The sequence below is a fragment of the Eublepharis macularius genome, chromosome 1 (genome assembly GCF_028583425.1).
Source record: "Eublepharis macularius isolate TG4126 chromosome 1, MPM_Emac_v1.0, whole genome shotgun sequence".
Classification (NCBI taxonomy): domain Eukaryota; kingdom Metazoa; phylum Chordata; class Lepidosauria; order Squamata; family Eublepharidae; genus Eublepharis; species Eublepharis macularius.
Window position 1 is genome coordinate 172540519 of NC_072790.1, and position 133848 is coordinate 172674366.

The following is a 133848-nucleotide window of genomic DNA, read 5'->3' on the forward strand; positions in this document are numbered from 1 at the left end:
GACTAGAAATTGACTTGCATTTCTGCAGAACTTTGGAATGTTCTTTTGGGCCAAATAAATACAGCCCTGTATTGTCGAAGGCTTTCACGGCCGGAGAACGATGGTTGTTGTGGGTTTTCCGGGCTGTATTGCCGTGGTCTTGGCATTGTAGTTCCTGACGTTTCGCCAGCAGCAAGTACCACTTTTGGTGCTACACCTCTGAAGATGCCAGCCACAGCTGCTGGCGAAACGTCAGGAACTACAATGCCAAGACCACGGCAATACAGCCCGGAAAACCCACAACAACCAAACACAGCCCTGTTTATTCATTTTTCTTCTTAGGAGACTTAGTTGTCATATTAATTCACTGGAATTTTTAAAGATCTACAAGGTATTTCCTCTTCTTGTTGTAACATTCAAACATTTCCTTGGTCTTTAATGTCTTTCAGTTGTACATAAAACTACTAGGTGAGAAGTAAGAAAAAATAAGTTTCTTTGATTACTGAACAGAGCACAGCATCAAAAGAAGATTAAATGTTCCACAATGATACAAAAGGCGGCACCATTTCCTTCTTCAACATAGAAAAAATAAAGGGCTGACAAAAGTTAAAGGAAGCAGCAGCAGGAAAAGCTGAAAAGTTATTACGTGGGTAATTATTAGACCAGGGCTAAGTTCAGAGGAACATGATAGAAGGGGGTTACTTACCATCAGAAATCTGTAACTGTCCTCATCTTGACACTATCCCTTGAGGTTTCAACTGGCAGTCAGAACAACTCTAAAACCACTGAGATGTCAAAGATGGGAAGCCTGCTTTGATTGTAGAGAATTAGCATCATTGTGTCAGGCACCCAGCATATAATTGCTGCGCCTTTTAGTGCTGAATTTGTTGGTAATGGAATCTAGTAACTAGAAGCCAAAATCTTTCTGGCGCTTTATCAAAGGCTGAGCTCTTTTCTGTTGTGGCTTGGCCCCATAGCTTGGCTCTGTGGAACTGTTCATCATCAGCCCCCATCTATCATATCATCTTTCTGGGATGTATCAACAACTACCTAGAGGCAACATGCTGCTGGGGAAGGCAAAATGCATCTGCATCTCCCAAGTGTGGTGGAAGAACCAGAACCATGCAGTTCAGAATAATAATTCCTCTTTGTGTGTGTGTGTGTGTGTGTGTCATTTGTGTGTGTGTGTGTGTGTGTGATGAATAAAAGAATGATGTGTGCAATGCTGAAAGAAATAAAGTGATGTAAGTGAAAGGATATTCCATAGCAGAGAGGTCAAAAGTGGAACAGTTCAGACCTCAGAGATATGAAATGGAGCAGAGTCCATTGGTCAGTGGGCCATTACACCGTAGGATGAATTTGGGGTTTATTGTTTTAATTATGCATTGAAAGCTGCCTTGGGCAGTGGAGAAAAAGAGGCTATAAATGTTTTAATAAAGAAAGAAAGAAATAATAAGCCTAGCCAAATTTTTCCAAGATACAATAAAAGTTTCCCACATTTCACTTCAAGGAAAATGATTTTGTTTCAGATTTTAAGAAATTGTTACTCCACACTTTGTTATCTCTTCCTCTTGGATTTTGTACATAACCTGTATGCAATATGCAAATATACTTATTTATATGCAATATTATGCCGGTTCATGTTCTGGCAAGTTCATATTGCTTAGTGGGACCTGACTGCTCATCTGAATGTGACCAAATACATTTCCAAGAACCTCCAATGGGCCCTCAGTGAAGAAGCTGGCCATCCTTTAGGTTGAAGAAATTGCTTTTGTCCAGTTTCACTTTCCCTCCTGTTGTCATTTTTTTTTAATTCTAATCAGCAGCACAATAAAAGAAACACCTGCCATTCTAAACATATGTCCTAGTGAGTATCATTGCCATTCTAAACATATACCCTAGTGAGTATCATTGAATTTAGTAAGCATGCTTAGGGATGAGCTACATATATAACCACTGTTCCATCCCCATGGGAAATGGAAAATGGGAGCTTCTATTAGAAAGATTAGAGAATCATAATTCCACAGATCCTTCTTTAAAAAACAAGGGAAGTTCTGCTCAGGGCCAAACTGAACGTGACCTGGAAGAGCAGTGTCTCTACTTCCTCACTTTTTAAAAAGGTAAAAGCAGCCATAGGTTCGTATGTAGCCTTTGGTGTAGTGGTTAAGAGCATGGGACTCTAATCTGGAGAGCCGGGTTTGATTCCCCACTCCTCCAAGAAAGCCAGCTGGGTGACCTTGGGCGAATCACAGTTCTCTGGAGCTCTCTCAGCCCCACCCACCTCACAGGGTGATTGCTGTGGGGTAATAATAACACTTCGTAAACCGCTCTGAGTGGGCATTAAGTTGTCCTGAAGGGCAGTATATAAATCGAATGTTGTTGTTGTTGTTTTTGTTGTTGTTGTTGTTGTTGTTTGTGCAATGCCATTTTCTGATTCAAACTGCCCCTCTCACGGAGACTTGGGTGGAGCATTGAGTTGGAGTCAATGGAAGACAAGGAAGGTTTAATCTCTTCTATTCCAGTGCTGTGGTCCCAGTTTGAATCCCTTAACCCATTGTTGCTTTTAGCCTTTTAAAACAGTGGATCCCAACCTTTTTGATATGGTGACACAAATTTACTTCATATGGTGACCCATCCAGGGCTGATCCGAGGGTCTGAGAAGGTGCTGGAGGACGGGTGCCGAGTGGAGGAGATGCAGAAAGATGGTAGGTGCTGGCAAAGAGTGGAGTGGCAAGTGGCTCAGTGCAGTACATCTCCCACAGGAGGCAAAGGGCAGTGAAGTACTGTAGGGGGCTGGGCAAGAGGCTGGGCTGTTAAGGGGCAGTGCAAAGACAGAGCCTATGCTCACATAGCCACTTTGTCTCCTCCTTTCCATCCGCTGAACAGCACCCACCCACTCTGCAGGAGGAACTACCATTAAGGATAGCTGGCCTAGGACCCACTTTCAGAGGCATTGAGATCCACTTTTGGGTCCTGACCCACAGGATGGGAAACATTGTTTTAAAAGACCATGTGATATTATTATCCTGGATCTCACACGACCTGCTTACTCTAGCCATTATTCTAGCAGACGCTGTTAACTGAGAATGTTCATCAAATGGCATATAATGAATGGTTGGTGACCAAGTGCCCATGAGTCAGGCCAAAAGATACTTCAAAGGAGGAATGACATCGCAACCTTTTGTGGGGAAAATTATATTCAGAGATGCTTTTGCAGTCCTCACTAACAATGAGCACTTATGTACAACTTAAACACTGAGGTTTTTCCAGGAAAAGGAGATTATATTTAATAAACACGTTAACCTAATTATGTCATTCATATCTCAGGAGTTTTCTTTGTAAGAAGAACTTGAGCTGCTTTTTAAAAGAAAAGGTGGAGTGTAGGTAATAATTGTTTCAAAATAATTCAAGTTCAATGTCTGGAAGGCACAATTGTTTAATTCTATGGACTTTTTATACAGAATAGAGACTTTTTGATTACATTAAGAACTATAAAGGAGCTGCCAGAGATATTAACTATAAAGTGTCTAATTCCACATGTGTTTCTCACTGATCAGTCTATACTGTGCTTCCCAATTGGCTCAAATATCACATCCCCAACCCCTCATAGAAGAATCAGTTTCTACTGGTGACAGGAATCAGGGAAGGGCTTGACGTGACCTGCCGTGGAACTCATCCATGCCTGCGAAAATCATGGTGACCTTGTGTATATTATCACAATATGCCATGTAGCCTACTTCTGTGATGGCAATACACTTTATAGTGGGATCACAGATGAGAATCAAGTGCATTAGTGTATACAGTGATAACATGTAAGATCAATTCCTGATCTGGAGGTTCTGAGAAGAGGTAATTATAATCTTGGGTTGCCATTGCTACTTTCTGAGCGAACTGGGCTATGTGGAATTTACTAGCTGAGTAAGTGAAATAGTCCTTGAGTCACTTTGATTTCAGCTAAGCCAGGACATGGTGCATAATATAGTGGATGCAAGGGAGATTTGGCACCACAGTCCTAAACATGCCTATTGACATATCTTCATATACTATTGCTATAATACCAGCATAATACCTTGGTCTGTGATGCTATACTGGTATATTTGTTAATATCTCTTATTCTATTCACTTATGTGCTGACAATCGTATGCCTTAGGAATGGGCCATTAATGTGACTTACATTATGTAGTTTCTATTCTTGCAACACATGGTGTTTCAGCCACTTATACAGAATGTGTATTTATAGTTTAAGACATAATTTATTCTTTTCTTTTAATTTTAGCCTAGCTCTTTTTACACAGTCTCCCAGCAGTGTGCAACATTATCAATAATTCATTCACTTTATGAAGCAAATTACTCTTCAGGGTCCTCATAAAGTAAGAAAAAGGCACACTGCATCCCTTTGTATAATTCCTCATATGATGCATATCTCAAACTACATTACAGAAGTGTATGAAACAATTGGATTTCAAAGCATGCTGTACACTAAAGGTTGAAGCCAAGCAGCTTTTCTGTTGATGAAAAAAGAAAGCTAGTCCTGTTCAACTATCCAAAAAGGAAATGCTGAGAACCATAGGACCTACATGTAAAAAAGCCATGTGAGAGCCAAACTACATGAGATGAATTACATGTGTATGACATATGAATGTACTTACATGTGTTTCCCTGTTGCCTTCCTGTTCACTTGCACATTGCGGCCACACCACTTGATTTGCACTCAATCACATGCTTGAACTGGCACGTGTTTCTTCCCCATTCTTCCCAGATGAGAGATGGTATCCCATGATGCAACTTCTTTTTGCGCATGCTCAAACCTTCCTCTGCAGGTTTTCTGAGAGGGAGACTTGTTTACTCAATTGGACGTATAAGGGGGGGGGAACTGCCGGGTTTCCTGGGGGGTGCTAAACTGGGGGGGTTTCCATCCCTTTGCTGAGATCTTGCAGCTCAGCCTGTAAGGAAGGGGGCATCTATGCAAAGGGGGGTGGGTAATCCCCACTTCAGGAGCCGTGGCAGAATCTTTTGCTGTCTGCCGGAAGCAACTCTTTTCTGCCTGTATGTCCCCTGCCACCTCCAATCTCCATTATTACCTATGGGAAAAACTGAGGGGGCTATCCAGGGGGAAGGGGTGGCATTTTGCAAAATAAATCTACAAACTTTTCAGGGGACCTACTGTTAACTGTTCTCTAAAGACCTCCCAAGTTTCAGGGAGATTGGACCTTGGGGAGTCATTTTATGGCCCTCAGCTACTCAATTTTTTCCTATTGTGGAGAAAATTTAACAGCAAAATGGCCTTCCTGCCCCTCAAATGGTTTCTGCAGCGGCCATTTGAAGGATGGGAAGGCCGTTTTCAGCTTCCTCCACTGCCCTGCAGGCCCACACAGCAGCAGAAGAGGCCAAAAATGGCCTTCCCACCCCTCGCCAGAGTGGGGAGGATGCTGCAGGCTGCAGGGCAAGGTGAGTGTGGGGCTGGGGCTGAGGCTGGGGGGGGGGGCTGGGATTTGGGCAGTTTAAAGGGCCCTGCAGCTTACAAGCAGCAGGTCCCTTTAAACTATCAGCTGGCAAGCAGCAAGGGGGGATCCCCCCTTTCCACCAGCCAGCTGATAGTTTAAAGGGACCTGCTGCTTGCAAGCCACAGGAAAAGTTTCTATGGCCATTCCCCTGGGGAAGTTCGTGGAAGTTCGTGGAAATGAGCTTCCATGAACCACTGGTTCGCAAACCACGAACCAGCCTGGTTCATGCATTTTTTGGGTTGTAATTCAATTCATGCCCATCTCTAAGAATAAGTACTCCCCGACCCCGTTCTTTTCAGGTTCATGTATCAGGCATGTTTCTGAACTTTGGCTCAGATGCTTAATCATGTTGCCATGATCTTTCTTCCCACTTCTCCTTATCCCAACTGAAGACACTACATGGAGAGGAGGAAGAGGAAGTTAAGGGGGGGAGGAAGGTGCAGGAAGGAAGAGTAGAGAGATGGTGGCATCAGCTAGAAAACGGGAGAATTTAAAACATGCCAGACTAAAAGCAAAACAATTTGGGAGTAAACTGAATCTAAGGGTAAAAAGAGGAGAGAGGGAAGTGGAAGCCGCTCAAAATCGACGCTCTGCAATGGCGACTTGCTGATTATGACCATGTACACTTGCAACTGCAACTGCAACTACATCAGTTACCCAAAACATGCATGGACTAGGACTTCAGGGCACATGTTCACCCAGGGTAAAATGGACACAGGCAGTAGGAACAGACATGATTCTAGACACTCATATAGCCTCGTGTAATTCATCTCGTCTAGTTTGGCTCTGAGACAGGGTCTTTTGTGAGACAGAGAATTGAGTCCGACTGTTACAAAGCTGGCTGGATCCCATTCAATGTGTTAGGTGCATCTTTGGAGCAGGTCTTATGTGTTTACAGACTCAGACAACTGTGAACATGGAGTGAGAATCAATTAAATATTTCAGTAAAATGTGGGCAGGGGACAATGTGATATTTAAGTCCATTTGATTTATCTTTTTTTATACATGGTGGAGGAACATGTTAGAACCATGTTAGCAGTGCCCAAATCCAATTTGTTTAAGGAGCCATTAAGGAGATTCTTTGTTATACATAGTTGGGATATTTCAAAATAAGAACAACCACCTCGGGTGGGTTTTATACAGAGACTGGCTTGTGTGGTTTCCCCATTACTGGTGCGGCTACTGATTAAAGTGCAACACCCACAGGACTTCCAAATGGCAGGTTTGCTTGCAGTTTCCCTGCCCCAGATCCCTAGCAGCAGCCACCCTCCTCCCTTGGGTCACTGGGCTTTTGCAATTTTTTAAAAAAACAGTGCTACAATCAATATATTCAATTCTCAACATGGCTAAATCTGCAGATATTGAAATCCTCGGATCAAAGCCATGTTGACAAAAGGATGATTTTTCCTCAAACTTGGGAAAAACTTAAAACTTCAGAAAAATCTGAAGCCTTAAAAAGGGGTGTGTGTGTCCCCAAAACCTTTTAAAAAGCAGTTGACTGCACTTGCACAGACAACTGTATTCTGGAGACCTCCTTCCCACCCACCATTGAGGTGACTTCATTTGAAGCATGAGAAAGATGACCAGGCAGGTGAGCCAAAATCTCCTACCACTGCTTCCTCAGAGGGTGGCCAGGGAGGAGCAGCCCCCACAATGTCCCCTTTTGCTGCCCCTGCAATGTGAGGCAGACAACTGGGCCACTGGGCATGTGAGTAGAGTGGGGGGCATGTGGCTGGCAGTCAGAACAGCAGTGAGGGGGGACCAGAGAGGGGGTGACCAGGTAGTGGGGAGGAGGCAGATGAATGATCCATCCCCAACATGAGTCTTGCAAGAAGGGGGGAGAAAGAGAAAAAAGGAAGAGTGACAGAGAAGGGCCAGGGGGACACAGAAAGAGAGGGAGGCATGAGTGACAGAGATGGGATGGGAGAGAGAGAAGGAAGGAAAGATAGGGGGAATGGGATGCCCCCCTCCCTGCAAATTCCTTGAGGGCTCCCACTTGTATTTTTATATCGATACAACATTATGGTACACCAACAAGTGCACCAGGTTCTCTGAATTCCCACCTTTCAATTTTTTGTCTCTAGTCCCTTCCATTGCAGAGATATGACTTTCCCCTTATAACAACTTTCTAGTTCCAATTTTTAATTTTAAAAAAGCCCCCCCCCAGAGGCAGGGACAAGAGATGACCACTGTAGGAACAGGACCAGGAAGATAGCTGTTACATGGGCAGGAAATTTTTAATTTTCCCACCTACCCTGCAACCATCCAGGCTTTACTGTTATCTCTCCCAAAACTTCAGAGCAAATCAAGTTTGAGAAAGACTGAAGAAAACTGAGGAAACCCCAAGAAGAACACTGGATACACCAGATGATGTGGGGAAGCAATGTGGGGGGGGGGGAAGAGACTTCTCAACAGCATTGAACTCATATGGTAACCCATACAGAAATGGCCCCAGTCTTCTGTAGGATCAAGCCACATATCATTGCTTTCTTGAGGTTGGATCCCATGGAAGATTTCCATGTGTGCAATTGGAAATACTAAATACTAAAATTACTCCTAAATTTTTGATGGAAACTGCTGGTAGCCTTTTTCTTTTTCCACTTGTACAAGGTATTTCTTCTGATACAATTTTAAAACCAGCATAAATGAAATCCTGTAAACCATATGCTGTACATTCCATCACTCATTTCATTGAAAATTATATTAAAGTGCTATGTGCTGCTGAAGCCATTGTGCACCTGCTTGCAAAAGTGGAACCTTCACGTTGGAGGAAGGTTGGGGGAAGGTTATGCTATTAGCAGAATGAAAATCTTGAATTCAACATGTGAACCTTCCCAACAAACAAGGCCATAGTATAATGATGATGATGATGATGATGATGATGATGATATTTGGTTTATATACCCCCCCCCCATTTCAGGGCAACTTAACACCCACTCAGAGCAGTTTACAAAGTATGTTATTATTATCCCCACAACAAACACCCTGATTGGTGGGTGGGGCTGAGAGAGCTCTGGGAAGCTGTGACTGACCCAAGGTCATCCAGCTGGCTTCAAGTGAAGGAGTGGGGAATCAAATCCAGTTCTCCAGATTAGAGTCCCAGCACTAACCACTACATCAAACTAGCAGATAATCAGGATACTGTCCATTGTTATTAACTTAAAATTTAGAATTGAGTAAGTGTTAATTGATTTTCCTTATTGCCCTTTCTGGGAGGTCTGGGTAGGTAGGTTCTTATTTTTCTCTTCTGTCAAATATACCAGGAAGTCTATTTGACAGGAACTGGAACAATAGATTTCCTAATTCTATCTACATGCTGGTCAGATATTTTAATGCAAGTATAGGGATCTATATAGCTGTAACAAGAGATAGATTAGATATAGATGAGAGGAACCAACTGATACAATAACAAATTGAACAATGAAGGGAAACAGTTCCTGGAGGTTCTTTATAAAGCAAGATTTAAAATTGTCAGTGAGCAGTCAGGTTATAAAGGTGCTTTTACTTATATTCCAAGCAATAGTAAACTTCATCTGTGTCCTTATTTGCACTGCTAATTTATTTTTCCAGCATCGGCCCCATGAATTATTTTTCCATATAGCCACATTAATATTTGTAGTGACCAGTCCACCACCTGCTAAAAGTGTTAAGCATTAGGATGTTCCTTGTGAAGAATCTATCAGAGGACTTTTCTAAAATTAATATATCTTGTAACCTAGTAATGCCTACATAAGTAGCAGATGTTCTGATTTATTTCCTTTATTTTTATGCTACCCTTCCTCAGGGCACTGTGCATCAACCTTCCCTCCTCCATTTTACCCTTACAAAAACGAGATCGGCTGGGCTGAGAAGTGTGATTGGGCCAAAGTCATTCGGCAACCTTCACAGTGCAGTAAGGATACAAACCAGGGGCTCCCAGATTCCACTCCAGCACTTTTAACGACATGCCACGTGGGCCATTGTCTTCACGGGTTATGTTCTAGCTGCAACCCACTATACTTGCTCCTGAACTTTCCTGATTAAATATCGTAGATCAGTTTTAGTATTAGTAAGTGAGCTAAAACTCAGAAAGATCTGTCTGTGTACCTCTAGTATGCCCTTCATAGGATCCAAGCTTTTTTATTTTATAATATATTCTATTTTGGCCTTAGGACATGACTGCTTGACCATTGTAATAGGTACACATACCATTAAGCTCGGGAACAGTTCACTCTATTAGCAGAACATTTTACATTTTTATAGAACAACAATTAAAAATGGAAAAGACAGAATGGAAATCTTGTGACAAAAGTCCTTTCGAACCTTTCCAGGTTATTTACATTGTGTGAATCTGGACACAAGTGACAGATTTAAAAAGCATAGAGTGTCATCAGAAGAAATTCAAAGAGCGACTCCTAACAAAAACTTCTTAGATGGAATTTATGAGATTTGATGCTTTCAGATTTGTACGCAATAAAGACTTGCAGTGGTTAGGTCACTACAAAAAGCACAGTTCCTCCTTCTAAGTGTATATAGACTGCTTAGATTCACCACAGGCATCCATGCCAACTTAAAGGTTAAAAAACATTTATTCCAGCATAAGCTTTCATGAGTCAGGTCATTTATTCAGATGCATGAAGACCATGTCCATTAGAGAGCCAGTTTGGTATAGAGGCTAGTGTAGTGATAGAACTTATACTTTTAAGATGTTCATTTATATTCCCCTAATGTGTTAAGGACTAGACATGGGCACGAACCCAAAAAATTTAATGAACCAGCGATTCGTGGTTCAGTGCCGACAACGAACCCGAACCAGCGAACCGCGACAAATTTTTCTCGTTGCCGAACCAGTTCGAGGTTCGTGGGTGTCAGAACAACCCCCGTTGAACTTAGAGAGCCCATATTCCCGGGGAGAGTTTAACAAGCTCTCCTCCAGCCATTACCCAAGTTTGGTGAAGATTGCAATAGGGATCTTGGAGTTATACCCTCTCCAATCCAAGGCCCTCAGGAAACTCCCACTCGATATAATTAGAGTCACCGGTTGACATTGGCCCAGTGTACAAGGGGTGTACTCGAGGGCATGCTGCCTCCCCTCAGGGGTCAGTGGGTCTGGATGCTCACCGGTGGCACCCCCCATGTGCCTGCCCGCCAGGCCTCAGAGGAGCACGCAGTTATTCCCAGCAAGGGCCAGAAGGCGGGTGATGTCCCCCCTCTTTCTATTTCTATCTTTTTCTACATGCAATTGTCCTCACTCGAGGGTCCCACTGAGGAATAATACAGCAGCAGCCAACAGCACCCACCTTCCTGCCTTTCCGGAAAGGATGGGAGGGAGAGGACATGTCATGTGGAGGGGGAGGGGGAAGATCCCCCTGCAACCGCCTGGCCTCACAGGAGCTTGCGTTTATTCCCAGCGAGGGCCGGAAGGCGGGTGATGTCCCCTCTCTATTTCTATCTCTATCATTTTCTACATACAATTCTCCCACTATATACCATTCTCTCACTGTTAACAGACATTCTCTAAGGAGTGCACATACATTCTAGTGCATTGTTCATTCTACTTATACATTCTGTAACGTTTGTCTCTTTCTCTGTTTTTGATTTTCAGTCCTTTTCTCCATGGATGTGTCGTGTTCTGTTTGATTCTATATCTATTTGTTGCATTCACATTCTGTTTCTAGTTCTAGAACAGTTGACATCTGTGTGCCCCTTCTTATCTATTTCTCTGTATCTCCCTCTCACTGTCTATTTGCAACTTTCTATTTCTCTGTTTCTTCCTATGTGTTTCCACCAGTACCTATCTGAATCTATATCTTTCTACGTATATCTGCCCCTTCCTATTTCTTTCTATTTGGAGGGGGAGTGGCAAGATCCCCCAGCAACTGCGGGTCCTCACCTGAGGGTCCCACAGAGGAACAATACGGCAGCAGCCAACAGCACCCACCTTCCTGCCTTGCCGGAAAGGATGGGAGGGAGAGGACATGTCATGTGGAGGGGGAGGCGGAAGATCCCCCTGCAACTGCCTGGCCTCACAGGAGTGTGCGTTTATTCCCAGTGAGGGCCAGAGGGTGAGTTATCTCCCCTCTCTTTCTATTTCTATCTCTATCATTTTCTACATACAATTCTCCCACTATATACCATTCTCTCACTGTTAACAGACATTCTATAAGGTGTGCACATACATTCTAGTGTATTGTTCATTCTACTTATACATTCTGTAATGTTTGTCTCTTTCTCTGTTTTTGATTTTCAATCCTTTTATCCATGTATGGGTCGTGTTCGTATGTCATTTGGAGGGGAAGTGGCAAGATACCCAAGAAACTGCATGGCTTCATCCAAGGGTCCCCTTGAGGATTTCTCCAGCAGCAGCCAGCACCACCCACCTTCCTGCCTTGACAGAAAGGACGGGAGTTGCAGGACACATTCCCACCCAGCTGAAAGGGGTCCCATCAGTCCCATTGACAGGGGAGCCATCATGCTGTGCAACCGACTGTATCCGTATACAATACAATTGTCTGCACAATCACAGCCGAGCTGTCCCTCGTGACCAAGGAGGGAGCAGCAGCAGGATAGTCCCTCATGAAGCGGGAGCTGACATGACCCGCAGTCCTGCCTTTGCGGAAAGAAGGGGATGGGCAGGACAGGAGACATTGCTTGGATGGGTCAGAGTGGTGAGCCCTATCCCAGCACACCCACAAGCCTGATCACCAGATCAGGCACTAGTACTAATAATAGTGAGCCCTCTGCCGAGGTTCCCATTGAGCTTGACCCAGGGCCTGGCAGCAGCCCTGGAACCAGAGGAGATAGTTCCCTATCCCCAAAATCCAAGCTCAATTATACTCTGTCTCTCTCCCCAAAGGCTAGCAAGTAGCAAGCAGTAGCTCTGTCACACTCCACTGCTCACTGAAAGTGAAACCCAGCCTGAGAGCCCACTGCTATGTATAAGCACAGGTCCCGTTGAGCAACGCAGGAGGTCTGTGGATGGCCGCCAGAGCTGCCTATCAGGGTTTGCAGGGATGAGATTGGAGTGCCCATGGCTACAGAACACCCCCCTCCCCCCTCCCTCCCCCGGGTGTCTTCTCCCAGGTTGTAACCACTTTGCAGCTCCATGGTTGGAAGGAAGACCTGCTGATCAAGGTAAGCTGGGCTTCCATTTGGGTTTCCAGGTTGACAGAAGGAGTGCAGAGTTCAGGCATTCCCCTAGCTCCGTTTCCAAGGGAATTGATTGATGGTGCCTGACTGTCTGGCTTCATTAACCGTGGAAGAATGCACCAAACTGGGCCTCTAACGAATGCTGGTTCGTTGCCCGTGGACGATCACGAACCGCTGGATTGCAAACGGAAAATCGGGCAGTTTGTGGGTTTTTTACATTTGTAATGCGGTTCGTGCCCATGTCTATTAAGGACCATTAATTTTAGGACTTCCCCTAAGGCCCCATGTCCTTGTTAGTTCAGCTAGTTGAGATTGCATACAGTTTGCTGGAGTTACTTTGTACATAAAGCTGTTTGAAATACTTCTCTTATCTCTCATTTGGAACCTTGAATATTACAGAGTTTCAGAGTAGGATCTGCCAGACCCAGATTTGAATCCCTGTTCTGCTATGGAAGCTTGCTGGGTGACCTTGCACCAGTCACAGACTCTCAGACTAACCTACCTCACAGGGTTGTTTTGAAGATAAAATGGAGAGGTAGAGAAAAATGTAAGCCATTTTGGTTTCTCACTGGGGAGAAAGGTAGGGTATAAATGAAATAAATAAATAAATAAATAAACTAAATTAGACAGATACATTTATGCTGCAGTCACTGCTGCTACTATTTTGCTAATTAATCAACAGTTGGACATGTTCCTCACCAAGATCTGATTGGACTGTTTATTGTTTTGATTGTATCTTGTTTTCATCTATGCTCTGCAACATAATGTATGGCTTTTGGATTCTCTTTGGAATAACTCCCCCTCTCCCCCACCACCCTTCTGCTTTTGTAACCTTGGGTATTAGGGTTGCCAACAGGTTGGGAGAAAAAAATGTCCTGTCCATTTAGTAGGATGTTATTTATCAAGTAATATTATTTATTTCAATGCCATGAAAAGCTTCAGCTACCAATTTCCACAGATTAAGTCTCTGTGAAAAGGACAGGACATTTTTTTTTCTCCCAACCTGTTGGCAGTCCTATTGAATACATATAACACTACCAGCTGCATGTAACACTGAATACCTCTGACAGAATGTGACTCTGAATGTCTCTGCTAATGGGCACTATAGATCCAGGGTTGCCAGATCCCTTTTCCTTAAAACTAGAGGAGTGACAGGGTAGGGGGCAGAGCACCTGACCTTTTCTGTCTCATGTATGTACTCCCCAGGGCTTCCAATGACATCGTTTCCAGTTCAAACAGGAAGCAATGTGGTCTTAGCACTTTTGCTATGTTTTGGCGTGATTCCTAAATAATCGACCCCTATAAGAGCCTGTTACTTCCATTTTGAACTGGAAGTGATGTCACCAGAAGCCCTGCAGTGTGAACCATTTTGCAGTGTACTCTGGCCAGCCTCCCCACTCTGGCCAGTTTCCCCCACTATCCAAGTAAGCTGAAGGGTGGCAGCTGGGGGCAGAATTTTGCCATTTTAAGGGTGGGTTTGCCAAAATGATCAATAAGGAGAAGAGTGGTATCAGATATACCAAGATACTTGGACAACAGTGGTGCAATATATATTTTCTGAATATCCTTTTAAAATGAACAGTGAGAAAGGATATGTTCGACTGTTTCAACCATGCCCAATTAACAGAAGCAGATATGCTGGAAGTATGGAGTAGCAGAGTATCTCCCTTCAAGAAGGGTTGATGGTAGCATGTTGAAGCAGGCAAAGGTAAAGGCACGATGATCGTTAGGGAATTCTGTGGTTAGAGGCAGTCTGCCAGGAGGAAATTTTTGCCAGAATTCCCAGCTACCAGAACAAATTGGGTCCATGTTGTGTCAAATTGAAGGGCTATATCCTAGATCCGTTGTTTGATTATTCCTTTATTCCTTTAGCTCCTGAGAGCCCAAGATGCTGTAGGGATGGGAGGGTAAAATCATAAAGGTGTAATTTCTCCTTGACCTGAGCAGTAATTATCTAGGAAAATTAATGAAGTTAATTCAGTTTGAGCCAGAAACCAGCCATGTAATTCAAAACACAGTGCGGAACCCCAAATATTGATCTGGGGAATTTCAATTGAATGGCTTCTTATTTGCAGTAATCTTTGTATATGCATAAATGTGAACCATATATAATCTGGGATAATTGCATAGGGTATGTGTGATCCCCCTTTTGAAAAGAATCTCAAAGTTGCTCTTTGCGCATGCTCAATGACATGGTAAAGCTGAGCTCTTCATGAGGCAGACAATGGTTTCAGATTTCACATCACTGTTGTTCCAATTTGAAAGTTCCATTTCATTTGTGTTCTTCCCTATTGCTAATCAAACCTGTGATTCTTTATTATGGCACCATTTCCTGTTTCCTCGCACTGATTTTTTCCCCTGGGAAATGTATTTGAATCTACAAAACCAATAATGAAAAGTAAATATTTGAAACCATTGACAAAAATAAGAACAAATATGAAGAGAAACAAAATAAGGGAAGACTAACGTATCCCTAACTTGAGGCTATTTCCTGCCAAATATTTCCTGCCAAAAAAACTAGTACTAGTTTTCTGGGTACAGAGATCTTTCTTATAGGAAGGCTTTCAAAGAAATGATCAGACCTGCGTCCTGACTGATATAATCGCAAAACAGCTGCATTTTATAATTCTGTTATTCATGTATGATGGCTCTTAGATAACAGTTTGGTTTCTACATCATTGATGGTATCGACAGAATATTCTGCAATTGGGGTTTTCCCTAGTAAATCTTTGTGCTATGCCAGGATCAGTGCCAACATCTGGCTATGGGTTGGACTCACCAGAAAAGGTCACAGAAGGAGTTCATGGAAATACTTTCCCCTGCCCCACAATTCCTCAAGTAACTTGTCATTTGCCCTGAAACTGCTCTCTGAGGATTGGCAGAGCCTTGCATGCAGAGTGCCAAATTGGGGGGAGGGGGTTGCAAGGACAAGGGGGAATCAAGTAAAATTGCCTCTTTCCCCTTCTTGGGTTCATGGCTTGCATCTGCAGAAGAGAGAAAATTTTTAAAAGATTATCCAGTTCCTCTATGCTGTGACACCACAACTTGTGGTATATTTTGTTTGCAATGGTCTGCCTGTTCTCAAAGAGGAGTTTCAGGATAAATGAAGAAGGGAAAGGCAAGGATTCATCTGCTGCACCAGCACCATTTACAGTATTTCTGTAAATTTCTGTAAACTCTTACAGTAGATACAAACCTGTGTTTTACTGGTACTCTCAATTCTCCAAATGGCATAATGTTTATTGGTAAGTGCTGTTTTGATTCTCATCTTCGCTTGTAGTAAGTTTGACAGTGGAAACATGTTATGATGGACGAGCCTTGGCATCAAAGAAGGACATCAAATAATCCCTTGAGGTTGAGATTGTTTAATGTGGATTTGGTTGTTTTAGGCACTTGCTACATTTTAGAGTTTAAAGCTCTGTTTAATGGCACAACAAAATGTCAGAATTGCAAGATAAGTGGAGCTGGGCAGGGATCCAACATGTGAATATATATCAAGGGATATCGTGTTCTACATATTAAAAATCATTACCCTCCTCAGCAGCCCAGCTACATTCTAGATTTCTGTACATTTGGAAACACTCAGACATAGTGGGAGAAAATTAAGTCACTGGAGCTACCACATGAATAAATTTAGTTTGTTGTTTAAAAGCCAGTGGATGCCTCATAGAAAACACTATTTCACAATAATGATACTTGACGCTTATATAACAAGTGATATTTCAAAACATCAACTAAAATCACATAAGAGCAACAGCTGGTGACATTTTAAAGATGGATTGGGTAAATTCACGCTTTTTCTCCATGGCTCCACTTGGCTAATCTTTGCTGGATAGAATCATAGAATCATAGAATCATAGAGTTGGAAGGGGCCATACAGACCATCTAGTCCAACCCCCTGCCCCAGTGCAGGATCAGCCTAAAGCATCTTAGATTCATTTGGATAAAGCATCATAGATTCACTCACCTCTTGTTTCCTCCTCCCCCTCTTCCCTTTCTCTCTCTCTGTCTCTCTGTCTCTCTCGTGTGCTCATACAATAGTTTTAAAATAGCAGATCAAAAAAACACACAAGTCGAAAGTTTACTCAAAAATTGCAGTAATAAATTATTATTATTAATAATAGCAATATAGGGGGGGGGGGCAACAATTACAACATGTAGGTCTGGTTTATCTACATAATCTACAAACTAGAACCAAACTCCCATAAATGTATCTGGCTTGCACATATTTCAGTGTTTACTCATTTTTGATGGGTTGGTTTTTCCATAAATATAGTTCAAACTATATGAATACTTGTCCTTCCTCCCAGGTAAGGGAAGTAGCATTGAGGATGGAGAGTTTACCCCTCTTGTCCCAGAGCTGCAGTCTTGATATTCCACCACCACTCTCCTGTGGCTGCTTTAAAAGGCCAAATTTCACATCTAGAGTTCCATGACCAGAATTCATGTGCATTCTGGCCCTACAATTCAGCCTGACATAACAGATTTAATATCCTTTCAGATAAGGAAACATTGATATACTTTGTTTGGAAATGACACACATGCCCAATAGAAAAATGTTTTGTGGATGCATGTAAGTTTCACTATGTCCACATAATTAATTCTGCAGCATAGGCATTCAGAGCAATGTTCCAATCAATGGTGCAATTTAAATTTAGGAATACATTTTTGAAACATGATTATCACTGCCTATTTATTTCCATGTGGTAATATGAGACTGTTTCAATTGCAGTCCAATACCACACTGCATCAATAACAATGATGTTAATTAATTTGATTCAAAATAATTAGAGATTTGCTTCACAATTAAATGTGTTGAGGTGATCAAAGTACCTTTATACATCTCATGGGTTTTGTATACATGTAACAGTAATTAATATAAGATAAAAAGGGAGAAAGAACTATTTTAGAGGCTGAATATATATTTTAACCAGTGATTGTTATTGCATATGAGTGAGTTGCAAAACCCAAAATGCAGAGTTGAATGTGAAAACACTAAAGGCAGAAAATGTGCCTGTACAGACTTTTCATGGCCTTTTTAGTGTGGGATTTTGTGAGATATGCTGAATCTACCAAACTATGTGTTAGAGCTGTGCAACACTGGATATGCATTTAATAAATTGTTGAATATATAATATATACATACACACAATGTACTATACTATATATAGAAAATAAATTTCAAATTGGATAAGACTGCAATTTATCCACCTGGCATGCTAGATGTTTAAAATAGTACATCACATAGAAACAATTCAAGTAATTCAGGTATAGTGGTTAAGAGCAGCAGGACTCTAATCTGGAGAACTGGGTTTGATTCCCCACTCCTCCACTTGAAGCCAGCTGGGTGACCATGGGTCAGTCAGCTTATAGGAGCTCTCTCTGCCCCACACACCTCACAGGGTGATTGTCATGAGGATAATAATAATATACTTTGTAAATCACTCTGAGTGGGTGTTAAGTTGTTCTTAAGGGCAGTATATAAATTTAATGTTGTTGTTATTAAATATGTTTCTTGTATGCTAATTTTCTACCTTATTATTTAGGTCTAAAAATGAGAAATAATATAAAAGGCCTGGTAAGCACATTGTTCAAAAAAAATGTTTGGGTGTGTCAGGTGCTGTCAAGTGGCAGCTGACTGGACCTATGGAAACCTCATAGGGTTTTCAGGGAAAGAGACTAACAGAGGTGGTTTGCCATTGTCTTTCTCAGCATAGCAACCCTGAATTTCTTTGGTGGTCTCCCATCCAAGTACTAACCAGGCCTGATTCTGCTTAGCAACCAAGATCTGATGAGATCAGGGTAGCTTGGGCTATCCAAATCAGGATTAAAAATATTTAATTTTCCTTAAGAAAAGCTACTGTTCCTAGTTCTTTTATTTTTTTGTTTCTATCCTTCCTGATGCTAAATTTAAATTTTTTAAGAGAGATAATCTAATGCTCAGAATAAAGATTTGAGAAGGAGGGTGTAAACTCTCCTGGTAGGTGTCTAATGATAGCAAATGTACCAAACCATTCCTGATAATTGGCCTCCAGTGGTTTTGATCGTTAGTCTATAAAATCACTCAGCACTCCCAGCTGGCTAGCAAACTTACTACAGTAGAAAGTGCAGCACTTTCTGCATTCAGGTTGAATATTTTATGGTATTGAATTCTTTTACCTTTGGACTTCTATATTGCTCAAAATAGCCCAGCTGATATAATGTGAACTTGAAGCAGGAATAACCAGAATTCCAAAAGACTGGGGAAAATACACTCACATATATGGTTGAGATTGCCTGGCTCATACATAACATTATTTGTGTGATCCAGCGTATGTACATTATGAGCCAGTATCAGCATCCTCCATGCAAAAAATAATATTATACCCTACAACATTTAATGGAAAAAATAGGGACTCGTTACATTTCTCCCATCAATCTCTCCTTGCAGGTCTTTCGATCTGGGACAGACATAAACAATCCCAAGCATTTTCTGTGACTGCCCCTGAGTTCTAGAATGGGTTTTCATCGTAGGTATCCTAACTGTTCTTAGGAGAGTCTGAAAAACTGCTCTAAATGTTTAGGAGAGCTGTTGATGGTCTTTGAGAGCCTGATTGTAATTGTGGGTTTATTGAATCTATGTTTGCTGTTTTGTGGCTTGTGTGTATTTTATTGTTTTATGAGCTACATGGCAGTTCTTTATAGCCTTTTTGAGGAAAGTGCTTCATAAAATAAATAATAAAACATCTGTAACAGCCTGTTGTATAGTATGGTGGACAAAGATGTACTAATAAATGTTGCATTTATGCATCTTAGAAGACAATGGTGCAGGACATAAACATTGCAAGTGGATTGGGGTTACAGTAAAATTGATAATTGCTCAAAACATTACCAGGTCAGCTACAACAGGAAAACGCAGCTCATCCAAGATGGTGTCTCACATCCAGTCGACTCAGGAAGCCTTGGCAAGTATATGACATCCCTACAACTAGGGGAAGCCCTGGCTGCCAGTCTTGTTTTAGGTGCTGTTCCGTCCAACAAATGGGGACAGCGCCCTCACAAGAGAGCCCACAAGGTCTCTAACCTTGTCATCAGAGCAAGTACTGCCTCCTCTGCCTTCTCATAGCATCCATACTCTGGCCGGAGGAACCCCTACAGGATCTAGTTCCTGACCCATTCATGGTCCAACAGAACCTCCTAAAGATCAAGACAGCCTATGAATTCTCTGCAGATGACAGTAAGGAAGCCATGAAAGTCTCTGTTCACTCCTTAGTCTCTAACATTGTTGTTCACCATAACTTTTGGCTGAAACTCTGGAAAGTGGATCATCTTCCCCAGAACAACCTCTTTTTTGTCTTTTATCAGGGAGAGAAATTTTCTGGGGAGGATGCACCAGATGAAATCCCAGAACAACATCACCTTATGCTCCAAGTCATCAGTCATCTGCTGGAAAGCCAAGCTACAGAACTGGTTCTAGAGAAGGAAATTTTTTCTGGGACCTACTGTATCTTATTTGCTGTAACCAAGAAAAATTGCACACAGAGAACAATCCTAGACCTACTATTCTCTCAGATGGCTGAGAAGGACCCATCCTGGAGACTTTCCTGGAGAATTTATAGCTGCTATAAACCTTCAAAAGGCTTATCTGCATGTTCCCATACATCCAAGCTCTATAGAGTACCTTCACTTCTCATACTTTCACCAGCACTTTCAATACAGGCCCCTTCATTCAGGCTTTCCTTCTCTTCCTGAGTCTTCACCCAGTTGATGGTCTCACCAGAGGCCCACCTCAGGATGTGAAGTGTACAAGTTTACTACCTACATAGACAACCTTTTAATTGAGCCACCATCTAGACTGCAGGGCCTCAGGAACATCCATCAACCCTACAACTCCTCCACACCCAAGGGTTCCTGGTAATTCACCAGAAAAGCACACTTATTCACAGGCCATCATCCATCTGGGGACATCGATCAACATTGCTCGGTCCTCATTCTGCTTCCAGGGAAAATGTTGCTTCTATCTCAGGCAGCAATTGCTCCTCTCTGACATGCAAAATCTATAGATATTATGGCCCTGTTGCATGTATTGGGTCTTATGATCTCCTGCCCGGGAATTGTGCCATGATTCCAATTCTACTCCTCCTGTCCCCTTTAATGGCTCCTACTGCTTTATCAAAGAACATGCTTTAGCATAATCACAGGAGCATAACTATTCCATCCTGTGTACACTGCTCCTTCAGTTGGTTGCTTTAGGACTTCCATCTGGTGGGAAGCATCCTATTTTCCAAAACCAGTCAGAGTGGAAATCACCATGAATGCCAGTCTCCTCAGCTGTTGAGTACACTACCACCAGAAGGAAGGGAATCGGCCAAGGAAACCGGACAAGGAAACTGGAGTGACAGAGACAAGGCACTGCATATATACTTGGAGCTAAGAACAATCTGACTTGCACTACTCTCCTTCTGATTCCTGATAGCAGGCTTGCATGACCTCATCCACACCAACAACCACCAGCAAACACCCACATCAGCCATCAGTGAGGCATAAGGTCATGGTCCCTCCAGTATGAAGCAATTGTTCTGCTTCAGTAGACAGAGTATCATCTTCCTCTTGCTAAGCTCAACATCTTCAGGGATTCTACAACCTGAAGACTAGCTTAGTCACTGGAACCTGGTTCTAAGAGAGGGGATCGCAATTCCAGAGTCTTCCACATGGTGATCAGGAGGCAGGTCCTCCCTTGCCTGGACCCCCTGCCTGGACCCAAACTCCTCCTTCCCCTTGACCAATTCCTTCCTCCCTAGGTTCCATTGCAATATCCAGGAATTGCCCGACTCAGAGTTGGCAACCCTAATTGCTAGTCACTGGTTTGTGGCCTATAACTACACTAGCTAGGCATAAAGTTTACCTCAAACTTCTATTACCTTAAATTTTCCTGGCACCATGGCACCTAAGTGAAGGACAGCAGCAGCAGAAGACCACTGGATGGGCATGAACCATCTCCACATGCCTGGATATCCTGGCTCTCCTTTAACAATTGCTTTTCCTTTCCAGTTTTCACCCTAATCTGCAGAACATGAACCTCTGCAGCAGCTGGGGGCTCAGAGGCTGCAGGACACCCCGAACTCACATGTGCATGCCCATGTGGATGTTGCCAGCCTTTCCTTGCACTGTGCATAAAAGCACACAGAAAGGGATGACAATGGCGATGCTGGCAGGATGGTACTATGCTGTCTACTGCTCCCCTTATGGTGCAAAGAAAACGTTTGATCCATATGAGCCACTGAATACCAATGCCATTGACCAGAAAGCACTGGAAAAAAGTGCACTCATGAGCTCAACACACACACCCTTCCCACCAACAGAGTTAACATTAAGGGCTCAATCTCTCCCCTTTGAAACCAATTGGTTGCATGATGAGTGCAGACAGACTGGAGATTAAGGAAAACAAGATACTGTTGGACGGTGCACCCCATTAACTAGCTTGTCTGCATAGCCTGCGTGGTAAGCTCCAAAATGAAACACACAAACTTTCAACTGGAGGGAAGTCGTCATAGCCTAGTTTCTCCATTTGTTTCAGCATTCTAGAAGCCACTTTAACAAACCAAACCAGCGAGTTCTGTGTGTATTTTCAGCTCATTTGCTTGTTATGCACACCCCTAGTGCGCACTCCTAATTACTTGTGCAAATTGTTCATCATTTGCATGCATGTCCCAGATATAATGCCCAAATATTTATGAGACTAATCCTGGATATTGAAAGGTTTTTTTAACTTATACCTCAACTTTCACCCCCAACATTCACTTGGACCAGTTATACCAATTCCGTGTAACTGGCCCAAGATTATCCAGTGAGCTCCCATGTCAGGGTAGGGAATCGAACCTATATTCAAGCTGATTGTGCACATGGTAAGAGAACAGGTCTCAGACCCAGCCAGTCATTGAAAAATACAACTCCAGTCATTTGTCCCCTTTGAGGAGACATTAACTGACCATCTCTGGATATTAGTAAGTGATCAGCTTAGCAAAATGGTAACACCACAAATTCTGCAAAGAAAAGAAAATCATGTATGTGGGATTCACAATAGATACTTATATCATAATGGACATTTATACTGCATTTAATTCCAGCAGTGTGTTTTCTGGCAGTTTTTCTGGACTGATTCAGCAAGATCCACTCAGCCAGGCTTCTGTTTTCATCTCATGTTCTTGGCAGAAAACTAGGTCCAAAAGGTGAGCAAGACTCAAATAAATGTTTTTGTTTGCTTGATGCCATCTAAACATTGCACTACTTCTTCCATAGAGCTATTTTTTGTTGTAAATAAATATTTCTTATTAAAGCACTAAAGGTCACAGCTAGACATGGGCACGAACAGAAAAAAAGGAACATGGTGTTCGTTGTTCATTGCCACCCATGAACAATGAACATTGACGAACATGATCCTGTTCACGAACATGTTCGTTGTTCGTTGTTCGTTGTTCGTTGTTCGTTGTTCGTTGTTCGTTGTTCGTTGTTCGTTGTTCGTTGTTCGTGGGGGCCATCAGGCTCTCCTCCAGCCATCAAGATCCTTACTGCACCACTCCCAGAAACCCTACCTGAGCAGGCAGCAGGAAATGTACCAATAATAAATAATAGCTTGGCCCCAGAGCCTGGCAGCAGCCCTGAAATCTAAAGGGGTAGATCCCTATCCCATCACACACAAAGAAAATTCAAGCTCCAATGCACTCATCCTGTCTCTCTAACAGTAGCTGTCTCTCCCTGAAAGCCAGAGCTGGGAGCCCCCCTCCCCCTGGTCTTTTCCTCTTGTAACAAATTTGGAGCTCCAGTCCACACTTGGAAGGAAGACCTGCGTATCAAGCTAAATTGGTGCCAGACTGTCTGGCTTGATGAACAGCAACGAACAGCAACAAACGAGGCTTGCAACGACCACCTGTTCATTTAGAATGGGGCCTCACGAACAGATTGTTCGCAAACAGCAGATTAGGCTGTTCGTGGGTTTTTTTAGTTCGTATTGCTGTTCATGCCCATCTCTAGTCACAGCACAAACAATCTGTTCTGTTCTCACAAAAGCTTACTTGGTGGTGTTCTGTTTATGCCACAAGACATGTTCCCTGTGGTTTGATTGCTGGTTTTGTACTTTAGGGAACAGCAAAAGTCATCCGTCTCTTAAGATCTGCTGGAGGTGTCTGCTAAATCATTCAGTCAGATTGATTAGGGTGCAATGTATAGCCTTGTTGTTTGAGGATTCAGCTTTGTGGAACCTGTTATCCAAAGCACTACCACCTTTCTGGTCTTCCTCAGGTCACATTGCAAAATATTTTTTCTTTAGGAAGGTTGGTGGTGGGAGTTAATTGGCTGGTTCTTAGTGGTTCTCTAATGGATAGAGTGGATAGAAATGGATAGAAAAGTTCCATTAGTTTTCATAGAAACTTTTCATTTCAGCCCTGATCCTGGCATAGCAGCAATATTGCTAGTTGGTATCCAATGCTCACTCTGCAGAGGAGAAATATGTACAAAAAAGACCCAACTAAAAGATGCAGAAGGCATAGCAATTGCACTCAGCCTTGTTGTCAAAGGAAACTCACAGTGTCCTATACCATAAAGAGGAGAGAGAGCAGAGACTACCAGGAGAAAGGAGGAAAATTATTCTGGGTTTGGCAGAATCCCCTCCCCTTTGCACTGAGGCTAATAGAGTGCCTAGGGGCAGTCAGGACTCGGAGCCACTGACTCTCCCACAAGCCATCCAAGTTTGAGGCAAGGCTCCCTCTCCTTTGCTTACCTGTGTGGGGTGCATTGTCCTTGCATCCTCACTCAGAGGAGTAGAGACTTGAGTTTGGTATTTGTGTCCTTAGGTGAAGTACCTGTAAGGGTTCTGAAGAGAAAAACACTAGGGGGTATCCCTGTTAACCAAGGTAGACTAAAGAACAGCAGGGATATGAAGTGCAGTCAAAAACTCTTCAATTAATATATTTAGAATGTGTTAAAGTGCAAAAGTGCAATACAATACATTCAATAAATACAATAAATATATCAATAAATATGTCAGTAAATATTGCTATGCAAAATCAATTCATGTTTGTCTGTCCAATGAATTTCAAAAGTTCTGAAATGTTTTTTAATCACAGAGAGCACCAGGAAGTAAGGGGGATGGAATTCTGACTCGTTGGACTCCACTAGGTGAATATAGTGCCAAGAGGCAGAATTGCCGACGGGATGGTGCAGGCATGATTCTCCAATTCCCGTTTCGTACCACGTCTTCTTCTTGGGCAATATCTCTAGTGGTCTACAATAATAAATTTCAAATCATACATACATTTACAGAACTAAAATAAAAATATCACAATATGTAACAATACACCAGCCTGTTTAACTTACTCAGACCTTCCCCACGTTCCTGTGTGAAGTGCTCCAAGAGGCAATCATGTTGTGACAGACAGTAACTCATTGATTTCTGGGAAGCTACTAAATATGGAGCTGTTGCAATCAGTCTTAAAGGGGACATGCATATCTAATTCACAATTCCCTGAGGTAAGTGGCAGCAGAATCAGTACCTTTTTGGTTGCTGAGTCATTTCAACCAATAAAGCATGAAAGATCTAGTTCTTGGTTCAATCCATGTGGAGTTAAAGTATTCAATTTGTAAATCCACTTCGCCTCCAGTTGGAGAAGTCTCCTAGAGTGGTTTATTTGGGACTGGTCCTGTAATATTGTCAACACTGAGATGCTCAAATCACAATTTCCTCTATGTACTGAATGGAAATGAGTCACTAAAGGGGCATCCTGCACCTGGTTCCTTATTCGTGAAAGGTGTTCTTGGATCCTGACTTTGAGTGGTCTAGTTGTGCTGCTCATATAATATAGACCACACGGACATTTTATTACATAAACCACATTATTTGTTTTGCATGTAGAAAAAGCCGGATCCCTGACTACCGCAATTCCAATACCTTCTAGTTTGGTCATCATGTGGCACATATTACATTCTCCACAAGGAAAATGTCCCTTAGGTAAGGATCTAGTTGGGGCTGCCCTAACCCTATATTCTGAATGTATTAGAATGTCTTTTAAGGATCTAGTACGTCGGAGGCCAATCATTGGTGGAATTTCACAACCAGGTATATCCTCTATTAAATGCCAATGCTTTCTAATGATCCTGCTAATCTGGTTGGCCAAAGGTGTATAGTCTATGGCCCATGGAACCCCTGTTCTACCAGGGTGGTGCCTGGGTGTCAAAAGTTCCGCCTGTGGTGTAGCCCTGTCTCGGCACCGAGCTGTTTCCACCACCTTTCTCGGATAGCCTCTGGACTCGAAAGCATTGCTCAATGCCTTGCTATTATTTTCAAAGTCTCTGATGTTGGTAGAGTTTCTTTTTAATCTGAGGAATTGACCTAATGGGATGTTATTTTTCAAGCCCCTCGGATGGAATGAACTGTAGTGTAAATATGAATTGTGGTCCGTTTTCTTTTTAAAGGGACGGACCCCTAGGCTGGTGGAGCTAGTTTTGTAGATGGTCACGTCTAGAAAGTTTATGCACGTTATACTGCCTTGCCATGTATACTTAATATCCCTTTTTAGACTGTTCATCCAATCTATAAATATTTCTGCTATGTCAGCTGTGTCCAAAATGACCAGAATGTCGTCAATAAAATGACAGAATAGCACTGCTGATTTTAGCCCGTTTTAACACTATCTCACTCTTTTACGACACAAATGTCTATTAGCAATAAAACTTGGGTTTATGAGAATTCTAAGGAACAGTTGCTTTCAGGAGAACCATGCCTTCAGGAAAAATGTAGTTCAATGACTTCCAAGGAATGAGGAAACCTGAGTTATTTTGTCTCAAGGTATTGACTGTCACTCAGCTTCCTGGTTCATATTACGGATATGGATTAAACACTAATCCAGAGAAAAAATACTTTAGAGAATTATTAATCCCATTTATCCTGTGAAAGGCTTTTGTCACCAGTGTAGGTTTAAAAGAAAAAATGGCTCAATTTTTCAAAATAAGCTTGGATCCTTTGTAGTTTTGATTAATCTTTTGATGGATAGCTGCCTGAAATAATATTTCGACTGTATAATGCCACATTTGCTAGCATAGATATCTCCAATGTGGTTTCTGACTTTAAAAAATAGTCATGGCCAATTGTTATGTTGCTTTTAAACTACATAAATGCACATCTCACTGAGGACCTCTGAAAACATAATGGTAAAATGTGATGTTCAAATATTTGTCCTGAGCTGTCTCAGGCTCCTCCCTCAGGGGGATGTTTTCCCCCCAGCATGAAAGCCAGGAAGCCCTCACATGACATAATCATCATTCCAAGCACAGTTAATGTTGTATCCAAGGCTTTCCCTTTTAAACCAAAGAATAAATAAACCTGCTGTATTTTAATCTGGCTCTATGGAGATTCTGCAGAGTGCTGGGGGTGGTGTGTGTGTTCGTGTTGTCACTTCCTCTGTCATCTGTTTGAAGAGGGGACAGAGCTGAGGTCCACATTCAAAATGGCATGGCACAGCTTGCTGCCATGTGATATCCCCCCCCTTTAACATTTACAGGGTTTCCTGCCTTTCCCAGCCAAGCTGCGCTATACTATCACAGCACAGCTCACCAGGGAAAGTAGAGTGAAAGGGCAGAGAAATTCAGGAGATCGTGGTGCGATCTAATATGCCTTGCTTTTGCACAGGCATAAGGGAAAGGGAGAGAAGTAGGAGCTGAACTGGTGGAAGCAGAAAGCGGTGGGACTGGGGGTATAGATGCTGGTCCCGCCTATTCCTGCACTGCTTGCTGCTGCTGCCAAAGGAAGGTGCATTTTCCCACCCTGTGTGGAAGTAGCCTTGGACAGAAGAAACATACACACACTCCAGAAGCACGTCTGAATTGTTTTTCTGTGCTGTTGATCATTTTTCCAAGAGCTCCTCTTGTTTGCAAACATCAGTCTGAAGATATAATCTTCAGTTGTCTTTAGAATTGAGTTTACCCTCTGCAATGTCAGAAATGGTTGTTACTCAAATTCATCCCTGTCACATGGAAAGCATCCCCTATGGTGAAAGCCTCCAAAACATGAGTTTAGGGGACTGGTGAGACCATGTGAATCTGATGTACACAGATCCAAATCTAGCACAACACGCCCCCCCCCAAGAGAAGAGATGGAAGGCCGTGGCACTGAGTGGCTTGTAGGTATCAAACCTCAAAAGGATTGCTTTGTGCCAAGGAGGGGAGCTATGGATGGCAAGGTGGAGTTGGTGCCGGCATCTCTATTGCCATCCCTTGCTGTGCATTTTTACACACAATGCAAGGAAAGGGTGGCCATATCCACACAAGTGTGAGTTTGAGAAGGGAAGGTTCTCCTTCAGCCTTGGAGCCCCCAGCTGGCATGAAGGTTAATGTTATGCAAATTAGGGTGAAGAGATGGAAGTACTTAAACAGCAAATAATTTTACTGTTCTAGCCAATGGAGGGAAGTAGAGTTAAAGTGGATGAATGGGACAGCAACCAATGGCTAGAATATTATGAAAATGTCTATGGCAGACCACAGGTTAATTAAAGTTTGGGATCAATTTATCTTAGAGAAAATAACGTCTCATTTGCAAAAAGACAATACAGATATGCTGACATCATCCTTTTACAAGAAATGGTGGCCTTTCTTTGACTTTATAGCTAACAAAGAAGACTTCTCTCCTCCAAATATTTTATATCAAATGTTATTTGAGAAATGACCTTTTTGGTATTTAGTATTTGTAATCAATGTTTTGCGTGGTTATAGTTGTATTTCAATCTTGGGGGGTTTTGTGAATTTATTGTACTGTTGCTATTTATCCTTGTTGTTATCCAGTTGTTGTTATTATTGGTTGTTGGGGGTTTTCCGGGCTGTATTGCCGTGGTCTTGGCATTGTAGTTCCTGACGTTTCGCCAGCAGCTGTGGCTGGCATCTTCAGAGGTGTAGCACCAAAAGACAGAGATCTCTCAGTGTCACAGTGTGGAAAAGATGTAGGTCATTTGTATCTACTCAGGAGGGGTGGGGTTGAGCTGAGTCATTCTGTAAGAGTTTCCCAGGGTGTGGAATGCTAATGGCGGGAGGCTTCACTGTATCCTGAGGCGGTTCTTTTGCATATGGATTGGTGCTTGATGTGCTAATCTTCTCTGCAGGGCTATTGTCGGGTGTGGAGTGTTTTGTTGGCCTGGTGTTTTTCAGAACTGGAGCCCATGCTCTGTTCATTCTTAAGGTTTCTTCTTTCCTGTTGAAGTTTTGCTTATGCTTGTGAATTTCAATGGCTTCCCTGTGCAGTCTGACAAAGTAGTTGGAAGTGTTGTCCAGTATTTTGGTGTCCTGGAATAAGATACTGTGTCCTGTTTGAGTTAGGCTATGTTCAGCCACTGCTGATTTTTTAGGCTGTCCAAGTCTGCAGTGTCTTTCATGTTCTTTTATTCTTGTCTGGATGCTACGCTTTGTGGTCCCGATGTAAACTTGTCCACAGCTGCAGGGTATACGGTATACTCCTGCAGAGGTGAGGGGATCTCTGCTGTCTTTTGCTGATCGTAGCATCTGTTGTATTTTTCGGGTGGGTCTGAATACTGCTTGAAGGTTATGCTTTTTCATAAGCTTTCCCATCTGATCAGTAATTCCTTTGATATATGGCAAAAACACTTTTCCTGTGGGAGACTGTTTTTCTTTGGTTGTTTGATTCATCCTGGGTTTGATTGCTCTTCGGATTTCATTTCTGGAGTAGCCATTTGCCTGAAGTGCGTGGTTTAGATGATTAATTTCCTCATTGAGAAAGCGCGGCTCACATATCCGTCTTGCACGATCCACTAATGTTTTCATTATGCCTCTTTTCTGTCGGGGGTGGTTGATTGGAGTTTTTGTGTAAGTACCGATCAGTGTGAGTAGGTTTCCTGTAGACCTTGTGACCTAACTGAAAGTTTGCTTTGCGGATGATCAAGGTATCCAGGAATGAGAGTTTTCCCTCACTTTCTTTCTCCATTGTGAATTGTATGTTCAGGTGGATGTTGTTGAGATGATTCAAAAACTCCCTCAATTCTTCCTCCCCATGGCTCCAAATGATGAATGTATCATCCACACACCGGAACCATACACTGGGTTTGTGGGGTGCTGATTCTAGAGCTGTTTTTTCAAAATGTTCCATGTAGAAGTTTGCTATAACTGGGCTGAGTGGGCTCCCCATGGCCACCCCATCCATCTGTTCATAGAATTCGTTGTCCCATTGGAAGTAACTGGTTGTCAGACAATGATGGAATAAGGCTGTTACATCCTCTGGGAAAATCCGATTAATCAGTGCAATAGTGTCTTTTACTGGAACCTTGGTAAACAGGGATACAACATCAAAACTGACAAGTATGTCTTGTGGATTGAGTTTCAGAGAACTGATTTTGTTGATGAAATCTGCTGAATCTTTGATGTAAGACGAGGTTTTCCCGATGTGGTCCTGCAGGAGATCTGCCAGATGTCTAGCTAATTCATATGTCGGTGAACCAATGGCACTCACAATGGGTCGGAGTGGGACTGAATCTTTATGTATTTTGGGGAGTCCATATAGTCTAGGTGGCTGTGCTTCTGTCTTGCATAGTTTGCTGTGCGTGTCGAGATGTAGTGAGGAATTCTTGATCAGCGCATTTGTTAGCCTGGTGATTTTGCAAGTGGGATCTCGTTTTAGTTTTTTGTAGGTGGAGGGGTCCAGGAGTTCCTTAATCTTCTTTTTGTATTCCTCCGTTTTCATGATCACTGTAGCATTGCCTTTATCAGCTGGTAGAATGATGATGTCTGGATCTGCATTGAGGGTCTTGATGGCATTTCTCTCCTTGCAAAAGAACCGCCTCAGGATCCATATGCAAAAGAACCACCTCAGGATACAGTGAAGCCTCCCGCCATTAGCATTCCACACCCTGGGAAACTCTTACAGAATGACTCAGCTCAACCCCACCCCTCCTGAGTAGATACAAATGACCTACATCTTTTCCACACTGTGACACTGAGAGATCTCTGTCTTTTGGTGCTACACCTCTGAAGATGCCAGCCACAGCTGCTGGTGAAACGTCAGGAACTACAATGCCAAGACCACGGCAATACAGCCCGGAAAACCCCCAACAACCATCGTTCTCCGGCCGTGAAAGCCTTCGACAATACATTGTTATTATTGTTGAATATCTTCTTTATAAAGCATAAATGAAAAAAGAAAAGAAAAAGAAAATGTCTATGGCAATCCAATAAAACCATTCACATTTGCAAAATCTCAGTGTGTACTTGTACTTCTATTAATTAAATTCCCAGTTAGTTGATGCTAACTGGAATATGTTCCTCCCACTGGCTGACCCAGGGCAAACCAACCCAGAGGATGGAGGTAGGTGAGGGGCTGAAGAACCAGAATTTGCTGTTGGAGAGATGGGAAGGAAGTCTTGGACAAGTGGGAAGGAGTTCTTAGCCAGATGCAGGGTGCTATGGGGAGAGCCAGCTGGCAATAACACAGGCTAGCCTTAAGAGGTGGGGTTAAGAGATAGGAAGAGGTACGCCGGGCAGGTAGGGTCAAATTTGGGAAGAAAAACAAAACAGGAGAGAAAAAGCATACTTGTCCTGTCTTGAAGATGAGGGTTTGATGTAAGCTGCTGAAAGAAGACCCAGGTGCAGAACCAACTGAAGAAATGGTGGGTTTGGGTGCCTTCTTTATGCCCAGATTTCAATGGGGAGCCTCAATTCAGCACAGGGTTGGGACTAGTGGTGTCATTGGGCCGGGAGTGCTGGACAGAGCTGAGCATTGGTGGGTTTGGTGTAGATTGAGAATATCTAAATATGGTCCTACTGAGGAAGAGCAGGATGCTGGGTCCTAGGTGAGGTAATAGACATGTTGCAGAAATGTCCCAGAGATGGGCTTACCTGCTCAGAGGCAGATTGGCTTAGACAAAGACAGAGATAGGACTTGATAGGTCTTCCTGGGTTTATGATTGAATTGATTGAGAAATTTGGGCTGAGGTGATATCCTAGGGGCTCTGATTATTGTCATTGGTTGTGGCTATGAGAGTGAAGAGCTTTGGGATGTTGCACAAAAGGCCACTGTTGGCTGTTCTGCAGAGTTATCAGGCAGTCAGCCTATTTCTTTAGTAAGAGTTCTGTGGGGGAATTCCTGTCTTTCAAACAAACTTCATTTTGAAATCAGGCTGGAGGGATCTTTTCCCCACATTAAAGACAGCAAGGTGGAGTAACACAGGTGGGGAAATACTTCCTACTCCCTCACCATTACTCTTACTGGAGATTCCATACCTGTATTTACTGCCAAGCATCTGATTCCATATAGTCTCTATCCATGTACAGATGAGCAGTTTCAAACCAGCTGTCTCCTCAAAGGCTGTGACACAGGAAAAATTATAGTTACCTGGGATGAACAATGACATCTTGGGCAGGACATTATACCATCAATGATTAAAATATTCAAATTTAATTTTTTCAGGTGATGTGGAAGTAATGTGTTGCAAGAATGGGAATCTCTAGCAAGCCTGGTGCTGACTAATAAGATTTATGGGAATATGTCCCTGCTGAATGCACTTGGCATGATTTCCATGCTTACCAAACAGAGCAGGTAGGGGAAACTTGTTTGGGTTGTTGTAGGATCTGTTGCTTGAAGGACAATGAGCAATTCAGTGTAGATCTTGCAATATTTTTGTGACAAAATTGGCATGGCATCAATTAGAAAATAAGGAGAAAGCATGGGAAAATGTTCCCTTATGCTTTCAGCTGGCATCCCTGGGCTGCTGCATGTTATTTTTTTCTTGCAACAATACTATAAAACATTCTATATGAGGATGCCCCTGAAGATAATATGATAATTTCAGTGGGTGAAAAATGCAGCAGTCCATGTTCCGCCAGGCATATGGTTGAGGCTGGGCTTGGCCTCCTCTGGCTGATAGGAGGGGGGGAAAGGGAAGATCTGAACTCTCCTTATTAGGATTGTCCACCATCCTGCTTCTAATTAATAATAGACATTAATTAGAAGCAGGATGGTGGACAATCCTAACAGGGAGAGCTCAGATCTTCCATCTGTCATCAAGTTATTATATACTGTTGTATTGTTATGTTATGTAAATAGTTTTAAATGTTTTTAATTGTTTATATTAAATATAAATTATGTGATGGATTTTAACTTGTTATAATCCACCCTGAGCCTGCTTGTGGGGAGGGCGGAATAAAAATCTAAAGTAAATAAATAAATTTTAAAAAATTGTTACCTGGGGCCAGCTGTAGTGATCCTATTACTCCTATTATAAGGCCCCTTCACTAGCTACCTATGTGTTTTGGGGGATCCAATTGAAGATGCTAGTGTTTACCTTTAAAGCTCTTCATGACCTAGAGCTTATGTAGTTGAAAGACTACCTCTCCCTGCATTTTCCCTTGAGGCAGCCTCACTCTTCTGAGCAAGGACTATCGTCTGTGACCACTTTTGTCTAGGGTGGCTTCAGCAGTGGCTGCCCCATGATTGTGAAGCAGCCTTGTGGAAAAGATTGGGGGAGGGGGCTTCTGCACTCTTGGCATTCTAGTGAAGCTGTAAAATGGATTTATTTCACAGAGCTTTTGAGGTGGTCTGACTTTGGACAAAAGAGAAGGCTTTCCTGAGTGTAAATAGGGTTTTTAAGTTTTTAAATTTAGTTTCAATCCATTTATAGTTTTCTTGTTTAATTTTTAAATGTCTGAATGCAAATAATTCCCCACACCTTCTGCTCTCAGATTTATTGGTGGCATGAAGGGCATGAAGGGCATGAAGAGGGCTGGGTTCATTTCTATCCTTGTTATGTTTATTCTGTGTAAGCTATCTTAGTAGCAAGCAGTGGAAGGTAGGTTTATAAAGTTGTTAAGGAATCCTTACAAAAGATTTAATGATAGATTATATTGGCCATAGTAGATAGGCCTTCAACAGACAGCAAATTGCTAGGTACAATCTTGTACTCCCAAGGTGTTCCCTTCAGTTTCATTTACTTTCTGTCCCATGCTATCCAAACTACCAGCTTGCTGATAATTATTTTCTTCCCAGAACATTCAAGTTACATAGACATTATTTACAAAAATGTTAATTTTCAGAAGAAACAAACTCCTCCCCTTAGTTACAAGCTCCTCTGCCATCAAATCTAGAGGTTGTCTTTAAATGTTTGCTACTGACTTCTTATACAATGGATAATGGGGATTGTGCTGGGAAGGTACTATGGCTTCTCCCTGGCTGAACACTATAGGTTGGACCCAGTGATCTGTCTGTGGAAGGTGCTGATGTTCATGGAATTTTTCTGTGTTCCACTCCCTCCACAAGTCATTTCCAACCCTAAGGAAGTTTATTCCCTGGGCATCTATGCCAGTTGGGTTGCTACAGTGAGGGAGTAGGGGATGAATTGACCTTTTTTCCTCTTCTGACAGTGCAAATCTGCTGATGTGATTGGGGGTGGTAGTGAATGATGCCATGGGAGTGGCATTGATTCATTATCTTTGTTTCTCTTGATGTTGTTTTGATCTCTACATTGCTTCTGGAAGTGCATAAATTATGTCAGGTCCATAGGACTGGATGTTCACCTTTGTTGTCTCAGTCTCCTGAAACATCTAAAATTATACTTACTAGGAAAGGGTGGAGGCTCAAAACATTTACCTGCTCTGACTTTGTTCAGATAAACAATAGTTATATTTTACCATTCTAAGAGCTGACTGAGATGTTGGTATGAGAACTTTGTGTCTGATGTAAGCAGAGATATCTCAGTACTGGTGATTTCCTATGTATGAGCTTCACAAATATGAAGTCAAACTTTGTATAGTCTCTAATCTGCTTCAGCTCAGTTTAGCTCTAATACATACAAGCAACCATACAATAACAAAAGAAAACAAAAAGCCACATGAGGTGTTAGGGAAGGAATTCATTCTCTTTGCGTGTTCTCACAAATATCATTTAAAGGAAAGGAAGAAAAAGTCTTAAATTTTACTAAAACACCCCCATAGGATGAAGAACACTGTTTTCTGTCCCCTCATTTCTTAAAGTTTCAGCATCCACACAGCCAATAACAATACAGACATGGGTCAGTTCCTATGCCCAACTGTCCCTGTTCACCAAGGCCAATCTCTATTTTTTTGTCCTTGTGCCTGATAATACCACTGTTCCTGTTGTTTGTCTTTTGGTTGAAATTTTGAGGGTATATTTAAACAAAATTTTAGTATGACTAAATACATCAATGACTTCATCATCCAAATCTTCAGGAAAGAGGGCATTGAGAAGACTGACAACTTTCAACCCACTTAAATCTCAGTATTGACAAGTCTATGTGGAAGGTTCACTTTGTAGACATCACAGGGCAATGATGTGATGGACATAGAATACCACCATAGACTCGAAACCAAACAGAGTTTGTGCACTCCTTTGCTGGCAGCAAGCATGTTTTGGGTGACTTTCCCCACTTTTGAGTGAAGAGCAAAAGGTCATCTTGTTCTGCTTATCTAGGGAGTCTAATCTGTATGCTGAAACCTCCCTCTTCTTTGCTGGTGGCCCTGTTATGCTGTTGTAGTGATCAGCTAGTTTTCTGTTAAAGGAAATATATTATTAGTATTATGATTATAAATTGTAACAATAATAATAGAATAACCACAGTAGAATTCCACATAGTATTAACCTTAAGTTTTAAAAAAAGAAAACCAGTGATTATGGCCAACCTGATGTTTTCCTCTGCTCCTGAAGCCCATGCAAACAGTGTTATTGCAAAGTATACAGATGCAACTTAAAGCAGGCAGAGAACAGTCTTCATTAATGTGTGATGGGGGATTCAGTAATCCTTACTTTGAGAACAAGCTCCCTGTTTACACCTTTGAAATGCTGCAATGCATGTGAATGAGGTGGCAAGGAACAAAACAAATCAGTGTTTGTTATGCTGATCCATATGGAAGCTTTTCCCATTCAGGAATTCAGCTTGTTTTTGTCTTGAGCCAAATTTTCCCTTTTGTATCTGAAGAGAATTTGGAGAGGATGGGCTTAAACAGTCCGTAAAGCATTTCAGGGAGCCGGCCTTGCATCCCTTCACATAACAGAGACTTCAAGCACTTACAGGTGTAGTAATAATAACAACAGCAACAACAACATTCAATTTATATACTGCCCTTCAGAACAACTTAACACCCACTCAGAGTGGTTTACAAAGTATGTTATTATTATCCCCACAACAAACACTCTGTGAGGTGGGTGGTGCTGAGAGAGCTCCGGGAGAGCTGTGACTGACCCAAGGTCACCCAGCTGGCTTGAAGTGAAGGGGTGGGGAATCAAACTCGGTTCTCCGGATTAGATTTGTGAGGATTTGTGAGTAGCATAGCTGTGGGATCAACGTCATATGCCATATGGGACTGCACTAGCTACAAATATGGTTTCTGCTTTGGTATCAGAAGTCAAGAACTTCTATATTCTGAATGATAGTGAGTTTCAAGGGAGTCCAATATAGACACGTTAGTGGAAGTTGCTCTTCTCTCATACACCATCTTTAAAACTGGATCTCTTGACTTTGTTACAGGTTCTTTCCACTTAGTTCTGTGAGACTTCCAAATAATCCACACATAATGGAATATTTCACAATTGTGCTATAACCATCATTTACAACTGCTTTTGCCTATACAAGGGGGAAAGAATCTAATTGTGAATGATTGCTATAGTGCAACAACAGCACACTGTGTAGATGCACCACTACTGGCAATTGAAGTAATGCTGTCTAGAATTGCTAGATTAAAGCAAAGACCTTGGCAACAACATTCAAGTTATATTGTCGAAGGCTTTCACGGCCGGAGAATGATGGTTGTTGTGGATTTTCTGGGTCGTATTGCCGTGGTCTTGGCAAAATGTCAGGAACTACAATGCCAAGACCACGGCAATACAGCCTGGAAAATCCACAACAACCAACATTCAAGTTGTCTAATTAAACTATTAAAAGAAACCTTTTAGAACACACGGTGCTAGATTAGGACTTCAGTTCCTTTTATAGCAGTTATAGACACTTTCCTGAGTCATTAGATGGCTTACTTCAGAGGAAACTAAATAAGGTATGACTAGAGTGGAATTCACAGATTAGAACAAAGGAGATTGCATCTCTTGTTCAGCTTTACATAGTATTGTTGTAATGCCTGTGATCTAATTTTAAAGTAGAGAGTCAGGCTCACAATCTGGATGAATGCAGATGATAAAGTCTGCTGTCCTCCTAATGCTCATGTCTTTACTGTAAGCCAGTATTGCCAACTAACCAGAAAAAAACCTGGCATACGCCTTTAGTATTCAGTTATTATGCAGGGATCTTTTCTTAGCATAAATTAACAACTTTGTTGCTGCCTGCCTAAACACTCATCACTATTTGATCTCCATGCTCCTCTTTTGCATATATAGCTTACGATTATTATTATTGATTTTCATCACCAGTAAATCTTTCTTTTTTGCAGTGTTTCCTATGTTTCCGTCCTGTGACCATGTCCATAAAGGCTAAGCATACATTCTGTTGTGTATGATGTATGTGTTATATGCTGTAAAGTCACCTCTGACTTATGGTGACCCTATGAATTAATGACCTCCAAAACGTTCTGTTGTTGACAGCCCTGCACACAACGAAGTCCAAGTTCTCATAAGGAACAAACTTCAATCTCAAGTGAAACCTCTATGCACTTACCAAGAAAGGTCTTTAATGAACTATAGCAGATTACAGAATAACAGTTTACAGAGCATACAGGATTCTATGCACTTACAATGCCCTTGCCAAGAAGCCCTTGTCAAACTACATTGTAGAATGATTGTCCTAGTTAACTCATTTTTTGATGGAGGAAAAAGTAACAGTGGTGTTTGACAACATCCCCAAGTTTGTCCTGTTTCATTGAACAGTGGTTTATAGTCAACATGGGATTTGAACTCCTCCCTGGTGATAACATCTCAGGAACGCTTGAAGCACTTTACCTTTAAGTATCCCCAAAAGGGCAGCACTTCCTGTTTTGCAGGTAACTGAGATAAGAGTCATCAGCTGAATTTTGCACTTGGAAAGGATTTGATTGGTTTTGTTTGAGAGTAGGATGTTCACATTGATGAGAAACAAACAAAGCAACTCAGACTCTGGCCAGATTAAAAAAAAGTAGAACACATTTTAAAAGAGCTCAGGAGTGAAGCCTGAATTCTTTTTTCAGGGAAGGGACAAATGTTTTGCAAAAATGATCTTTACCAAGTCTAAGGCATGCTGAAATAATGAGTAACTTTAACAGTTGTCTGAGCTGGAAGTTGGGGCCTAAGGAACTGTTTGCACATTGTGCTGTGCAAATATTGTTCTGTAGTTAAGAAATCTCAGGGCAATCGACTGTGTAAATGTGAGGAGGGTAATGAAACCATTCTCTCTTTCTTTTATACATTTTCTATATAGAACAATAATCTCAAAGACATAACAGAACAGAAAATTGATACTGCATACATTTTTTCCAAAAGGACAAATCTGTACTATCATAAAAATAGGTTTTCCTTAATATTGGTGTGTTTCTTATTCCAATATAGTATAAATCTTTAGCATCTTTCTTTGTAATTTCCATTCTATTGTTGACCTTCCTTTACTGGGATGTTTTTTGTGTGTTGTGTGTGTGCGTGTGCGTGTGTGTGTATTTTACTCATTGTTACTAACTTCCATACCATCACATACTACTCCTTTATTTTAGGGATTTCTGTAGTGTAGGGAATTCTTATAGAATTCACTCCCTTGTTTACTCTCCAACTCCAACTGACTGCTTCCCCAACATTCCATCCCCAACTGCCATTTCAGGCTAGCAACATTGGAGGAGGGGCGGGGGGAACATGTCAATCATAGCTCACTGACCATCTCAGTATCTGAAGCTGAGTCCATCACAATCTCTAAGGTGCCACTGGACTCAAATCTGCTGTGCTACTGCAAACCAACATGGTTACCCACCTAAAACAACCCGTATAAATCTAATTACATTAACATGTTTCATGATTTTGATGATCACTAGGCATACACATTTGTAAGTACATATACTATAGTGAATATTCAAAATGTACTGAATGTCAACACTGAATCTTCACAATCCCAGATAAATTTTGTTCACTGGTATAGATACTCATTTGTCGAACAGATGAACACTTACAATCTGGGACCTGCTGGCATTAACTGATATAGCTCTAAGTTTCAGGATGTTCATTAGATTGGTCTGCAGTCGCTGACAAATGTATGTGAAAGTTAACATTCACTGTGTATTTACCAATAACCGCTAGTAGGGTTGCCAGAGGGGGAACCCAGCACTTAACTTTCTTGACATTGTTGCACAGCCCCGAGCGTGCACTCAGGAGGTCTGCTCCCTCGCCTCCCCCCTGCTGGCCAGGTGACTGGTGGCAGATGGTGGAGGGTGGTAGCAGGGAATCCCCCACCCCCACTTGGGGACCTGGGATCTCTAACCACTAGTGTCCTAATTATGCAAGGCATTAACTCATTTAAGTGATAGTATCCACAAACAATGCAGCTAACAAAGAAAAGTGGTAAAACTCAGTTGTAAGAATACAAATGTGTGTCTGTAAGCCTTTGTTATTGCTATGTGGAAATTAATACACAGCTGATGAAGAACAGGTATCACAAATAATCTTCCATTCATACCAGTACAGGGCAAAGCAGTTTCCATTCTTTGCTCCTGGTTTCAATTATGCCAGGAGCTGCTCCTTCTCCGATGCCATGCTGTTTAGCTTACTCTTAACAGCCTAATGAAACTTGTTGTAGTTTAACATCAAACATGTATGTGAAACTCAAAATTCACCCAGCAACTAATGGGCACATTTTGATTTACCATTAAAACATTCAGTGTCAGGAAATGGCTATGGATTTTGATAATAGCCTGCTGAGAGCAACACTTGGTTTAATTGACAGTGTGAGTACTTATATTAAGCTAATAATGTTCTTCAGCACTTATATAGTACTTAAGAAGGATCTTTTTTATTGTTCAAAGTACTGTGCAAACACCGATTAAAGAATTGCTGCAATAATGCTGTGAAGTTAGGAAGGATTATTAGTTCCAATTTAAACCAGGGGAAAGTAAACTACAGAGAATTAATGAAGTTGCCTCAGGTCACATAATATGTTAAGAATGAAAAGGTTTGATTTCTTACAGTGAAATTACTGGGACTTTTTGATTTTTTTTTTTACAATATTGCAGCTGAGGCTATCATTCTGAGAGGGAGCCCAGCAAGGTGACTGCCCTATTTAACTCTTTCCTGTTCCATTTTTCCATCGGAAATAACCCCTCCCCCATGGCTTTTACCCTTGCTGTGGAAAACTTAAAAGTTTTCATCAGCAGGGCCACAAAAGCTCCTAGACAGTAGGCCTTGCCTCATTTTCCTATTGATCAGGGGTTGTGGTGTTGGCAGTTCTGTGAGTTGATAATATACTGAGCTATTTCTCAACCCATCTAGGCTGAGACCTGTCTACTGTGACTGGCAGTGGCTCTTTAGCATGAGGTTTTTTTCAGCTACCTGAGATCTTTTTGTTGGGGATCAAACTTGAAGCCTTATAGATTCGAAGTCTGTGCTTTTCCACTGAGTTCTGCCCTTCATCCGCATTACTGTCTCACGTTACCTAATGTGGGCTAACAGGAAACCAAGCCAATGTTGTGCAGCCATGCACGTCTCAGACACAGTGTAAGGTCATTAGCCCTGAGGATCTCCTGCCTAATCAGATCGATCCCATGGACTGAAAATGAGATCAAAGTAGGCCACAATGATACCAAACTTTCATTCTGACAACTTCACATAGAAAGAAAAGTATAAAAGGTCATGGACTAAAAGGGCAGAGGAAGAATGGCTCAGCACACCTAATATTCCATGAGTTTCTAAACTTTATTTTGTTCATACAGGCAGCTAGTTTCATTTAGCATGACAGCCCTGCTAAAAGTTGTCAATTTAACAGAGTTGTAGTGAATCCTTGGTGGAAGGAAACTTTTCCTTGCTCTTCCTTAAAAGGGAATGCTCTGGAAGCACCATAAGTGCAGTGTAATATGGAAACATCCAAATAAAGCAGGGACATGCTGCATAGCTCCCAGGGAAAAACTCCAGGTGGAAACAGCCTGGGATACACTGTGACAATTAGACTTCCCGAGTGTGGACTTTGGCAGCTTTGACTATCAAAAGCTCACACCCTGGACATCTAATTGGTCTCTAAGTTGCTACTGGATCTGAGTCTTGCTCTTCTGCTACAGACCAACACAGCTACTCATCTGAAACTGTGACAACTGTATCCTAAAAAGTGACATTTATCCTTAAAATTGCCATTTATAGGACTTACAGAAGGGTAGAATTCTACCCTTGGGGCAGGTCCACAAATATATCATTACCATCCAATTATATCCTATACAGCATCTGTTATTTTATATCAGTGCCCTAAATCATAAGATTGTGGTTGTTATTGTGTATTCATCATTGTTGCCATGGAATAGCTTCCATTCCATTCCATTTAGGGTTTATGGTTCAGATCCTTCCTCATCTGTGTAGAGAGCAGAAAACTTTGCTTTACTGTAAAGTGCTAACTTAACAGTTTAGGAAGCAACACCTCCAACAAGCACTACAGTGGTTTGTAGGCAACCAGCTATGCAGATTAAACCACTTACTTCCCTCTGTATTTCCTCATATAATACAGGCCAATTCTATGTAATTGCACTATGTAATTTCCCTTCAAGAAAACTTGAATTTCACATCAAGTACTGCCTAACTTGATGAAACACTGGCAGATCCATGAACAGGTGTTCACTTTCCCCCCTTTAAATAGAAATGGCAGCCAAGTTGTCTGGTCATGCATGTTTAATATTTTTACCCCATATGATTTTACCAATTGAAACCAGCCCCCCCCTGCCCCCATACTGTTGTCCTTGGAAGGGAAACAAATTGGCAAGATATGCCCATACTTTTTTCCCTTCCAGGATTGTAACAACATGGAGTATGGTGGTTGGTGTCCACAAGTGGAAGAGTTAAATCCTCACCTCCAATGGTTGCTGGATTTGAAACAAAACCCAGGATGATCAGATCACTCAGAATGCCTCCATAGAGATCACATGTATTTGCTTGCTATGTAGTCTGAAAGCAGATTTCCAATTTTCTGGAAATTGTTCTCAGAAAGGAACTGTGTAGAGGTAGATAGGCATGTATGGATAAAACAAGGGAGTGTAAAGGTAGGAGGAACATGGCTGGAGGCACTGAGGGAAGAATATTTCCCCAGCCATGAGACCCAGAATCCTGCTTTTGGTCTTTCATTCTTTCTTTTTTAAAAAATAAAGCTCAGATTCTCATAAACCTGACTTTGATATCAAATTCTGGATACTGCACCAATGAAATTATAGAAGACAAACAGCTCCATCGGAGAGTGTTTTGGAAGTGAATTCTGCTACACAAAGTATTAGGTTGTTCCTTTGAAATAGGTTGTTCCTTTGAAATCCTTCCTGACCCCCATATTCTGCTTTCCTTGGAGAAGCCCCTTTCCCTTGAACTCCATGTCAGTAAATTACACAATGCTTTCTTGACTGTGTTCCAAATTGAAACCAACCTCTCATCCAGCAGCTGTTTTAGGTCCTGGACACTGTACTCTCCTCACCTTTATGCATTTTATGACTGAGTTACTGTGCTTTAAAAAGCTGGTGAATTTTGTAATGACTCAACCTAAGGCTTCTTGGTTTAAACTTTCAGACAGCACTTCATCTATTCATTTCATGTACATGGATATATGTTAAGATGCTATAAATGGGACAATCAGGAAAAAGAACACAGACACAGTGTTTGGGAACACAAATTCAAACATACACAAAAATACAAAAAGTACAATTACATGTTGATTCTAGAATAACTATTAATTTTGAGCCCAGAGTTCTAATTGTATAAATCTAAACAGACAGACTGCATAAATCAAGAACCAAGGATCTCTCCTAGCATATTTGAATGACTTCTGTCCCTAAGAAGGCTCCTTTATTTGCTTCTGTCCCTAAGAAGGCTCCATTATCTTATTGTAATCCTCACAGCAACCCTATGAAGTAGATCCATATTATTATTTCCATTTGGCAGAGAGGGACGCTGAGGCTGAGGAAACAGTGGCTTGTTTAAAGACAACTAGAGAATTCACAGTAATGAGATTCAATCCTGTGACTTCCCAGTTCATAGCTCAGTCTCTCAACTGCTATACTGCAGCAGGGTAGGAACACTGCTGCAGTAATTAGAGCCTGCTAACCAAACATCTCTGCATTGTGCAGCTATTAAAAGCACAAAAATATCCCAAGACATGATGTCTTCTTGCACATTAAAAATAATTTTTACATCCTGGGGTGATATGCTGCCTTTTTGAATGATGATCATAATTCCCTTGTACCTTGGGATAGAGCAGTGATTTGTAACATTTTGGGGGGCACAGACCCCTGTGAGAATCTAATGACTCTCAGAAAATACACATACAGACAAAATTTTGCATGCAGTTTATATTAATTAATGGCCACGTCCTGAAAAAATTGAAATAAATCCAAATTGAACAAACAAAATTAAAAAAAAATTAATTCTGCTCAAAAGTAAATTTCAATGAGAAGGCTGCAGTTGCTTGGCTGGAATAAGAAGTTGAAATTGTGGAGTGGTCTTTGACATGGCAATGAGCATGTCATCTTTGACATCCAATCAGTTTCAACTTTTCATTTTGATGGCAACAAATGTTGAAAACGCTGACTCACAAAGGTATGCAGTTGCAAATGGAATCAGAGCTCCCATAGCTGGCTTTGCCAGGTGAGGATAGGGTTGTGTCAACGAACACCAGGCTTCTCCGGTCATAATGGTGGGATACATTTTCTTTAATCCTTATCAACAGGAGACTATTCTTGATAGTATAGCATAGTAACAATGATGATTGTACATTACCTGACCATGTACACTAGCATCCTATGACATCCAACAGTTGTTTTGAGGGAAACAATACCTTGCTAACATAATGTCACATGAAGAATGTTCTCACAAATATAATCTTTAAAGTAATAGGAAGGAAATAGAAAGAAGATTTTTTTTGCACCAGGTTCACAAACCACTCTAAAACCCATTCATGGAGCCCCTAGAAGCCCACAGACCACAGGTTAAAGACCCCTGAGCTGGAGGTACTGGCCTAAAGGCATATGAAGTAAAACTAAAGTTAAGCTGCCTGGCTGGAATATTGTCTGGGAACCTCAAGTAAGCTGTTCTTTGGAGAAAGGTCAGAGTATACAAGCCAAAGGAGTTTAATAGTTGGACTAGGATTCTGTGTATAAAATCTTCTGGAGTACAAATATTATTCTACTGTTTGAGTTGGCCAGTTTTCATACACTGTGAATGTGACAACCTTGCTCTTTTCTGCGGATGAAGGAGTACCACCTAATAGTCTCTGCAATGAAGACCATGCAGAGTTATCACAAGAGGAGGCATGTTCTCAGACTAATTTTTCCATTAAAGGGATGTCCCACATATTTTCACACTGGAAACCCATACTAATTGAACATTACTGTACTAATTAGACATAGTTTTACTTATGCCCAGGTATGATGGGTTCTTTGAGACATGGTTTACTACCTGACTCCCTAATTGCCAAGTAGAATACTTAAAAATCACTGCATCTGTTGGAAAAGTCCTGATTGAGGCCCCCCCCCCCCGTCTTCTGCACAATGTTTGCACAAACAGAGCACTGTTTAAAGTGTTTAATGCAAATTCAGTTCATGCAGCTAAACACCATTTCTGTTTGTTACAAATGCAAACTTGCATTTGGTGGACCATCAGCAAAGTTTCCAAATGCGGACTATACGGAGGAAGGCAAGATTACATTTTTAATGTGATAAACCATTCAGATAACTTCTTCACCAAGTGTACAGCATAGTCTGGCAATAGAAAGAAAGGAAAGAGCTGTCCATGCAAACCATAACTACATGAATCAGATATCAATGATACCTTTCCCCTATAGAACATTGCTACTGCTTATCTGACTTTTCCCCTACCATTCTAGGTTAAAATCATTTCATTTTTGAAATGATTGTTGGAAAATACATTTGCTAACCAGTACATTCCCTTGAAGCTACTGGGACATGCAAGTAATTAGGTCTGAAGTGTGCCAGAATAACTTTAGAAACTTAGAAAACACTTGTTAAAACTAAGTAATGCCAGTGAAAAATATTAATTGAAATTTGCACAATTCTTTAAGTAAAAGTACAAACACCACCTCAGGACCTTCAAGGGGTTTCTGTAACTTTCCAGCGCAGATTGTGGAAGAATCCAAGTCATCTGTAAGAAGTGCAATAGCAGCCAAATGGCTATGTTTTCTTTAGTCACCCTTGAACAGATAACCTTTCATGTTTTGGCAGACAACTATTCTCTTGGTGATTATATTTTTCTGTTACAAATCGCCTTCTGCTATTGCTGTCTCTGAGAACATGTCCTACTACACAGCATAGCCAGGGCACAAATTTACAGAAATTACAGAAAGGTCAAAGGGTAACTGGTTTGAAGGGATCTTTGAAAGCTGCTTGTTTTAGGCAGGTAGCTGTGTTGGTCTGCAGTAGAACAGCAGGATTAGAGTCCAGTGGCACCTTAGAACTAACAAGATTTTCAGGATATGAGCTTTCAAGAGTCAAAGCTCCCTGACTTCAGATGTCTGAAGAAGGGAGCTCTGATTTTTGCAAACTTGTTAGTCTCTAAGGTGCCACTGGACTCATATCCTGCTGTTGAAAGCTTAGACATCTGTCAAAACAAAACCAAGACACAATGGAGCACTCCTAATGCACAGAAATAGAATGGGAAGGGAGAATTCCAGATGCTGTGAGCTAATTCAAAACTCTCACCATTACAGTGTGGTGTTATTTCCCCATATGGGTGCTAGTGTGGTCTGAAAGTGAGAGTATGCAGACAAGTGAAGATCAGAAGTGTCCGAGGCCTGGCTCGGCGGCCTCGGACTGGCGCGGCCTCCACCCCTCTTCCACCGGCAGCAACCCCCACGCCACTAACCCCGAGGCGGGGACCGGAGGCGTCTCTCAGGCTGTGGCAATGGCTCCACGTGGCTGTGCCCTGGCGGGCTCGCCGCCGCAGAGAGGGTCCGCCGCCGCTGCTGCCAGGGGGCCTCGGGCAGTCGGCCAGCCGGCCACACTGCATGATGGTGGCCTCCACCGTGGCCCCGCCGGCGAGGCCACAGCGAGAGGGAGGGCCAGGAGGGGCCGCACCGGACCGTGCCGGGCGGCCAGACACTGGCACAGGCGCCTGCCACCGGCCAGGGAGACGCTCAGTGGCAACAGAGTAGAAGAAGGGGTGGAGCCGACCAGGACCGGCCAGACGCCCGAGCAAAGGCCGGCCCACCCAAGCGCGGCCCGGAGAGGCCAAACCCGCCGCCCGTCAAGCGGAGAGAGGGCAGCAGGCCACTGGGAAGGGAAAGAGCTGAAGCAGCCCACCAATGGGCTAGGAGCGGGTGGGGCTGGTGGGCGTGGCCACACCTGGCCCAGGTGGTGGGGCTGGCCATGGGCGGAGGAGCATGGGAGAGGGGGTGGGGCTGAGAGGTGCCAGGGAAGGTATTTAAGAGGGCTCTGGAGGCTGGCTGAAGAGGATGGAAGAAGCCAGACTGCCCTGAAGTTGTGCAGCTGGCCGGGTGGAGCTAAGTGCTGACCGGCCCTCCGGTTCAGACAGGGGCCGCCCAGTCTGAGGCCACCAGAGAAGGAGCCCTCACTCCCCGTCTGGGCCCCACCTAGCCGGCCAAGGCTCTCAGGATGGACCCGCCGAGGCCACCACGCCCGGACCCACCGCTACCGCCGCCATGGGGCACCTCTGGGCCTGACAAGAAGGAAAGCCAGTGTGGTACGTAAAGTGCCAGATTAGGTTCTGGAGTACCCAGGTTTGAATCCCCACTCAGGCATGAAGCTTGGGCCAGTCACAAACTTGGCCTACACCACAGGTTGTTGTGAGGATAAAACCGAGAAGAGGAGAATGATGTAAGCTGATTTGGGTCCCCACTGAAGGAAAAGTTGGGGTATAAATGAAGTGAATAAACAAACAGAACAAGTTCCTCCCTCATAAAATGTGACATGAAGCCTCCTTGTTCAGGAAGTTCCAGTTAGCAGGTAGTGGAGACAAATCTGCATTCCTTGCCATTGATGTCTGGAACAACAGTCTTCATGGATGCGGCCATCATGGCAACAGCCATGGTTCTTTAGTTATCACATAAGCTCCCTCATCTGAGTCATGCATGAGCTGAGCAATCTGTCCACACACATTCTACAGCAGATTTTATGCATGAGAAAACAACAAAAGAGATACTCGGTGTATGCAAAGGTTACCTGTTGCTAAAGCTGTATTACATTGCTGTCATGGTCCATTGTATCTTTGAGTACAGGCCTCATAGAGTTTTGTGGATCCAAAATTTTATTTACAGGATGATACAAGGCACATCTGATTGCAATCAACTATATGTTTTCTTAAAATGTAACTCATTCATCAGGGTTTCTTTTAAAAAAATAGATATGTTTCCTGGTTTTTATACACATTAACTGCCTAACTTGATTTGCAAGATTATAAAAGTCTTTTGTATTAAGATGAGTGTTCTTTACAACAGCATCTCTACAACTCAATGTTAGGCTAACAGTCTTATAAAGTTAGTAAGTCACAGTATAACCAAAGGGACATTTTAGCTACTCATTTATAAGTGAGAACCTTTTTGCCTCTCACACTTCTGTTACATAGAGATAACCCATCAAGCTTAGGAGAAAGCTATATACATTGCCATTTACACATGCATGCACACACACAGAAACAGCAAATTTCTGGTTTCTCAGCTTGTGAACTTGCAGCACATAACCCTTCCAACTGATTCCCATTCCATAAGATGGCATTTTGTTGCTCCTCCTACACAGCAATTTATCTTCATGTAGGAAAATAAGTAAAGCAGATCTTGACCACCCAAAAGAACACAGTTTGATTCCCACTGTGACTTCAGTGTCCAGTCATCTCTGCTGGGATTCTCTCAGCTAGTCACACTTCTGTTAGTGCCAAAACACAGCACCCCAATGTGTGAGTTAGCATGATAATAAAAACCCTCCACTGGAAAAAAAGGTGTATGCAATTCAATCTGGACTGCCTGGCTTGGTGGACTTCATGCTGCAGCTTTGCTCATCCTCGGGACCCAGGCTGACATTTTGGTTGCCATCTATTAGCTCCTGCTCTACCTCTCTGCTCTTCCTTTTACAGCAACGGCAGAGGTCACTGGAGTTTTCTAGTAAGCTGATGCAAAGATTGATGATCAGGGCTAGCCAGGCCATTCCAAAGAGAATCCACAGAGATACCACATTCTTGTACCAGGCTGGGTATGTGCGGTCAGGGTTCATGCCTAAATGGGGGGGAAAAAGAACACCCACGCTGTTCATAGCTGTACTGCATCACTCCCTTCAAGATGAGAATTTTACAAGTACCAATCTGATACTAAGCATGCTTGTCTAGTTTGAGCAGCTGCTAGATCATTTCAAAGACTAAGGAAAGTCAAACTTAAACCCTGGAAAGTCTGGACCATTCAAGAGTGGATGAGTCACCAGCTGAGGCAGAGGGTAACAGAGAGGACACACTGAATTGTGATTTGATTGGCTGCCAAGGCATAGCACAAATAGACTATGAGGGGATCTGCCACCAAAAGAGATTGACCAGTTGTTTCAGTGGCACAGATACTTTCTTTGTATGATACACACGTTATGTGTGGAGAGATGGTTTGGTTCTTGCAAGAACTTTTGAGAAGTGATATGCATCTCTGTGACTATGTGTAGGAATGCATTGCATCCCCCTTCCCCATTCCTGTAAGTGGGTATAAGGCCATTGTGAGGGGTAGAGGATAAGTTTTCCCTTCAACTCATGAGCCCTAACTTGTAAATAGTAACCACTCATTCAGATTTATGACCGCCCACTCTAGGCTCTTATGGGGGAGGAAACTCCAGGTTCCTGCCCTTGGTGCCTTGAGTAGTCCAATATTGATAATTAAGCCTGCACCTATTTTTTTTAAAGAGTGATTGATGGGTACTTCCTTTCAGAAATCAAACCTGAGTGTTTAACACTAATACTACTACTAATAATAACAGCAACATTTGATTTATATACTGCCTTTCAGGACAACTTAACACCCACTCAGAGCAGTTTACAAAGTTAGTATTATCCCCACAACAAACACTCTGTGAGGTGGGTGGTGCTGAGAGAGCTCTGGGAGAGCTGTGACTGACCCAAGGTCACCCAGCCAGCTTGAAGGAGTGGGGAATCATACCCTGTTCTCCAGATTAGAGTCCTGCCGCTCTTAACCACGACACCAATCTTCCACCTGTGAACTGAAGGGCACCACAACAAGGTGCCATGAAGTTGTTTGTGAAGGAGAAGCAACTGTTCTCCTTAATACTTAATTTGTGTAAAGAAGTGCATAAGCTCTCAGGAGCAAAAGGCCCTTCACACTCAAATACCGCTACCTCTATCAGGGAAATACCACAAAAGTAGCAAATGAAGCTTTAACCTGATTAAGCAGGCCAGTTGTTGTTGTTGTTGGACCCATTTTGAAGAGGTTATTTTTCTACCCACAATGAAACATATAATATGGGAGATGTAATTAAAAAAACTTGACCAAATAATTAACTAATAGGTTTATCTCATTAAAAAAATGCAGAGCATAAGGCAGCAGAACAACCTACCAATTACATAATCTCCAAAGCCTATTGTGGTGAGAGTAATAAAGGAATAGTAGAATCCTTCTTCATATGTCCAGCCTTCAATGGCAGTGAACAACAGAGGAGGTAGCAGAAGGAACAGTAGAAGCCCAGCAACCAGCGAGCAGGTCCATGTCAACACAGCAGCCCCTTTCTAGCAAGACATAAAGAAACTCACATGAAATGATGCAACAGACAGCTAGTCCCATATCTTTTATGAAAGGCCATGCTAAGGTGAACAGGCATACAATAACCTTATGCAGGCACTGGGATGAATTTGTAAAGAACAGGAATATATTCCTACTAGAATAATATGACTAGTACAAGATGGGTAGCCATGTTAGTCTGTCTGCAGCAGTAGACAAGAGCAAGAGTCCAGCAGCATGTATAAGACTAACAAAATTTGTGGTAGGGTATGAGTTTTCAAGAGTATCTGAAGAAGTGAGCTGTGACTCATGAAAGCTCATACCTTATCACAAATTTTGTTAGTCTTATACGTGCTACTGGACTCTTGCTCTTTTCTATGACTAGCACAGGCATATATGGAAAGAATATATTGATAATGGGCCATAGAAGCTTTATATTTAAAAAAATCACTGGTTTACTCTCTGAAATTAATGGTCGTGCATGGATGCTAACTCGTATCATGAACAACCAGGCCTCTGTAATCCTGAATACCTGTGATTGCACTACATAGTGGAAATCAGTTGTCTGCACAGCATTCTGTGTTTCCCTTGAATCTTAGATCTCTCTAAAGAAAAACGAAAAACAAATGATGCATTTTAACTCTCACAATTACAATTTTTAAAGAATAAAATAGTAGCATGCCTCCTCTTTGCTAAAAGCTCAGAAATGGAGGGAGGGGCTGGGAGGAGGCTTTGTTTGGTTCTTCTAGGGCCCAGTAGATGGAGATTTCTCTCCCCCCCGCATTTTCCCATCATTCCATGATATTTGCTTTATAAGCAACCTTTCTGCACTGGACCTGGCCCCCATTTTCAAAACACTGTATTTTGGGTTGCAGAGGAAGGCTAGTTGATAAATTGCAGCAGCTTTCTAGCTATGTACAATTCTTTGTGTTTGGCTTTGATTGGCAGCCCTGTGATTCAGAGATCTCAATGTGCATATAGTTGAGAAACTGATCGTTATTCCTCCCATTAGTTCAAAGTTTTGCTTAATTTTTTTTTATTATTGTTTATTTATAGTCCATCTTTCTCAATGAGATCCAAGGTGGATTACATACTGCAAGTGAATACAATGGCAAGGACATTCACACAGCAAAATACAACATGATCAACAGTTAGGGCATTCAATGAAAACAGATACAATAGGAAATGGTAGCTGCAAATCTGAAAATTAGCATGAAGCCAAACACATAGAACCTTCCTGAATTAAAACACAGGTAATTGATATGACATCTTAAGGAACATTAAACTACCCAGTAGGCGTGATCTACATCAGCAGACAGCCTAGTCTATAGTAGAGATGGGCACGAACTGAAATACAAACCAAAGTTCATGACGAATCAGGCCAGTTCGTGGTTCACGAACAAGCAGTTTATCAAAGCCCATTTCTGATGAACCGCCACGAATTTAGGCTGGTTCGTTTCTTGGTTCATCAATGCAGACAGCCTGGTGCCGATCAATCAGTTTCCTAGGCAACAGGGGATGGACTTCCTGCAGACCTTCTGCTGGCCCGGAAGTGACCTTCTGCTGACCCAGAAGTGATTATTTGCTGACCTGTATGTGACGTTTTCACGAACCAAATGAACCGGTTCGCAAACCGGGGCAGGTTAATGAAAGTTCATGGTTCATGGTTTGTGAAATGGGATGAACCACAAACCATACGATTAGGGTTTTTTCCCAGTTCATGCCCATCTCTAGTCTATAGTACCTGTCCCTTACCAATGTGTCTCTTTGAGCTGCTTCTTATGACACAGTCTCATAGCCTGAGCAGAAAGTCCTCCTGAATAATTCAGTCTTGCATAGTTTTATGAAAACCAGAAGAGTGGGAGCTTTCCAGAGCTGCTCAGGCAGAATCTCCCAGGAAAAGTTAATCCTACTCAAGCCTCTCACACAAGATGAAAGACTAATGAAATTGCTATGATACTGTTTCCTTTCTTTTTTATATATAGAGATGTTATACTGCTCTGGCTTCCCTCCCATCAGGTTAAATCATTTTTTTAAATGCATGTTTTTAGACACTGAAATGTCTGTTGAAAGTAAATGTGTTTAGATGTGTTGTATTGCTTATAGTGTCACATAAGGACCTGAGAGAGCCAGGTTCAAATCCTCATTCTGCCATGAAAGTCACCAGGTGACCTTGTGGTTTCTAGCCCTTTGCATTACAGACAGAGAAGGTAACATGTACAAGCAGTTTATTGCCTGACTGCCAGGAATGGGGAAGGAGCAGCTGCAAAATGTCTGGAGCTGGATTAGTTGACCCCGGCCTGACTTCATGTGCTCTGTTCCATAACCTTTTCTCCCTCCACCCTTTTGATTCTTTCTCCTTAATTTCCATCTTCCTTAAAGTCCACAGTGACAAGTGGACAAATAAATTAGTGGTGTACATTCAAATATACCCAGGTTGAAATTACATTCAAAATTATTTCATTTGGGAGATATCTGAAATGACCCAAACAATCCTGAAATTCCCAGAGTAAGGATAAATTATGATTGATCCCAGAATTTTGGGAGTGTTTCGGGTTTCAGTAGGTGCAAAGGAAGCACCTGGCCAATATGAATAACCCTCATATGAAGCTCCTGGCACAACCCTCCCTCCTCAAAATATCTGAACTAAAGAGGCATAATGCTTAGTCAAATTTAAATTCCAGAGCCTTTCTCAACAAAAAAAGTAGCATAAGAACATAAGCAAAGCCATGTTGGATCAGGCCAGTGGCCCATCCAGTCCAACATTCTGTCACACACAGTGGCTAGAAATCCAGTGCCATCTAAAGGACTGTCAGTGAGGCCAGGACACCAGAAGCCCTCCCACTGCCTTCCTTCCAGCACCAAGACAACAGAGCACCACCTCCCCACAAAGAGAATACCATCTATCTCCTGTGGCTAATAGCCACTGATGGACCTCTGCTCCATATATTTGTCCAGTCCCCTCTTGAAGCTGGCAATGCTTGTAGCTGCCACCACCTCCTGTGGCAACGAATTCCATGTGTTTATCACCCTTTGTGTAAAGTAGTATTTTCTTCTATCTGTTCTAACCCGACTGCTCAATAATTTCATAGAGTGCCCACGAGTTCTTGTATTGTGAGAAAGGGAGAAAAACACATCTTTCTCTACCTTCTCTAACCCGTGCATTATCTTGTAAACCTCTATCATGTCTCCCCTCAGTCGTCTTTTCTCCAGGCTAAAGAGCCCCAAGCGCCTCAATCTTTCCTCATAGGGAAAGTGTTCCAACCCTTTAATCATTTTAGTTGCCCTTCTCTGTACTTTTTCCAGTGCTATGATATCTTTTTTAAGGTGTGGCGACCAGAACTGTACACAGTGCTCCAAATGAGGCCTCACCATCGATTTATACAGAGGCATTATGATACCGGCTGATTTGTTTTCAATCCCTTTCCTAATAACCCCTAGCATAGCATTAGCTTTTTTTATGGCAGTCGCACACTGTGCTGACATTTTTAGTGAGTTATCTATCATGACGCCAAGATCTCTCTCTTGGTCAGTCTCCGCCAGTTCAGACCCCATCAACTTGTATTTATATTTTGGATTTTTGGTTCCAATGTGCATTACTTTGCACTTGGCTACATTGAACCTCATTTGCCACATGGATGCCCACTCTTCTAGCCTCGACAGATCCCTTTGGAGTGCCTCACAATCCTCTCTGGCTTTCACCACCCTGAACAATTTCGTGTCATCTGCAAATTTAGCCACTTCACTGCTTAATCCCAATTCCAAATCATTAATAAACAAGTTAAAAAGCATTGGACCCAATACCGACCCCTGTGGCACCCCACTGCTCACCACCCTCCACTGTGAGAAGTGCCCGTTTATACTCGCTCTCTGTTTCCTATTAATTAGCCAGTTTTCGATCCACAAGAGGACTTGGCCCTTTATCCCATAGCTACTGAGCTTACTTAGGAGCCTTTGATGAGGAACTTTGTCAAAAGCTTTCTGGAAGTCAAGATAAACAATATCTATCGTGTCTCCCTTGTCCACTTGCCTACAGAAGTCCAAAGGGCAGAGTGGGCATCATATTCAGGCAGTTTATCTGCCCTGAGCCCGCTTGTGGGGAGGGAGGATTACAAATATGATACAAATAAAAAATAAATAATAAATAAAGCCTCATCACTTCTCACTAAAGAAAAATAAGGTCTTCTGGAGGATATGAAAAAAATCCTTGCCAAGAATAATCAGTTATCTGATTGCCAAGACTGTTTCCCCATTGTCACACAGTAACCACATGTATCTAGTGACTAGAGATGGGCACGAACCGGAAAAAAACCCGAACCATGTGGTTCGTGGTTTGTCAAATTTCATGAACCATGAACCACAAACTTTCACAAATCTGCCCCCGGTTCACAAACCGGTTCATTTGGTTCGTGAAAATGTCACATCCAGGTCAGAAAATCATCACTTCTGGGTCAGTGCCCAAAATATGAACCAAAATAAGAATTTTGGTTCATATTTTGGTTCGTGCCCATCTCTACTAGTGACCTGGCATTAAGGGGAAGAGTTATTTGCAGGCATGTGTAATTTAGGAAGCTACCATTTTATTAATTAAGACACTAGTTAGTAGTTGTTCTAACACCTTCTCCCCCCCCCCTTCTCCCATCCTCCTGCTTTCCCAACATAAATTTTTAATCCTATAGCACAGTGCAACATCACTTGAGCAAATGCTATATACATGCTAATCAAATCTACAATAGACTCATGATCATAAGCAAATAACTTTTCCATGGATAGCTGATGGTGTACCATATTGCATACATATGGCTTCCTCTATGCCTGTTTGTGATAACTGTGGCATATGTAAATTGGAAATGGAAGACAAGAATGGACAGTAAATGCTCAGCTTCATTTTTCATTTAATACAACTAATTTTCATGTTTGTTTTGAGTATGGAAAATAGCTTCTCTTCAAAGCCACATGACTTTGGCTACACAGATACCATGTAATACACATTGGTTTGGGAAGTACTATTGCTAATATAAATATTCATTCTGACACCACCAGGCTCTGTTCAATGAATCTGAGGATTTAGGATGGTGAGGGCTTGGGAATCATACCCCCCCACCTACTCATACCACCTAATTATAAAATTTCTGACTATGGACCTGTGTTCCTTAGTGATTTTTAGAACATGAGAAGGCCTCAAATGTGGCCACTAGTTAAAACATCAGCACAGGTGGATGGCTTGCAGCCAACTGAAACCCAACAGAAAAATGGTGCTGCTCTTATGTACCTGATCTTAACTAATTAATATTAGCTGAGGTAATCCATAGAGAACAGGCACAGTTTACCTGCCAGTGAAACTTCTCACCCAAGCGGCAGGCGCACTGCTGAACACCAGAGAGCATCAGCTGTCCTATCCTGTTCAGGAGCACAAGGTTTAAGGGAATCCCAAAGAGGGCAAAGAAGATGCAGAAAACTTGTGCAACCACTGTGCTGGGGCTCAAGTTCCCATAGCCTGAAAGGGAGAAAACAGGGTTGATAATTAGGTCAATGGAAATTCTCACAATTAGGTGGCTGCAACCGCAATCCTGTTTTACTGTCATCAAACAAAAGAGGGGGTAAGAGGTTAAAAGTGTGCAAGATTGTTCAGCATACACGCAGCCCTTGAGCCACTTCTCTTTAACTTGTGCACTCAAATGAAGTAAGAACCTCATCCATATTGTCTGAGATGCCAGAAAATGGGGAAACCAATGTAAGACAAAAGTCAAAATACCAGATGATCAGTTTTTTTTAAAAAAAATCCAGAAACTATTTTTCTTTTCAGACTCAATTCTCAGGTTGTAGGATTAAAGGAAAGTGTAAGGAAAATAAACTTTTAATTCCGGATGCAGGACTTTGTACTTGAAAATTAGTACACCATATCTTCTAGCTATGGGCTCAGCACCAACCATAATCAGGCAAACAAAAATCCTGACTAGTAACTAAGGCTATAATTCTAAGACAGACAGACATGGAAGTGAAGTATCAGTGAAAGCATTATTTCTGAATAATCACACGGACGTATAAAATCATTACGTTACCTGAATCTTATTGGCTCATGACTAGAGATGGGCACGATCCAAAAAAAATTAACGATCCAGCTGATCGTGGATCAGCATTGGCGACGATCCCGAATTAACGATCCACACCGATCATCTCTCGTTCCCGAGCCGTGGATCGTGGATTGTGGAGGCCAAAGCGGGCCGCGCTGCTATTCCCAGCTATGTGGGAAGGTGGGTGGTGGCGGCGGCCGCCAGGCCTGGCGGGCACGGGGAGGTGGCGATGAGCCGCCTCCCCTCAGGTTCCATTCAGCAACACAGGAGGTCTGTGTTTGGCCGTCAGAGCTGCCTATCAGGGTTTGCAGGGATGAGATTGGAGTGCCCATGGCTACAGAACACCCCCTTCCCCCTCCCTCCCCTGGGTCTCTTCTCCCAACTTGTGACTGCTTTGCTGCTCCATGGTTGTAAGGAAGCCCTGCTGATCAAGGAAAGCTGGGCTTCTATTCGGGTTTCCAGGGTGGCAGAAGGAGGGCAAACAGAGCTCAGGCTTTCCCCTGGCTCTGTTGCCAGGGGAATAGATTGCTGGCGCCTGAGAGTCTGGATCCCTGATCCGAGCCCGAATGCAACGATCCAGGCCTCTCCCAATCACTGGATCGTTGGCCGTGGACGATCACGATCCACCAGGTCACGATCGTGCAATCACCATTATCGTGGGTTTTTTTCGATCGTAATGCAGATCATGCCCATCTCTACTCATAACGTCCCCCAAGTGGTACATGCTTCTGTGCTTAACACTGACCAGCCGTCCTACCTCCTTCCAATCATATTTCCAACCAAGCTAAACAATTCCAATGCAACACACAATATCATCCTGCTAAAGGGAACAAAATAGCTCTTATATTTTTCTTCACTCTTTTTTGAAAGATGATAAACAAATGACTTTCCCAGACATTTTTACTCTTCTTCTATTTGTCCAGTATCATATACTTCCCTAATTAAGCATGTGCTTGTTCCTAAGCAAAGAAACATTATCAGCAGCATCACTGCTAAGATGTGGTATGCAGATGTCAAGGAGCAAGCTCTCCAAGTTGCAGGAGAATCCTTGGCCGTTTTCACACTGCTTACCGGCCATGGAACATTGTGCCAAGCTCCTGGAATGACAACTTTCAACTCTGTCGTTCTGGGAGCTTGGCGCGATATTCCGTGGCCAGAAAGCAGTGTGAAAACGGCCCTTTATTTAGGATAGGTTTGCACTTACCTCTTTCCACTTTTTTTGAATGCGAATTTAATTCCACTGGGGCAACTCACTTCCCTTAATTCAATATGAAGTTGCTCCATGCCCTAGCTTGCTTCCCAAATACTGTACTTTTATGTGCAGTGAGGTTTTTTTAAATTGTTGTAATTGTTAAAATGTAGAAGAGCGAACATGCAAGGCTTCCCCCTATTCTGAAATAAGATTCTCCTGGGGATTGTAACACTAACATTTTCTGAACATGCAGACTGGCTCTGATTCTATTTTACCCTGGAAAAATGTGGTACTGTGGAGTTTCATAGTTGCAGGGGGGAGTTAAAAGGCCTGTACTTCTTATACCACAACTATGGTTTGCTTTGATCCAACTTCATTTATACTAGCTTGCACATTTGTTAGCGAAAGGGGTGAAGGTGGCAAGCCTTGTACTAAAAACACAGATTCTGACATCAAACCACACTGCACAAATAGAAGCTGTTCTAAAACAGGTTTACATGAAAACATACATTGTCCATTAAAACCGAAAACTTTAAAAGAAACACCAGTGAGCACAAAAAATGGTATTTAGGAGATAACCACAAGATCCCACATCACAGATCCATTTACCCTGATGAAATTTCAACTACCTCTTCAAACACAGATTTGCAGTTCAAGCAACAAACATGCCAGATTTTTTTCAATTATCTGAATTCTGAAGGATAAAGCAGTGTTTTGACATGGCAGCTGCAAAAACAGAAACCTGTAGAGCATATTTATGCAAAACAAATTAAGCTGTTTCATAGTGTTTGGTGCTGTTTTTTCTTTTATGCCTCTTTATGCAGTTGCTTTTTTAAAAATATGCATACTGCTTTCATTGTTTTTGATGTTATTGTATCTTGTGTTTTATTTAGAAACTGTATTTGGCAAAATGCTTTGGGAGAATTGTGCCACATATCAAATAAATAAAGAAGGAATATTATTCTGTGAGTAGTGATTCATATTTAGAGGGCACATCTATCATGATAATTTTTGTTCCTACCCTATGGCGACGAGTGGCAGTTCTGGAAACCTGTGCCTCTTGGTAGTGGTAGTAAATGGTAGTGACAAGTGGTAACAAGCTGAATGTCACATGGAGTTGAGGAAAACCCTCACACAGGGCTCAGAAACAGAAGGGAATACATATTGTTAATTTGAAGCGCAACAGAATTTTAAAGACCGAGGAATCAAGGGTAAAGAAGTGTACCCACAAAGCTGCCTTATACTGAGTTGGAATATCACCCAACCTAGTTCATTAATATTGTCTACTCTGTCTCATTGGTGGCTCTCAGACAGAGGAGGTCTTTCCCAACACCAGATTCCTTTGATAAGTTTAGCTGAGATGCAGGGCCTTCTGCATGCAAAACAGGTGTTTTTCCACTAAGCCATGACTCCTCCTTGGGAAAAACAAAATCAAAAAGAGTCCAGTAGCACCTTTAAGACTAACCAATTTTATTGTAGCATAAGCTTTCAAGAATCAAGTTCTCTTCATCAGATACATGGTACAGAAACTGGTCAAATATAGAAGAGGAGGGGGGAGGAGAGATAAGATGCAATTAGGGGGGGGGAGAGGGAGGATGCAACCAAAACATTCCTTTGCTAGTAAATGTAAACATCTCCTTTTGGTGTGGAGATTAATTGGCTTGTGTGAGGCTTCAAAGGAGTTTGCCGTGTTGGTTTGTAGCAGCAAAACAACCAGACCATCCAATTCCAATGTAGTATAAGCCTTCAATAAGAGAGAGCTGTGGTTATCGAAGGCTTATACTACATTGGAATTGGATGGTCTGGTTGTTTTGCTGCTACAAACCAACACGGCAAACTCATTTGAAGCCTCACACAAGCCAATTAATCTCCACACCAAAAGGAGATGTTTACATTTACTAGCAAAGGAATGTTTTGGTTGCATCCTCCCTCTCCCCCCCTAATTGCATCTTCTCTCTCCTCCCCTCCTCCCCCCCTCCTCTTCTATATTTGACCAGTTTCTGTACCATGCATCTGACAAGGAGAACTTGATTCTCGAAAGCTTATGCTACAATAAAATTGGTTAGTCTTAAAGGTGCTACTGGACTCTTTTTGATTTTGCTACCACAGACTAACACGGCTAACTCCTCTGCATCTATGACCTTGGGAAAAACAGTGACCTTCAGACACAGAATGGTCTACAGAAGTCTTTTGTAGCCCTGTAAACTATAGATGGGGAGGGTTTTCTCAGTAAAACCGGAATCAGCAACAGATCATGGTGATGGCTGTTGTGGGTTTTCCGGGCTGTATTGCCATGGTCTTGGCATTGTAGTTCCTGACGTTTCGCCAGCAGCTGTGGCTGGCATCTTCAGAGGTGTAGCACCAAAAGACAGAGATCTCTCAGTGTCCAATACATAGTGTCCAATACATAGATCATGGTGACCCTGTAGGTATCTACATCACCAGCTGTCACTGTGTATTGTCTGATGAAAACGTACAGAGATTTAATATTGGCTTGGGCATGTACTTCATTACTTATTTGACACAAATAAAACACAAAGATGAGAAGACGGAGGTAGTACTAGTAACAAAATCATTAAAAATTAAGCAGGGCCAAATCCACATTACCCCTTTTTTCCCGCGTTTTCCCCGCATTCTTCCCGCAATCACGAGCCATGGTCACATTACCTCATTAAACAGACGCATTTCATTCGCATTTCTCCCGAATATGTGGTCACAGTTTTTCAACGGGAGTTTCACGGTGGCCGTGAACGGTCCAATGTGCAATTTACGCGGTTTTTTTAAAAACCACCCCCCCTTCCTGTCTCTCCGGCCATTCCAAGAGTTCCTATTGGCTGATTCAACTTGCAAGTGCTCCGCAGTCTGCAAAAGACTGTTGACTTCATAGCATTGGATTTATTGATTATGCTGTTTCTGAATCAAATCTGGTAGTTTGAAAAATCATTTTGGGGTGAATCCATCCTCAGAACGGACTCGCGAAACTTCCTTTTTAACTGTTTTTTATTTTTTTATTTTATATTACTGTAATATCGAAATTACAGTGAATCAATCATTCAAAATAAAGAAAACAGTCGCTGCCGAGGGCCGTCCCAGCGGTGGGGCTGGAGGTGCTGGGAAGCCGGCGGGCTCATCGCTCGCCTCCCCTCCCGCTGGGGTCAAGAAGGTGCCCGGCAGACCGAGTCAAAGCCCGGGCGCAGCCAACAGACCGGCAAGCGCGGGGCTCCTCTTCGCTCCTCAGCGTGTGGACGACATCGCCGTAGTCTCTGCTGGAGGCTCCCGGCTCAGAGCGGAGAAGGGACTGGCCGAGGCATCCCCGGCTGAGCCGAACGGCGGGGCTTGCGGGGGCTGCCGGGACAGCAAAGGCGGCTTGGCCCGTGGGCTGGCACGTCCGCGGAGGGGGGCTGAAGACGAACATGGATTTTAAAAACTGCTGCCAAGGGAAGCGGGCGGCGGTGGGCCAGGGATGCTGGCCGAGGAGACAGCCGCGTCCCTCCAAGCCTCTCTCTGCAGTGAGCCAGTGCCGCGCTACCGGGGGGCGAGGATGCGCTGCGCTGCGAGGCGCGCTCTCCACTGCGGGCACTCCGGCTCAGGCGCTCGCCACGCAGAGGCCCAGCTCACGGGGCGCAGGGGCGCCTGCCCCTGTGAGGTCGCCCATCAGCGCGGCGGTCCGCGGGAGGGGAGGGGGTGCAGCCTTCCCCCCTTGGGGTAAACGGCCCTCTGGCCGCCAAGCCGGCTTGACTCCGCAGGCGCTGCTGCTCCAGTCTTGGAGAGGGGGGAAGGGGGAGCGGACGGCTGGGCGGCGTCTCGGCGCGCTCCACTCGCACAGACATGCAACCCGCACCTTTCAAACCAGACTTTGTATGGCCCCTCTTCATCCAAAGCAACTGACTGGCCTGAACCCGCCCAAAGCTTGGCTTTGTGAAACTTCAGTAAAATTCAAGCACTGAACTGTCCCGCATAGGAAATGCCCATGAAAGCTTCCCACATGCTTCAAAATTTCCAAAAAAGAAACAGAAGAGCCATCAGTGCTGTCAGTGGGGGAAAGAGAGGCATCATTATCTTCAATGATGTTTCTTTATAACACAAGATCGAAATAACGGAAAAGTGAGCTCAAAAAATTTTTTAAAAAATGGGCGGGTAAAAAGGTCCCGCCCAAAAACGCAGTTTTCGAGTGGCCGTGTGACTGGAGGGACGCGCGGGAAAGGCGGATTGGAAGCAGGGATGTGAACGAAGAGGAAAAAATCACAGATTGGAGGCAAACGGAAGATATCCGATAAACATGCGGGTAATGGGTGAATGTGGATTCGACCCAGGTCTGAAAATAAACCATTTTGGTGTATTACATGAAGCGTGTTGTGTGTTTGAGAGACAATTCATACAGACCCTTTTCACTTTCCATTTGTATGTTCCAATGAGCCTGTATTCAGTGGGAGCATGAGATATGTTTTAAATAAATGAATACAAGCACACAAGCTTACTGGATGACTCTTGGCAAGCATCTCTCTCTGTCCCTATGAGCAGAAAAAAAAAATCTTCCTTTCTTATCATTTCCCAGTCCAGTTTAAGAGATCTACATTTCTGGGATTAGGAACTGCTGGTATAATTCAACTGTTGAACAGCTGTCTACCCACATTGCATGACTTTCAGTGGAACACAATTTGCATGCACATCTCAGTCTGAAAGGGTATGTGCATTTAGATATGCATCTAAACTCACATTCCATGCAAAGAAATGTGGGGAAGAGGGTGCCTCTGTACTTCGATGTGCAGTTTATGACCATCATTCATTATCTGATTTTATACAAAAAGATCATCTTAGCTGACCAAGAAAACTTTGTCCTATGGACACAGCATTGAGAACAACTGTGCTTGAAAGAGAAATAGTTATTCAAGCACAGAACATGCAGGGCATGTTTCCATGAAGCCAACTGCTACCCTTCTGCTTGAGATGGGAAGTGTTTCACTCACCTCAGAGGCCCTCAGAAGATCTCCTATGGGGGGGAAACTGGGGATCTCCTATGGGGGGGAAACTGGGCTTGGAGGATATACAACCTGAGAACTTGCAATTATGTTGTTCCTGCCACGAATGTATAATCAAACATAACAGATTAGCATATCGTATTTCATTATATAGAAACATGTCAGTTTAAAGTTCCAGGTAATATAATTTATGCTATCTAGAAGAATCAAGCTTTAAAGTAAATATAAAGTCTGCTTATATACTACTCTTCCAGACAGATTAGTGAGCCATTTAGAGAGGTAAACAAAGTCAGTGTTATTATTATCCTCACAATGACAAATTGATTTTACAGGAAAGTTATTCAGGTTGAGGAACCCCTGTGGAGCCAGGGCTGAACAAATCCATATTTAATTCTATCCCCAATATCCCTGTTGTCCCCTGATAGAAGGGCTCAGAACTTCAGCCAGTAACAGACTAAGCATCTCCAAACAGATGTTAATAGTGAGAAGTGGGCAGAGATTTAATTTTTGTCATATCTAGATTACACATTATGTTGGGTTCTGCAATCTGAACTTCCCACCATTGTGGTCTCATGCAATTGTATTGGAATTGGAGCTGTGGAATAGGAGAAGGTGGGGAATGTGCTCTTTCCCCTGTACATTTGGCATTAAGGTACATGAAGTGTGGGTCCTAATCAAGAAGCCACCTTCTAAAAACTGCTCATTGTGGGAAAAGTGTGCTCACTTTCTAAATGATTTTTCTTCAAAATCTTTGCTGCTTGTAAATGGCGGGTTGTTAAGTGCATCACAGGAAAGTGTATAAGTAGGATTCTAATGATGCCATCCTAAGCAAATTACACCATTCTCAGCCCATTGACTTCAATGCACTTAGAGGGCTGTATTTCTGCTTAGGATGCCACTGTAAATCACTAGGAAAACTGCCCACTCAAGGCACAACAACTGTGCAGCAATTAATGTCACAATTTGTGGGCTGAGCTGGATAGGATGAAGGCAAAACTTGGTTTCGTATAGATCTCCAAAACCACTACTTCATTCTGGATTATATCAGTGCGCCAAATATTCTGGTCTGTTTCATGTCAATCTACCTGCATATTCTGTCAGGTGTTCTTGAGATTTTCCTACTCATTTTGAAATTAACACAATTTGGTATGTATAAAAGTCTGTAAAAAACCAGGCACAGAATGATATTGTACTGCCATCTTGTGGCTCAACGGGAGCCCATAAAAACGACAATCACAAGCAGGATGCTTTTCCTTTTACACCTTCCTATGTATCTGAAATTGCATGTGGATATGTCACTCCAAGAATTGCTGAACTACTTGGGGCTTCCCCTGCAAAAGGGGCATCTGGAAGTAGAAATCAGCCTCTGGATGTGCACATTGGCTTGCAGGCACACAGACACACGCGCACAGAGGTATATTTACATTGCAAAACGTAACAAGAGAAGCAGATCAGGCTCAGACTATATTTGGCAGCCTCAGCCCCATTTATTTAAATCCAAGACAATCTCAGATGTATAAAATGGAGGGGAGCACCAATTACCACCCAGTTTCGAATCTTCTGTTCCTGGGTAAGGCAATTGAGAGGGCGGTAGCAGAACAGCTGCAGGTATACCTGGATGATGCCTCTATCCTGGATCCATTCCAGTCTGGCTTCAGGCCTGGCCATGGTATAGAGACGGCTCTGGTCACCCTCACAGATGATCTGCGGTGACACCTGGACCGGGGCGGGGCGGCACTGCTGATACTTTTAGATCTTACAGCAGCGTTCGACGTGGTCGATCATAATCTTCTGACCCACTGCCTTGCCGATGTGGGGATTTGTGGAACAGCCCTGCAATGGCTGAACTCCTTCCTTCGCAATCGGGGACAGAGGGTGGCACTCGGGGAACAGATGTCTGTTCACCATTCTTTGGTATGCGGTGTCCCTCAGGGGGCAATTCTTTCCCCAATGCTATTTAACATCTATATGCGCTCCCTCACCCGGTTAGCCCGCAGCTTTGGGCTGGGTTGTTACCAGTATGCGGATGTGGCAGAAGCACCTAAGCTGAGGCAAGAGCACATGGTGGAGAGCTGAAGCTAGAAAGTAAGGGTTTGTTGTCTTTCTGCCTTTTGCCTTTCCTAGCTACTGTGTGAGAAGCTGAGGGTGAGTGGGTTCTGTGTAGCTTGCTAGAGAGTGGTTCTGGTTAAATTCTGTGTGAGGCTGTTGGGGGCTGAGTGAATTGCTGTTGTTTGCTGCTGGTTGCTGTTGCTCTTGGTTACAAGCCCCGCCCCCTAGTGTCCTGGGGCCCTGCTGGGCTAGGCAGGAAGGCACCTTTTGAAACAAAAGGCTCCTCCTTGCCAGAGGCGTGAGCCTTTGGCGCGAGTCTTAGCCTGGGGATCTGCCTGGGGGACCTGAAACTCTGCTAGTATACTGGTTCTGCTAGTACTCTAGGTATATTTGGAAGGCAATCATGTCTACTGAAGCCCCCTTCGCAGTCACCTGCATGGAGTGTGCCATGTTTGTTTTCCTCCCAGAAGAGAAGACAGAGTTCACTTGCCAGAAGTGTAAGCTGGTCAGTTTTGGAAGAAAAGGTTCAGAGCCGGGAGGAGAGGATCACCACCCTTCAGGAGATCAAGGAGGGAGAGGATTTTATTGACAACAGCCTGGGGGCTCCGCACAGCCAAGAAGAGGAAAGTTGAGGAGGAGGAGAAAGAGTTGATCTCCCTTCTGAGCCTCCTCTCAGATCTACAGTACAAACCCAAAAGCGTCAACGAAGAAGATGCTCTGGTCCACTTGAGCTCAAGAATCGCTTTGAAGTGCTAGAGATGGTGACAGAGGTGACAGTGGAAGGAGACCCGCAAAGATCTGGAAGAGGGAGTGCAGAAGACATGGGGCCACATGGAAGTGGAAAAAAACGGAAGGTGGTAGTCGTCGGGGACTCCTTGATCAGGGGTATGGAACGCCATGTCTCTGGGCCAGATCCCCTATTCCGAGAGATGTGTTGCTTGCCGGGAGCCAGAATTCAGGATATTACCGACCGGCTGCCAAAACTCATCAAGCCTGCTGATAAGGACCCGTTTGTGCTGATTCATGTGGGAACGAACAACACGGCTTCGAATACTGTTGCAAGAATTAAAGAGGATTATGAAGCCCTTGGAAGGCAGTTGAAGACATTGGGGGCTCAGGTGGTATTCTCTTCTATCCTTCCAGTCATAGGAAGAGGAGCACGCAGGGAGCGGACCATACTTGAGGTGAATCGTTGGCTGAGATGGTGGTGCTGGCAGGAGCGCTTTGGGTTCTGGGACCATGGGATAGGTTTTCTTAGAGAAGGCCTTCTAGCACATGATGGGCTTCACCTCTCAAGGGCAGGGAAGAAAACGTTTGGAACAAACCTGGAGAACCTAATCAGGACAGCTTTAAACTGATGCCACAAGGGGCAGGGGACGATCGACATGGCGACTTCAGTGATGAAGTGAACACAGTGGGGACCCACCTGGGTAGGAAAGGTCAAACAAAGGTACAAGGCTACAAGTGTCTATATACCAATGCCCAAAGTATGGGCAATAAGAAAGAAGACCTTGAGCTTCTATTGCAAACAGAGGGCTATGATATAGTAGGAATTACTGAGACTTGGTGGGATGATTCCCATGACTGGAATGTGCTAGTGGATGAGTATGAGTTGTTCAAGAAAAACTGGAAGTGTAGAAGAGGAGGTGGAGTGGCGTTGTATGTGAGGAGAGGGCTTGATTGTCAAGAAGTTATGGAGAATGGGGCGGGCAGCCCAGTGGAAAGCATATGGGTAGAAATAAGGGGAGGAAGGACAAAGGGTATTATTGTTGGAGTCTGCTACAGACCACCTGACCAGCGAGAAGAAACGGATGCTGCCCTCTTTGAACAGATTGGCAGAGTATCCAGACATCAGAACCTTTTAATTATGGGTGACTTCAACTTCCCCGATGTGTGCTGGGAGACAGGCTCAGCAAAGCGTCATGAATCACGCAATTTCCTGACCTGCCTGGCCGATAACTTTCTTTTTCAAAAGGTGGAGGAAGCTACAAGGGGTTTGGCCATACTAGACTTGATATTAACCAACAGGGAAGAATTGGTAGATGAGATTAAGGTGGTGGGGACCTTAGGGGGAAGTGACCATGTCCTTCTTGAATTCCAGGTGCTGTGGGGAGCCAAGGAAGTTCATAGCCAGACTCGTAGGTTAGATTTTCGTAGGGCCAACTTCGATGAACTCAGAGGCTTGATGAGAGTCATTCCGTGGGGGAGTGTGCTGGAAGGGAAAGGAGCGAGTGAAGGGTGGGCCATTCTCAAACACGAGCTTTTGCAAGCTCAAGCCCTCACTATCCCAGCAAGACGGAAACATGGTAAGGGCTCCAAGAAGCCGATGTGGATGCACAGAGAACTCCAGAATAAGCTAAGGGAGAAAAAGGAAATGTTCAGGAAATGGAGAGAAGGACAGACCTCTAAAGAGGAGTATAGGAGGGTTACTAGGTACTGCAGATCAGCCATCAGAGAGGCCAAAGCTCAGTACGAGCTGGGTCTGGCCAGGAGGGCTCGATACAATAAGAAAAACTTCTACAGATATGTGAGAAGCAAACGCAAGGTAAAAGAGGCAATTGGACCGCTGTTGGGAGTAGATGGAGAAACTCTGATGCAGGACAGAGAAAAAGCAGACAGGCTTAATGACTTTTTTGCCTCTGTTTTCTCCCTGAAGAACTCAGGCACATCTAGAGATAGTAGAAAATGTGGCAGGACACCTGAGTGGCTAATTGACATTGACAGAGAGGTTGTGGAGAGGCATCTGGCTGCATTGGATGAATACAAATCCCCTGGGCCGGATGGGGTGCACCCAAGAGTGCTGAAAGAACTTTCCAGAGAACTTGCAGAACCCCTGTCCATCATCTTCAAGGCCTCCTGGAGGACTGGGGATGTGCCACAAGATTGGAGAAGAGCGAATGTTATCCCAATCTTTAAGAAAAGGAGGAAGGATGACCCGGGAAACTACAGGCCGGTCAGTCTGACTTCTGTTGCTGGGAAGATATTAGAACAGATTTTAAAGGCATCAATCGGTAAGCATCTGAAGGACCACTCGGTGATCCGGGGAAGTCAGCATGGTTTTGTTCCTAACAGATCTTGCCAAACCAACCTGGTTTCCTTCTTTGATCGAGTGACCAGCTTACTGGATCGGGGGAACTCTATTGACGTGATTTATCTGGATTTTAGTAAAGCTTTTGATAAGGTCCCCCATGACATTCTGATGGGCAAACTGGAGACTGTGGAGTAGACTATAGGACAGTTCGGTGGATAGGGAACTGGTTGGAGGACCGCACTCAAAGAGTGGTGGCCAACGGCGTTTCATCAGATTGGAGGGAGGTGTCCAGTGGGGTGCCGCAGGGCTCGGTTTTGGGCCCAGTACTTTTCAATATTTTTATCATTGATCTGGATGAAGGAGTGGAAGAGCTGCTCATTAAATTTGCTGATGATACCAAATTGGGAGCGGTAGCAAACACCCAAGAAGATAGAATTAAAATTCAACAAGACCTGAATACTCTGGAGAAGTGGGCAGCTGTGAATAGGATGCAATTCAACAAAGACAAGTGCACAGTATTACATCTGGGCCACAAAAATGGGAAGCACAAATACTGGATGGGGGATACACTTCTGGGCACTAGTATATGTGAAAGGGATCTTGGGGTAAGAGTGGACTGTAAACTGAATATGAGCAGTCAGTGTGATGCGGTGGCAAAAAGGCTAATTCAATCCTGGGTTGTATCAAAGGGGCCATAGCATCGAAATCGCAGGAGGTCATAGCCCCTCTCTATACTGCCTTGGTCAGGCCACACCTGGAGTATTGTGTGCAGTTCTGGAGGCCTCACTTCAAAAAGGATGTGGACAAAATCGAGAGGGTGCAGAGGAGAGCGACAAGAATGATCAGGGGTATGGAGACTGAGCCCTATGAGGAAAGGCTGAGGCCTTGGGAATGTTTAGTTTGGAGAAGAGGAGGTTGAGGGGGGACATGATTGCTCTCTTTAAATATTTGAAAGGCTGTCATTTGGAGGAGGACAAAGAGCTGTTCCAGTTGGCAGCAGAGGGTAGGACGCGAAGCAATGGGCTAAAACTACATGCACAAAGGTACAGGCTGGATATTAGGAAAAACTGTTTCACGGTCAGAGTAGTTCAAAAGTGGAATCAGCTGCCTAGGGAGGTGGTGAGCTCCCCTTCACTGGCAGTTTTCAAGAAGAGGCTGGATGAATACTTGTCAGAGATGCTTTAGGCTGATCCTGCACTGGGCAGGGGGTTGGACTAGATGGTCTGTATGGCCCCTTCCAACTCTATGATTCTATGACACTCAGCTCTATCTGCTATTGGACGGCCAGTCTGATCTTGCTCTGGATTCCTTGGCCAAGGGTCTTGAGGCTGTGACAGTATGGTTACATCAGAGTCGCCTGAAATTTAATCCCCTGAAGATGGAGGTTCTGTGTCTGGTTTGTAGGGCAATCGAGCTGGGGACCTGGCTCCCAGCCCTCGACGGGGTACAATTGAAACCTTCACCAATGGTGAGGAGCCTGGGTGTGACCTTGGATGCCATACTTTCAATGGAGGCCCAGGTCACAACCGTTGCCAGGTCTGCCTTTTTTCATCTTCGACAGGCCAGGCAACTGGCGCCCTATCTTTTGCCCCAGGACCTGGCTACAGTAATCCATGCAACTGTCACCTCCAGGCTAGACTACTGCAACTCACTCTACACTGGGCTGCCCTTGGGCCTGACCTGGAAGTTACAGCTGGTCCAGAATGCAGCGGCACGCGCCCTTACCGGAACGCCAATCCGAGCGCACATTCATCCTATGCTGTGCCAGCTGCACTGGCTCCCAGTGGAGTTCCGGATCCAGTTCAAGGTGTTAACCTTGGTGTTTAAAGCCCTTCATGTACTAGGACCTGCATACCTGTAGGACCGCCTCTTCCATTATGTCCTCTGCAGGGTGTTGCGCTCTGCAGACAACCAACTCCTGGTGGTTCCTGGCCCGAAGGACATCCATCTGGCCTTATCCAGGGCAAGGGCTTTTTCTGCCCTGGCCCCGGCCTGGTGGAACGCTCTCCCGCTGGAGATCCGGGCCTTGCGGGACCTGTTACAGTTTCGCAGGGCCTGTAAAATGGAGATGTTCTGTCGGGCCTTTGGCTGAGTGCCAGCAGGTGTCCTCCTTCTTCCATGTAAGACCACCACTTCTTCTGCAGCTGCCCTCAGCCATCTGCTATGCCTGTATACTGACTCCCAATATTTGTTTAAATAGCTTGCTCCTGGACTATTTTAATGACTTTTAAAAAATTATTATTGATTTTATGTTTTTGTAACTTTTAATGTATTTTTTTTACGTTGTTAGCCTCCCTGAGCCCATCTGTGGGGAGGGTGGGATATAAATCAAATAAATAAATAAATTTATGTCATTTATGTGCAAATTACAGGAAACAGGAATCAGCTTTAAAGGGAACATTTGTATCAAATGTTGTTCGTATGGTAGAATGATATGGCTGCAAGAAAAGCATGCATATGAGGAGATGAAGAGGCTCTAAGGAAACAAGCAAGGGGCACAGAGAAGATTTAGCTCTGTCCACTTGTGTGCCCTTCTGCTTCAAAAACCAAAATCAGACCTCCCAATGACCACTATACATGCAACTAGAGCAAGGCCAGGCAAAGCAGAACCCCAAATGTCCAGATTCAAAATATGAGAGTGAAGCTCAACAGCACATGAAAAATAATCACGAGAAAGCATTTCTCTTAAAGCCCATAGAAAACTCTCTGTAGTCTGACCGAGCACTTGCATTAGGGAATTGAGCAACAGCAGAAGTGGGTATGTGGGGTATGTGGGTACTCTTAGAGATTTTTAAAAATTCAGATAATGAAATACCATGATGTAAAGATGGAAATGGATTACTACCCTTAGACAATGTGCAGCCTACATTAAGGCTTTTAATGTACTAGTTCAGAAAGAACAAGGAAAGAATGTCAGAGGGAACAATTTATAACTAAGTTGTATCCATCTATTATTAATTTTCATTATAAAGAGAGAGAGATTCTTTCTCTGGTAATGTAATTGTGGTTTGTGCTATCAGCGAGAAAGCAGCTTCCTCATTACTGAATACTTAACTAAACCCTAGAGTGTGCAAATTTTAAAAGAGGTGAGATTAGGGTTACCAACGTCCCATGGGGAGGGGCTTGGAGAACTCCCAAAATTACAATTTATCTCCAGACTACATTGATCAGTTCCCCGGGAGAAAATGGCTGCTTTGGAGGATGACTGTGGCATAATACCCTGCTGAGATTATCCCCTCCTTAAACCCTCCCTCCTCAGGCTCCACCTCCAAATTTTCAGGAATTTTCCAAGTCATACTTAGCAACCCAACGTGGGATATAAACATTGTAAACACATCAACTTTTCACTTTCTGCTAGGAAACATTTTTCTGCTCATGGGAACAAAAAGACTATAAAGCAATCAGCCAGGACTACGCGTATTATAGTGTCTTTGGATGGTGTTGCGGCTTATAGGCAATTGGGCAAGAACCTTTATCATAGGCCATTCAAACTATTTGTTGATTTTAGAGACTTTCTATGCTGCTTTTCAAGAGACATACACAGCTTTCTACCCATACCTTCCACCAAAAATCCAGTATCAAACATTCCACAAGTGGGCCTGTTATTTATGGTGAAGTTCCATATGGAATTAATTCTGTCAAGTTTTCCGAGAGACAAAATTCTATACCATGGGCAATATCCAGTGGAATATCAACAGGAGGTGTCACGAGATTGCGAGAGTTTGATAAATCCTAGGGGCTTGCTTGGTTTGCCACACTTTGCTTAAAGATGGAGAAATCCCAGCAATGTTGTGTGTGTTATGTGCCATCAAGTTGCTTCCGACTTATGCTGACCCTATGAATTAACAACCCTCAAATGTCTTATCATTAACAGCCCTACTCAGAATTTGCAACTGGAGGCCTGGCTTCCTTTATTGAGTCAAGCCATCTTGTTTTGGGTTTTTCTACTGCTTTCTGCTTTTCCTAGCATTATTGACTTTTCCAATAAGTCGTCTTCTCATGCTACGACCAAAATATGATAGCCTGGGTTTCATCATTTTAGCCTCTAGGGAGAATTCAGGAATGGTTTGATCTAGAACCCACTTATTTGTCTTTTTGGCCATCCATCGAATTGGTAATATTCTCCTCCAGCACCACATTCCAAATTAATCAGTTTTCTTCACTGTCAGCTTTCCTCAGTATCTAACTTCACATCCATAAATAGTAGTGGGGAATACCATAGTAAATATTATCTTGGTTCCCAGTGACACATCCTTTTCCTTAAGGATCTTCTCTTGTTCTTTCATGACTGCCCTTCCACGTCTCAGTCTCCTTCTGATTTCTTAGTTGCAGTCTCTATTTTGGTTGATGATTGAGCCAAGGAATAGAAAATCTTTAACAATTTTGGTTTCTTCATTGTCAACTTTAAAATTGTGCAAGTCCTCAGTTTTCATTACTTTTGTCGTCCTGATGTTCAGCTGTATTCTTGCTTTGGCACTTTCTCCCTTAATCTTTATCAGTAGTCATTTCAAGTCTTCTCTATTTTCTGCCAGTAATGTGGTGTCATCTGCATATCTCAAATTGTTAATGCTTGTCCCATCAATTTTCACTCCACGTTCTTCTAAATCTAATCCAACTTTCCTTATGATATGTTCTGTACATAGGGAGATAATATGCATCCTTATCTGACACCTTTGCCAATTGGAAACCATGCTGTTACCCCATATTCTGTCCTTACAGTAGCTGCTTGTCCAGAGTACATGTTGCACATGAACACAATCAGATAATGTGACACATCCCTTTCTTTTAACACAATCCATAGCACCAGCATTGCTACCAAACATTGTACAGTCCCATATCTGAAGACTGAGGAAAGAACAGACACAAAAAAGAAATATTAATATCCCACTGCTGCATTGAAGATGCTTGATCACTGGTTTGGGAAAATGCCCTCCAAAAGGAAGGGTAACACACACCCCGCCCCCATGGAATTCAATAAATCTCAATGTCAAGTAAAAATATCAATATAAATTATTTCAATCAGTGCAAGAGAAAAGTGCAAATGTGCTAAAGTGCTACACATACAATCAACCTAGTGATTACATATATAATACTGCATACAAGAAATAGATAATGAATAAATTGCATAAATTATGATGGCCAAGATAAAAAATGTCAACACGTTTGATAACATGCCTTCCACAATCACTGCTGGTTAGAAAAATCTAAAGTATGCTGAATAACTGTTGCTTCTTCTTTCCTGCTGCAGGATAGGAATATTCTCTGTTCTATTGTGTCTTCCCAGACCCAAGGTAAGTTACAAGTCTTTTGTTGTTTTAGCATTAACCATTGGTATTGCTTGTATTTTTCAGATCACCCTGAGTCCTGAAGAAACTAAGATTCGTCACCCACTCGTCCAGTTTAATGGTGATGTCTTTGATAATACGTTATGAATGGGAGTTGATTGCAGTTTGAGGAATCCCTGAGGAAGCTCAGTGAAACAGGTTTTCTGCTAGCAGCCTTTTGGGGCCAGGGCAATGAATCTTAGCTTCCCCAGGACTTGGGGTGGTCTGAAAAACACAAGAAATACCAGTGGTTAAGGCTAATACGACAAAAGACTTATGACTTACCTTTGGTCTGGGAAGACACAGTAGAATGGAGAATATTCCTATCCTGCAGTAGGAAAGAAGAAGCAACATTTGTTCAGAATACTTTAGATTTCTCCAGAATCCCTGCCAACCTTGCTGCAGAAAGGATCATTCCCCATGGAAAGAATATGCCCCAGGATTCTGAAATACCTAACTGCACAGAAATAATACCATACTTTGGCTATCAAGCAGGTTAGCTTGGTATCTTAAGGAATGTAACACAAACCAGTGAAGGGAGGAAAACAGGTGTTTCCCCGGACACTGGAGACACTGAAAGGAGGTAGAATAACTATACTTCTAGGATTTCTTTACATAATTTTTCAGATGTGGCACAAAAGAATTCCTACCAATGGTTGTTACTGCAGAAACACAGAAGAAGAAGGAGCCAACAAAGTCCCATCTCCCCAGACTTGCATTTCCTTTAAGCATAAGGCCACTCTTGTAGGTCTGGATGATATGCTGTAAAGAAACAACAAAGAAGAAGGGTGAGACTTCCTGCACACAGGACAGTGACTTAGCCTACATTTTCTTTCTAGCTGGCTCAATGAGCCTTTTAACTTTGCAACCATGTGAAGTGTAAATAACCTAAGGTATGATGTTTGACAGGTATGAGAAAATAACTTTAAAATAACTGAAAAATAAAGTTCAATTTATGAACATTCCATGGCAGTGCAAATCATGATCATAAAATGTGCCTCTAGAAGCAGCAGACAGGTAGGCACAGGGATAAGTAATTTTGAAAGAAAAAGCCCATGCAAACATTCATCCTTTATTCATGTATGCTTTAAGATCATGGAAAGAAAGTGAAAGTGTCTGGAACAGACAGGTTCATTATAGGGCACCCACAACTCTTCTATGAACTTGTCAGTCACTATGAGCAAGATTCTTACTGACTGGGACAAAACTGACTTAAAGCAAACAGAAGGCCAGATTAGTCACTTTTTAAAATGAAAAGCAGCAGCATAATTCTTTTTCCTTAAGCTATTTTCTGCACATTATTTGGCTAAATAGTTCTACCTAGGTGACATATGACCTTGGCAACTATTTAGTCCAGTGTTCCATTTCCTACAGTGGCCAACCAGCCAACAAACATCACATCTTAATATCAACCCCAGGTAAGTGGAATTCCAAACACTCCCTTTTAAGATTCTCTCTAGTAACCATCAGGACACATTTTACTTGATTCTTTATCAATCAACATGCATATGCAGTGAAGAAAAAAATACCAACCAATGTATGACATGGAAGATACTGTTCCAGAGTCAGGTCTTAGTTTTCAAAATAGAGGCCAAAGCCTTACCTCAAATTAAGCACTGAAGTTGGTTCTTATAGAAGCCACTTCACACATGATTATTTTCTTTCAGAAATATTATTCATCATAGGAAAATGTGTATACCTGTAAAGTTACCAGTTGCCAGATGGCTCCTCCCTATTATTGTTGCAAAGGGAGGGGGTGACAATGTGAAAAGAGTGACAAGGAGGAAGAGGAGAGAGAGAGAGCAATACATTAGGGAGGTATGGACTTCAACCCACTTAGAGAAGCTTATCAATAAAATATTTTAACTCATACTGTTCCTGGACTCATGCAGTGAAGTCTTTGAGAGTTACTTGGCAGAACCTTACAAAGGGCTTTGGACGCTGTGACTGTGTGGATGAAGCAGAGTCGGCTGAAGTTGAACCCTGTGAAGAAGGAGGTCCTGTATCTGGGTCAGGGGTTGTTGAGCTTGGGAATCCGGCTCCCAGCCTTAAATGGGTGCCTTTGATGCCTGCTACCTCTCTGCCCATGACCTAGCTACAGTGATCCACACAACAGTCACTTCTAGATTGGACTATTGTAACTCACTCTAAGCAGGGCTACCCTTGAAACTGACCCAGAAACTGCAACTGGTCCAGAATATGGTGGTGCATGTCCTCACGGGAGCCCCATTTAGGATATATATCCGACCTGTACTACGCCAGCTGCACTGGCTCCCAGTTGAATTCTGCGTCAAGTTCAAGGTGTTGGTGTTAACCTTTAAGGCTCTTAATGGACTGGGACCTACATATCTTCAGGACCGTCTTTCCCTATATGTTCCCTGGAGGGGAACATCTGCTGGTGGTCCCTGGCCCCAAGGATGCTCACTTGGCCTCAACCAGGGCCAGAGCCTTTTTGGCTCTGGCTCTGGCTCTGGCCTGGTGAAATGCTCTCCCAGTTGAGACCTGGGCCCTGCATGACTTTTTACAGTTCCACCAAGCCTGTAAAATGGAGACATTCTGCCAGGCCTATGAAAGTGGTTGAGGAGCTGCCGAACTGTCCTGCTGATCCCTTGCCTGTTTTCCTTTGTTAAGCTCCACTTTTTAATGAGATCTGTGGATTTTATTATTTTTTAATAATTTTAACTATTTATTGTATTGTGGTTTTTATGATTTTATGATGTTGTGACCTGCCCTGAGCCCACTTGCAGGGAGGGTGGGATATAAATAATAAATAAATAAATAATTTTTACAGGACAGAGATCATGATAGCTGGGAAGGGTCCCTGAATCCCCCACATTTGATGCAGTCCATCTGACACTTTCTGACTTAACCTAGGGCTTATACTGGACACAGAATTACTGGAGAAGCATGTTAATTCAGCTGCAAAAAATTGCATTCTGCCAGCTTCATTCAGCCCAGAAGTTGGCTCCTCAATTTGACCAGCTAATCTGTCCACATGGATCCATACTGTGGTAACCTCAAAACTAGACTACTGTAATGTATCTTACATGGGCCTGCCCTTAAAGTCAATTCAAAAACACCAGTTGGTACAGAACGCTACAGCTTGGATATCACCTTGAGCTATGCAGAGTATACATATCATATCCATTCTGCAGTCACACCACTGGTTACCTATCAGTTATTAGGTTCAGTTCAGGGTGTTGTTTGTTTATTACTCACAAACCCTTAGTGGGCTTGGTCCCACAAACTTGCAAGATCACCTCTCTTGCTGTGATCTGCAACAGCTTCTCTCGTCTGAGCAAAGCTTTCTGAAGGTGCCACAGTGCACATGGGTAAGATCAGCAATTGCCCATGCACATGCATTCTCTATTGTAGAATGGCCTGCCTAAGGAGATCAAGGAAGGCTCCCACTTCTCTGGAATCCCACAGAATGTGCAAAAAAGAAACGTACAGGGCATTTTAGAAAGGAATTAGAATTCTAATACAATGCAACAGTTGAGGAATGCATTTTTAGAAGGGAATGGGATTATAATTAATGCAACGATTATTGTATATATCATCATGCTCTTACTGCACTGCCTCAGGAATCCACTTTCTGCATTGTATATGGTATGTCACTCGTTAGACAAGTTTCTATTTGTACTGTTTTCTAATTCTATTCTATAATCTGGTTTATTAATTTACTTCACTTATAACTCATTTTTTTTTGCTGAGACTCAAAGTGGATTAGAAAATATAAAGAACAATTCAATCAGACAGCAGAAGATATCCAGTAAACGATGCAATAGTACTAGGATTACAGAATTATAAAACCAAACCAAGCAAAATGTCTAAGGCATGACATATTGTAATGTAGAAATTTAACGGTAGAAGACAGTACAGTAAACGCATACAATGATGCTGTGACAGAATCGGCATAAAAATGCCATGTGCTGCATCCAGCAAGAGGCCAGTAAAGGCTTGAAACTGCAGCAGGAAGGGAAGATGATTGCCATGTTCCTGCCCCTTCTGTGGCTAGCTAGAGAGAGAATGGCAGATGGCAATAGACTGATGAGCTGAGGGCCAGTGCTAACAGAAGAGGGGGATTGACAGGAAAAAAACCCCCCTGAAAAGTGGAGAGTTGGAGCCTGGCTTCTGACTGGAGAGGGCCAGACTGAAAGTCCTCTGTCTGAAGAAGAAAGGGAAAGGTGTACCCTTACTGTGAAAACAAAGTTTGTGTGAAGCACTTTTAGTCTAAGTACTAGAGTCGGACAGCCAGTCCTAAATTTTACTGAGACTCAAGAGATCTGGGAACTTGTAGTTGGCTGAGGAAGTATGTAGAAAGGTGTCTCCCCTTCGACCAAAGGAACAAGGTTATAGCTTTGATATAAGTATAACTCCTACCCAGTATCTGGAGAGGGGTTTAACTCACTGGAGTATCCTGACGTTTGCCATAAAAAGGAAGGAGTGCTGTGTGTGCAAAAATTTGAGCTTCTTATCTGAAAAGCAGATCTGCACCTTAAAGAGATCAAGTCTGATAACACCAACCTCTCATACCTAAGTCAGCATCCATAAGAAGCTCAATCATACCAAGTGTTTCATGCCTCATGCAAGTGAAGTAATTTGTGCAAAAACCACCTACTTATTGAGGTTTTCAAGTACCTGCCTACACTTCTACCTATCCAATCTACCTGTGAATCAACCTTCTGTTATCTTTTAAACTTCAATAAGCCTCATGTGCCAGTTTCATTTCTAAGAAAAACATAAACCCCTGCTTTTCCTTCTACTTAACTTAGCTGGGTAACATCACAACCGATAGGTTCCTTTAGGATGGGACGATAAAAATTAAGTTACGAACTCAAACATGCTGCGGAAGGCTTCCCAGCCCAGGAGACAGCTTCATATGCTTTAGGAGGAAGATTTTACCTCTAAGGAGGGGAAGGACAAGGACAGCACCAGCTAGAGAAAGCAAAGGGTTTGGGACAGAAGCATTACAATAAACATTGCAATAGGCTATAATAGGCATGTCCTATTGCAATGTTTATTGGATATTCTATGCTTTTTAAATACTTTGTAATCTGTTTTGAGTCTCAGTGTGAAAAGTGGGCTATAAATGACTAAAACCTGCTCTCAGATCACTTTTTAATGTGGACAGGCACCATATAAAAATGAATAGAAAATGAGAAAGAGTCTCTCCAGTCACTCATTTGGGGGAAATATGGATACCTCCATAAGGTGAAAAAAGGACCAAACAAACAGCAGGAAGGGAAAGAGTTAAGCAACCCCTCTCCCCTGCCATTCCTCTCCTTAAACTAAATACCTCCCAAAAGCTAATTTTCACTTTTTAAAAACATTGATAGAATGTTACCCATATCTCCTATGTACCACTTGATTTGATTTATAGACACTAAAACTGCACAACTGTGGATGTATCTCAAGGGCTATGGAACCTACTTATGCATTACAGATCAGGTGGTTTATGTATTTGAGGGGATAACAACTATTCAGCTGAAACCAGACGAATACCACATTCCTAGTAAAAGGATAAAGAACTTAAACTCTCAATCCTCTTTGGCCAAACATTTAAAAAAGCAATCATTACAATCAAGTTTTTATTCTGAAAACCTGAAAACTTCTCTTTAGCAACACGGTCAAAAGTTGAAGTTTAGAACTAAATTCTTTTCCTCTGCTGTACACCAAAATTAATAGATCAAAGGCACAAAGGATTATTATAATACACTCTAGCCTGTTACCCACTTCTCCATCTTGCAGCTCTATCCTCTCCTTTGAGCCTAAATTTCAGAAATAAACTTTGTGTAAATAATTATCTATGTAGAATTCAATCTCATCTAAGGCACCTCCTATCGTCATATGTTCAGACGCTATCCTCTATGGTGGACAATGCCTGAGCCTCCCTGAACATTTACCATCTGCAATCAGAGACATTGAAGGTGATTTTTCTCACATTCCCTTGCTTTGATGCTGATGTGACTTCATAATATACATTTAAAAGCTACAATACATTTGCCCAATTCATACAAATGGCCAATGATGCCATGTGAGGTAGACACAACCTGAAGCAAAGTCAGAGGAAGCAAGAGAAGATGACAGGCATACCTGACTGGTCTACACAAACAAGTCACCCACCCACTTACCCATAACTCTCAACATACAAAAATGAAAGAGGGAGACCTCAAAAGTGGTAACAAGCTATTAACTAATAAAACAGATGCAATGATGTCAGTTTTTAAAAAAGAAAACCATGAATTGAAAAACAGAGCTGCCCAGGCCAAAGACATCCCTTTCCCCCAGCAGCCTCTCAGCCTACATGCCCTATGACAGGTCCCATGAATCCAGGAATAAGCTTTTCCAGGGCCAGAAAAGACTCATGGGGAGGAATGAGAAAATGTGGGAAATATTCATAGCCACCAGCGCCTTCTGCTGGTGGATCATTTGGCCCAACTTACTGTATTGGAAATGGCATCTATTCATTGTTACTAAATTTAAGAATCTTTAGAAATGGAAATGTTTCCACAGTAAAATAAAGCACTGGAAAAATTTCCACCCTACATAGAACAGCAGAGGCTGAAGATTGAAGACAGGTAAAAAGAAAATACCTTCACGTCAGTTTGCACGTACCCTTTTATAAACAATATTAACTTCCTTCAAGATGCAGAATGCTTTTCACTCAGCAGAATCAACTCACGCCCTGCATCAGCTTGCTCTGCCACATCAGCAAAGAAGACTTGCTGACTCACCAGCAGGCATAGTTGCAGCTGCGGGGGGGGGGGGAGAGACTAATGGGAAGAGGCAAAGAGCTGTGGCTGGGAGTGCAAGGGGAGGAGTGCAGGCGGGGCTATGATCTCCTCCTGCAGCCTGCATGGTCACCACCATTCTGCGAGGCGGCAGTGGAGGAGAAGGCGCCATTTCCCTACCTAGGGTGCCGTGCACCAGAGGTGGGGCTTGTCACAACTTTAGGCAGTTTTGAAGCATTGGGCCGGATCCTCTGGGTTGAGCGTTGCAGACTGGGCAGTTCACCGCAACTTTTTTGTGATCCCCTTAAGGGATCTGGGGCAAAGGGTACATGCCTGGGGTGGCTGTTGCAGGCTATCCCTTTAAGAGCTGTTGTGGCTGTTGCAGGCTATCCCTTTAAGAGCTCTGGGGGCACAGCAACCTTGCAACCTGCCATGATCCCCCTTCTTTTCACTTCAAACAGGAGCCCACTTGGGATGTAAAGGCCTTACAGAGGTTCAGGGTCTGCTCATTGTTTAACTCACCCTTGCAAACGGGAGGAAACATATTATCCTCTACCTTGCTTCAGGACAAGTTCAGTACTTGCAGCCTCATAGCAGCAGAGGAGAAACAATTCAACTCAAGGCCTAACCATGAATGTTTCATAAGAGGCTAGCATACCAGTTGTCCTGGTTTATACATTACCCACATCAGCAGTTGTCCTGGTTTATACATTACAGAAACAGCATGACATGGCTGGATACCATGCAACTTTGGAAAGAGCCATAGGAAGGAATCATGCATATTTGCTGAAACTGATGGTTCCAGCATAGTCCTCTCTTGAGGATCAGGCAACTACAACATGATGAAGATCCATACCACTTGGTAGCTCCACATGGTTCTTTCTTACAGTTGTTACTAGCGCAACATAGCATCCAGTTATGTACAGAGAAACAACTACCACATTATTACAATTATGTATGGATCAAGCATTACCATTCTACCAGCACATTAGATTGCCAATCATACGAAAGCAAATCTGCCCATATTTCTGTTGCAGTAGAAAAGAGCAAGAATCCAGTAGCACCTATACGATTAACAAAAGTTGTGGTACAGTATGAGCTTTTGTGAGTCAGAACTCACTTCTTCAGATACAGCTAGAATGTAAGTCTATCTTTCACATTCTAGCCGTATCTGAAGAAGTGAGCTGTGACTCACAAAAGCTCATATTCCACCACAAATTTCGTTAGTCTTATAGGTGCTACCGGACTCTTGCTCTTTTTTACTGCTACAGACAGCCTAACTAGGGTTGCCAGCCTCCAGGTAGTGGCTGGAGGTCTCCTGGAATTACAACTGGTCTCCAGGCCACAGGGATCAGTTCACCTGGAGAAAATGGCTACTTTGACAGGTGGACTCTATGGAATTATGCCATGCCAAGGTCCTTTTCCTCCCCAAACTCCACTTTCTCCTGGTTTCACCTCCCAAATCTCCAGGAATTTCCCAACTTGGAGCTGGCAACCCTAAGCCTAACAAAGCTACCCATCTTGACATATTTCTGTAGTTACCATAAACTAGAAATTATTTTCCCTTTCTGAAAAATGGGAGCTTACCTGCTTAACAGAGAATCTCAGAAACATGTTATTTTGAATTTCTTAAATCCTTTTAAAAGAATTTTGTCATACTGGTTTTAATGCAGCGGCTCACACTGGGCTAAGCAGTCTTACATGGTGAACACATCTATTAACTATGTGCAGAATTGTTTGCCTTCATCTAGGCTGCAAATCTTTCTGTAACAGGAAACAAATGAATTTCTGGGGTGTTTTTCGTTCCTTGCAAAATTGGTTAACAAAATGCTTGGGGGAATTTAACTCCTTTTCCTGATTTCTGTGCTGCACCTTAATTTATCAGCAAGGCTGCACCAGACAGTTTTGAAAACAATCAATTCCAAACCCCTCAAATGAACCCAAGATGATAAAAGCTCTAGCAGTTGGCTGATTATAAAAATGCAGTTAGAACTGAGAAATCCTTTAAGGAAAAGAGCACAAGTTGTAAAATAAAAGAGCCTGACCCAAACTGACTAGGTTTCTTTAATTCCATAGTCTTCATTCATCTACTTTTTTCAACTTTCTCTGTTTAAACTACTCTCAACTCCCATTTATCTTTATCCATTTGCCTACTGATCACTTTCTATTTCCATTTTTAACCTCGCTACAAAATCTACTTTTCTACAAATCTTCTTAGTATATTCTTTCAGTTTTTCCTTAGTACAATAAAAAACGAAAGCACAATTTTTTAAAAAAAGTCTGACTTCCGTCTTTGCCATTGTTCCCTCTTGTCTTCCCAAGCCCTGTGTCTCACTTTAAAACTGTATGTTTTTGGTACAGAGTTCTTTATAGGTAACAAAAGCTGCAATCCTAAGCACACTTATGAGGATGCAAGTCCTATTAAATTTAAAAGATTTACTTTTGAGTATATATACTTAGGATTGCACTGACAGTGACCTGCATTGTAAATCTAAAGTGACCTTTCTGTTAGATGGGCTACAAATCCAAATACCAATGAATAAGCAAGCAGTGTGCAACTGAGGTGCAAATAATATATTTGCTATATGCAGCGAAGAATAGCAACACAACAAAATTCTACACCAGTAATATCTTAACGTCCAATAAGATTTTCCAGAGCAAAAGCTTTCTTAAGTCAAAGCTCACAATGGCCGATTCCAGATGGGCACAAATAAAGCGAGTGCTTTCGCTTTTCCAGCAACCTCACTCGTAAAAACCTGTAATGTCCCGTCCCTGCTTACCTCCGGTTCATGGCGCTGTGTTGCGCTCCAGAAGCGGACGGTGTGAACGCCGTATTGCGGGTTTGCACACTTCTAGACGCTTCGTCGCCGTGGAGAGGCCCTCCCCTTTCCCTCCTTTCTTTGCCGGCCAGCCGGCAACAATATTCCCTTAAATTTTTTTTAAAACCGGGCGCCATTTGTGCAGTTGCACATTTGCGCACATCGAACTGCGCAAAAGCGCACAAATGCACAAATGCACAAATGCACAAAAGTTGACGCTGCGTATTCGCATACCTGCACATTTGCGCATTTGCGCATTTGCGCAAAACACGTAAAAAATTTTTTTAAAAAAAACTGAAATGCGAACCAATGAAGGCCCCCGACGTCAACTGTGATGGAAGGATGGGAGGAAACAACCAATCCCGGGTACCTCAGTTGGCCATGCGAACATCCGGAAGCGGGATGGCACGGCACGCTGCGAGACAAAGCGGATGGAGATGAAAGTGAACGTGTGGCCGGTAAGCGATTATTTCCGCAGAAAAACTGCAATTTCTGGCCATCTGGAATCGGCCTATGTCAGACAGTAGCATCAGCCACTCAAAATTATTATTACACAGCTGTAGAAATTAGAGAGGAGAGACAATATATATGTGGCACACAGGCTTTTTGCTACTGCTGCCTGGCATTCTGTAGTCCTTTGACTATGCACTGAGAGAAACTTGACTTCTCCCCAGATACATATATTAAAGTATGCTGGGTGAGACTTTGCTTGTCAGAGTTCTCACTGCTGAACAGCTATAATGGCTCCTTTGAGAGCAGGAGTTGTGTGATGCCTGTGCTCAAGGAGTCAGTGATCAGACCTGTTTTGAAAAAGCCCTCCCTGAGCCCTACTATATTGGAAAACTTCCAGTCAGTCTCCATTCAATCTGGCTTCAGGCCAGGATTTGGATTGAGACTGCCTGGTTGCCTTAATTGATGACCTCCACCAAAAACTAGACAGGGGGAATATAGCCCTGCTAGTCCTGCTGCATGTCTCAGTGGTCTTCAATATAATTGACCATGTATCCTATTGCTATTATCTGAGCACTGGGACTAAGGGGCACCATGTTATGTGGTTTGAGTCCTATCTGGCTGATTGGTCTCACAAGGTGGTGCTGGGCAATTCCTGCTCTGCCCCCTGCCCATTGGCTATCGAGTCCCACAGGGCTCATTTTTATCCCCCATGCTATTTAATATTTACTTGAAGCTACTGAGAAAGGTCATCAGGAGGTTTGGGCTGCGACATCACCAATATGCAAATGAAAGCCAGTTCTACTTTTTTTTCCGTCTAATTCCAAGGATGCTGCTGATAATCTGAACTGGTGCTTGGGGCCAGTAATGAGCTGGTTGAGAGTGAAGAATCTGAAGCTTAATCTTAACAAGACAGAGGTTCTCTGGGTTAGCAGAAAGGCTGACCAGCAACGTAAGATCTATCTTGGACAGGGTGACACTTGCCTTGAAAATCCAGGTTTGCATCTTAGGAGTGCTGCTTGACACAGCAGTCATCTTAGAATGTCAGGTGGCTGTACTGGCTTGGATTGGATTTGCCCAGCTTCAGTGGGTGCACCAGCTGCATCCATTCCTGGCCCAATAAGATCTTGCCACAGTGATTAATGTCTTCGTTACATCTACTTGGGGCTACCCTTGAAGTGCATTCAGAATCTGCAGCTAGTGCAGAATGCTGTGGATAGACTGCTGGTTAGGGCCAGCTATCAGGAGCATGTGACCCCAATATTACATTGCTCCTGAGCACAATTCAAGGGCCTTTAAAGCATGTGTTTTCCCTTATGCTTCTGCCCAGGAATTAAGATTACAGGGACTGTCACATTAGCTAAAGAAGCTCACCTGTGGGGTTCACAGGGCCTTTTCAGTGGCAATCCCATGACTATGGAATAGCATACTCAGGACCCTCAGTGCGGGTGGAGGATCCCCTGCTCCCACCCTCCACCTCCTGCCACCACTCACCTGGCCAGTGGGGGGGGGGAGGTGGGGGAACAGGCCTCCCGGGTGCACTCCTGGGGGGGTGTCAACATCTCTTCCAGGAAGTGACATCATTGTGCAGGGCCTGGGACCACTTCCGCGCTTCTCAGAGGGCCAATTTGGGCCCCAAATAGAGGTATGTTATAATTCTTGACCACATAAAGACTTCAGCATCAGTCAAATCTGAAATCAACTTTTCTTTTTAGACGATTCTGCCACTCTAGAGTGGATTATCAAGTGGATTATCAAGTGGATTTTGGTTCTTGTTTTGAAGTTAGTTGTACTTTGCTCTCTTAAGGTAGAAATATTTCTTAATTTCTTATTTGTACTGATAACTAGCAGTATATATATGGAGGCAAATATTAATCTTAAGACAACATTTCAGGTACATAGGTGAAACATAATAATAATTGCTTCTTATCAGAAGTACTGTGCAGAAGGAACACTGCTCTCTCACACTGATAATATGGAAATTAATCAAGCCCATGAGACTTGAAGGCATCCTGGTCTCATAGAAAAGCTGAAGAAGTGAAGAGGGGATGACGATTCCCACACCCTACTAAGCTCTGACACCCATTAATTAGATCACAGGGAGCTTCCTATAAGCTACTTATGTCTGAAAATGTAACATGGGGTGCTGGATACATATTTCTACCTCAAATAAAAGCACACGCATACATTTCCTCATAACTACCTATGCATAGTAAACTCTTCTATACTGTCCTTTGATAGCATATTGACTGCAATGTTCTGATATCATTAAACACATGAAAGCACATATCACCATTCTCTTTCTCTCTCTCATGCGTGCACATTCTTATGACAACATTTATTAGTTTAACTTTTGGATTTTGATTCTTGCAGTGCCATGGAAAGATACTTGAGTGACCAATCTAGGTGATTCTCCCACACATTCTTCAGTTCTCCCCTCCCTCAGACACATGGTTTGGTGGTAGCAGTGGTTAAAGCTAATGCCATCTCCCAAGTTGCAATGGCTTTTGATTTTTGAGAATTCAAGGGCAGAAAGATGTATTGAAAGTACATTTTCTGCCACAGCGGTACGGCAACCTACTTGCCAACTTCTTTCACACATGCAACTGATTTTTTTTCTTATTTATATCCTGCCTTTCTCTCCAATGGGGATGCAGAGCAGTTGGCATTTCCCCCCTCTATTTTCTCCTAATAACGCTATGAAGTAGGTTAGGCAGTGTGTGTATATGTGTGTGTCTGGCCCAAGGTCCCCCAGCAAGCTTCCATGGCAGAGTGGGAATTTGAACCTGGGATGAAATCAAAGATAATATGCAAGCCCCTCTGAAGGGTGCCACCTAGACACATTATTTAAGAAAATCAGAGCTCTTGTGGAAAAAAGAAGAGCTATCATTAACAAGAAGCCAATATTCTTCTGGATAAACCTAATTATGCTGTAATTACATGCTTACATGTAATTACATGTAAGTACATTCACTGAAACATGGCACAAGAAGAAGATGAAGAAGCCAGGTTGTTATGTTATGGACTCAGGAAAGAAGTCAATACAGTGGGGCTAAGCAGCCTACAAACACAAAGGACTGCATAAAAATGTGTCATGACATGGAGGGGTACAGCTAACCAAGGTATTTGGGTGGGGGGACATGAACTGATGTCATGTGGTTTTATTTTTATGTGTAGAACAGATGTCAAGCAGCAGAGGGTAGATATCCTGTAAGTGCTATTCTGAAACCAAAGCACTGTCCCTTTAAAATCTTTATCCCATGGAATGAAATTTGGAGTTCTTTTACTTGCTCTTCTTGGTCCCAAGCTCCAGAGATTTATTATCATGTTCTGAATGTATAAGGGTTCAGTTCCTGATGCCACCAAGTAAAAGATCTCGAACAGAAGAATTTGAGAAGACCTATGCCTGAGATCCAATTAAATCACCTGAGATTTCTACACAGGTGATTTAAGCCAGGCTTGATACTGTTTGGAAGCTTATTTTTTCCAACTACTTGCCCACAGCATTGTGGTACATTCTTGCATCTCCTAGGGTTCCCACAGCTTTTTCCCAATCTTTCCCAAACTTTTTGCTGTGAAGTTTTGGGAAAGTTTACAGCAAAGCCTGGATGGCTGCTGTTTGGGTGGAACAATTCAGATTTTCCCACTTCCACCCACACAGCACCTATTTTCACGGTCCCTGCAGTGGCCATTTCATCCACCAGTCACCAAGAGGCTTTAAATAAGTCTCTAACCTCTATCATTGTGGAAATACAAGGGGAAATGCACATTTTGCAATGAAAGGAACTAGACTTACATTTTCAAAATGAAACTGGGAACTCAAAGAACCTGATACACAGATTGTTATAAAATTATGATAATAAATTGCTGATTTTTTAAAAAACAGAAAAGCACTGGTGGCATGGGGGGTGGGGCAGGGTACCAGTCCTCAAGTGGAAAACACCCCAGTCAGGCGAAACAGTACAGGCTTAGAGGCATCATTGGTCGAATATTGTATACAAGAGCATTTATACAGGGAACTGTGAGATGCCCAAGCTTTAATGGAAAGCTTTATCTTTAAACTTTCAACGGGAATTGATTCAGTAGCAGAACTGATATTTTGCATGTATAAAAACTCTACTTCATAGAGTGGTAGTGTGCTAGAGCTGGAAGAGTCTTGAAGGTCATCTAGTCCAACCCCCTGGCTTACTACAGGAATATCCACCTACTGTATCTGGCATTTCTAGTTTCAGGCCCTCAGGTAAAAGAACTGGGGGAAACTTCTATGGAGGATCCTTGGGAGCAGCTGACTGCATTTGGCTAGATGGTTTTGATTTGACTCATATAATGCTTCTTCCTTTTTTCTTTTTCTTTTTTGACTTTTGCTTGTACATGTGACATCTTGACTGTTCAAAATAGATATTCAGGATCAACTGTTTCCTGCCTCAACTGTTTACATTTCCTCATCTGTACATTTAAGTCTATCTGCAGATAAATACAACTCTCCTCTTTTAAATGTCCCATATGCATATTCCATAGTGTAACAAACAACAGAACAGGTCTGACAAGCTAATCACTGATCAGGCTGCTCTTAAGAATCTTTCCACACAATCTTTTTTCTAATGCAATACATACACAGGTATTAACTCCATTTATTATTTTCTACCAAGGCAGTACCTCCATTATGACCATATGTAATTCTGTGAGTATGCAAGTGGAAAGTTTTGTTGCTATGTACCAGTTTACAAAAATGAGCAAACAACAGTACCCCTATCCCTTTCCAGCCAGACCATTTTCCTTTCTCCACAAATAAATATAGGCAGAGTTGATATTTTGCTGCAGTTTTAGAATTGGAACTTGGGGGAACATGTCGCAAAGGATATTGTTGGGATATACAATTGCCACTTGTTTATATAAGTACAGCAAAGAGACATTTTAAATAGCAACCTGAAGATAAGTAACTCATAGGATACTTCTAGAATCTTTCTGAGGTTGCCTGAGGTGGAGGAAACAACTGAACCACAGAACTGAAAGAAGCCATCAAGCCAAACATCAGTATCTGCTCTCCATCACTGAGCAAAATTACCTTCAACGTTAAGCCACAGAATGCCATAGGAATACAGCAGAAGCCAACAATTCTAGCAAAGTACTTGAATATTAGATAGCTCCAGATCACCCTAACCAGTGAGCCAATGCTATAGCTTTTGACATCTAATGAATCAGCAGTAAAATCACATTGGAAAAGGACTGTCAACTCTGTTTTATTGATTCACTAGCTATAACCCTTATCCTTCCTCATTGATTCACGCCAGTGTTTGTTATTGTCATGTACTGCATCATGCTTAAAACTCCACTTATGTTCCAAGTGTCATCTCTGTGTTTATTCTGTAAAGCCAGTGGAACACATTAGGTAGCATATCGATAATCAAAGAAGAACATTCAATTCAGGAGAACTGAGGTGAAACACGGAACATAACACCTTTATATCCCACTTTACTTTGGCTACTGAGCACAAAAGCTTCTTTTAATCTGAAGTGATCATTTAAAGAGATCCATGTTCATTTAACCTACTAATAGCTGGAAGAAACCAGGAAAAGTCTTATTTCCCAGTAAATATTCTAACCCTATAAGTACATGTACTCAGAAAACTCCCACTTACTCCTACTTAGCGAGCACAGAACTGCAGCCTAAGCTTTTCCGCCACTTGCACTGATACATCAGAAACTCTAAACTTGAGAATTATGACTGCAAATACCAAGACTAATTTTTTAAATTACATATATTTCCACTATAGTGGTCACTTCATTGCATGTGTTACACAATTGTGCTATGCCACAGGAGCCTTCTTTTGCAAGCAACAGACTAATAAGTCTACCAATTGGAATTTCTTTTTTTCCTCTCTGTTCTGCTCTTGACTTCTGCAGTCATGTAAGCCAGTGAACCACTGATCTCTATGACAAAAATCCAATTCCCGCAATTTATTGTCCTACAATTTATTGTGTCTGTCTTCCAGGATCCAATCAGGTCCTCTACCATTACTACACAATGCTGCAAGAAAATTATGCAGCATCAATATACTCAACTGTCCCTATCAAGAGCTTTGAGAATTAATGGGCCATGTTATGTCCCCTAATAATGGGAGAGATGGAGCAGAACTGGAAATGTTAATCCAGTCTCCACTGAACCCAATCAAGACACCAAACAAACACAACATACAGAAATAAGTCCCACTGTTACCTTACCGAGCTTACATCCACAGTTTTATGATCAGAATATTCATTAGTATGAAATGTATTTATATTTTTAATTAAAATATTTATATTCTGACTTTCCACCCCACAAGAAAGGGAGTCAAAGCAGCTCACAAAATGTATCATGAAAAAAAATTCAAAATAAGAACAAAATTTAACAGTTGAAAAGTTAGGCTGGGTATCACTACCACAAGATGAAACAGAGACTATCTTCAGTCTTGGCGGGGGCGGGGGGGCTGCTGTTTCATTTTAACTACAATCACTGTGGTCCACAATGTGTTTAAAGTCTTCTAGGCAAAAGTGCACACACAGGATTTCTGTAGAGTTGAGACATTTTTAATCTGCAACAGTCCACTAAGCAAAAGCTTATACTTCAATAAGTCCTTAAGGAGCCACAAGACTCCTTTTTGTTTTGACTGATCTGTGTTAAGTGAATCAGACCAAAGTCTAAAAAGTAAGAAGAATCTTGGGACACTTTAAAGACTAAGCGATTCATTACAGCATTAGCGTTCACAGACTAGAGTAAGAATCAAAGCAATCAGCAGGTGCTAGATGGACCATTAAGGAACTGGCTAGCATGCCTTGACCTGTCATTAGTAAACTTTGGAAATTATCTGACAATCCCAGATTTGATTCTCTTCCCAAACTGCTTCCTTGTTCCTGCCAGGAGATTCCCAGTAGCAGAATCCTTACTGTATTGGGTCTCTTCAGACTCTCTCTAAATGTCTGTGGTGCTCCTATTCCAAGCCTTAGGCTTGAACTATGTGCTAAGTGGGACAGGCTACCGTTCTTCCTTTGCCTCCCAAAGATGTTCTCTCTGATTTCCAGGTCTCAGCCCAGCCAGCCTAATAAAGTTCCAGACCAGCTAATTCCCCATGGGATTAATTCGTTCAAGTTAAGGACTCTTTAAGGGTTCAGCCGCAAATCCATTTTCACCCTTATGACACCGAGAGAAGAGTGAGAACGAAACTACAAGTTAGCACAACATTCGGAAAGGAGCGCGGGGAAGAGAAGTCATGGCAATAATGCAGCGCTGCAAACATCTCCCTACCTGACAGGATTCTCTAGCCCACCAACTCTCCCCGCCCTTTGCGAGATTCCATACCCCCCCCGCCCCCGCCGAAGAAATTATTCCTCTTGGGCTGGCCGGCCTAGTACCTCGGCGAGGCGCTCGAGGGCTTCCCCCTCGAGGCACGTGTGGTTCTCCAACAGCTGTTGCTTCTCTTGCAGCAACCGCAGCGCCGTGTCGCGCTCCACCGGCCCCTCCATGGCCCAGAACGCGGCGCTGCCCAGCAGCAGATAAACCAGGTAGGCGCAGAGCAGCAGGAGCGTGGTGGGAACGCGCCGGCTTCTCGCCTCCACAGCGGCTCCCGGCAGCGTCCTGCTGCTACAGCCTTCTCCTTTGCTGCTGCACATCTCCCAGCTTGTGCGGCCTGCGGGCAAACTTTCGGCGGCGCTGGGCTGCTTGAGAAGGCGGGGGAAAAGAAGGGGCTGTGAGGGCGGCACCGACTAACCTCTGGAGCGAGGGTGTTTCTTCCTTCAGAGAAAAGGCGAGCTACTCGTCCGCTTTGGTTGGGAGGAGTTAAGTGCAAGCATCACCTTTCTCTTTTCCAAAACGGAATAAAGAGGACTAGTCTTCCCAGCATTTTGAGCAGGCTGCAGGCAGGGAGGTTTAGTTTTGAGTCAGAGCCCAAGAGTATGTGAAGTAAGAGTGACAGAATGCAACTTAAAGCATCTTGATAATTCCAGAGCATTGTGTTAGCCACTTTAGTTTGTTGTAGCAAAAGTAAACGGGTCGACTCGAAGTAGCACCCTAAAGCCTACATTTTTGTCAAATCATTCTTCTACAAAGATTGAGAAGGTATACATAGGTCTTCTCTCTTCTGACAACAACCTTGTGAGGCAACCTGATTGAAAGTCAGCACAATCCTAAAGTGAGTTACACCCTTCTAACTCTGTTGCAGTCAATTCATTCCAAATGAACTTTGTTTTTAATGGGGATGTGAACTTGGGCTTCCCCATCAGAGTCCAATCCTTCTAACCACTTCATCATACTGACTCCATATTTAGCACACTTGTGCAAATACATAAGAACAATCCAACTATGCTCCAATACACTATGAAAAATAATATAAATATACAATGTTTATTTCCAGGAAGAACCAACTGCTTCTAGCAATGACACTATTGTGCAACTTTTGCCAGAAATTTAGAAAAGAGATTGATGTCTTTAGCTTATGATGGAACCTGATCCACCTACTGACACACTCCTCAGTTATTTAACCCAGTTGCTTTGGTACAACCCAACCCCATAACAACACTGGATGTTAAACAGAGCTGGTAACAAAAGCAAACCTCATTCTAAAGGTGTTTCTAGACCATGGCTCCTGGTTTACAGATTGGAAGTGCAGTATCTGCTCATAGAGGATTCTTTTTAATGATGCTTGTCCAGAATAGTCCTGTATATATGATGATATGGATGCTTTAGTCTGTACCTGTATTGGGCAGGCGGTTGAACTAGATGGTCTGTAAGGTCCTTTCCAACTCTATGATATGGGAGTTGTTCCTGGAGTCTGCAAAATGGAACCAGGGGAGAAAGAAAATTCAATTTCTTATCAGTATGATCTTTCATGCCCTGGCCCGGATAGCCCAAACAAGCCCAATTTTGTCAGGTCTCAAAAGCTAAGTAGGATCAGCCTTGGCTAATAATTAGATGGGAGACCTCTAAAGAAGACCAGGGTTGTTATACAGAGGCAGGCAATGGTAAACCATCTCTGTTCGTTTCTTGTCTTGAAAACCCCAGCAGGAGATGCCATATGCCAGCTATGACTTGATGGCACTTTCTTCCTTCACCACCATGGTCTTTCTTGGGGGACTTGAAGCAGACACTTTTGAACTTGGTACTCTGTAACAACCTGAACCATCTTACTGTCAATCTGACTTGAACAGATTCATATTTTCCCCTCTCTCTTTCAGTGTGATTTATCTGATAGGACGACTTTGGAATGCTGCCTATAAGGGAAGATATTGGGAGTATCTGTAGGAGGCTCAGTGTGTAGTGGTTAGAGGACTGTGGAGACTTGGGTTCAAATTCTCTCTTAGCACTGAAACTTGCAGAGTGATCTTGGCACAGTGTCAGACTAGGATCTGAAAGACACAGGTTCAAATTCCCACTCTGCCGTGGAAACTCACTGAGTGACCTTGGGCCTGTCACACTCTTGCAGCCTAACCTACCTCATAGGGCTATCGTGAGGATAAAATGGAGGAGAGGAAAAGCTGTTTTTAGTCTCCACTGGAGAGAAAGGTGGGGGTATAAATGAAATAAATAAATCTATCTCACAAGTTTGTCATGAAGATAAAATGGGTGGACAAGCATCATTATGCAGCCCTAGGATCCTTGGAAGAAGAACAGAATAAGGATATAATAGATGGGAGTAGCCGTGACATTCTAACTCTGACCTCTCCACTGTAGATGAATCAATGTGAATCAGAGAGAGATGTTCCTTGACACAGAAATGGCATAAGGAAACAGGGCTAGGCTTTGTATTTGTAGGTTGGGATTGTGTCACCCCTCAGTTTAAAAAATATCTCATAGCTGAAAACAGGTAGAAGGGAGAAAGGAAAGCCAGATGCTTTCTATGCCGCACCTAGCCTTGGGCTTTAGTCATGCAGTTGAGGACAGAAGTCTTTTTGCTAGAAGCTTACCCTTCCAGGTGTGTGTGGGGGGGGGGGGGAGAGACTTTGAGGACTAAAATGCCAGAAAGGTTTCTTTCAAGAACCTCTGGGAAAAGCCTCTCTGACCTGTACCTTTGATGTGCCCAGGGGTTGGGCAAAAGGAAAGAATAAAACCTCCTGGCACAGAAAGGAGGGTCTCTTTGGCTTATTTGAGGTGGAACCTGAAGGGCTCCTTGCAGGTGGCAGCCATTAATCATTGTGGAGGCTGGAGGCCTGAACCATGACAGTTCTCAGTAAGCTGGAACTTTCTAAGACAGAGAGCCTGCCTAAACAGAAGATCTAAGTTAGGCATGTACAAAGGGAAGGGAAGAGGAATTTCATTTTTATGCATTTCTTTTTGAGTTCCTTTGCTTGCTTTAGTGCTATGTTTAAAAATTGTGTGTGAACAGTTTTTTCTGATCTTTAATAAATGCTTTTTAAAATTCTTAAATGCTGGTAGCTGTTCTGTTTACCACATAGACTCCCACTGCATGACCACGTTACCTAAAATAGGTGACACGGAAAGGAAGTGGCCTGTTGGCAATTGGCTGATCCTCCAGCAGTGCACAAGTACAGTAAACAGTCCCTGTGGTAACCAGGTGCTGGGTAGCAGGAGACTGGGCACAAGGCAGGGGAGTTGGAAGAGTCCCTTGACTCTCTCCACAGGCAATTCCCACCCAGGCCAAGTGGTGGCAGCGAGTGCAGGAGAGAAGAAGCAAGAGTCCCTTTAATGGTGGTGCTGGGGGCACCATGTCAGTGGCCCATGCCAGGCAAAGACGTGGACTACCACTGAGGAACCCCAGAAAGCAAGAAGAGGACAGTGCTCATGGGTCAGGGGGGCTTTTCCATCATATGATGTGAAAGATCTCTACCTGAGACCTGGGAGAACCGCTGCCAGCCTGAGTAGACAGTACTGACCTTGCAGGACTGATGGTCTGATCCAGTTGAAGGCAGCTTTATATATGTGAAGGGCAAGAATCATTGTTGAGAATCATAATGTCAGAACAGGCAGGTCCATGTGTGTATCCCTGGAGGCAAGAAGTAGGTTGTAATTTCTAACTCCATCACTAGGGAATATCATCCTCCTTCAATACTTTTTCTGCCTCCCCAGTGACCGAACAGAGCTGAGAAAGCTCCACTTGAGTTCTTCCAGAGATATCTCTGATTGCAATCTTTTTCTTTATTTCATGTGTCTATGTTTTTCTCAACACTTTTTCTAGTTTTCTGTTTCCTTCTTTGTGCCTTCTTGGAATTTTTTCACATTTCACAGTGCCAGCCCATTGCTAATCTCCATGATGAGAGATGTTCTGGTAAAGTGATAGGGACTGTTAGCTATACTATTGTGTACTGTTTTTTGCTGTAATTATGCTCTTGGATAGTTTCTCCACGTTGTTTAATATGTCATGTCAATTTGCTTATATTTTGTTTCAGCTCTCTATTGGATTTCTTATTGTTTTCAAATCTAAATTGTATTGTTTATTGAATGTTCCACTTTGAACCTCAATGAGAAAGGTGGGAATATAAGTAACATAAATAAATAAGATACAGTTTTACAGGCAAGGTGATGCTGCAGCTTCAGTGGAAGAGAAATTGATAGATCATTTCTGCCATAGAGCAAAAGTGCCTACAAAATCATACAGCCAATCTTTTTGGAGTGGTGATGCTCTAGATGGGAGCTGGAGACTATGATTCACGATTCTTTCAGATTGGAATTAGAAGATGCTAAAGGTGTGTGTGTGCCACAACTTCAGCCCAGCAGCTTTCACCTGGGTGGAACAATTGGCTACTGCTGTTTTTTATCCTGTTCTGCAGTAAATTGAAGGGAAACCAATACTTCTAGCTATTTAACCCCCAGGGGGGGAGATTATTCTGTTTGTGTCTCTCAAGGAGTACAATATGTAATGAGGGAGATTACCAATAAGGATCTAGCAGAGGAATCCAGGGGCAGAAAGCACAATTCTCCAAATCTCTATAAAACCAGAACACTTTTTTTTAGGACCAACCAAATAATACATAACATTGTATGAACTTTTGAACTCTTCATCAGGCTGGATGTTATCATTATTTTACATGTTTTAAAAGAGAAAGGAAAATTCCTCAGGACATGATGGTGAGGAAATGGAATACCTGCTCCAGTATCCTGCTATGTGCCGTTTGGTTCATCCTAATAGGAGGTATTATGTGGGTTGTGTTCATTCTGTCTCTAGATTTTGCTTTGGGATTCTCACAGCTGCTAACAACTTCTTTCTAGTTCTCTATCCCCTCTGTCCTTCCAATGTTCTGAATAAGAGTCTCCCACTGCTGTGGACTTGCTAGATTAAACAGGCACAAGTTTCCCAACTGTCTTCTTGGAGGAGCTGGCCAACCAAGGGGTCTGGGAAAGGGTCTCATTCAGCCAAGCTGGGTTTTCTTAGGTCAGCTATGCTTAAAGTAGGGAAGAGGGATTTTCTCATTGAATCTGAGGATTTGGATCTTATTTGACTGGGAGGAGGGGGTCTCAGATGAGGAATTACCCTTGCAAGAACAACCAAGTATGTCTCATTATTATAACAATGAAAGTTTTAGAACTGCCTGATAAATACAGAAGAACTGAGTTCTTTGTGGAAGAGGTTAAATGGAAGTGGACATTCCATTTTCTGTACAGATTCCATGCTGGCCAAGCTAAGATAATGGCCATTACCACACGGCTTACCTTCCTTCGGAACGACCCGGAATGTGGTGCAAAAACCGTGGAAGATTGCATTTTCTTGCGTGAGAAAGCGCGATTTTCCGTGTTTTTTGCGCGATGTTCCAGGTCATTCCAAGGGAAGGTAAGCTGTGTGGAAACGGCCAATATATTCTTTCCTCAATGGAACAACTGAATTGATTCAGATTCCATTCGCTGCTGCTTCTGTAGTGCTGGGCTCATTTTCAGGTGCAGTTCTGAAAGACAGAGAAGATGGTAAAGGCTCTTTGATGAACTCCATGGTCCAAAAGAGTGAGCTAGCTCTACCTACAGCCCATCATGCCACAGCCTTGGCATTCACAGCTTTAGCCATGACATGTCTGATTGCAGAAACATCACTCATGAGTCAGAAAGATCATTAAGGACTTTCTAGTGGTAAGTAACAGAATATATACCCAGACTGGGAAGTTCAGATGCCAGTCTAGTATACACCATAAAGTTTTCAGCCAGAGCAATGGCATTTGCAGTCACACCTAGGGCTGTGCACTGAAAAAAGATTTGGGTTTCCCGCTTTGAGTTTACGGAAGCAGGAAAAAAATTTGGAAAAACCTGAATCCTGAAGCGGCTTGCTTCTTTGGCTTCAGGTATTTAAACTGCTTTGGGATTAATTAGGTAAGATTCAGCCATTGTTTCCAATGGGAAACACCATTCCCAGCTATCTGGGGGCCTGGGGGGCATTTTATTATATAATAATACCAAAGTTGCTGGGGACCCTCTCCTAATTCTCCTCTCATGGTCACCCAAATATCAGAAATATTAGACTTTGAGGGGCCATGTTATGCCTCCGCAAAGAAGGTGCCCCTATCCACCTCCAATCTCCATTATTCCCTATGGGGAAAACTAGGAGGCTTTCTAGGAGGCTGGGGATGATATTTTGCAAGCAAAATGCACCAATTTTTCAGGGGACTTATTCTTCTCTGTCCTATCAAAAACTCACAAGTTTCAGAAAGATTGGACTTTGGGGGGGCATGTTATGGCCCCCCAAAAGGTGCCCCATCCCCCTAAAGAGAAAAAAAATCCCTATGAATCTAGTGACTCTCCTACCAGTCTCCAGGTGCAGGTCCAGAAGTCAGCACAGCAAGTCCAGCAGTAAGTCCCAGGCAGACCAACCAAGTCACATCCCAGACCACAGAAAGAGAGGCAAGCTATCAGGAAGCAGGCACCAGTCTCGTGTCTCCAGGTCAGCGCAAAATGGATGCTGGCTAAAAGGCAAGCCTCCAATTTAAATCCCTGCAGCATTTCCAAACTATGTATACCTTCTCAACCTTTGTGGAGCAATGCTGAGGTTGATTCAGAAATGCCAAATCTTTCCAGATCAGGCCCGATTTGGGTCAACAACCTGAATCCAGAACCCAAAGCGCTCATCCCTAGTCACACCCCATCTCAATCTATGACTAAAAAACTGATCTGTAGGTTTGACATCCCGATCCAGTCTGATCTCTTCTCCATTCTTTGGAGACATTCTTAATTACTTACCTTTTGAGACTAAAGAAGAAGTCTATTCCTTCTTTGTTCAAAATAGAGAATAGACATTTGTAAAAAGAATGGATTTCCATTCTGTTGTTCTCCATTCTACCTATAGAAGATCACCCTGGCCTACAGACAAGACAAACTAAAACCAAATTCCCAATCTGTAACCACAGGCCATTTTTTCAGAGCAGCCCAGTGAGGCAAACACAGGCAGCAATTCCATTGACACCAAGGAGTTGTCAGTGGTACAGGGCAGATGTGCCTGTTTCAGTGGATGAAATTGTCAACCAACCACTTTGTGAAAAGCAAGATAACAAGAGGTTATGCTATAGAATCTTACAGTCTTCAACATGACAGGTTTCTGGTTTCTGCTGCATCTATGTACACAAGCAAAAAGAAACACCATAAAGCATCTGGATGTCAAAGTGACAGAACAAGTGCCATAACAGCAGAGGTTGTCAGCTTTGTATAAAACTTCTAAAATAATCTTTGAAAATATGGGATCCTAAATTTCCTTTTATTTTTTCTCTATTAAAGCAATTCCTTTTACCTTTCTTAAAATGTATAGTTTGAATGCTATTTGTTCCACTAACATTGTGAGGCTATTAGGCACGTTTTGTAGAAGTTGGTGGGTAGCTGAGTAAGTCTATCAACTAAAGGAGAAGAGCATGTCCTAGTAGCACAGAAGGAAATTGCAACCTATTTCTTTCTTCCATGGATGATGGGAAAGAGATTATCCGATTGTCAGGATTAGGGATGTGTGATATGGGTTCGGTATTTCTTTGAAAACATCAAATTTTACCTGATTCAATAAAATTTGGTATTCCTGAACTCAGAAGGGAATACTGAATCAGATTCAGTATTCCCAAATGCAAGTTTACCGAATTAATTTGAATTAATTTGGTAAACGTCAGTGATAGCAGCTGAGCTGTTCCTTTGCTAAGGAACAGCAAAGAAATACTGTTTCCTGCCTTTTTTCACAGATAGGAAGGGGAATGAAGCAGAAAGGAGAAGGGAGGAGGAAGGGAGGGAGGAGTGAGTGGCCAGTCCTTGCAGTGGCTTTCCTTCTCTGACCAATGGGATTTTCTAGAAGGAAAGTGCTTTTTTTAAAACTGCCCTGCAAGGAGTTAAATAGGCAGGCTTGCCTCAGATCAGCCTACATATTGTGTGCTCTGGCTGCCTGGAGAGATCTGAGACTGCTGGCTGTGGACTCTCTCTCTCTATGGTATGGCCTGGCCTGGTCAATTTTGGACTCAATGTGGACTGCGACTGGATCCTGCTGTCCAGTGCATTCCTTCCTGCTTCTGCCTGCTGAGACCTGCACCTGGAGGACTTCTGCTGCTGCCTGGTTTGAGAATCATAGGTAATAAGTACTGAGATTTCAGCTCATAGAAAGAACGTTACTGAGAACTAGGGGTGTGCAAGGCCAGAGAGATTCGGTATTCCTGTTTCGCTTATAACCAAAACAGCAAACCATTTAGGTAATCGTGGATACCAAAACAGCAAGCCTTTTCGGTATTTGCGATTCGGTAATCGTTTCGGTATTTTGGCTTGTTTCAGCTATTGATTTCAATGGGAAAACCCTTTCCCGGCTTTCCTGAAGCCTGGGGGAGGCATTTTTCCACCGAATCACGCCAAACTTGGTGGGGACCTTTGCCTAACTCCTCTCTAACTACCCCCCAAGTTTCAGAACGATTGGACTTTGGGGGGCCATGTTATGCCCCCCCAAACAAGATGCCCCATCCTCCTACACTTCCCATTGTTCTCTATGGGGAAAAACAAGTCCTCATCTTGCTAGGTGGCCTGGGGTGGCATTTTGCATGCAAAATGCCCCCAACCCTCAGGGGCCCTTCTCCCACCTGTCCTCCCACCCTCCACCAAGGCTCAGCCTGCTCCCACTTTGGGGGGCCATTTTATGGCCTCCCCAAGTAGTTGCACTTCAACACCCCTCCTTTTCTTCCTTTTTTCCTATGGGGAAAGAAAGGAGAGGCTTGTCTTGCTAGGGGTGGCATTTTGCATGCAAAATACCCCCAACCCTCAGGGGCCCTTCTCCCACGTGTCCTCCCACCCTCCACCAAGGCTCAGCCTGCTCCCACTTTGGGGGGCCATTTTATGGCCTCCCCAAGTAGGTGCTCTCAGACCCCAAAATCCACCCCCTACAGCCCCACACAGACCCAAATCCCCCCCAGCAGCCAAACACAGACCCAAATCCCCCCAGCAGCCCCTCACAGACCCAAATCCACCCCCAGCAGCCCCACACCCGCAAGAACCCCAGGAGCAGGCTGGCCAGCCATCCCCCATTGTTCCCTATGCTGGGAACTTTTAAACTCTCTTTCCCAGGGCAATTCTGCACAGCCCAGGGGTGCCACAATGGTGGACACACTCCTGAGTGCCAGCTTGTCCCTGTGAAAGAGCACCTGATACACAGATACCCTCCCCCTGATACCCCCACCACCTACAGAGATGGCTGGCCAGCCTGCCCCATTGTTCTCTATGATGGGAACCAACCTCACAACAAAGAATGAACCACGAACACACACTGAATCAAGTTTTAAAAAACTTATTTTCTCACTTTCAAAGTACAATTGGGCAAAGCATCATGGCACATCACACTAGCAGTCCCCCACACAAAAGAATAACACAATTCACTTCACATCAAAGAATCTCAAAAAAAAACTTTTGTAAACACATAATTTTTTGAACAGCTTTAGGTTACACAGTAGGAGGGCACAACAGGGCATGAAAAAAGCAGTCCACTAGACAAAATTAACACAACTAACTTCAAATCAGAGAATCACCAAAAACACAAGACCTTTCAAAAACACTTTATTTCTTGAACAGCTTTAATTTACACAGCAGTAGGGCACAATAGGGCACTTAAGCAGTTCACCACACAAAAGTAACACAACTCACTTCAGATCAGAGAATCACCAAAAACACAATTCCTGTCAAAAACACTTTATTTCTTGAACAGATTTAGGTTACACAGTAGTAGGGTACACCAAAGGGCATGCCAGCATTATCCTAGCCAAAAAATAACACAACTCACTTCACATCAAGTAAGCACAACACAATTCCTGAAAAAAACAACTTATTTGCTTAACCCCTCTAGATAACACATCCTCCATTTCAGAAAACAAGGACAGAATAACAAAAACCACACATACCCTTTTTTTTTTCAAAATCTCTTTATTTCTTGGCCCACGAGGCCATCTCCCATCCCTCCCAAACCAAACTCAATAGGGGGAAACCATTGCAACAAGGTCCAGCAGAACCATTGTCATTTCCTACAGCTATGCTTTCAGTTCAGCCACACAAAGCTGGACCGGGCACACAGTGGCATTTCCGGAGCACTGTTGCAGAGGTCCCCCCCTCCACCAGCTTCAGCATCTACCTGGAAACATCTGTGAGACATCATCATCAGCTGGTGCCCATCCCCAACTCTCCTCCAACTGTCCCCCAACCCCACCAAGCACACCCAACATTAACATTTCAACTTTTTTTTGTTTTTTTGTTTTTTTTAACATTTCAACTTTGAAAAAACATTTAAAACATTCAAAAACCATTTAACATTTTAACACTGAACATCAGCATCCCTACCTAAGCAGTCCCTATCTAACCTATTTCTCCCTCCAGCAGCAATCAACATTTCTGGGGCATGTCATTATATTTCAGAATAAATTTGGTACCACAGGGTATGTCACAGTATTGGGAGATGTTTTAAATTCCCTTGGGGGGGTTCAAATTGCAGGGTGGATTCCCTTTGCCACTGGTTCCTAACCACCCTCCTTCTGCTGGCCGGTTTTAACTTCCTCTAAGAGTTTTATGCAGGGGAGAGCGCGATTCCAAAGGACTGGATTCGCAGAGGATGCAGGCCACAAGGTGGGCTCACCTCAGTCACTCTGGAAGTCCAGTCCTGAGAAATCGAAGAGGTGAGAGTTGACCTTCAGGAAGGTCAACTGTTCAACTCTCCATGGGAGAAGGCGAGAGCGATGTGGGCTGACAATGTCGCCTGCATGAGAAAACACGCGCTCGCTCTCCACGCTCATCGGAGGGCGTGAGAGCAGCCACTGCGCCTTGAGGGAGAGGTCCGGCCAGACCGACTCCTTCTTGGCCCAGTAGCTGAGCAGATCGGTGGAGAGCGACTCACAGGGCTCCGCGAGGTAGTCCCTGACCATTGCCTCCGCCGAATCCTCTCTCACATGCCTCACGATCCCGGAGGGGCTGAGGGCCCACTGGAGCATCTCCATCTCCATCGGCACTCCAGTGGGGGCCGCGGGAGGAGCCTGCTCAGATGGGGTGTGAGAGGGACCCGCACGGCAGGGCCCCTCTCCCATCCCCTCTGTCGACAGGTGTCCCCTCGTGGCCTGCCTGCGCCTCACCCAAGTGCAGAGGCCGTCTTTGGCTTGGGTGAGGTTCCCGTCCCGCTCGGCGAAAGTGCCCTTAATGCACGGGTCGCACATGGTCGCCGACATGTACGACATGTTCTGTGTGAGAGGGGTTAGCCTGGCAGCTATGCCATGCTGCAGCCTTTTCACCAGCGCGCGCACTGCTGGAACGATGTCAGCACGAGGTGCGTCTGGGTCTGAAAAGGTGGCCAGATTCCTCCAGAGCATGTGTACCAGGGGAATGACCAGACCCAGGGTTGCCATGTCTGACGAGACCGCCACAGTGAAGTCCTTGAAGGGCTTCAGGACCTCCACTGTCTGGGTGATGGTGAGCCAATCTTCACGGCTGAACTCACCCACCTGACTCGCACCGCCGCTCTCGGAGAGCCACATGTGGAGTGCGGCCTGCTGCTCCACCAAGCACTCAAGCATGGCACAGGTGGAGTTCCAGTGAGTGCTGATGTCAGCGAACAGTACATGCTCCAGCACGCCTGTCCTGACCTGCTTCAGGCGCAGTTCGTGAGTGGCTGTCACGCTGCGCGAGAAGTGAATCGTGAGCCTCCGACATTTCTGGAGCAGTAACTGGAAGTCACGAGTCCAGGGATCACGGGGTTCCTTTGAGGAGCCCGCGCCAAGCGCATCTTTCACAACTAGGTGTAGCTTGTGGGCCACACAGTAAATGTGCTCTTGGCTCACTAGTTGCACTGCTGCCCTCATGTTGCTGCCACCGTCCGTCACCATGCATCCCACGGTGGCAGGTCCCTGGCCTATCCACTCATCCAACTGTCTCCTTAGGGTGGCAGTGATGTTCTCTGCCGTGTACAACACATCGAGAACCTTGGCATGAAGCAAGGCCTTGCGGTAGCCAGCCTGGCGGTCTCCCATCTGTCCCTGGCTAGCTGCAGACACCACCCCCCACCCAGAACCTCCTCGGTTTCCCACCAGTGAGCAGTAAGCGACAGGTATGCTTGCTGCACACTTGGGCAGGTCCAGATGTCGGATGTGAAGTGCACAGTTCTCCCGGCAACCCGGGACAGCTGTGCCTTCACATGGTCCCTGGCAGCCCTGTAAAACGAGGGCACCACCGATCTGCTCAACGTTGTGCGAGCAGGGACGGTGTACCAGGGAAAGAAATCGCGGAGCAGCCCTGAGAAACCGAAGTCTTCAACTATGGAGAATGGTCTTCCATCCACAGCTACCATATTGACGATGTGGCACGTGAGGCGCTGGCTCGCCCTCTGGATCCCCTCTCTGGGCACACTAGGGCCCTGCTTACCAAGCATCTCCGGCAGAGAGGCTTGGCGTCCCTGTCCTACAGGAACCTTTGGGGGGAGAGCACCAGAGGAGCCTGCCTCCTTCTGGCTAGCTGGCAGCCGAGTGGTGCCACTTGAACTCTCCCCCCGAAGAAGCACCGCCTGGTGGTGCCTCTTCATGTGGGTCCTCATCCCAGACGTGGAGAGATGGTTCACATCTCTGCCACGGCTGATGCGCTGCCTACAATGTAGGCACTGGGCAACTCGGGGGTCCTCCGTTCTCTGGAAGTGATTCCAGAGTTCGGAGCTGAAGGGTTGCCCATGCTTCACAGAAGAAGCTCTCACAGGCCCACCCTGAGACACCTCCTGTGAGGTGCTCTGGCCGGACACACCATGTCCCACTCTCGGCCGGGCAGTTGGGGATGGATGAGGCTGAAGGGGCAGAGATGTGGGCTCTTCCACCACAGTCTCTTCCTCTTCCTCCTGTACCTCTCCTCCTGCACAGCCACGAGAGGCCTGCTGCTGGCCTCAGAGGAAACTGGGGTGGACCGCCCCACAGGGGGTCTCACGGGCAGTTCCTCCAATATCCTCCGGGTTCCTGGGGTGATCGTGAGGGATGGAAAAGTCACATGCCCCACGTCCATCCCAGGAGACACCACATGCTGCCCCTCCTCCAGCAGCTGGCTCGCAACCACTGGAGGAGGCGGAGCCTCAGCAGCAGGCCCCTACCCAGTGCCAGCCCCTGCCTGAGACACCTGGGTTGGGGATGGCCCTCCAGCAGCTGCCTCAGGAAAGAGAGCCCTGCGAGCCCTCTTCCTGTCACCAGAAGCCAGGCTGGTGAACGGCAGCAGCGCAAGGGAGGGCCTCCTCCGCTCAGATGGGGGGGGGGTTCCGCAGCAGTCCCCCTCTCCCTCCCCTCCTCCCGTCTAGATTTCTCTGTGGCCTTCCCCCCGGGGCCCCTCTCTGCTTTCCTTTCTGCCATACTTTCCCCTCGCAGAAGCTACTCTGACTATTCCATAATCGAGGGAAAACAAAGGTGAACTTTGTTTTCAAGACCTATCTACCTACTTCTAAATCTGTTCTTCTTGTGACTCTGTAACTTGTCTTGGAGATGGTCAATCTAATGTCTTTTTAAACAACCCTATTTATGTTGGGGGACCTGAGCCTGCCAAACAGCTGAATTCCTCCAGAATTGAGCTGGCCCTAAACCCCAATAATAAATGAAAGCCTTAGACACTAATAAGACTAGTATGCCCAGGCCAGCCTGGCTCCACCATGGGTGCCAGAGATGGGCAGTGGAACCCTAGTTATGGGGGCACTAATGGGAAGCCTATTAACAGCTATACCAATATGTATATATATATGAATAGAAATCAAATATAACCTAACTCTAACTACTGTTTGTCCTGCTGATCCCTATTTACTGTTTTAAACAAGCTACACTTGGTTCCCTATCGATTAAGTTGAGGGCAATTAGCCACTGAACGCCTACAAACTGGCCTACCTTCCTAAGACACTATTTAACAGGAAAAACTTTTCTGTGGTGTGTCTGTGTGGGGTGTGGATGCGGTGTTCTGAAAATGTACCTCCCCCCCTCCCAGGCAAGCAAAACCCCACCCCTATGCCACCCAAATGTAAACCCACAGACTCACTTACCAGTCCTGCAGTCCAGCGATGTTCAGGCAGACAGGCGTGCAGCAAGTCCTCTCCTCCTCGAGGCTGGGAACAGAAAGGTGGGATGTTAACAGAGATTCATAAACTGCACAACCCCCAAAAGTCAAGGCCCAGGTCTGTTTTGGGCCTGGCCAGGCCCACATCCACAGTGGAGAGCCAGGTCAGAGAGTTAAAAGGCAGGAGACATGCAAGCAGTGGTGCCACCCCCCCCCCCCCCGCCCCAGTAAACATGCTCCCAGCTTGGTTCCATGGCTGGCCCTAAAAGATGACCCAGGGAACAATGATCCAAGCCATGAGAAAGGCAACGCCTACCCCGCAGTGCAGAGCCAGGCCTGGTTCCGGCCTGGCCAGGCCCACAGGCCACATCCACAGTGCAGAGCCAGGCCAGAGAGTTAAAAGGTAGGAAACATGCAAGCAAACAGTGGTGAAACCCCCGCCCCCAGTAAAAATAATCCTCTGTCTCAACCTGAAACAGTAATCCAAGCCATAAGAAAATCAAGGCCCACCCTGCAGTGCAGACCCACAGGCCACAGCCACAGTGCAGAGCCAGGCCAGAGAGTGAAAAGGCAGGAAACATGCAAGCAAGCAGTGGTGAACCACCACCACCCCAGTAAAAATAATCCTCTGTCTCAACCTGAAACAGTAATCCAAGCCATAAGAAAACCAAGGCCCACCCTGCAGTGCAGGCCCACAGGCCACAGCCACAGTGCAGAGCCAGGCCAGAGAGTGAAAAGGCAGGAAACATGCAAGCAAGCAGTGGTGAACCACCACCACCCCAGTAAAAATAATCCTCTGTCTCAACCTAAAACAATAATCCAAGCCATAAGAAAACCAAGGCCCACCCTGCAATGCAAAGCCAGTGTCACAGTGAAACATTTTTTAACAGAGGCCAGCAAATTGGCCCAGCATCAATTTAAACAAACTCTGTGCCTTCCCTTCCTCCCATCTCTCCCCTAAAAAAAAAGAATATATCCTACCAGTCCTCTCCTGATGAATGTCCAGCCCCCTGAGTTGATCCTCCACAGGCAGAAGTCCACCCGGTGCAGTCCAGAAGTCCAAGGCAGCAAAGAAGCAGTCTCTCTCACTCTCTCCTCAGCAGCAACAGAGGCTGTCCAGGTCCAGCCTCTAATTTAAATCCCCTGCTGCAGCTTCTGCCAAAGATTTGAATCTATTGGCTGGAAGAAGGATGCAGCAGTGGGATTGGACACTCGTAAGTGCCCCCTCCCTTACCTTACCCCCCACATCCCCCCTTGGAGTCCTACTCTATCACTCCTTCCTGCTCCCCCCTCCCCTACTTGGGAATTTTGGCAGGAATCTTTTGCTGCTTGCTTTGCATTGCATTGCAAATGCAAAGTGCAATGCTAGCAAGCAAGCACCTTGCAAAGCAAGGATTCCCTCCTTTCCTAGCAAGAGGGGTGAGGGGTGAAGAGGAGGTAGTGAGTCACTCACTCCTTCTCCCCCCTCCCCTCTTCAAAGAGCCTGCAGGAAGCTGTAGCTTCCTGCAGGATTTTGCTAGCCACTTGCAAATACAAATGGCTAGCAAAATGGCGATTCTCGGTTTACCGAAACGATTACCGAAACATACTGAAACGTTTCGGTAATCGCTGTTTCGGTATCAGGAAATGTTTCAGTAATACCGAAACAAACCGAAACAGGTTTGTTTCAGTATTTTTTCGGTTATCTGATAACTGAATTGCACACCCCTACTGAGAACTGGAAGTAGACAGACAAAACAAGCTCAACATGAGCCAAAAATATACACACAAACCATGCCCTTATGTCAACCAACAACCAATAGGCACATGAAGATAGAATCCTTAGTTTCCATTAACTAGATACAAAGTAACTTATTTACAGTGCTGTGATTGGACTTTATTGCACAGCACAGATTGGGTGCAGCCAGCAGGAAAACAGCCAATAGCAATGAGGACTTCAGAAGCCTTAGCTCAGACAGAAGCTAAGCCAGTACATAACAGTAGAGTCACTGGGTTTTTCTATCTTTGGGAGCAGGGGGTTGGTCTGGTGTCTGGGAGGGTTAGGGTTGGGGAGGAAGGGAAAAATTTTGTTTGCTCTCCCCGAAAAAATTTTTTTGCCATGTGGGGGCTGTTTTAGTTGGGCTTTTGTGTATGTGTGGGTGGTCTTTGGATTGAAGTTGGTTACTGTTCATTTTGCTGCCTGTTCTTGGGGGTGGTGCCTTTTTATTTTATCCTGTTTTGGGTGATTTGTTGTTATAGTTCCAGTTAATTTTATTAAATTCACTTGTTTTTGCTGATTGTTCTTTGGGAGGGTATGAAAGGTTTAGTAGGTGCAGAAACTAGAGAGTGGAAGGTTAAACGTGTTTTAAAAAACTGCCTGAAGAGAGGATGGTTAACACGCTGCTCTCCTCTCTGTGTGGTTGGCTAGCAAGAAGGTAACAAATGGGAGCTAACAGGATTGTCAGGAGGGAATTGATACTTGGAAACTAATCAGGGAGGGTCAGACTGAGATTCCTTTGTGTGAGGAAAAGAAGGAAAAGTTTGCCCTATCTGGGAAAGCTTAAGCTTGATGAAAAGCTTTTAGCTGATGAACTAAAGTGGGAAAGCTAGCAATAATTTTATTCAGACGAGATAAAACTGGGAGTCTGTGGTTGGCAGAGGATGTGTGTGGTAAGAAGACTCTTCTTCAACCAAGAGATCAGTGTTATGTCTTTAGGAGAAGAATAATTCCTGCCCAGTTATCTGGAAAGGGAGTTTTGGTTGTGTTGAGTACCCTGAATCTGGAGTAAAAGGAAGAGAGTTCTCTGCTGAAGTTAGAAAACCTAGGCTGTGAAGTGAAATTTATGACAGAACTTTGCTTAAGTATTTTAAGTCTGAAACTACCGACCGCTCACTTCTAAGATCTTTAAAAACTGAAACTAAGCTCTAAGAAGTCTATTGTGTCTAATGCTTGTGAAGTATTCTGTTCAACAAACAAAATTTACCTCAGCTTTCCTTTCCCTGCCTACCTACATACCAACCCTGCCTGTTGAATAAACATACTGTCATCTTTTCGAACTTTACTTAGCCTCTAGTGACATTTTATTTTAAACAAGACATGGGATTCTGCTTTTCTCCTACTTAATTTGGTCTGGGATATATGCCAGATAGATATACAAAGGTGGGATAAAAAGAGTTCTAAGTTACACCCAGATACATGCCACCAGAGGCGTCCTAGCCCCACCAAACAACCTCTCAGTTTTGGAGGGAAAATCTACCTCACAGTGGGGGAGTGAGTGGGTAAGCATGTTATAGAAGGCTGTTTTGCCCTGTTCTTGGGGTTTGGGGTGCTGTTTCTTTATGGTGTTTTTTGCTGGGTTCTGTTTTCTGTTGGCGTAAGTTTGGTTTGGTGTTCAATTGTTGTTGATTCAGGGATGTTGTTCTTTGGTGTGGGGGGAGGGGGCTGCTGGGGTGCTTGGTTCAGTTTAGCTTAAATTACATAGTGGTGTTTGAGTGTACTTTTAGGGTATCCTGAGAAGGTTGTGAAGTGAGAACTTTTAAAAAGTGTTTTTAAGATAGGCTAGTTGTACAATATGTCAGGTTCAGACTGCTTTCTTGTATGCCTATGCTTAACCGACTCCATTTTAATCTTTTCAGTGTGTAAGTGCTCTCTTCCAGGTGCCAAGGTTCCCAGGCAGCTATCTCACAGAAAAGGATTGTTTTGGCTACCGACGTTCCACCAAGAACCGGCCTTGGGAGCTTCTCGCTCTTCTGACTTCAAAGGGGTTGTTTTGAGAACTGTGGGGGGAGGTTGGGCCTGCTGTGATCTGTTACTCTGTACCTCATGCTTTGCCTGTCATTGGTAACAATGCATATGTACCATCCTGGATTTTGTATTCAGGCTCGTGGACTATAATGAACTAATTCTTCAGTAAAAACCTTTTGGAAACAATGGACTGTTGTCTAATTGCAGGAGGTAGTCTGGAGTAAGAACGTTATCTAGCATCTCTCGCTCCACGGATAGCGTAGCCAGCCCCCCGGCTCCCTCGAGCAGGAGTGGAGGAGCGTCTTTGGCCTTTAAGGCGATCGAACGCCGTTTGGCATTCCGCCGTCCAAGCCAGTTTTGCACTTGGTTTTTTGGCTTGGTCCCCCTTATCTTTGGTTTTCAACAGTTCAGTTAGGGGGAGTGTGATTTGGGCGAAATTTGCAATGAACTCTCTATAGAAGTTGGCAAAGCCCAAGAAGGATTGTAATTCTTTGTGGGTTGTGGGGGTTTGCCAATTTAGTACTGCTTGTATTTTACTTGGATCCATTTTCAAACCCTCCTTAGAAATACAATAGCCCAAGTAAGTGAGTTCCGTTTTGTGAAATTCACATTTAGAGAGTTTAATAGGTAACTGGTTATTCATGAGGGTGGTTAAGACTCTCTTTACCAGTTCTACGTGTTCCTCTTCAGTTTCTGAATAAATTAACACATCATCCAGATACACCACTACACCTTTATAGAGGAATTCATGCAGAACCTCATTAATCATGGACATGAAAACTGAGGGGGCTCCGGCCAGGCCAAAAGGCATAACTAAGTATTCATATTGGCCGAGTGATGTGTTGAAGGCTGTTTTCCATTCATCCCCCTCTCGAATACGAACGTGAAAGTAAGCATCTTTCAAATCTAATTTCGTAAAGATCTTACCTTGAGCCACGACGTTGAGTAGATCTCTTATGAGCGGAATAGGGTAGGCATTGCTGGAAGAGACCGCATTAAGACCTCGAAAGTCCGTGCATAATCTCAAGCCCCCATCCTTCTTTTTTACAAAAAGTACTGGCGCTGCATGGGGACTGTTAGCTGGCCGAATAAATCCTCTTTGAAGGTTGAGGTCGATGAATTTGCGGAGCTCCTCTCTTTCGTTGGGACTCATAGGGTATAGGCGGCCTTTGGGCAGCGAGGCGCCAGGTAAAATTTCCACAGCACAGTCTGTCCTCCTGTGAGGAGGTAACGAGTTGGCTTCTTCTTCTGTGAAGGCTTGGGTGTACGCCCTGTATTGTTTGGGTATTAGGTTGATTTCTTCCTGGGAGAGGAGAGCCGGTTCGGTTGTGGTCGGATCTTTTCCCCAATTTTGATCCCACCGATGACTTTTGCATGACTCATGGGTAAATGTGATGCTTCCCTCTGCCCAGTTGATGTAGGGGTTATGATCGCATAACCACCGGCTCCCCAGAATCAAGGGGTACTTTGCTGTGGCACTAATAACGAAAGATCTTTTTTCCCAATGTTGTCCCATGCCTGTGATGATTGGCATGGTTTCTGTAGTCACTGGATTCATGTTAGTGCCATCCATTTGCTCGAAAATGACCGGTATGTCTAATTCTTTGACAGGGAGTACTAGTCCGTTTACCAAGGCTGGTGCAACAATGTCTCTAGAGCAGCCCGAATCAATGAGGGCTTGTACCCGGACGTGCATCTTTCTGTCAGCATTCACTAAAGTCACTGGTATGAAGAGTATGGACCCATACCGTCGGTTCGGAACCGGAACTGACTGAGGTTTGATCTGCCGTTTGGGTCCTTTCACGACAGATCCATTTCGTTTCCCGAGGAGGGGCTCGGCTTGGGGTACCGTATCCCCTCGAGGCCCTGGCGTTGGTCCCGTCCCTGGTATGCTTGGCGGTTGGTTCGCTTGCGTTGTAGGTGGAGGGGCTACCGGCTGGTCCGCTTGCGTCGTGGTTGGAGGGAGAAGCGGGGCCGCCGGCTGTAGCGGTTCTCCCCCGCCGTTGGTAGGAGTGGTGGGACAGGGATCTCCCGGCTGCGGCCCATCACCCCCTCCACTGGTCCCATCGTCACCTGGTCTGACCGGTTGGTCAGGATGGGCATCATCTGGACACGGGTTATCTGGGCCGGGTCCTTCTCCGGTAACCGAGTCATCATCTCCCGTCTCTGGTGGCTGCTGCGGCCAGGGTTGAACAGGACCCCCCGGCCGAGGTAGGAGCGTTTGAAGGTTGGCCAAACTCTGACTGATGTCTGGTAATCCAGCGGGCCGATCACGACCGCTGTCCCCCGCCACTAGCACTGACAGCAGGTGGACGGCACTAGCCAAACTTTCTTCCATATTTATGAGTCTGTTTTCCAAAAGCTGCACTCTATCCATAGTTTCTTCTCCCTCAGCAGCTCCGGCAGTCTGCGAGGTTTGCCTAGTTTCAGTCCGCGATCCCGTGGTGAGCGTTTGCTGCCAAGGCAAGGGTGTCTCGTCTCCTCGCTCCTCTTGGGACCTCGTGGCTAAAACTCCTTTTGTCAGGCCGGTGATTGCCGAAATCCCTGAGTCAATGGCTATCGTTCTGCTCTGCAGTTGCACCCACTGGTGCTCACTTACTTCTTGTTGCCCCGACCACGGGGCGACTTCCGCATAATCCCAACTCAGGGTGCCACGGCGGGACGTGTCCCACTCCGATTGTTCGGTCGACCTATTCCAATATAGCCAAGGTTGATCACCGGTTTGCTCGGAGATGGATTCCAGGCTACGCCGACTATCCAGCTGTAAATGCGTGAACATCGCGCTGGCCCTCCTATCCCTCGTTTCCCTTGGTCTCGCACCCCACTGTGTCGGGGTAGGCAGTGACAGCAGCGGGAGAGCTGTGGCCCGAGGCTGCGTATCCGCCCTCCGCTGCAGCAGTACACCCCCAATTGCCGTGTCGCTGGCATCGACCTGTACTATGAACGGGCGACTGTCGTCGGGGTGTTGTAGAACGGGTTCTGATACAATATTGTAAAGCAAAAGTTAATTGGTAACTTTTAGAAACCAAAGAGAGTTTTTTCCTCCTTTAATAGGGTTGTATGGGAATTAAGAAGAGTTCAGGTTCTAGTCAAATTCTATAGTTAAATAGGCTATGCATTCATGACATTTAACTAGGCTTCACTTGTCCACCTCTGGATCCCTTGGAGCCAGGCCAGGCACATTGGAAGTAGGGGGGGGGGTGGTCATAGGCTTACCTGTAGATTGGGGTTCAGGTGTAGCTTGATTCCAGAAGAGGAATTCAGCTGCTTGCTAATGTAGTGTTACCCAATGGGAAGGTCTCCTTGTGAGTTGGGGGAATTAGCATGCAAGGAGGGCAGCGAGAGGGGGTAACTTAGGGGTTTTCACCAATGTATATGAGAACTGTCCTGGCTAGAGAACTCTTTCAATGACCAAACAGTTTCAACCAAAAAGAGATTTTTTATTGAAAATAACAAAGATCAACAGCACACAAAACACATGCAGCACACATTCAGAGCTGACTAGAAAGCAGTGGTGAAAGTTGAACAGAGTTGGAAGAGGGTGTCCGGGACAGAGACCACTGAGTGACTTGTACGTTGAGGCAGACGAGCTCGAACAGAGGTTTGAGGGTGGATGCTGGATCCAAGATCATGCACACAGCTATGGTGAAGGGGCAGTCCAATTATACTGTAGATCCTACCCAGGGGCAGGATTACATCTTCTGCCTCAGAAGCAAAGACTTAATGTATTGTCGAAGGCTTTCACGGCCGGAGAACGATGGTTGTTGTGGGTTTTCCGGGCTGTATTGCCGTGGTCTTGGCATTGTAGTTCCTGACGTTTCGGTATACTCCTCTGCAGGAGTATACCGTATACCCTGCAGCTGTGGACAAGTTTACATCGGGACCACAAAGCGTAGCATCCAGACAAGAATAAAAGAACATGAAAGACACTGCAGACTTGGACAACCTGAAAAATCAGCAGTGGCTGAACATAGCCTAACTCAAACAGGGCACAGTATCTTATTCCAGGACACCAAAATACTGGACAACACTTCCAACTACTTTGTCAGACTGCACAGGGAAGCCATTGAAATTCACAAGCATAAGCAAAACTTCAACAGGAAAGAAGAAACCTTAAGAATGAACAGAGCATGGTTTCCAGTTCTGAAAAACACCAGGCTAACAAAACATTCTATCCCCGACAATAGCCCTGCAGAGAAGATTAGCACATCAAGTACCAATCCATATGCAAAAGAACCTCCTCAGGATACAGTGAAGCCTCCCGCCATTAGCATTCCACACCCTGGGAAACTCTTACAGGATGACTCAGCTCAACCCCACCCCTCCTGAGTAGATACAAATGACCTACATCTTTTCCACACTGTGACACTGAGAGATCTCTGTCTTTTGGTGCTACACCTCTGAAGATGCCAGCCACAGCTGCTGGCGAAACGTCAGGAACTACAATGCCAAGACCACAGCAATACAGCCCGGAAAACCCACAACAACCAAAGACTTAATGGTTCTTCCCGGGTGGGACAAAGGATTGTTGTCTCCGGGACGAGACAAAGAGCTGGTGAACTGTCTCCAAAGTGGCACAATGAACCAGCAAACTGTCTCCAGGGTATGACAAACTATGGAGATTTGAATAGGTCTTCCCAGGCGTAACTAATATTATCAGTAATGACTGATGATCCATGAAGTATGGATGGGTGAGTCTATCAACTCCATGAATTGAAAATTGTCATTTGACAATTTTCCAATGCCTAAGCCGGATCAGACGGAATCCATATTCTGAAAGCTTGCTTTTTGTCGGTCTAAACCTGGAGATGGACACACACAGTTTTTAAAAGGACCTATGTAGGTATGTGGTGGCACTACTGTTGCCCCCACAATATTAGAAGGCTTATGAATGTAGTTATGCCATAAGCCCCTCCTCTGTCTGTGCTTCAAGCACTAAAAACTACTGCCAAAGCAGGCAGAAACATGGAAGCCAGATCCCAGCCAGGAGATGGAACATGAGCATGGGAAATGACAGATTATGCGGAAGTCGCCCCGTGGTCGGGGCAACAAGAAGTAAGTGAGCACCAGTGGGTGCAACTGCAGAGCAGAACGATAGCCATTGACTCAGGGATTTCGGCAATCACCGGCCTGACAAAAGGAGTTTTAGCCGCGAGGTCCCAAGAGGAGCGAGGAGACGAGACACCCTTGCCTTGGCAGCAAACGCTCACCACGGGATCGCGGACTGAAACTAGGCAAACCTCGCAGACTGCCGGAGCTGCTGAGGGAGAAGAAACTATGGATAGAGTGCAGCTTTTGGAAAACAGACTCATAAATATGGAAGAAAGTTTGGCTAGTGCCGTCCACCTGCTGTCAGTGCTAGTGGCGGGGGACAGCGGTCGTGATCGGCCCGCTGGATTACCAGACATCAGTCAGAGTTTGGCCAACCTTCAAACGCTCCTACCTCGGCCGGGGGGTCCTGTTCAACCCTGGCCGCAGCAGCCACCAGAGACGGGAGATGATGACTCGGTTACCGGAGAAGGACCCGGCCCAGATAACCCGTGTCCAGATGATGCCCATCCTGACCAACCGGTCAGACCAGGTGACGATGGGACCAGTGGAGGGGGTGATGGGCCGCAGCCGGGAGATCCCTGTCCCACCACTCCTACCAACAGCGGGGGAGAACCGCTACAGCCGGCGGCCCCGCTTCTCCCTCCAACCACGACGCAAGCGGACCAGCCGGTAGCCCCTCCACCTACAACGCAAGCGAACCAACCGCCAAGCATACCAGGGACGGGACCAACGCCAGGGCCTCGAGGGGATACGGTACCTCTCCAACCCATTTCTCCCCATCCGCTACCATTACGACCGGCCCCTCATCAGCCGCTGCCTAGAGGGGAACCAGCACCCGTTCGGCCAACGCGACCTATCCCGAGAGGACTCCCCCAGCCGCGTCCGGGAGTGCCTCCACCGCGCCAGCCGCAACCGTACCAGCCGCAACCGCACCCACAGCAACCGCCAGCTCCACGACAACCCCCTTTACAACTCGGCCCACTCGATGTCTATCCAATGCCGGCGCCGGCCCCTCGACAAGACCTTCCAATGGGTTGGGTCAAGTTGGATGCTACGTTCGATGGGGACCCTTCCAAACTGGGATTTTTTCTAGTACAAGTAGTGCAATTTTTTAATCGTTGGGGGCATCTTTTCGGAAGTGAAGCTAGTCAAATCGAACATCTGGGGTCACGTCTTCAAGGCAAAGCAGCTGACTGGTATGTAGGACTGTATAACGTGGGGGCCCCTGAGTTAGATACACTCCAAGGGCTGGTAGACGCAATCCGAGCTCAATATGAGGATCCCCTAGAAGAAACCAGAGCCCGAACAGAATTGCAGGCTATCAGGCAAGGCAGCATGTCGGCTAGAGACTATGCCGCAAAATTCCGACAACTCGCTGCCAAATGCCCAAGGTGTGAGGAATCCACCAAGATTATCATGTTTAAACAGGGTTTAAACCCTAGATTGCTGGACAGAGCTTTAATGCAAGATAATCCTCCTACGCTGTTGGGGTGGATACAATTGACCTGTGAAGTAGAAAACCGTCTGATGGAAGTTCGTTTGGTGGAGCAACACCAACAACCTCCGGGCCAAAGACGCTCCTCCACTCCTGCTCGAGGGAGCCGGGGGGCTGGCTACGCTATCCGTGGAGCGAGAGATGCTAGATGGCAACAAGGATTGTGTTTGCAGTGTGGACAAAGTGGTCATTTTGCAGTGCAATGTCCTTATCGGCCTGTGCAAAGACCTCTGCTCCAACTCAGACGCCCAGCCCCCGCTGCCTACCCGGCGCCACCGCGCCCTACCCCAGCCCCCAGAACGGCAAGAGGTAGGGGAGCGCCGAGAAGAAATCCCCCTGAGAGGGGGCTAGAACTGGAAGAAGTTATGGAATATGATCCAACGGCGATGGCGGGAGGGGAGAATCCAGAAAGCCCCTCCTCGGGAAATGAAATGGATCTGTCGTGAAAGGACCCAAACGGCAGATCAAACCTCAGTCAGTTCCGGTTCCGAACCGACCGTATGGGTCCATACTCTTCATACCAGTGACTTTAGTGAATGCTGACAGAAAGATGCACATCCGGGTACAAGCCCTCATTGATTCGGGCTGCTCTAGAGACATTATTGCACCAGCCTTGGTAAACGGACTAGTACTCCCTGTCAAAGAATTAGACATACCGGTCATTTTCGAGCAAATGGATGGCACTAACATGAATCCAGTGACTACAGAAACCATGCCAATCATCACAGGCATGGGACAACATTGGGAAAAAAGATCTTTCGTTATTAGTGCCACAGCAAAGTACCCCTTGATTCTGGGGAGCCGGTGGTTATGCGATCATAACCCCTACATCAACTGGGCAGAGGGAAGCATCACATTTACCCATGAGTCATGCAAAAGTCATCGGTGGGATCAAAATTGGGGAAAAGATCCGACCACAACCGAACCGGCTCTCCTCTCCCAGGAAGAAATCAACCTAATACCCAAACAATACAGGGCGTACACCCAAGCCTTCACAGAAGAAGAAGCCAACTCGTTACCTCCTCACAGGAGGACAGACTGTGCTGTGGAAATTTTACCTGGCGCCTCGCTGCCCAAAGGCCGCCTATACCCTATGAGTCCCAACGAAAGAGAGGAGCTCCGCAAATTCATCGACCTCAACCTTCAAAGAGGATTTATTCGGCCAGCTAACAGTCCCCATGCAGCGCCAGTACTTTTTGTAAAAAAGAAGGATGGGGGCTTGAGATTATGCACGGACTTTCGAGGTCTTAATGCGGTCTCTTCCAGCAATGCCTACCCTATTCCGCTCATAAGAGATCTACTCAACGTCGTGGCTCAAGGTAAGATCTTTACGAAATTAGATTTGAAAGATGCTTACTTTCACGTTCGTATTCGAGAGGGGGATGAATGGAAAACAGCCTTCAACACATCACTCGGCCAATATGAATACTTAGTTATGCCTTTTGGCCTGGCCGGAGCCCCCTCAGTTTTCATGTCCATGATTAATGAGGTTCTGCATGAATTCCTCTATAAAGGTGTAGTGGTGTATCTGGATGATGTGTTAATTTATTCAGAAACTGAAGAGGAACACGTAGAACTGGTAAAGAGAGTCTTAACCACCCTCATGAATAACCAGTTACCTATTAAACTCTCCAAATGTGAATTTCACAAAACGGAACTCACTTACTTGGGCTATTGTATTTCTAAGGAGGGTTTGAAAATGGATCCAAGTAAAATACAAGCAGTACTAAATTGGCAAACCCCCACAACCCGCAAAGAATTACAATCCTTCTTGGGCTTTGCCAACTTCTATAGAGAGTTCATTGCAAATTTCGCCCAAATCACACTCCCCCTAACTGAACTGTTGAAAACCAAAGATAAGGGGGACCAAGCCAAAAAACCAAGTGCAAAACTGGCTTGGACGGCGGAATGCCAAACGGCGTTCGATCACCTTAAAACGCAGTTTGTATCAGAACCCGTTCTACAACACCCCGACGACAGTCGCCCGTTCATAGTACAGGTCGATGCCAGCGACACGGCAATTGGGGGTGTACTGCTGCAGCGGGGGGCGGATGAAAAGCTCAAACCCTGCGCCTTCCTTTCCAGGAAATTTTCAGAAGCGGAAAGGAATTGGAATGTATGGGAGAAAGAAGCCTTTGCTGTAAAAGCGGCTCTCACTACCTGGAGACATTGGTTAGAAGGAGCCCGCCATCCGTTCGAGGTCTGGACGGATCATAAAAATTTAGAAGCCCTGCGCAGCCCTCGCAGGCTAAACGCCAAACAACTGAGATGGGCGGAGTTTTTCTCTAAATTTGATTTCACATTGAACTTCCTCCCTGGGAAAACCAACTTCTTGGCGGACGCTCTATCACGCATGCCCCAGCACAAAAGCAAAAGGGAGGAGACAATAGACACAGTCTTCTCACCTACGCAATTAGGGGGCGTGGTGACAACACGCAGCCGCACCACCCGCTTTCCCCAACCCGATCAGGGATGGAGAGAAAAATTAAAAGCTGAAGTGGAAAAGGAGGGGGAAGATGTGCCCAAAGACAAACTGCAACAGTCCGATCAGGGGGAATGGCTCTGGGGAGATCGCTTCTATGTACCCAAAAGCTTAAGGAAAGAAGTGTTACAACGCTGTCACGATGCTCCCACAGCGGGACATTATGGGTACTTAAAAACACTTCATTTGGTACAACGCCAATTTTGGTGGCCGGGCATGCGCAAGGACATTTCACAATATGTAGCGTCTTGCCCCATCTGTCTCAGCGCCAAATCCCAAAAAGGAAAAACCCCGGGACTCCTGCAGCCCCTAGAAACGCCAAGCCGACCGTGGGAAATAATTTCCATGGATTTTATCACAGACTTGCCCCCCTCCAAGGGACACAATTGTATCTTAGTCGTAGTCGATTTATTCTCCAAGCAAGCCCATTTTATACCCTGTACTACAATTCCTTCGGCTAGAAGGCTAGCCGACATCTTTATGAAAAACATTGTAAAAATACATTCTTTTCCATCCAAGGTGATCTCGGATCGCGGCGGGCAGTTCGTTGCCAACTTCTGGCGGGAGCTTTTACAACTACTGGGTATTGAACAAGGTCTGAGTTCAAGCCATCACCCAGAAACAGACGGACAGTCAGAAAAAACAAATCAGATATTAGAACAATTTCTGCGCTGTTATATTAATTTCCAACAAGGTCTTTGGTCCCCCCGGGACCAAACCCACAGTTTGAGAACTGTGGGGGGAGGTTGGGCCTGCTGTGATCTGTTACTCTGTACCTCATGCTTTGCCTGTCATTGGTAACAATGCATATGTACCATCCTGGATTTTGTATTCAGGCTCGTGGACTATAATGAACTAATTCTTCAGTAAAAACCTTTTGGAAACAATGGACTGTTGTCTAATTGCAGGAGGTAGTCTGGAGTAAGAACGTTATCTAGCCACAAGTCTGACATTTTGTTACCAATCCAATTTTCCAATGCCTAAGCCGGATCAGACGGAATCCAAAGCTGTCCCGGTCAGGGATCCTTTGTTTGACCCGTATGCCTCCCCCGGCTCTCAAGGCTCGGACTCTCAAATACCGGCACCGAGGGAGAATAACTCCTCGGTTACAACGATCTATACCCTTGCTCCAAGCAGGGCGGATACGCAGCCTCGGGCCACAGCTCTCCCGCTGCTGTCGCTGCCTACCCCGACACAGTGGGGTGCGAGAACGTTGACCCGTTCGGCCAACGCGACCTATCCCGAGAGGACTCCCCCAGCCGCGTCCGGGAGTGCCTCCACCGCGCCAGCCGCAACCGTACCAGCCGCAACCGCACCTGCAGCAACCTCTACCACAGCTGCCGCCAGCTCCACGACAACCCCCTTTACAACTCGGCCCACTCGATGTCTATCCAATGCCGGCGCCGGCCCCTCGACAAGACCTTCCAATGGGTTGGGTCAAGTTGGATGCTACGTTCGATGGGGACCCTTCCAAACTGGGATTTTTTCTAGTACAAGTAGTGCAATTTTTTAATCGAATTAAAAATAGGAAATCGAATTGAATAGGAAAGTGGTTAAGGGGAGATTGATAAGGTGTGTTGCGCTGATTAATTCAGGAGCTCCGGGAAGGTCCTATTGTATTAGGATCTTTTGTTCTTCTCTGGGGCATGGGAGGGGGTGAGCTGGCCTTGCCTGTCATGAAATGGATCTGTTGTGAAAGGACCCATAACTGAGGCGCTTCAAAAAGCCAATATTAGATATAAATGGCAAGACCAATGTAACATCATGGTTATAAATCGTGGCAAGCAATACATAGCAACAGACATGGACACAGGAATGAAACTCCTGATGGCAGTTGGAGTAGAAACACCTATGGAGACGGGTAAACAGAATCAGAAAGGGAAATCAACAGATCTTTTATCAGCTCAGAAGTAGAACAAAATTCCTGTCATATCAAAATATAAGAAAACGTCTTTACTTTGAATTTTGCTTTTTAATTCATTTTGATCAAATCAATTTGTCTTATTGATTGATAGGAAGGGAGGGGGTGGGGGGAAGAAATAATTGGGAAGTTACAAAAAGGAATAGGAGAGGAAAGGGAAAATAAAATAGTATTAAATTGAAACAGAATAATATATATATATATACTTACCACAAACATTAGTTGATTAAAAATAAATTAATTAACAAGGGCATTTAAAAAGAAAAAGATTTTAAAATAGGTTTATATATATATATTTTTTTTAAAAAAGGAAATACGAGAAATATACAAAAGATATATTTATATATATACATTATAGAGTAGAAGTATAGACAAGAGGTGGGAAGGGATTGCAGTTGAGTTAGAAGTGTGAAGTAGGGGGAGTTGATAGAGTTCAGGATTGCCCAGGCTGTAAATTTAGAATACCTTAAAGTACGGAATAAGCTGCGATAGATACTGTAGTATTAATAATAATATAGTTTGTGACGCAACAACTGGAGTGAGAGATACAGACTACCAGTTATAATTGTAATTAAAACACAGAACTTGCTTACTGTTTAACTTCTTGACTATTGAGAAGTGTAAATTTTGCATTTTACTTATATTCTAATTACATTTTGAATTTTGGGGTGAGCGAGTGAGGGAGGAGGGAAGGGTGAAAGGGGGGAATTGCATTGTTCAGGCAATTTGAGAGTACTGGTGCAAGATTAAGGAAAAGGAGTCAGCAACACTGGGAAAAGAGAGAGGTAATTACAACTGTTGGACCTATTCTAACCTTGATATAGATACTTAAACATTACTATGTAGAATAGATATTTGAATATTATAAGTTTGCATTATAGAAAGAACTAGGTTCATATTTCTTGTAAATATTGTTAAATCAGTAACAAGGAAAGTATAATAGGAAAGAGGGAAAGCAACAATAAATATATAACTGTATATAACTATACTCTGGTATCTCATCAATCTCTGGAGTTAGTGGAAAAAAATTAAAATAACAAATCTTAGGTACCAGAGATACCTTAGAAAGCATATGAAATAACAGGTTGAATATTGCAGTACAATACATTACTACAGTTAAACAAAGAAATAAGAGCAAGAGATATTAATTAAAGTGCTAGTGTAAAACTATCAAACTGTAATAACTGATTTATTAATAGTAAAAGTGTACTACATTGAGGAAGAATGTGTTCTAAAATAAAAGTAACCTCATTTAATGTCCGAGGTTTGGGAGACCCAGTGAAGTGAAGGCGAGTTATGTCGAACCTAAATAAAACCAATTCTCAAATTGTTTTCTTACAAGAAACCTATTTCAGGGCCAACAATTCTAATGTTTTGAAAGCAAATTGGATCCAATCTCAATTTCATGCAGAGGGTAATTCGAAATCACAGGGAGTTGCTATTTTGATCTCAAAAGACCTTCCATTCCAGCACAAAAAAACTGTAAAAGACCCAAAAGGCAGATATATATTTATTAAGGGGTTAATAGGAAAACAACACTTCACCTTAGCCTCCTTATATGCGCCCAATACACAGCAACTAAATTTCATAGAAGGAACTATTCAAAAATTAATGAAATTTCAGGAGGGACATCTGATTGTGGGGGGGGGACTTAAATTATATTATTGATCTTAAGTTGGACAAATCAAACTTTGGGAAAAAGCAAAAATTAAAATCCAAAACACAGTTAGGCTCATTACTTCAAACATACCAGCTTACTGACATTTGGAGATTCCACCATAATGGTGAAAAAGATTATACATACTACTCACAGAGGCATGACACATATACAAGAATTGACTACATATTAGTTTCAAACTCTCTAATAGAAAACACTTGCAAATGTGATATCGAAACAAATGTGATCTCGGATCACTCTTGGGTCAATCTAGTAGTCTCCTTAGATCCAAAAGTACAGAAATCTAGACAATGGTGTCTGCCAAGACACCTACTATATAATTGTTACACCGCTGAGGAAATAGGTAAGATAGTGGAAAATGTGATAACAGATAATGCCTCAGAAGAAGTTGGGGCCAATATTCTCTGGGACACTATAAAAACGGTAACCAGAGGACAAGTTATAGCCCTGTCAGCCAAGGTGAATAGAGAAAGACTACAGCAAAAATCAGAACTAATCAAGACTATCACTAGCTTGGAAACTCAACACAAAAAAACAGGAAACAAGAAAGTATACCAAAAATTGATAGCTCAAAGGAAATTGTTGGAGGCTTTAGAAATTAATAAGGTTCATAAAAACTTAATACCAGTTAAGCAAAAATATTGGGTTAATACACCGAAAGCATTACGCCAATTATCCAATAAGGTTAAACAAAAAAGTGCAAAAAATAATATAAACTCATTACTGGATGAAAACAAATTACAATATGACCCACAATCAATACTTGAGGTATTTAAAAGATTCTATACACAACTATATACAACAAGAAACCCAGATCAAGGAAGAATAATCAAATTTTTGCAGTCACTCAAAGGAATCAAAAAATTAGAAGAGATACACTGCTCTCTTCTGGATAAACCCATAACACTACAAGAAACAATTGACACCATCAGAATGGCTAAAAATAACAAAGCCACTGGTCCGGACAGCTATTCAGCCAAATTCTATAAAAAATATGCAAACATATTAAGCCCACATCTAACTAGAACCTGCAACTTGGTTATGGAGGAAGGCAAGATGCCTTCTACTTGGAAGATAGCAGATATTGTCGTCATCCATAAGGAAGGAAGAGACCCCCAAAAAGCAGCATCTTACCGCCCCATTTCTTTACTTAACCATGACTATAAACTCTTCACATCAATACTGGTTAAAAGGTTAAACTCATTCATTGCAAAATACATACATAATGACCAATCTGGATTCATCCCAAAACGCGAGATCACCGACAATATTTATAAAACACTACATCTAATAGAATATTGCAAACAGACACAGGAGGAAGCTATTTTTTTTGTCTTTAGACATTGAAAAAGCATTTGACTCGGTGGAAATCAATTACTTAACTAATACATTAAAATTTATAGGGTTTGGAGACAAGTTCTTAAAAGCAATCACATCTATATACTCACACCCAACAGCAAATATTAAAATGAATGGACTCCACTCAAAAAACATCTATATTAATCGTGGCACAAGACAAGGATGTCCACTCTCCCCGATTCTTTTTGCCCTAGCTTTGGAACCACTTGCAATTGCCCTAAGAGAGAACACACATATAGAAGGCATTAAGATAAAATCAATAACATCAAAAATCAGTTTGTTTGCTGATGATATGATGATCTACATAACGAATCCCTTAACATCACTAGCTTACCTTGACCCCCTGCTTAAAGACTTTGGACAGATATCAGGCCTCATAGTAAATCAATCGAAGTCACAATTTCTAGCAAACAACCTATCAGATGAAATGATAAGCCAAATTAATCAGCTATATGAATACAAATGGGTCTCCAATCACTTAACCTATCTCGGCATTAATATATCCCCCAAAATAGACGATCTGATAAAATTAAACCATGAAAAAATTTTGAACCAAATAAAATCAGATGTGGTACAATGGAATAAACTAAAGCTTACGTGGTTAGATAGGTATCATCTTATTAAATCCTTTCTTCTCCCAAGAATCCTTTATCCACTTCGAGCTATCCCAATTATAGTGCCAAACTACCAAATCGCCCAATGGCAAATTATCCTCAATACTTTCCTTTGGCAAAGCAAGCATCCACGGATAGCGTTTCAGACATTAAAACTGAAATCCTCAGATGGTGGCTTTAATTACCCTGATCTGAAAATATACCAAGCGGCGATAAGATTGACCAATTTCCTGCAACTATATTATTCGGAAAACCCTCCTGATTGGGTTCAGATAACTCAAGCCATTTTGACCAAAAGTGCAATCAGTGATATAGTCTGGGAAAAGTATATATACCGTCCGAAGTATATCAGCCAAAACAAACTGTTGATATCAATATTTAAAACATGGGACCAATACAGGCAAAAACTAACTCCTGTAATATCCAGACACGCTTCCTTTCTCAGGCAACACTGGTTTCACCCAGGAACAGATATCTCTTTTAGTACAGCCTTGAGGGAAGCAAATATAACTAAACTGAAGGACATAGCAACTCAATCAGGACTGTTAGAGAAAGCAGAATTATAACATAAATTAAGAGATAAAATACATTGGTACAAATATCTACAATCAAAAAATATGGCAGAAAAGATTGACCTCCAAGCAATAGTTAAAAGACCTCTAACAGAATTTGAAACATTGTTAGACAATGCTACTTTTCAAAGGAAAGGAATAATAGCTAAATTATACAAAATTATATTACACCTCTCTAGTAAAAACCAACTGAGCTGTCAAACTGGATGGTATAAAGACTGGAGTAGATAGAGCGAGCTCCACGTGGCAAAGGATCTGGTCTTCCTACATCTTCAATTCTAACATAAATGTGATAAAACTGCAGACATATAAAATCATCCATCGATGGTATTTAACCCCGAAGAAGATATCGTTAATCTCCTCCTCTGCATCTCCCTTGTGCTGGAAGAACTGTGGGCAAGAAGGCACCTATGCCCATTGTTGGTGGGAGTGCCATCACATTTCTAAATTTTGGAATGTACTGAGTGAAATCAAACTGATAACAGGTTATACAGTCCCATTAGATCCCAAATTAATTTTTTTAGATCAATGGGAAGAATTGACAATCCCAAAAATTAGAAGGGAGTTTATAGCATCCTTCCTTGTTGCAGCAAAAAGCGTCATAGCTACGTTCTGGAAGGCTAATCACATACCAACAATTGAGAATTGGTGGGGGAAAATATGGAATAACTTTATTCTTGACAAAGTAACCGATGACATACATAAAGCTGAACACTTCCCTGCGGATACAAATTTTGTCGAAAAATGGTTCCCCTTTTTCACTTATATAGAAAGAAATAATCTTCAGCCAAAATCGAAACTTTTACAAACTATAACAAACTCTGGTTATTTTACATTGTAATTATGTGTATATCTCACCTAACCATTAAGGAACATTATGATAATGCTAATTGTTGTATTATTCAGCTCTGTAAATCACTAATGATAGACAATGTTATCACACTGGACAATCCCAAAATTGTTTGTATATGTATAATATTGGTTGATCTGTTATTTGTTGGTTGTTAATTGTTATATGTAACTTGCCAATAAAAGTTGGGGGGGGGGAGAATATGTAGGTAGGTTTTAAAAGAAACGCTCATTTTTAGCTAGGTACTTGGAGTAGGTTGGTAATTTAACTGTTTAATAAGGTTAGTTACTAGTTACTGTAGGTTCCAGGAGCCAGAAAAATGAGGAGATGAGAGAGGGGCCCTGGGGGAAAGATGAGAGCTAAGACTAGAGGGCAGAGGGGAGGGGAGGTGGGGGGCCACTCCCCCCCACCTGCATGGAGGAGAACCGCCCCAGTGCAGCTGCCATTCACCTGGCTTCTGGTGACAGCAAGTGGGTTTGCAAGGCTCTCTTTGTTGACACAGCTGCAGGAGCATCATCTCCATAGATGCCTGAGGCAGGAGCTGACACTAGGCAGGGGCTGAGGCTCCCCCTCCTTTAGCTGTTGAGACCCAGCTGCAGGAGGAGGATCATGAGGAATCTTTGGGGTGGGCTTGGGGGATATGAGTTTTCGGTCCCTTGTGCTCAACCCAGGGACCCAGAGGATGTTGGAGGAACTGGTGGAGGGGCCCACCATCAGTGAGCCTTCCCTAGTTTCCTCTGAGGCCAGTAGCAGGTCTTTCAGAGCAAGGCAGGAGGAAAGGATGGTAGAGGAAGAGATTGTGGAAGTGGTGCCCCCCCACATCACCCCTTCCCCCTCAGCCATCTTCTACTCAGCCTAGACACCGTGTGTCTGGCCCTAGTGCCTCACAGGAGGCATCTCCTGGGGTGCCCACAGCTGCAGAGCAGTGTGCCCCCCCCTTGTCCTCTAATATTCGGGAGCATTTCCAGAAGATGGAGGACTCCTGATATGCACAGTGCTAGCACTTTAAGGCCCAGCTAAGACGAGGGAAGGATGTGAATAATCTCTTGATGACCAGCCTCAGGAACCACAAGAGAAAACACCACTAGGTAGTGCTTCTTTGGGGGGGGGGGAGAGACTGGCACCATACAGCTGCCTGCAAGCCAGCAGAGGGTCATCCCACAACCACCTCTGGCTCTTCCCCCCAAGTTTCCTGTTTCCTGCCGGAAATGTTTGGTGTGCCAAGAGAGGGGACCCAGAGGGCATCTAAGCTTGTCACTTGGAAGATCACTGAGATGATCACTGTAAACAGGCAGCCTTCTGTGTAGCAGAAGACTTTGGCTTCTGAGGCTTGTTCCAGATAGTCTGTCCTTGGTACTCATCCTCTGCTTCCACCATACCAAGCAGGACTGTGGTGCCCTCCATTTACAAGCATGCCAAGGAGCATGTGAAGGCACAGTTGTCTCTTGCTGCCAGGTCAACTGTGCACTTCACATCAGACATCTGGACCTGTCCTCAGTCGCAGCATGCATACCTCTCACTTACTGTGCACTGGTGGCAATCCAATTACCTTCAGGGTAGGGTGGGGTGGGGTGGGGTGGGGTGGGATGTCAGTCAGGGCCAGATGGGAGATCACCAGGCTGGCTACTAAAAGGCTTTGCTCCATGCTGAGGTTCTTGATGAAGTCCACATGGTGGAGAACCTTGCTGTCACCATCAAAAGGGAATTACTGGACTGTGTAGGTGAGGACAGCATCATCATGGGATACATGGTGATTGATAATGGTGCAAACATGAATGTGCATACATAAAGGTAGTGACAGCATGAGTGAGCCTCAAGTGCATTTAATATGTGACACATAAACTTCACCTCTTGGTGAAAGCTGTGCTTGGTCTTGGTTCTTCTGAGGAACCTGTAGAGGACCCCACAACTTGTGAGTTCCAGTGTCTCCTCCAGAAATGCCGGTGTCTCACAAATCACTTCTTGTATAGTGTGAAAGCAGCTCACCAACTGCTCCAGAAGCAGACCAGGAGAAACATGCCAGAGCATCATCTGATCTCTGATGTTCTCACTCTCTGGAACTTCACCCATTTCATGCTTGAGTGCTTGGTGGAGCAGCAGGCTGCCTTCACAATGTGGGTCTTGAAGAGCGATGCTTGGAGGTGGGAGGCTGAGTTCAGCCAAGAGGATTGGCTCACCATCTTCCAGGCAGTGGAGGTCTTGAGGCCCTTCAAGGAATATACTGTTGCAGTTTTGTCTGTCACAGTGCCCCTGGATCTGGTGATTCCTCTGGTGCATATGCTTCAGAGTGCTATGGCCTCCTTCCTGGACCCAGATACAGGACATGTTCAAAGAGTGTGCATGCTCATGAGAAGGCTGCTACAGGGCATCACATCATGGCTGCAGCCACTCACCAAGAAAAAAACCCACAGAAACACCCAAATGAAGCTACAGAATGCTATTGTGTAATATAATGTATGTCATACGTTGTTCTAATATGTTGTTCTAATGTTAAGTTAACTTTCCTCATTGCAGGGGTGGTGAAGGCTGCTGCAGAGAGAGCATTACTTGAGAAACCCACCTTACTGTCAGTTTCAGCTTGAGGCCACATGTGTAGGATCTATCTTATGCAACGGTGCTTGCTTGCCATTGCCTTGTGTTTGTGGCTGGTTACTGTTTGGTTCTGTTCTGTGGTGTTCCTCCACTGGCTGAACCCAGTGCCTGGCTGCTGAGAAGAACACTGGTTCTGTTGGGCTAAGTTGTAAGAGTGTCTATTGCTTCAATTTGGTTTGGGTGAAATGAATGTGATTCTCTGATGTGAAGTTGGTCCTCTAGTTTCACTTTCATTCTGGAGGGATTCCATTCTTTTGCTTCAGTTTGCTTCTAGTTACAAGACTGTTCCTTGCTTCATTTGGCTCAGGTGATTCTCTGATGTGATGCTGGTCTTCATAAGGAACAATGGAGAGGGGATGGTCAACCTGCTCAGGGGACACTGGGTTTTTGGTGGGGGGTATCAGTTTGGTTCTGTTGGCCTTCCCCACAGATGGGCTTGCATTTGGGAGCATGCCTCAGCTGTGTGTATGGGCTCTTGATAAAGAACTTGAAAAAGTTCTCATCATTGGGAACATGGAGAGTGGTTGGTCAGCCTGCTCATGGGGTTCTGGGTTTTTTGGGGGGGGGGTGACAGTTTGGTTCGGTTGGACCGTCTGGTGAGGAGCTTGGATTTGGGAGTGTGTCTCTGGTCATGGCACCTTGTTCCATATGTTTCTGCAGTAGGAAGCTTGGACTCCCCCCCCCTCAATAGGAACAAATGAAGTGGTTGGGGGCTCCATCTTTGGGGGGGCATAAATTGCTGCCCATGGCCTTATCTCCCTGAAACTTTGGGGATTTTAGAGGATAGTCAGCAGTAGATACCCTGAAAATTTGGTGGCTTTTTCTTGCAAAATGCCACACCAGCCCTCTGGATACCCCTATAGTTTTCCCTGTATGGAATAATGGAGATTGGAGGTGGCTGATGGCACGTTCTTTGTGGGGGGCATAAAATGGCCCCCCAGGGCCCAATCTTTATGAAACTTTGGGGGGTCAATAAAGGACAGTCAGGAGTAGGTCCTCTGCAAATTTGGTCAAAAATCCCCCCTCCCCCGGCCACCAGAAGAAAACCAAATTGAGTTTCCCATTGGAAACAATGGCTGGATTTGCTCTGTAATACTGAACTGAGATAGAGAATGAATTTAGTATTTGGGGAAGATGGATTTTTTTTTCCAGTTCAGTATTACTGAACCAAATTTACTGAATTTTCTAGTCATCCCTAGTCAGGATGTCCTCCTTGTCCTCAAATAGAAGAAACTTTATTGGTAAGTCCAGTATTCCTATCTTTCAACTTTACATGATCCAACCTCCATCATCTCAATCCTTGATCAGATTCTGATCCTGGCTGTTAGCCAGGTGTGATGTAATTGATAGATGCTGAGTTCTAACAAAACTGAAGAAATGTCCACTGATAAGATCCAGATGGAGTAATACATTGGGCTCTATCATTATGCAGAGAAAGAACAAGATTCCTTTGGGGCCACTTCCTTCCACAGAATTGCATGTATACTTCAATTTCCCATGGACTGCTTACCATTAGAAGTGCTATCTCTGCTGAAGACAGAAAAAAAGCTCATTTATGTATGCAGTCATTTGGTGATAATAAATGTTTATATCGGCATTGCTTAGGGTTTCTAGTTCCCCTTGGGAGCAAGGGATGGCCCACCCCCACCAGGGGACTGGCAGCTCTAGTATTGCTCTTTGTACTGTTTTTTTTAAAAAATAGTTGCATACTAAAACTCCACAGAAACCCTTAAAATTTGCCACGTAGCACCTCTTTCGCCGCAAAGATGACAGAGGATAAATTCATATCCACAATCATCATTTGTATTGCATATCCTAAATGAATTCTGTTTCTCAGACTGCCGCTTCAGTTGCGTGTAGACATGGGCACGAAGCGCATTACAAATGCAAAAAACCATGAACCTCCCAATCATCCATTCGCGATCCAGCAGTTTGTGAGCGTCCACGGCCAATGAACCAGCGTTTGTTGGAGGCCCGGTTTGGTGCGTTCTTTTGCAGTTTGTTAAGCCAGACAGTCAGGCACCATCAATCAATTCCCTTGGAAATGGAGCCGGGGGAATGCCTGAACTCTGTCTGCACTCCTTCTGTTGCCGTGGAAACCCAAATGGAAGCCCAGCTTACCTTGATCGGCAGGTCTTCCTTCCAACCATGGAGCTGCAAAGTGGTTACAACCTGGGAGAAGACACCCGGGGGAGGGAGGGGGAGGGGTGTTCTGTAGCCATGGGCACTCCAATCTCATCCCTGCAAACCCTGATAGGCAGCTCTGATGGCCAACCACAGAACTCCTGTGTTGCTCAATGGGACCTCAGCTTATAAAAAGCAGTGGGCTCCCAGGCTGGGTTTCACTTTCAGCAAGCAGTGGAGTGTGACAGAGCTGTTGCTTGCTACTTGCTAGCCTTTGGGGAGAGAGACAGAGAGAGTTTAATTGGAGCTTGGATCCCTATTGCAATCTTGACCAAACTTGGGTAATGGCTGGAGGAGAGCTTGTTAAACCCTCCCTGGGAATATGGGCTCTCTAATTCCAACGGGGGCCGTTCTGATGCCCATGAACCTCGAACCAGTTCGGCAACAGGAAACATTCATTGCGGTTCGCTGGTTCGGGTTCGTCATTGGCACCAAACCACAAACCACCGATTCATTAAATTTTTTCAGTTCGTGCCCATGTCTAGTTGCGTGTTCCCCTCTCCCACATTTTCACTTGTTCTAGGTACTTTTCCATGGTTTTATGACATCTGATGTTCCTTAAGGGCACAAAGACCTCCAAAATTTCCTTCCACTCATGCATGGATATCCTTTCCAACAGAGTTATAAAAATATGAGGTTGTGCAGCTAAATCTGCATGGTTCAGCTAATGAAAATCCTGCTATACCCAAGATCAAGTGTATAGTCAGGGGATTTGCATTTTACTTTTTTACATCCTTGAATGTGTTGGGTGTCAAAGGGGTTTGTTTATAAAGAAGTAAATTCCATTGAGTTCAATAAAACCTACTTCCATGAAGTATACCTAAGATTGTAGTCCTCCTAAGCTCTCTGCTTCTGTTATTTAATGTGTTGGATACACTTGATGACAGCATACCAAGTAGAATAAATCTACTTTGTATGAGGAGGATCATAAATGAAGTAAAATAAATAAATAAAGACTGGAAAGTCCTTGGTGAGTTAAAAGCCAAATTACTAGAAAATTTCAGGAGTAGCAGGAAGATAACTGAACACTCTACCAAGCACTAAGAACATAAGAACATAAGCAAAGCCATGTTGGATCAGGCCAGTGGCCCATCCAGTCCAACATTCTGTCACACACAGTGGCTAGAAATCCAGTGCCATCTAAAGGACTGTCAGTGAGGCCAGGACACCAGAAGCCCTCCCACTGCCTTCCTTCCAGCACCAAGACAACAGAGCACCACCTCCCCACAAAGAGAATACCATCTATCTCCTGTGGCTAATAGCCACTGATGGACCTCTGCTCCATATATTTGTCCAGTCCCCTCTTGAAGCTGGCAATGCTTGTAGCTGCCACCACCTCCTGTGGCAACGAATTCCATGTGTTTATCACCCTTTGTGTAAAGTAGTATTTTCTTCTATCTGTTCTAACCCGACTGCTCAATAATTTCATAGAGTGCCCACGAGTTCTTGTATTGTGAGAAAGGGAGAAAAACACATCTTTCTCTACCTTCTCTAACCCGTGCATTATCTTGTAAACCTCTATCATGTCTCCCCTCAGTCGTCTTTTCTCCAGGCTAAAGAGCCCCAAGCGCCTCAATCTTTCCTCATAGGGAAAGTGTTCCAACCCTTTAATCATTTTAGTTGCCCTTCTCTGTACTTTTTCCAGTGCTATGATGTCTTTTTTAAGGTGTGGCGACCAGAACTGTACACAGTACTCCAAATGAGGCCTCACCATCGATTTATACAGAGGCATTATGATACCGGCTGATTTGTTTTCAATCCCTTTCCTAATAACCCCTAGCATATGTGCATTACTTTGCACTTGGCTACATTGAACCTCATTTGCCACATGGATGCCCACTCTTCTAGCCTCGACAGATCCCTTTGGAGTGCCTCACAATCCTCTCTGGCTTTCACCACCCTGAACAATTTCGTGTCATCTGCAAATTTAGCCACTTCACTGCTTAATCCCAATTCCAAATCATTAATAAACAAGTTAAAAAGCATTGGACCCAATACCGACCCCTGTGGCACCCCACTGCTCACCACCCTCCACTGTGAGAAGTGCCCGTTTATACTCACTCTCTGTTTCCTATTAATTAGCCAGTTTTCGATCCACAAGAGGACTTGGCCCTTTATCCCATAGCTACTGAGCTTACTTAGGAGCCTTTGATGAGGAACTTTGTCAAAAGCTTTCTGGAAGTCAAGATAAACAATATCTATCGGGTCTCCCTTGTCCACTTGTTTGTTCACTCCCTCAAAGAACTCTAACAGATTGGTGAGACAAGATCTTCCCTTACAGAACCCATGCTGAGTTTTCCTCATCAGCTTTTGGTCATCAATGTGCCCACTAATTTTATTTTTGATAATAGTTTCCACCAACTTACCCGGTATTGACGTCAGGCTGACTGGCCTGTAATTTCCCGGATCTCCCCTGGAACCTTTTTTAAAGATGGGGACAACATTAGCTACCTTCCAGTCCTCAGGAACAGATGCAGAGTTTAATGACAGATTACATATTTTTGTGAGGAGATCTACAAGTTCACACTTGAGTTCTTTCAGAACTCTTGGATGTATGCCATCTGGGCCCGGTGATTTATCAGTTTTTAAATTATCTAGCAGTCGCATAACCTCCTCTCTCGTCACCTCAATGTGACTCAGGTCTTTCAAAACCCCTCCCAAAGTCAGTGCTTCCGGAGTGGGCATGCACTTCTTATCTTCCACAGTGAAGACAGAAGCAAAGAACGCATTCAGCTTCTCGGCCATTTCCCTATCACCCTTTAGTAATCCTTTTACGCCTTGGTCATCCAAGGGCCCCACTGCCTCCCTAGCTGGTTTCCTACTTCTAATATATTTAAAGAATTGTTTATTGTTTTTCTTTATGTTCTTTGCAATATGCTCCTCATATTCCCTTTTTGCCTGTTTGATCACAGACTTGCACTTTTTTTGCCACAGCTTATGCTCCTTTTTATCAACCTCACTCCGACTAGTTTTCCACTGCCTAAAAGAATCCTTTTTACCTTTTACAGCTTCTATTACATTGCTTGTTAACCATGCTGGCCTTTTCCTAAACCTATTTGTGCCTTTCCTAACCAGCGGTATATATTTAATTTGAGCTTCCAGGATTGTAGTTTTAAATAGTCTCCAAGATCCCCCAAGTGTTTTGACCTTTTTTACTTTCCCTTTCAGTTTCTTCTTCACGTACCCCCTCATCTCAGAAAAGTTACCCCTTTTGAAGTTAAACATGGCTGTGTTGGTCTTATTTGGCAATTTCCTATTTATACATATGTTGTACTCAATAACATTATGGTCACTGTTCCCAAGTGGTGCAATCACATTTACATCTCTCACCAGGTCTTCAGCATTACTGAGGACCAAATCCAGGATCACCTCTCCCCTAGTAGGTTCTGTAACCATCTGTTCCATAGCACAGTCATTGAGACAGTCTAGAAACTCACTTTCTCTCCCCCGATTCGAACACCCATTGGCCCAGTCAATGTGTGGGTAGTTAAAATCACCCATTACAACACAGTTTTTTTGTTTAGCAGCCATCTTTAATCCTGTCATCATTTTATAATCCTCCTCTATTTTCTGATCTGGAGGGCGATAACAAACTCCCACAGTTAAGTTTCCATTTGGGCCCGTAATTTCAACCCATAGCATTTCCAGAAGCGAATCTAATTCAGTTACCTTCTCAATCTTACTGGAATGTATACCTTCTCTGACATATAGAGCCACCCCACCACCAACCCTTCCCTCCCTATCCTTCTGATATAATTTATATCCAGGAATCACCGTGTCCCACTGATTTTCCTCATCCCACCAAGTTTCTGATATGCCCACAATGTCTATGGATTCGCCCAACACTGAACATTCCAGCTCCCCAATTTTACCTCGGACACTTCTAGCATTTGTATATAAACACCTGTAACTTCCCCGGCACACTTTGCCTCGAGACGTAGTTAGGTCATCTGCACTGTTTGTCTCCATCTCAGTTGACAACTCTAATCTATCTCCCTGTAGAAGTGTTATACCTAGCCCTTCATCTCTCTGAGATGAGCCATCCTGAACCAGAGACACTTTATCTCTTGTCGGCTTTCCCCTAGCATTTAGTTTAAAAACTGCTCTGCCACCTTTTTGATTTTAAGTGCCAGCAGCCGGGTTCCTTCTCGGGACAAGTGGAGACCGTCTCTCTTGTACAGCTCCCGCTTGTCCCAAAAAGAATCCCAGTGCCTAACAAACTTGAACCCTTCCTCCCTACACCATTGTCTCATCCACGCATTGAGACTCCTGATCTGCGTTTGTCTCTCTGGCCCTGCGCGTGGAACAGGTAGCACTTCTGAGAAGGCTACCTTGGAGGTCCTGGCCTTGAGTCTCCTGCCTAACAGCCTAAATTTTTGTTCCAAGACCTCACGACTGCATTTCCCAACATCGTTGGTTCCAACATGGACCACGACCGCTGACTCCTCCCCAGCACTATCTACCAGCCTATCTATAACACGCGTAATGTCCGCTACCTTTGCACCAGGCAGGCAAGTCACCATACGGTCAGAACGCGGTTGTGCCACCCAGCTATCTACTTGTCTAAGGATCGAATCACCAACTACCAAGAGCCTCCCTCCCGCCCCACCCAGGGATGGTTCCTTGATGCGAAAGGAAACCTGCTCACCAACTGAAGAAGAGGTCCCTTCTGAGGGCATGTTCCCCTTATCCTCAGTACGGTGCCCTGATTCCACAAGATCCTCATTCTCCTTGACAACAAGAACGCTGCCATTTTTAGAGTGGGACACATCTATCCTGTCCCTGAGAATCTTGTCCTCGTGCCTATCTAACTGTCTCCGCTTCTCCAGGTCAGCCACCTTGGCCTCAAGGGTACGTACTCGTTCCCTGAGAACCAGGAGCTCCTTGCAGCGAGCACACATCCAGGACTTCTGACCAGAAGGCAGATAGTCATACAGGCAGATAGTCATACAGAGCACTGCTGCTCTGTCAGCTCAATTCCCTTTAGCCTCACTAGAATGAGTAGGCAATGAATGTCAGACTAAAGAATTTATGGTGGGCTGCTCTCCCCAAAACTTGTTTATTGCAGTTATTTATATATTCCATTCATTTTTATCCTACTTTCCCCACATAGGGACTCATGAATTGCATCTGTGTAAGACTGCAATTACACTAGAAAATAGAACAAATACCAGAATATTTTGTAAACCATAGTTTTTCTCTCTTCCTTTAAAAATAAGTTCTTATGAACTCTTGCATTTTGGCATTTTTAAGGAACGCTTTTATAATCTGGCTATGTAGCCTTATGGACATATAGTTATTATACATAAATATTCAATGCAGTTGAATGAGAGTGAGACGAGAGTCTGCCTAATGAAACGAGGAGAGCAGACAGTGCTAACTATTTCTTGTTTTCATATTTTGTTGGCTATGGTGAAAAACAAAATCCCTATAAAGGATCTGCAGCAGTGTTGATTGTGCAGCCATTTCACTCCTTCTGAAGCTAGCTGTTTTGAATAGCTGCAGAGTGGAATTGAACCATCCCTGATGATCTAATCTAATGGTTGAAAGTCGACTGTGATGATATATTCTGAAGGGGTTACTTGGGTGGAAAACATGGTGATTTCACTTTCAGTTCATTTTGCTTCAAAGGCTTCATTTGCCTGTTGTCTTTACAAAGTCAAGAGATTCCCGCTCTTTTGAAAAATCCCCTTTCCTGTGTGGATTTGATAGAAAACCAACCCACAAATGTTGCTCTGTAGGCATAAGGGAATGGGGCATGGAAGTTCTTCCTTTT

The 133848-nt window shown here is 43.9% G+C and overlaps 2 protein-coding genes across 2 annotated transcripts in view; both read right to left on the reverse strand.

The window, feature by feature from the left end:
* Nucleotides 1-47693: 47693 nt before the first annotated feature.
* KCNK17 (potassium two pore domain channel subfamily K member 17) lies at nt 47694-109430 on the reverse strand. Its single transcript, XM_054972302.1, has 6 exons — nt 109347-109430; nt 89488-89790; nt 72747-72858; nt 54778-54944; nt 49287-49455; nt 47694-47956 (listed from the first exon to the last, which is right to left on the reverse strand). Exons 1-6 carry the CDS (start codon nt 109428-109430, stop codon nt 47694-47696), a joined length of 1098 nt encoding a protein of 365 aa, XP_054828277.1.
* A 23954-nt stretch (nt 109431-133384) lies between these two features.
* Nucleotides 133385-133848, reverse strand: part of LOC129324872 (potassium channel subfamily K member 16-like) — a 17913-nt gene continuing 17449 nt past the window's right edge. Inside the window, exon 5 of the mRNA XM_054972314.1 lies at nt 133385-133848. This exon is cut by the window's right edge and continues 269 nt beyond it. The gene's annotated coding sequence lies outside the window, so the exon portion shown is untranslated.

Coding starts and splice junctions, on each gene's coding strand:
- KCNK17 (XM_054972302.1), bottom strand. CDS start 109,430: ATGATGACTCGGTTACCGGAGAAGGACCCGGCCCAGATAACCCGTGTC. Junction 89,791..109,346: donor TGACCAACCGGTCAGACCAG/GTGACGATGGGA, acceptor CTTCTCAAGCAG/CCCAGCGCCGCCGAAAGTTT. Junction 47,957..49,286: donor CTTTGGAGATTATGTAATTG/GTAGGTTGTTCT, acceptor CCCCCCATTTAG/GCATGAACCCTGACCGCACA.